Genomic DNA, 144,179 nt, shown 5'->3' on the forward strand with positions numbered 1-144,179 from the left:
ATAAGCTTATTTTTCTTTTATTTACATTCCCCTCTAATATATATTTTTATTTAATGTGGTAAAAGGCAAAGTTAATACTCTGTGCCAAGTTTCCGACAAGTGTGAAATTTCAAGGCTTATTAGGTTATTAAGCTTCTGAAATAAGGACTTATATTTATAAAAGAAGTGCTGACGCAACCTGAACTCTGAGCAGTGGTAATGCCACCACAACAGCACAGTTCATATGCAGTGTGATCAGCCCAGATTACCCTATCCTAATAAAACGAAAGATGTAAAACAGAGAAAATTATTTCAAAGAATCTTATTTCTAGTGCTGTCATGTTTGCAGTCATATTTGGGTTTAAATGATGGGAAAACATGAATCTATTTATATATTCTCAAGTTACACCCACAAAACAGGATCCCAGAGAAATTCTCGCAAACAGGGTTTGCAAGAATACAACAGAAGTGTGTGTAGGTAGGTGTGTGTGCCTAGATGGATTATGTATGTAATCAACATGTAAAGCTCCATGATGCTGAAAATAATAACTTGTTGTGAATGTGTAAGGGTGGAAAGTGCATTTTACATGGATTATCTGCCCTAGTTCCTGTTCTTATTTTTGGAAAGCAATCAGCTCTTCGTGAGAACTCAGCACCACGCTGAGCCACCCTGGGGCTTTTCGTGGCCCAGCCCTTCACTTTGCATTATCATCTGTTAGCAGCCACATCCTGTGCAGACTGATTCATTGCAGCCAAGACAGACAGAGAGAAGGGGAGACCCTCTGAATCCCGAGGTCTGAAATCACACTAACATACTGCTCACACTGTATCGTATAAAATAAAGCTATCTTTTCAAAGGAATTTCCAGCCATTTTTGTTACTGACTATTCCAAATAAAAGCTTATTTTAAAATAATGTGTTATTTTAACTCAAGGTCTTTGCAAATCACCTTTACTTGAAAACTTTCATATGCCTGATTTGGAAGACCATATATTCATCCCAATTCAATTCAAACATAAAACAGAATAATTTTCACTACTTTTGCTTAATAGCTATGGTCAAATGCAAACAAAAATCAGGTACAGATGATCCGGTTTATGAATATTTATTCACTGATGAATATGAAATACATTATTATTTTCAACTATGGTAATATTTTTGTTTTCTGTGAAGCTGAAGCTCATGGGGTTAGAGATAATACAGTATGTTGAACTTATATTTTTAAACTCTCTTTGAGTTTACTTTTGAAATGGTACAATTTCCTGATGCCTGACTATTGAACACAAATATGTTACAAGTCAATCGAAAAATCCAAATTACTGTTACAGCCTTTCTATTACTTCCAATTACACTGTATTTCTGTAATATCTTAATATCTCACAGCACTTTTAAGCATGAATTTAAATGTAAGAGCAACTAAGAGATTCTTGCTTTACACGTAGATGAAGAGACTTCAGGGATAAAATGACCGGCGCTCAGTGGCTGGGCTGGATGTACCAATCTTCAGTCTTAAACTTCCAGCTTTCAGCAGTAACTCCAGTACTTTAAAACTAAATTACATAGTTTGATGTATTTGTTTTAAAGTTGTGTACAGCTGAGTCTTTGTACAGAATTTTTTCGAACAGTCTCCTATCATGATTACAGCAAGAGCAGGACATAAGCAAACATTGTATATAAGCAAGTTATATGACAGAGTGGCAGAAATACAGTTGCTGAACCATATAGAAATACAGTTTTCTGGTACCAGTGCTACCATAGCACATAGTGAGGGATGTGTATTGATGTAGCAATAGGAGATCTGTCAAAAAGAATTGGTGTGGGCTCAGTCCATGAATCCCATTTGTCTCCAGTATAACATGACTGATTACAGCTGAATTACAGTGACTTTAAACATACAAGTCAATTTTCTAAGCTAATTAAAATCAGGGAGACTAGTATTTCTAAGCTCCTATATGAAATACAGTGTAATCAAGAAAAGTGGACTATATATTGGTGATTCAAATAGAAACTCAATAGCTAGAGTTCAAGGGAAACAGTGCTACTAATAATCTGTAGATTATAATTTTACTGTATCACTTATAACAGGAACCAAACAGGAATAAACTGTGTTTCCAGAGACATTGATACAATAATCACAAAGAATCAAAAATTTCTTTGAGAAACCAGATTGACACACGGAAGCACCTCAGATGGACAGCTAAAACATACATCATGGATATACAAGTTCAGTATTACCATTTAAAACTGTAGAGACCTTACGCTGATGGTCTGCAAGCTGTTGAAGGCATCTTAGAGATCATCACGCAACTGGTGTCAAAAAAAGAGCAGGAGCCCATGCCTACAACAGCATCCAATAATTAAGACTAGAGGAGTTCAGCTAATGTTAGAAACAAGGAGATATTTTTAGAAAATTTCCATCTTATAGGTCATCTTTGTCCATGTTAAGCCAGCTTTACAAAAAGACAGGTTTTAGCTAATCAAGTCACTGCAGCAAAGGTGAACTCTTTCCTGACCCTCTTCACTCACAAACTCATCCTTGTGACACCCAGCTCAATGATGTTCCAATATCAAAACCTGTTAAATGGGTTTCAGGGCAAATGACATTCAAATGGGAAAAGGATGAAAATGTTATGCTCCAAAGGAAATTATTCTTATTTATCATTCATAAAGTGGGAACAGAAGATAAGCAGTTATAGGGTTGGTGGTACCTCTGGACTGTGTGTGGTGTCTGAGGTATCGGGCTTCACACCTTTACTTTGCCTGACCTAAATTCTACCATTCTGTTATTTTTAGAAAAGACCTTGAAATACAGCAGCTTGTGTGCCAGCCAGGAGCCCTCAGCGCGTTTAACAAGGCTCAACACCCCTGCTAACCTTCTCTTTTGTCAGTGGACTCGGAGATTAATGCAGTGATTAGGTGGCTTTCTTAATGAGGTATTGTTTCATTTCAGCAATAGGAAAACTACCGTGCGTAAAACAATAAAGATTTTAAACCAATTAAACAGCCTAAAAGCATATCTATTTCCCTTAGGGCTCAATGTGTCTTGAAAAGCTACGAAAACCCAACAGTTTCAAATCCTCTCTCGCTCCACACACCCCACAGCCAACAACTGTACTCGACCTCCTTTCTAACTATTCTGTCATCTTTAGCTCTTAATTCTGGTGGAGCAGCTGTGTAAATATAGCTGGAACTAAGAAATCATAATCTTCACAGCTCAGGGATTATCATCTCTTACCTTCCTGAGCTGTTTGCAAGCAGGTATTTAGTCTGGAAGCACTGTCTGGACTCCCTGCCTGCTTTTTCTCCTTAGATTTTGGGTTTGCCTTTGAATAAAAACAGTATGTGAATGCTGGGTGACTGTGCCATTCGCCAGGCCCTGCGGCCAGCAGGCAGCATCGCCCGGCCGCCGCACAGGTGCCTCAGATCACTCACAGCCAGCGCCAATAACAGAGGGCACTGACAGGGAGGAGACTCAAGCCCTTAATTTGCAGCTTAGGATTTTTTTCAGTTAGGTCTTTGAAACTGCATTTTTTGCTTCTTTACAGCTGGTTTAAGAAGACTGACTAATGCTTTAAAGAAGGGGAAGGTACCAGCTACGTATCACCCCTTTATGTTGTTCTCAGATAGGCAGGATGGCTGTGGGAGCCCATATGACAACCCCAGGCCTCACCCTGCTGTGAAGTCAGGCTGGGCATTTCCCTTCAGTTTAAAAACACACGCAGGTTTATCTACACAGCTCTGCAGTCTTTGCAGTCTTGTACTGCTCCTAAAAATAATCACAGCCTGCAGAGCAGCATGAGAGGGGCAGGCCTTCACATACCTATGTCAGTCAGGATTAAAAAAAAAAAAAAAAAAAAAAAAAAAGCAGCTTTCCTCATCCCCCAGACTAAACAAACAGGAGATGATGCCCATTCACAGCTCCCTATACATCCCTCCCAGCAGCAACAAGAGGTGTTTTGGCTCAGGGACATGAGGCCAGAGTGGGGCTGTAAACTGTGACCCTCTCAAAAGATGAGCCACCCAACAGTAAAGTTAAAACACTGATGCAAAAAGCACCGATTCATGCCTAGATTTCTCTCTCAAAAGAAGTTAAAGGAAGATGGCTTTATAAGTACACATTTGCTGGCCTTCATGCATTGCAATCCACACAGCTGAATCAAGATTGCATGTTAAGGTTGGTGCTCTATATATAGTGTATATAGATTGCCTACATTTTCCACACTCTGCCTTACCAAGTCCTTCTTTGTAGTATTAATGCAGAATCTAAATCCTACTCCGATGCCAAGAATGACACGCTCAACAAAAAGTTTCAGCCAGACACTAATTAACACCCTGCTATCTGTAAACAAATGATCCAAGATGCAGGTAACACCCCCCAGGAAGGCAGAGCTGCCTTCGTGCAGACCTGCTGGGGTCTGGAAGGGCTTGCTAGCCCCCACCCCACCAGACTGCCTTCAGCTCCTCGCTTCGCTGTGACCACTGCGTCCCAGGTAATAAACTCCTGCAGGACCGAAGTGCTGTGTAAGGTGTACAGAAGCACCTAAGTCAGGCTGGGAACTGTGGACTGGCTGTGGCTACTGCTTTCCACGCATTAAGAATAGGATAAAACCTAACCAGGCTAGGATAAAACATTAAAATTTGAAGAGAGAAAGGTTTCACCTATCACCTGGCTGAAAACCAGTATTTATATTTTTTTCAAATGTAAATGCACATTCAGTGCAACACAACTCAAAAGTGATGTCAAGAACTTGAAGGAGTCTCACCGTCCTCCAGTACTTTTTCTAGCTGAAACGGTCACAAGCTAATACAGAGCCATGCAGCTAGAAAACAGAGACCAGATCCTGAAGGCTGGTTAACTTTAAACAATTGCATGTGCATAAACAGCTGAGGCAATGCCATACCAACTTTGGTAAGCTAAGACAACAGTGATAAGGTTACAAGACGTTGTGGTTTGTTCATTTTTTAACAGTGCTGCACCAATTTAAATGCAATTCCATACCTCCTTAAAGTAGCAGTAGTTTAAGATACTTATCTAGTGCCGTGAAGAACAGAGTGTCATTTGTAGCCCATTTTAGCAAATCTTTTAAAATTTAACTTGTGTAATTCCAGCATTATAACAAAATTACACCTGCTTATTCAGCTCCTCTAAAGATTTTCTTACACATACCAGTATTTAGTCCAGAACTGCCAATTCATCGTATGGAAGAGAGTGATCCCAGGCTGACAGAACTATGCCAGCAGAAGCTCAATCAGCTAAGATACCAAATGCCCTACTGCAATCACCACTTCGTTCATAGTTGAAGACTTTGTCATAGTAATACAAAACACAGTTTCGGAGGTACAGCTACATTTGTATATTTTACTCAGAACAGTTACTGCAATATTCCAGCAAAACAGTTCTAGTACAGATAAAGGTATAGCTTGAACGTAAAACTCACCCCCCACTCAGTTTTCTACTTCCAAGTCAGTATTAAGTATCACAAGGTAACAACCATGACATTTTATAAACACTACTCTCCACCTTCTCTCACTTCTTCCAGAGTGCTAGAGTACAGATCAGTCACGTCTTTTTATTTAAAATCATTCACTGAAGTTTTTATACATAGAAGAGTTTAGGAAGACTGTCACCAGATAAACACTAGCATGTTTAATATGCAGAACAAAATATGGTTGACTTTTTCAAGCAGGATGCCTTTTCAACTATTCTCAATAGAAGTCTCATGAATACTTGAAATGAAGCAATTATTACTTGGTATTGTACAGTTTGTTTACCGGGTACAAAGAGCCAGCCTGTTGTCTCACCTTCCTCACCCTAGTAGCACTGTGCACTAGGAAAATATTAGTCAGATTATACCAATTACACCCCAAATTTATAGGGCTCAGCATCACTAATATAGCTTTTTCTCAAGACTGACTGTTAGTAACCTATATTTTGATGTGCCATCAGTTACATAAACAGAAATGAAAATATCAGGGTTTTGAGAGATAGGCTTGGATATTCTTGTTCAAACTTAGCAATTTTGATTTGCAGGCTAAATGTCTCGTCTACATGCAGGTCCTGGAACTAATTAGAAGCTTCCATATCTCTTGCCACATTCTACTCACTGCCGTAAAATCCGAAGAGGAAATTCACCCAAGGCTTAAGTACACGTGAGTCCCTTGGACAGCTTCAGATCCACGAGCCTGAAGATACTAAATTAAGTACCACCTGTGAGTACATGTGATAAATGCCCAACATCACCTGTTAAACATTGCACGTAACACAAAATAGGTTCAGCTATATAAAAGATTTTTCAAATTATGCAAGATCCATCACTTCTTTCAGAAAGGAGTCACTGCAGTTAGTATTTCTTCTGTGAATATACAGACATGCCATTGATTTAAAGTTTTTAATGAGATACCTGCAATTTGTAACACCGTGACATTTATGAGCCTCACTACATTTATAAGACTTTGGATTTCAACAGAAATAGCTCTACTGTTATTAGAATCAATACGTGCACAGAGGTTGATGAGAACGTACTGCTGCAGTACAAGTAGTCAGACACCTTCTCTCTGCAGGCTTGTTTTGAATTGTTTATTAAGGTTTAAGAAGTCATCCACATTTCTATAAATATAGACATTACTTGAGTAAGTGACTTACAATGTCACCAGTGCAGGTACATATATAACCAACATACAAAAGCTCCACTGGAAGCTACTTCAGTTTATTCAAAAAGGACCAAGATGTCATAAAAAAAACAGCTGTCACTTTCAGTTATTGAAGACACTAAAGTGCATTTTTGGTTACCTCCTGGACGAACAGCTGCTGGTTAAAAAGTTTGATTATTTTTTAAACATATCTAAGTTACATTGACTGACATTCAGGTTTGTAGCTGTCATCCTCCGATACATGGCAGCAGGTAAGAAAAATTATTACTTTGCTGGTTGAGTAAAAGGAGGAAATAGATGTTGCTTTTTTTTTTTTTTTTTTACTTTTCTTTTTATCCGGTATATCCAACAGAAGTTTAAAGAGAATCTAACATTCTGATGAATTTTTACAGCACCACTAAAGTTAGTCTTAAAAATCCAGGCTCTGTTTTAGCCCTTTTAATTACTAGCGAGGTTTCTAAACAGTCACTTGAAGCTCTGTACCAGTAAGAAAAACTACCCTCCCTTTTCCATCAAGCACTATCCTGCCCAGTTAACACTGTTCGCACACTCTGTAAACAAGAACAGCTTAAAGCATAATTAAAGCAGAACACAGGCCCATCTTGAAAATCTTCTTCCCCCGCTCCCCCCCCTTCCCCACCCCCGGTAGTGTCAAATGTTTTGAGTGTATAAAGCATTATTACATTCCTAACCACAAAATACTTTAAGAGTCACGATTAAAAAAGCATACGTTGAAAGTGACATAGCAATACCACTTTAATAAAATGGGGCATTTTGGGGAGATACAAGATGTGCTCTGCTAATTTTAACTCCATCTTTACTTCATTATAATTTTATTTTATTGCCAGAAAACTCACCAGTAGAGCGAAGAACGCTGCACTGGTTAGAACCACAACAGCCAGAGTTGTTCTTTATAGCTCCTTTACTGCAATTAATTTACTTTCAACTTGATAGTAGGAGGACATAATACTCATCATTCAGAAATAAATTACTAATTTTGAGTAATAGTTTAAACCTGATTAGCACTGTATAATGATGAACAGCTACTTCTAAAAAATAAAAACCCTACATACCAAAAACATGCTATATGTTGGGAAACCACTTTTCCATGCTCCAGCATGTTGTTTACATTTTTTACTTGTCAAAGTCTTTCTTTTATCAGTTGAAGAATCCACAGCACTTAAATTTCAAGTATTTGAACTGAACATGATTCAATTTCAAAAAGTGCCAAATTAAAAAAACCTACACATGTAGCCAAGCTTTCATAGAAATCCCCAAACAAGATAAAAAACAGCCTCTCGAAATAATGGGTTACTAGCTTCATACATGTTTTTAAAGCTGTATAATGTTCACCTAAACACTCCACTTACGAGCATTAAAAGTTTAAAAACACAGAACACCTTCAATGCAAATTGTTTGCAGAGGGCACCCTCAAACATATGAATACAACACTAAGCAGAAACCCCTCATTTTATTTGGCTATTTAGACATCCATGTCACATATACCCACCCATCCATTTCCTGATAGTATTACATCATCTATTAGGGCTTCTGAAATAGTGCAGAGCCATAAAACTCAAAAGAGACTAGTAAAAAAAAAAGTTCCATAACTGCACAGCCTTCCACACGGCAAGGTTGTGCAACTGATTGTTTAATGTAACTAAGCTTAACGGCATCCAAACAAGCAGGCCAGGGTTTGGAAGCCGTCTAATGTCAAATTTTGACCATGTAACTACTCTAAAATAGAAAGGTCAAAATAGAACTCATCTCTTCTTTTTCTGCTGCCTCAACATTTTCCTTCGCTTAATTATCATATCATGTAGTTTCTCCAGTCCCTCTTTGAGTCCATCTCCAATGATTGCACAGGTAGGCTGCAAATGCCAGGGAGTCGAAGAACTCAGCTCACTCATTGCTAACATTTTTTCAATTTCAGAAAGGGAGAGAGAGTTCCTCAAGTCCTGCTTGTTAGCAATGATAAGGACAGGCACTCCTTGATTTTCAGATATCCTAGTAATTTTATGAAGTTCCGTTTTGGCCTCCTCCATTCTCTCAACATCGACAGAGTCCACCACAAACACAATGCCATCGGTGCACCTTGTGTACGACTTCCACAGTGGCCTTAGCTTCTCCTGGCCGCCCACATCCCAGAAGTGGAAAGTGACCGTTTTCGAGTTGCCCAGTGTCACTTTGATTTTCTCCGTATTAAATCCTTTAGTGGGGACAGTGTTGACGAACTCATTGAACTGCAGTCTGTAAAGCACGGTCGTCTTCCCAGCGGAGTCCAGTCCCAAGATGACGATGTGGAAACTCTGGAAAGAAGGCAGGCTGGAGAGGATCGGCGTCTGGTCCGAGAGTCCATTCCCCATTGCCAGACGGGAAGGTGACAGCAGGCTGCCACGAGCAGAGGCCGGCTCCCACGGCTACGCTCGCCGCCGCGCTAGGCTCGGATCCTGCCAACGACACAAGCGGCGTTTAGCCCACGGCTGACCCCGCGCCGCCTCGGCCGGGGTTTCGCGGCCACAACGCTCCGGCCAGCGCCGCCGCCCCGACTGAGGCGGCGGCCGCAGGCAGGGCGACGCGGAACGCCACACGTCCCCCGCCCGGCCCAGCGGGCTCTGCCGCCCCGCGACGCGGCGGCGGCCGCTACCGACACTGCAGTTCGCCGGGTACCTGCGCCCCCCGCCACCGCCAACCGCCGCCCCTCGCCTACCGCTTGGCCCCGCCGGCGGGCACGTCCCTCAGCGCGGGGAGGCGAAAACTGCCCGCGCCCCCATGCCTGCGCGCCGCGTCCGCCGCACGCTCCGCCACCCCTGCTGCTGCTGCTGTTCCCTCCGCTGCTGCCGCCGCCGCCGCGACTCCCCCGCATCTGGCGGCGAGGCACCTCCCAGCCCGCGCCTAGCCCCGCGCGCCCCGCCCCGCGCCCCCCATTGGCCCCGCCGCGCGGCGGAGGCGGGGAGGAGGGCGCGCTCCGCCTCGCCTATTGGCCGGCGGCACCGGCCACTCATCGGAGAACCCGAGTTTTACCGTCCTCAGCCGAACGCTGGGGCCGAGCGCGGCCGGGGAACGTCGGGGGCTCACCGCTCGCCGCCCACGCCCTGCCTGAGCGACCCCACTCCTCCCTCCGCGGGGCGGAGTCACTGCCTCACACGGCCCCCTCGGGGAAAGCCGCCGCTGCCGCGCCCTCCGCCCACGGCGCGCGGGCCCATGCCCCAACGGGCGGGCGGCGCCAGCAGCCTCTCACCCCCTGCGGCGGGCGGGCGGGCCGCAGCTCCACGCCGGCCTCAGCGCCCCGCCCCTTCGCCGGAGGCGCGCGCGCTCATTGGATGTGGGTGCTGTCACTCTAGCCCCGCCCCCTAGCGGCCTGGGAGTCGGCTCGGCGGCGCCTCACAGCGCACCTGCGCCACTGCCGGGGGTGCGCAGCCCGCGGGGGGGCCGGCGGCAACGCCCTTCTCTGGCCGCCCGTTCCCGCTGAAAGCCTCCCGGGAAGGCCTCCCGGGGCGGCAGGGGGGCGCCGCTGGGGCTGCTCCGCTCACCCGGCTGTTGCGTCATCCCTCTCCTACCACCGGCCGTTTCCGTAGGCGCCGCGCGCCCTCCCGTCGCCTAGCAACGGGCTTCAAAGCAGCAGCTCGCGGGCCGCCTTCCCCCAGCGGCGTTCCTGCCCACGTGACTCCCCGCGGCCTGCGCCCGCGGGGCTCCGGCCGCCCCGCGGCGCGGAGGAGGTGGCGCCATGGCGGTGCTGTTTGTTCCTGTCGCGGCCCCTCGGAGCGGTTCTGGGGAGGCCCGGGTGAAGAGCGCTGCCCAGGGAGGCTGGGGTGCTGCAGTGCGGTCGGTGCTGCTGTCAGAGCCTCAATAAATTGCCTTGCAGCTCCTGAGCTGTCGGAGTGACGCAGCAAGTATCCCCGGCTCTAGGCCACCGTCGTGCCTCAGCGGCTGTGGAAAAGCGCGCTGGCTGCCTTGCCCCCACCACCTGGGACCTCTGCAGACACTGATACGGGCGAAGTTAGAGGGGAGGGAAGCTCTCTGAGCAGCGTTTCATGCTGTTGCATAAAAAAGAGTGAGTGCTCCAAGGCCCCAGGCCCGACTGTATTTTCTTACCTTACTCTTCTTGCCTTTCGCTTGTCTCCATGAAAAGGAGACAGCCTGGGAGGAGCTGAGAATAACTGCGTGGATGAAATCGTCCTGTTAGATGCCTGGCATGTAGAGATAGCAGCAGTGGTCAGGTTTGAATGAACATAAATGTCACCCAGCTTATATTCAAGGAGGGTTTCCCACAGCACAAGGATATGTTAAGTAATTCTGCATTTTAATATCTAAGCCTGATTTGAGCAGTGAAGGCTTTCAAAGTCAGAACTAATTACTAGCGTCTAGTAAGACATTTTCATATGTGACTGTTTCCAGAGCATACAGGTTTTAGAGGAGGCCTGGAGGAGTATTTCGTCTCAGATATTCTTGCTGTCTCTCCATCATTCTGTTCCTTCCCACTGCTTTCTTCACTTACGGCGTTTGCCACTGTAGATTTTATACAGCTGTGGCAATGCAGATGGCTACTTCTGCCTGTGTTGCATGTACACCAGCTCAGTGTAAAATACCAATAGTGCACAAAAGGATCAGATATGCTGACTTCAGAGCGGGGCATACTAGAAAAGTCTTCATCTCTAACCTTAGATAAAAATGAAATAAATCAATCTTTTTTATAAAAGCATATGTTTTAACTGCTAACTAAAGCTATTGTGCTACCGAAGTCTACCGCTCCAAGTGTATGTTTTCTCTACTTTGTACTAAAATCAGCCAACTTTTTAACCAGCTGGGCTCCAGTAAAAGGGAAAAGGAGGCATTTTCAACATTAACCTTGCATTTTTTCTAGAGGACTTCCAAATTTCTTGATGTGGCCGCTGAAAGGGGATGAATTTTTAAGAATATTCTGGCAATCATATTTTTTTTTCCTTTGAAAGCATTGTACTTTATATTTTAAACCACAAAGAATTATGATGTATAAAAGAGAAGTAATTTAATAGTAAAAGGACATTGTATAGCAACAAAAATTCCCCAGTGTGCTGTAGGCAAGGTTTCATGTTATTAAAGTGTTAAGATACCCATTATAGTCCTACTAAAAATAGCAAAATTCTCATTTGCTTACATCTGAGATTAATGTTTCATTGCTTTTATCTTTGTTAGTTATTTACATCCTGATCTTGCAGATGACTCTCTTTGGAGGAAGTGGCCTACATCTATGGAAAAGTAGGGGTAAGTTACTACCCCTAAGGCCAACTAGTAAGGTTTCTGATTGGCAGTATTTTACATTTTTTTTTGCATAGTATGAAGAACTGCACAGCATACAATGTAATATAAAAGCATTTATAGTGACAATAAAAGTGGGCTTTAATTATTTCATGGATGGTTTTCAGTAATTTAAAATTGGTGGAAACCAAATAAAAGTACCTTGTTAAGGAATATTACTAGAGATAATGGATTTATTCATAAAACTTGACAAGCTGAAATAAATCAAATTGACCTTTATTTCCACGTACAAAATTATGTATTCCCTATTTTTAATGGAAAAATAAGCCTATTAGATATTACAGTCTTCTAAACTAACGTCTGATTTTTACCAAGATCTGTTCATACTTTAACACAGCTTTATAATAACATATTTTAGGATTAATTCCACAAGGAGGGATATGGGCCAGCTCCTACTTTTATTGGAGGTATTTTAATTTTAAATGTAAAATGTGGCAAGATTGCCTTTATCTCTTGCTCTGTCAATACATAATAACACATTTCAGTACCCTCGAAAAGGGAGGGATGCAGAACTGATGATTTTCTGGACTATAGCATATCCAACACACTAGATGGAGAAGGAATCTCATAGATGATGTGTTTCTTTGGAAGAAGAGTTTTATCACATCAGGGAGATCGTTTTAAGATTAGAGAGAAAGGAACATCTTCAGCAAAATGAGCATACCTCTATTTGTATATATATACATGAAAATGATCCAGACTGTCCAGAAAATGCTTGGAGAAGTAGATTGTGCTGCTTCTCTTTCCCTCCCTACAGTTAATTTATCTCATCCACCTGTTGTAACTTGCTATAAAGTATTATGAACTCTCTGGGGCAGGGACTATTTTTCATTGTAAGTCTTCTTAGTGTTTAGCACCTTGATCTTAATTAATGCCTGTAGGCATTTCTGCAAAACAGCTATTAAATAACAATCCAAGTTGATCAACTCCTCCCATGCACTTCATGCTACTTTAGAAGTCAAACGTGCAGACTGGGCAGGTGTTCCAGGTGTTATGAAGGGAGTAATGGTATCTAAATTAGTGGGAGTGTAAGAAAGCTGACACATTCAACCTCTGATAATTGAAGGTAAGGGCGAAGCAAGGCTTTGATTATCCTGCAGAAGCCTTGAATGAAGGAGGTGTACAGCAAGAAGTATACTTACTTTCTTTTTAAGTATGTAGCTAAAGTAGCTAAATGCGGGGGGGGGGGGAAGGGAGGACTGTTATTAGATGACAGGTGACAATAACTGAACGATACATGTATGAGGAAACTGAATGGAAAAAGGCTCAAGCCGTGTGCAGACTTTGTAATGCAAAATAAGGAGGTGCCTAATTGCTGTGTTGGGGTCGTTTCACCTACTGATGCTTACCTCACTTCCTAACTTGTCTACATTTCTGACTTCTTTCTGGCTCAGCATTGCTTACCTCATGAAAGCAACTGCAACTTCAGCTTCTCTGGGCTAAAAACCTTTCCCCTTTCTTTGATACCAGTTTACCAGGATAAATGGTAATATATTATTTTCTACATATGTTTCATATATATAGTCTATATATATTTTCCACACAGAAAAGGTAGCCTGGGACAAACCTTTGTGTTTCAAGAAAAAGAAGTAGCACCTGCATAACGTGTGGCTTCTTCATTATGGTAAAATAGGATTTTTTTAACTCCTAAATGGTCCAGGAATAATTTTGGTTCAGGGCAGGTTGAAGCTGCATCCATTAACTACCTCTATGAAACATGGATAGTCCTTATTAGGGATATGGACCATGAAACTGATAGTGACAAGAGAGAGGAGGTAAACGTTGCCAAGAAAGAATTCGCATAGAGTGGAAAGAGAAGACTCTTGGAAATTTTAATATTATTACCCAGCATGGACGTAGGTTACCTTTTAATACATACTACCTCATGTGCTGCAGGAGCTATCTCACAGTGCCCAGATAACAAAGATGCAAAAGAGCATCAAATGTCTACTTGCAAGGCTGCACATGTACTTCACAAGAAATCGTCTTTCATATGGAACTAGCAATTCATGGAAATTAAAAGCAAGCAGTTCATGAGAGTTTCACTGTAGCAAGACATTAAGTCAGAGCTTTCACTTAGTGCTGCTCATTTTAAAGGTAAATTCCATTCAAGTAGATCTGACTGTTATACAAGCACATCTGGTGACACAGCAGATGAGAAGTTCTTTCCAAAGTGAAGCCAGTGGGCTTGAATTTCCTTGGCCAGATAAGCACATTATTACTTTTGTTTTGGCTAAATACCATCATTCTGTAGAACAGGCTAATGACATTTATTATCCAGTTCAATAGCTAATCACCTTAGCAGTTATTTTTTAATAACACCACATGTTGTGAGTAGCATGCAAATCAAATGAAAAGTGAAACATAAATACGAACCAAATCCCTTATACTGCAGATGCAGAGGGGTACAGCCGGAACTACAGAACAGTAAAGGGCAGAAGCAAAGATGAGCAAATGCAGAAGGAGGGAGAGGAAGAAGCCAGCTGCATCATGGGGCTGAATTAGTTGTAAAACACAAAGGAATGAAGTCATGAGGAGAATGAAATTATTGCAAGGGCGATGCACTGCCAGCTACAGGTAGCTGGCATATAGTGATGGGATCCCAACACCTCTGTCTTCATGAAAGAGACATGGTTAGCCACCTCACACCACCAATTCCTGCTGCTCCATAGAATCATAGAATCATTAAGGTTGGAAAAGACCTCTAAGATCATCGAGTCCAACCGTCAACCCAACGCCACCATACCCACTACACCATGTCCCTAAGCGCCTCATCTACACGTCTTTTAAATACTTCCAGGGGTGGTGACTCCACCACTTCCCTGGGCAGCCGGTTCCAAGGCCTGACCACTCTTTCAGTAAAGAAATTTCTCCTAATGTCCAATCTAAACCTCCCTTGGCACAGCTTGAGGCTGTTTCCTTTCGTCTTATTGCTAGTTACTTGGGAGAAGAGACCAACACCCACCTCGCTACAACCTCCTTTCAGGTAGTTGTAGAGCGCGATGAGGTCTCCCCTCAGCCTCCTCTTCTCCAGGCTAAACAACCCCAGTTCCCTCAGCCGCTCCTCATAAGACTTGTGCTCCAGGCCCTTCACCAGCTTCGTTGCCCTTCTCTGGACATGCTCTAGCACCTCCATGTCCTTCTTGTAGTGAGGGGCCCAAAACTGAACACAGTAGTCGAGGTGCGGCCTCACCAGTGCTGAGTACAGGGGCACGATCACCTCCCTGCTCCTGCTGGCCACACTGTTTCTGATACAGGCCAGGATGCCATTGGCCTTCTTGGCCACCTGGGCACACTGCCGGCTCATGTTCAGCCGGCTGTCAACCAGCACCCCCAGGTCCTTTTCCTCCGGGCAGCTTTCCAGCCACTCTTCCCCAAGCCTGTAGCATTGCCTGGGGTTGTTGTGGCCGAAGTGCAGGACCCGGCACTTGGCCTTGTTGAACCTCATACAATTGGCCTCAGCCCATCGATCCAGCCCGTCCAGGTCCCTCTGCAGAGCCTTCCTACCCTCGAGCAGATCAACACTCCTGCCCAGCTTGGTGTCATCTGCAAACTTGCTGAGGGAGCACTCGATCCCCTCATCCAGATCATTGATAAAGATATTGAACAGGACCGGCCCCAAAACTCAGCCGTGGGGAACACCGCTCGTGACCGGCCACCAACTGGATTTAACTCCGTTGACCACAACTCTCTGGGCTCGGCCGTCCAGCCAGTTTTTTACCCAGCGAAGAGTGTACCTGTCTAGGCCATGAGCCACCAGCTTCTTTAGGAGAATGCTGTGGGAGACTGTGTCAAAGGCTTTACTGAAGTCCAGATAGACCACATCCACTGCCTTTCCCTCATCCACTAGGGAGGTCGAGAGAAAGGTTGTAAACGTTGCCAAGTTTTCCATGCGGAAACTGAGCAGGTTTCTCAATGTATAAAAGAGAAAATCAATTGCATTTCAGTACAATGACATGGCAGACCTAGGCTAGGGTAATATGTATTCATGTATGTGTAATAATAATAATGTTTATTATTATTACAGTAACCAACTGTAGCTTGGTTGTACATTTAAAAATTGAAGTTCCTCCTCTTCAACTATACCTAGATCTAAGATTAGCGCTAAAAAAGTACTGCTTTGAGATGATGTTATATGGTTCTAAAAGATCAAGTTCCTTCATAAAATACTATAGCAATTTCACCATGGATTTTGAGAACCCCCTTGAAAATAAGCAGTAACATGAAATCATTAACAAATTGCAACACATGAAGTTTTGCTCTTAAGACCGTCTCTTAAATTGACATACAAAATGTTTTGCACAAAGAAGCCTTTTATCATCTTTGCTACGTCTGCTGAATTCTTTTATGATAACTTACATGCTGCATGAATTATTTTGCTTTGATTATTAAAAAGTAGTTGGTGGTAGAAAATCTAATTTATTTCCTCACAATAAGTAACAAAGCTTAGAGCAATAGGAGATGGAGTCACTGTGTGTTACAATTTAAGTTACCACTCTGATTAGACCAGTTAATTAAATCTATTCTCATTTCATACCTACCTTCACATGAAGTCTAACATTTACATTTTACTGCTTTCATTTTCATAAATAAACATTATGCCTAACAAACAAAAAGCCTTGTTCTTTGATACTGACAGTCACACTTGAGTTGCATCTTGAATGATGTTAGGTGTGTTACCTGAAAAAAAGTGGTACTAGCTCATAAATTTTCCTAGTCATGCTGAGCAACTGTTGTTTCAGGGTGACTAAAATTATCATCTCTGCCTTTCAACTTCTGTGAATTCTAGTTGCTTCATCCTCTGATAGGATGGCTGTGATGGCAGTGACTCCGGGTTTGCGGAGCACAGGGAACGGTCTGACCACTTTCTCTACGTGTGGTTGTGTGAGTCACATCACACGCCGCCTTCCTGAGATCAGGTGGAACAGCAGAACGGCTCATGTCCCCAACAGCATCTATGTATTAAGGACTTGCATCGCAAAACTCTCTACCATACTAATTGTTCATTTAATAGCAGCATGTAATTAATGAAGGTTAAACATAGATCCTGTCTTCATATGATACAAAGTTTATAGTCACAAAATCCAAACCCAGACATACAACTAGTTACGGGGCAGTTTTAAAGGGTAGAAGAAAGCATTACTGTTGCAAGTACCCCTGGTTTCCAGTCTCCTTACCCCTACTTCACTAAGCAACTGGCGCTAAAAAAACCCAGCAAAGATGTTTCTTTAATAAATGGAAGAATATCTCGTACCTTAGTCCTTCAGTACATGAGGTAAGACTTCTGCACCATGAGGAATTTAAAAGCGTTCAATGTGTGATACTACATATGAGCTTTACAGCCTTGGCTTGCATATTTTCTTCCGTGGTTTTATACTGATGAAAGACATCTGTACTTATATTCACCACAGCAACAGGTTCCCCCCCCAACCCCAAGTTTGTGACACCATTTTTGTTTTTTTCTAGAACTACTGACCTCAGTCAAACACGCTCTTTTGCTGAGAGTGCTGGGCTACTCAATGCTGCTGTTCGAAAATCTTGGCAGTTACAGCACTGGTTCCAAGAGCTTTATTTTTTCCTCAATTTTTTTTTTTCCCAGAAAAGCCATGAGCACTTCAGAGCTTTTTTTTATACCAGAGTTATTCTAAATAGTTTAAAATTCTACCAAGTTGAGATTTCAGTATCAGCTACCATCTCCTCACAATGCTTCCTTTGAAGGGTGTTGCACAATTTTTAAATATATCACTTTAATATATTGGAAACAGTTTGCAAGCAGATTAAAAGTACTACAATTTCAAATTCAAGGCAGTATCTGTTGTATTTTGTTCCTGCATAGCTAGATTTAATATGTGAAGGTATTTTCCCCACTCCAGAATAATAATGGAAATAGTAGTACTAAATCAGATACTGCTGTTTGCTTTGCAATACTGCTAGCAGAGTAATGACGAAGAGAAAAATACAATTAAATTTTTGCTTTTCTAAAGAACTTTCTAAATATTGTAAAAGAATTTAACATTTGTAAGGGTGCTGAGATTTGCTGGAATTATAAAGGATTGGATAAACAAACAGACCTTGAACATCAGAACTAAGAAGGCTTATTTTTTGATGAATTTGTGTATCTCAGTTGATAGACTGTAGTGGAAAAAGAGATGCAAGTTCTGACTGAGATTTCCGACTAAGTGTTTGTGGGATGAAACCTTTATTTAACCCAGTTATTTCATAATAATCCATCCACTTGCAACAGTTACTTATTTAAAAGCTATGCTTTGTCCTTCAGGTACTGCATATATCCAAAAGGAAGTGCAAGGACAGGAGGAAGTGTATAGCACTTAGTTCACTAAGTAGGACTTAGCATACAGTTAATTAAATGCTTAAATGACAAGTACAGTGCGCTGAAACCTGCTATGAGAGAATTTCAAAGATGGTCACAAAAGACAAAGTGCTGCAGCTCCACTAATTTGCGGCTGGCAGGGGCAGGGAGTACGTGCATGTACGGTGCATGCACAGCTAGCTCTTGGATGTGTTCTGACCCTTTTGGCAGTGGCTGAGTGAAGATGCCAATATACAATATACAGGGTCCACTGTAAAAACGAGCAAGTTGTTCATCTGTAATAACTTTGCATAAATCAAGTTAAGGGCACACCTTGAAGAGGAAATTCAGTTGCTCATGTCTCCTAAAAAAGGCATAGCAGCAATAGAAAAAGATTTCACAGAGATTACAGTGTATGGAACTAAAATTCTATGGGAGATATGCCTAAACTTCCAGGAGGGCGTGAAAAATCTAAGTCTCTGCTTCGGTGTATAATGTTGTAGGTAGTTAATGATAATGTCACAGCTCCTTAAGCTTGGTGTTCAGAGGCAACAGCTAATATAAGTCCCTACTGAGACAATGAAATAGAGCACAAAGAATTTGTTTGATGTCCTCCAACCACTATTCTGCGATTTATCAGTGCTCCCAATAATAGGAGCTTTGTGAGTGCTCCTTACAACTCCTGGTCACCTACAGAACAAATATGTATGGAATATAGCTGCTCTCTGGCTTTCCGAAAGCATCTCTTTCTTAGATGAGTAAAAAGAAAGACCTGCTGGCTCCCTAGATACTGGGGCGGGGGGAGGGTAATTTTTATTTTTTAAAGAAGGCAACAATTTATTATGAATTTTTGCCAGATAACAGAGCTCAGGTGTAGTTGTAATTTCTTTAATGAGGTAATCAATAGATTAACAATGCTCCTGAAGATAAACAAGACAATATATACTTTGACAGATAAATTAACGTGGTGTTTTGTAAACCATAGAAAACCGATGAAGTTCACTGTGCAGTCCACTAGTCTCATCCTCCATAGTGCTTGCTTCACTTCCTACCAGAAGTCTTCCCCAGTCATTTCATTTTAGCCCTATAGTTGTGAGGCATTTGTGAGGAGTTTTCAAAACTCCTGGACAGATCACTGGATCAGATCTTTTAGTCTGTCTCTTGGTCAATAGGCATCTAAGGGCACAGGGCACATACTTAATCTGGCCCAGCGAAATAAAACATAAATTTGCACTCAGAATGATGTATGGCCCAATTCATTGCTTGCAAGGAAGGACATACTTCTGACTGGCTTTTCATTTATAGATTTACTGGGGCTAGGAGTTTTGAGCTCAGTCTTATTCGCGTTTTCCCCTCTTCCAAGCCAACAGCACTCCAAGGTGTAGCACTCACAAACGGTGATGTAGTAGCAGCTGTGCAGGTCTACAGCTTTTCCAGGCGGGTGGCAGTTGCATCCAGCCCCTGAGCATGTTTGGATTTTTGACCAATACATTAAATTCTGCTTTGGATCAGAAGGGTGTTAAAAAAATCAGCTTTACAGGAGGGAGTGGAAAGAGCAAATATTCCCTTGCTTTGATTTCTAGCGTTAAAAGTCGACTTCAGTCGGCAGAATATGAACCAGAGCTAAGCTTTCTAGATTGGATTTTTCTCAAGCCTAAACAGAGTTGTTTGACTGCAGGTGATAAGAACTACAAAGTTTCAGTGCAACCAGAGGAGTTCTTTCCCCCAGGGTCGTGGATGGTTTCGCCAGCTAGCCTAACTGCTGCATGAAGGTTTCAGTCTCTTACATGGACACATAATGGGCATCTGACACTTGTGTAGTACTGGGTATTTTTTGCAGTTTCTAAAACTTCAGCAAAAAAATGTAATTATTCTTCGCAGTCGCAATACTTAAGAGTTTCAGTGAGAAATCCAAGCCTATTACTGTGTGCTATATGAACGCAGCAAAAGGAAAACCAACCCTTATCCTAGGGAACTCACAAGCTTGTATTATGGCTAGGTGAAAAAAGGAGGAAGAAACAAACCAAAGAGAAGAGGAGGATGAAAGAACAAGGTTTCAGGGAAGACAAACATTGTGTGGGTGGGGAGCAGTAATTTCAGCTCATTGCTCAGCTATAGTCTAGAATTTTAAAGTCTTATCAGCTCACCATGTCTTCTTTTTAAGTTAACAGTAAATCTCAAAATTATTTCAATGAATGCAAGATTGGGCCTACTGTTTGCTAAAGTTTAAAAGCTAAGTCAATCGAAAATTGATTTGAAAGCTGATCATGAGTGTGCTAGGCAGAAAGCTTTCTTTCGCGCTTCTAGGTTTCAATTCTTGGATGGAAACAACAGTAAACTCACTTTGAAGACCTTATAAAAGCTGTCTCTGCAAAATCATTTTTGCTTTCATCTCACAGAGAATATGATTCAAACAAACCACATTATACATTCCAGTTTCATAATATTGAAAAAGAGTAGAAGTCTTTCAGAGAATCTGGCACCTAACACCTGTTGCCACTAGAGTTGTAAACTCTACTTATGTAAAAACCTGCCAAAGTATTAAGTTTTAAATACATATATTTTTAAGCCTTATGTTGAACATCACAGCTTTTTATCAGAATATAGGTTTCCCCTATTCTGGCTCTCATGGCCATGCCACGCTACTTAGCAGGCTTTAAACAAAGTAAGGAAGGCAGATAAACAAACTTGGGGAGGAACAGATTGTTTAGCTGAGATTTTAATCGCATCACTTAACTCCAGTGGATGGAGACAATACTGCAAGAGCAGTAATTCTGCAAGGGTAAGCTCTGCAGTTTTCATCTCATCTTTGAAGGCCTTCCTCTACGCCCCTACCAGGGCAGGACACAGAAAGAAGATTAAGGAAGAGTCCAGGCAGGACTCTAGGAAGCAGAAGAAGCAGCAGGATACTATAAACATGATCTTATTTTTTTCCAATTTACTTATTCCGTTCAAGGCCTCTCTACTACTGGGATATAAAAGGAAAATAAAACCAGTAATACCTCTTTATGTAAGGAAAAAATAAGCATGGACATACTGTAAGCAGAAAGGGACTATTTAGGGAATTCTTCATGCTTTGAAGTCTTTGGATTTCAGATGGCAAGTAATATGATAGATATATGATGCACACAGCACATGAGTCTATGCAACCCCAATCTGAATCTTCAAAGGAAGCATCAGAAAGCTTTAAAGAGGAGAAATGATTGCATCCCTTCCTCCTATTTTAATGATGGAAGGCCTCTGACCTACCTCTGGTAGGTCATTCTGTGAAAGCCTGTTATTAAGTCTTAGAGATCCTACCTGCTGAGTCTCACTTCAGAGCCCAGCACTTTTGTTTAGGGACACTGACATCTGCACAGTCTTTCATCTCAGCACAACTCCATGGAGGGTTTTTTAGGTGAGCACCACTGCACTGCCTTCAAATCGCTGATCTTTGAGTCCTTGCTGAGGACTGATTGAAGGCCCAGCAGTCTAGCACATACAGCATATACATCTTTCTGCGTTTTTCAGACCTGTGATGATTCAGAGTTGAGATAAAACGATAGCCATTAGCAGTCACCACGGAGTCCCTAACTCCAAGCTTTCACTGTTACAGAACTATGGAATTCTTCTTTTTATGTAAAACCAATAGCAGCAGCCAGCAGACATTTCGAGAGTAGAGATACCATTAAAATGCAAAACCAAAGCCTCAAAATGAACAAGATATTTGGCAGTTATCTTCATCCTTCCATCTGTAGTCAGCAGGCACTTTTTGGTCCTCTCAGTTCATATACTTTACCATGGACAGGACCCTTCATGCTCAGCCGCTGGATTGAAGCCACGTCAGCGGCTATCTGTTACCCAGTATAATTCAGTAATGAAAGAAGAAAGATCCAATAAATTATCAACAGCCACAAACCTTGAGTCACCCAGAAAATGCCACTTGCCAGAAACAGAATGAGCTGTACTGTAGAGAGGCTTTTTGTCTTTAACAACAGCAGCAGAAAAAATTAAGGGCATGGAAGATCAGACAAGTTGACATACCTTTTAAAAGCAAACGTTCTCACTCTCTAGGTCAAGCTAAAGAGGGACCTGAGGATTTTGCTACTCCTTTGTAAACACGGGAGAGCCTTGTCTTCCCATCACACTTACTATCCCCAGAGCAGCTGCTCCTGATCTGGAGAGGAATTCATATGGACCTGATGCAGATGCACCTATAGTTAGGGTATGCGGAGTGCTCTGACAAAGCAACCCTGAACTCTACTGCTGGGGGGGTTATTTTTGCTCATATCGTGTTATATCGTAAAAGCTTTACTTCTCAGCTGAGCTGGCTCCTGCCCGTTCTCTGCTACCCCAATGCCACCGCTGGTGGAGCTGCACCCGTGCTTCAGCAAGTCTCCAAGACATCGCACTTGTCTCGTCGTCTAATCTTGCTCTGAGCAAGTCTGCGCAGCTTGGCACTAATAACCCTGGCAGCTGTCCGGATTATGAGCAGTACCTCCACGATGACAGTGTTCAGAAGTGACTTCACTAGGTCAAGCACTGTACAAACACACAGTAAAAGACAGCGCAGCTTAAATAAACAGGGAAAGGATGGAAGAAATCCTCATTTAATAGGTGGAGAATAGAAGCACTGAAATTCAATGATTTACTTCAGGTTACACAAGGAGGCACAGACCACAGGAAGTGCAGGTTACCAGAATCCTTGTTTGCTGTTTTAAATACAGGACAAATTCCCATCACCTTTCCTCACACAACCTTAAATAAGATCACTTGGAGCTTTGGGAATTCACACGTGGGATATTTAGTAAGTGGATGCTGGAGTGCATCTGCAAATGCTAGGATGGGACAGCGCCTGGCAGCAGCAGATGTGCGAGATACCTACTGTTGACTGGGACTACCTAGCAAGAAAGTAGGGGATTGTTAGAGTGGGCTTCTTGCCTGTTGTCCTTGCTGATAAGACATTCACTGCCACTCCTGTCTCTTCTCCCTGCTACAACTAACTTCTCGCCCAAGTCCAGTAGAAAAGCAGCTGGTAAGTGGTGGGAAGGACAGCAATCTTTGGCACCAACAAAGGTAACTACAGCCCTACCCAGCTGGTTAAACGGGGACTCCGCTGTGCTGGCATGCCTGTTACAGGAAACCTGTGACCTTTCTGAGCCACCTCTGTAAAAATCTAAGCCCAGAGGGAAATATGTCTTAGGTTCCTCCTAGCAATGGTCTATTTTAATCAGGATTGTTGCTAGTTCTTCTGTAGGAAGGGCATCAGACAACACAAAGCACGGTGAACTGTCAGGTGAATGATGTTGAAATCACCTGATGGCATTCAGCCTTGATGTTAATAGGGTCAACTGCTGTGAAATCACCCTGAGTCACCGCTGTGAAATTTGTTGAAGAGCAGCAGGGAGAGCTGTGCTCTTCTAGCACTGGTCAAGAGGCTTTGTTAGAATAATCAAAGCATTATTGCTGCTAAAGCAGACGTGCCTATCTCTGGGCCTTGCAGTGGGATACCATTCAGATTGTCCCAGCCTCGCTGCTTTGTTTCCTGATACATTCCCAAAGAAACATTGTATGTACCTTCACTGGCCCTACTTGCCCCCATTCAGATAATTTTCTGCACAAATGATCTGTAGTCTACCAAACAATAAAAATTAATGTTTTCACTTGATGCTTTCATTTCATTTGTGGGGAGGCCCACATTTCACTGCTGACTGGTTAAATGTGGTGGTAAAAGGTACAATCTTGTGGATCTTAGTACACTCATAGCATCCTTTTGGGGAGAGAGCACTTGCAGGGTGGAAGTGTGGATGCATTTAGGAAGAAGCTTGGTACAAGCTGATTGCCCTTCTATGCTCCCTAGAATAACTCAATTTGCTATTATTTAGAAGAAAAATAAAAATCAGCTTACGTGTTCTGTTCTGTAAGGACAGATATTTTTTTTTTCCTGTAATGCAAATACACTTTAACGTCAAGAGGAAAATGACATGCAGGGGGAGAAGGGCCAGAACAGTCATCGACTAATTTTATGGCATGGTGGGCCTCCCAGTTCCCATTGGTCTGCCCTTCTCCCTCTTGCACCTGGGAAGCTTTAATTGAAGTGAGTGTAGTTTATTGATTTTTAGCATAAGGTAATGTGTTAATAGCCAGAGGAGATCAAAGTAACTTTAGGCCAGTCTAGAGAGGATATAATGAGACATAAAGGACGTGTAGTGGATTAAAGATCTGATTGTGTTTTCAATGAAATCAGAAGTTGCTTTGATTTTAGCAGCAAAAGTCCTAGCCATAAGAAGGGAAAAGTGTACTATTTCTTTATCTAAAGACAAAGTTGTTGTCTTTAAAAAAGAAAAAGCAAGGATTTGGAAAGTCAGGACATTAAAGTATTATCTAACTCTGGTTTTATGAGATAATAATTTTTTTATCTTACATACTTACATTTGGCTCAGTTAAGCCATAAAGGCACAAATTCAGTGGGATGCTGAAGAAGCAATTGTATTCTAAAGCAAAGTTTGAAGGTTTTTTTCAAGTTTTCCTATAGACAAGGGGACTCTGAGGAGCAATTTCAGTCCATGGAAAATAATAGGCTTGTTTTGGCATTTTTTTTTTTTAGCCTTTTTAGATCCAGTAAAAATGAAGACCACAAGAAGATCGCAAAGTTTATAACAAGAAGTGTTCTTGTAGCCTATAGAGATGTCTGAGAGCACTTGCTGCTAGTCCAGCGAGCAAAATATTTTCTGTATGATTCCTTAGTTCTCCTGGGAGGGATGGTACCACAGTCCCACTGTCTACCATCTTCATCATTTTCTTGTTGTTGCAGGTGGAGCCTATGTAAGTCTGAACTGGCAAGAGATCAAACTGTTCAATTGAATTTAGCTACATTTAACATAATCATTTACAGCAGATCTGATGCTATATAGAACTATGTACTATGGTCAAAATGGATATTTAGAGCAGTTTTTTCCAGAGACTGGTTCCTCTCCTTTGTACAATCTGTAGTCATATTTCTAAGATTATGCTATTTTATGTAAACTACCAATACTATATAGTATTATGATGTCCTGTTGGCTCTAAGGATTCCTAACATCTTTCTGTTGCAATGAAATTCTATAAAACAAAGGTGAAAAATGATGCTGTATTTACAACCAATAGAACATATGAATGCTTGCTGTTTGGTAGCATAATGAAACTGCTAACTCAGGGTCTAATTTTGCCATTACAAATGGAGTGAATGTACTATTATTGTGTGATAATAATGCAAGATATAGTGTATTCTTGATTGAACTTGACTGTACAGTATACATCTGCACAATTTTTTCTATTTGTTCTGAAAACAAGGCAGATAGGTTTGCTATGTGTATTCATAAAGTTATGTGCTTAAATATTTTCTTGAAAACAGCTTAATCTTTAATATTTCCAAGCATTTATAGCCCATCCTGTCTGTCCTGCCTTCCTCTCTTTCTTCTTCAGAGAGGAATACATCTTTGTGTGTACTGCACATGTATGTATGAAAAATAAACTTCCTCGCTAGCAAGTAAACCCAAGAACAATGTTGGTAGCAGCTGTTGTGCTTAAAGCCCAGTTGAGAACACTGTTCCGTTATGAGCTCTCAATGCTCTTCTCAACATCAGTAATCAACGTGCCGGGACAATGTATTGTAAACTCAAATGCCCAGGCCAGGAGACCACAAAAGCTCCTCTGTCTTGTGCGAGGGAACTGAAAAGAGGCTTTCACAGTGCTGCAGAATATGCTGGCAGACTGTGCCAGTTCAGAGCCCTCAGTGTTCCGGAAGACGTTTATGTACAAGGAGGGCAAATCTTGTCTAATCCTTGGATAAGAAGCTACTATAACTGTTATTTTTAAAAAATGAGAAGAATCATATGTATGTGTCGAAGACAACCATCAGATAATTACAGGCTGCTCAGTGGCTGCATGAAGTGCAGTAGCTGAGGAACTGAAAAGGTCTTTGTGCTCCTTCTAGCAGGAGAAGGACACCTCCTTATCTACTCTCACAAATAAAAAGCAAGACCTATCCTTTAAAAACAAACATACACCTATTTCCTCCTATTTTATAAAATAGTCATTTCTATAGTCAATCCTTTTTGCAAGCAGAAAATTACAAAGCCAAAGAGTTTGATAACAACAATGGTAGTTTTTTCTTAAAGATGAAATCGCAAGCTAATAAGCACCCGGTTCTTTGATTTTCACTTAGGCTTATAACTTTCACGTTGTTGGGAAGAGTTAACCCTCCATTGGGTAAAATGGCACTAAACTAAAAACAAATAACTTCTCATTGCATTGTCCATCTGAAAAGGAAGGTACCTACTGGGTTTTTTAGGAAGTTTTGCTAGACATCAGTGGAAGCACTGAGCAACAATATGTCAGAGAGAGGAAAATCAGCTCGGCATATAGAATACTATTTTTTGTAATTTTATTTGAAATGAAATTACATTCAGATACAGTCCAGTTATATTAGCGGAGATTTAAGCAAATGTTTAAAGCTAACAAACCCCTAAAATTAATCTCTTAGCTTCACAATTCTTTTGTCACTGATATGGATTATAAGATCAGACTAAATTCACTCTTTTGCATTACCCAGATTCAAAATCACAATCATGTTTAAAAAAAATACAAAAATGTCTAAAATTTCACTTTCCAACCTAACTTATAAGAATAAAAAAGCCGTTGAAATGCCTTCATTAAAAAGCCACATTGACATGATTTATAGCTGTACAAATTGTTGTTTAAAACAAGCATTATAGGATAAGTGATCAAAGCAGTGCTAAAGATTTGAAGCAGAATTTTTCCCACTGCCCTTACGTAGACTTTTTTGGCTAAATTACAAATAAAAACCGCTTTGAAAATGTACTCTTAAATTCACCAGAATAAAAAAAGCCCAAATAAGTGTGTCTGAGCGCAAAGAGAAGGCCATATTCTATGGTGCGTACTCACATTCCAAATTCCCAGGATGTGGACTGAAACAAGGGGTTTGCTTGTGCTTGATGTGCTTGATATTTGACTAAGACCTGCATAGAAAATGAGTAGAAACGCATCCTGCACCTGACCAGGTGAGCAGTCTGCATGCTGGAAAAGAACTGAGTACTGCTGAGTAAGGCAACCGAGACAAAGTATTGCTTAAGTGCAATCTGGTTAAGGCAGAGTCTGTATTTTTGAAGCTGTTACTGCTTCCGGTTCTACTTAAAAGCCCTCGTGCATTAGAATGTGTTTTAAGAGCTTTGGTTAAAAAGACCTGGTGGAGCTGGAGGTGGTTCACAAAGATAAATCTAAAGAAATTCATTACAATGAGCTCAAAAAAACCTTTGTCGACCTCATATTCTTACAGTCATTCAGTCCAAAGCTCCAAATGTATGTACTAACAAGACAAAAATGTGTTAAGCACAGCTTTCTCAAAAAACCCATCCCTTATTTGCCCCCTGCAAGACACAGCTCCCACTCTGGATCAGGCATCATCTGAAATTTTATGTGAGTGAGTGTAGCAATATTTTGGCCTAATAAGTAAATCATGTCCAGTCCTACCCTTGCAACAGATGTAGAATTAGTCCTTTATCAGGCCAAATTCTGCACAATACTATGCTGATTTTAATCTAAAGGAATTTCTGTGATATTAGTGTGGATTTTTAAGTGAAGGCAGAATTTGGCCCATTTTAGCACATTAAAATAGACGGATCCACAGCTTCTGTTTGAAGAATCAATAGATTAAACAAAATATTTGTAGCACTTCCCATATTTACTACATGAAAAGCTGCACTCACCCCATTTGACCAGTTTACAATTATCATTTATCCTTTCCAGTGCTAAGAATTTCTAGGTTATTCACAGAAATATATCGAAGCTTGGGAAAGTGTAACAACAGATGCACCATATCTTTGCATAAGCTTATGCTTAAAAATACTAGAAGGTAGCTGGGCTCTGATCATTCTTTGGCTTGAAGCTGAAGCCTCCTTGGATAGATCAGTTCTTCCATTTGTTGGAGTCCCAAGCCAGGAACCAGCCTGTGAATGTTGGGGGTTCGTGCCCCTGCTTCACAATCACAATGGGGGTCCTCTTATCTCTGCCAGAAGGATCTGTTTCAATATAGCGTTTGGCTAAAAACAGAGAGGAAATAAAACATGTAATATATTAGTTCGTTCCTTTGGTATAAAAAATACATTAAAAGTCCTAGTGAAAGAACCCAGGGCTACTATAATAAGTATTCAATTACATGAATTCAAAGGCAATGAAATGATCAGGTAACTGCTGATTTCTCCCAGCTGCCAGTGAAAGAATTTTGCACAAGGTTAAAACAGAGGGATTGTTGCTCTGATCAGTTCATTGCCATACAGTTGGGTTTTGGCTTTTGTACAGGAGAAGGAATTTGCTGGTGCTGTGCAGATGCACAAGCTTCATTCCCATTTTTCCGATGTAAAAGCCAGTATAGTTTCCCTTGACATCACAATGTGACATCAGTATGTACTGGAAACACAGCTTGGTAACCCTAGCTGCTCCAGGGAAATATCTGCAAGCGTTTTTAGCACGAACTTTGTCAGAATGGCTCAGCTATGTGAAATCACACCAGACGTGACACGTGATTTTTCAGAGAGGTGCACTCTACGTGAGTTGTCTTGATTTGTTCTGCAACTGGAATTTCCTCCTCCAATTTTAACTCAGTGAAGGACTTGAGGATTTGTTGGCATTCCTGTGACTATATACATTAGTGCAGGGTGCAGCTTAGTAGGTATCTCCTTTTAAATTCTTTCTCTTTTCAGTGCTGTTTCTTTTCGTGGAGCTCTCCTATATATTCTTTAAAAAGCTCTGCAGCCTAGTAATGCTATCTTGATTAATTTTACCCTTCATAAAATTACCGATAAGAAAGATACAATGAGTTTTAAAGCACATTTAAAGGAGAAAATAATCTTCTCCAGGATTAAATCTTAATCAGCTCAGTAACCCTTTTAAACAGTGTAAACGTAACTAGATTTCTTCTACATCATCTTTTTCACTTCTTTAAGTAATATTGATGCTACTTCACTCAGAATTCTGCCAAATTGATTTGATTTACCAGATTTAACAGATTCCTGTCGCTCAGTTTCATTAGCATCCTTCCCAATCCAGATAAAAACCTGCAATCAGAGGAGAGAAAGATATAGCTCCCATGTTGTTATAAGGATGTTGTGTACAAAATAATTGATTCCACTAGGAGAAAGAGTATACACTATGAAAGGACTACAGAGATACACAGCTCGCTCAAACCACAATTGATGATTTTTTTTTCCCTTGCGAGAGACTGTAGTTCTATGCTCTGAAATCTCACCGCTCTCTTGACACTGGAAGGCCGGACCTTTATGCACTCTGTTGAAAGGAACTCTAATTACCTTTTCCATGGGTATCTTTTACAATTTGCCATAAAATTGCTCTTTAGGTGCAAAAACACTGAACAGGAGCTCTCTCTGATTTGAGCTCTGGGTGCACATCAACACTTGTGCCCTGTGATCAGTGCTACCCAGGGTAACTGCTAGATAACCCACCGAATAACCCAACAACCAGAGCCTCGATCTGCAATCCCCACTTTTTTTTTTTTTCTGTCAGGGATCTTTTTGGAAACCAGCTACATGACCCGGACTTCTTTCCTTCTCACCTCAGTCAGTATGTCTCAGCTACTTTCCATCCAGCTCTTCCACCCACCTTCCCTCATCACTCCTTCCCACATGGACCTTGAACGTTCCTTCTCATTTCCAAAAACCTCAGCCTTTTTTTCCTTAAGGGTTAGGCTGAAGAAGACAAATAAAGCGTGGGATCTGTGGCCTCCTCCCCCTTTCCCTCCAAGGGGAGAGGAAGGGTAGAGAGAATATACTGTGAGAAACAGATGTGCCCTCTGCACCCACAGTATGTTCGCCTGTCATCCAAAAAGCTCTCAACATTTTCAGTTTTCAGTGAACCTGGGAAAATGACGGAGATTGTTTCTGTCACCCTCCACCCAGTTCTTCTGAAGAAATCTGTGTAAGGGTCGAGTGTTTGTCCCCTTCTTTAGTAAGACTTTTTGTAGGTGCTGCTGCTACATGGATTTTGTGGCTTCTGAATACCTTTTATGCAATAACTTTCTTTTTTAGAATTAATAAATTTTAGTGATAAAGTCAAGAACATTATTGAGAGCCTTTCAGAACACTGTCGGGGCTTATACTCTTGCAGCCTCCATTGGTTTTAATGGGAAGTGCCTGCCGGGGCCTCACATTATGCTTGGAAATTCAATTGTGTCTGTTCACACTAGCATATCATATAGCTCACAAAATATAGCTCCCTCTGGTATAATTTAAAGAAAACAAAACCTCTTCCATTCTCACAAAGATGATTTTTCCTCCCATCTTATGATCTAAGTGGTTAAAAATAAATTATCCTTGTTACCACAAAAAGCAGTGGTCAAGTACACAGCTTACCTGCTCCCAAGCATCCAGCAACATGACATCATCTTCAGCCAAATCGTCCTGAGTGAACTCTCCCGGGACCTCCTCAATCTAAAAAGGATATTATGTTTTGGGTTTTTTTTGTTTTTTAATGATTTATCAAGATATTCTGATTTTGCACAGACGAAAGACATTTTTAAAAGGATAAGTTCAGAAAGCTGGTGTGTAATTCTTTTTGCTCCTGAAAGGTCAAGCCCTAAACTGATTTGATGAATGTGTCAAGGGTGTTTCACTGAAAGGAAACAAATTGTATAATTGCATGTCCTATAAAATCAGCTCTCAGTTTGTCAGAATTGATAGGATATCCTCAGGAGAGGCAGAGGTTTACATTGTAATTGTGACTATTGTTAAGTTGAGTCTGAGGTCTGCCGGAAGAAGGGGACAGGGAAATTTCCATAGAGCACCTTGTACCAAGCAAACTAAATCAATCAGCTGGTATCAGCTGATATATTCATGCAGCTTACATTCATTAATAAGCAAAAGAAACTGTTTTGGTTTGCAGTGGGTGAGCTCAGTGATAAAATACACACCCAAGCAAGCTTTCCAGTCGCTTGACAATAGGACGTTACAGTTGACTAAGCCATCGAGGACTAGTCCCCAAAGGAAAGGCAGACTGCTTGCTTCTTCCAAGGATGTGCAGGCAGATAGGAAAGCAGTTTAATGTTATTCTGTATGAGAAGAAGAGATAATAATGTAGCTAGTGGTCAGCCCTCTACTTTTAAAGGACTGTCAAGGGTTTGGCTATGCTTGGTCATGTAGGAGTGCTAAAGGGACGGTAGGCAGATGGTGCAAAAGACATTCCTTTTTGCCACCCTGTGTTATGGTGGCCAGAAAGTCAGTGTGATCTGACCTACCTCTTCTGGTGAGGTCTAACAGTGGTGAGATTACTAGAGAAATACTAGAGAAATACTACAGGAAAGAGGGGATTTCACAGAATTTGGAGGGAATTTAAAGCAAAAACCAAACAAATGCAGCAGGCTATTATAGAGAGGTTGGTTCCTATTACTGTATTTCACAGGAGTGTTTTAGAAGCTTGTTAGAAGAATACACTTTACTACTCTCCTAAGATTTTAAAGTTCTTATTAAAGGATCCTATTTGTTTTATCCCTCTGCAAATGAACGGGCTATGCCTTAAGGAGACTACAGAAATGGTAGCCAGCTACGTCCCCCACGTAAAAATTAGTGCATCCTTGCCAAACGGTGACACAGCGTTGCCCTCCCAGAATACGGTAAGTAATTAAGCCTGAATCACAGAGCTGTGCTCTGGGTATTTCTGCTAAGGAAATAGGTCTTCCTACCTCCTTGAGCGCAGGCCAGTACCTTAGAGGCATAATTACATGTCTTAAATCTCTATAGAAAATTTCAGACTGCTAGGGATTTTTGGCAAGGGACATTTCTTTTCCTCACCACCACTATCAAACACTTAAGGGGCAAGGCACTGACCTGCACTTTCTCAAAATGATAGCCGTCTGGCAATGCTCTGCAAGAACACAATTGCTTTCGACTGGGCAAATGCCTTATCTTTTTGCATCTGCAAGCCTCTAGTCCCAGGCTGGAGCAGGCTCTGCGTGCAGACGTCTGCAGTATTAACTCTTCTGTCCGTCCTTTGCATGTGGATTCATTTAAAGCACCAAACCTCAACTCTCTAGTTCTTGCCAAGCATGGCTAATTAAGCCAGATCCCCAAATTCATTTAATGTCTGATGATTCCCAAGGCAAAAATATACCAGAAAATATGTAATTAAACAGAGAGGAAAGTATCCCTCATATACTCACAACAAATCTGCCAGTCTTATTAGAACAACCGTAGAGGCGAGGGGGATGATCTTCAGCCTTTGTCAAGAGTTGTGATGAAGTCTGATATTTTTTTTTACCTCCAAGTGCTTTCCAGAATTCCTCTGAAATACACAATATATAATTTATTCAGCAGTGGATTTAACATTTGATGTTTTATCTTGTTAGATACTGTTTCAAGAATCCCCAAACAATATATTCTTTTCCTTCTCATGCATAGGTGCATTTTCTTACAGTTCTTCCTGCAGTTTGTCAAAATAACAATAAAGATATCACTTGCAGACCTAGAAAGAGCAATGCGCTATGTCTTTCTCCCTTCCTAGGCACTCAGGGTAAAGAAAGGATCACATTCCTCTGCAGGTCCTGCTACTGTCCTACAGTCTTACAGGGCATCGCACTGCTTGTGCATCAGCCAGTTCTGGATAGATCTCCATGGTAAAATGTCAGGTTGGATTTTCAAAGGGAGAGAGTGAACACATGCTTCTGCCTACAAAATACATGATTGCAGGAACCATTTAGGCTGTATTTCCGTGCAGTGCTGTGTATTCTCAGCTGCCTATTAGCAACCACGTGGCCTCATACTAACCTGGTTCCTGGCCTTCATTAATCTTAGCAGTCTGGCATTTAAGAACGCTGGCAATGTATTGAGCTCCTTGTTCCTCTTCTTTGTTTGCTCCTTTTCCTACCCAGGTGTAGCCAGAGTTGTTTGGCAGTTTCAGAACAAAGACATCATTAGAGTTCAGTGACATTGCGTCAACATCAACCTAGATCAAGAAAGAAATTGTTTTATTCTTCATGTTTTCAAATAATGTGATCGCTATTTTGCATGTTTATATAAAACATGTAGATAGATCTTAATCAGCTATGCTTTTTTCCTTTATTTTTTCCCTGGATTTATACTGATATAAATTAGAGAAGAACTTAACTTGAAACAGGGAACTGACTTGAAGGCCAAAAGTTAGGACTATTTAGCAATAGGAAAGACTATCTCATAAGGGTTGCTGATTTCTTTTTGTGAGCTAACTGTTCACTACATGTTTTCTTACAGTATCCTCTGAAAGATGTAGATTGGTTGCAGCCAGTTACTACATATTCTCTGTGATTTATTAGATGGGTTGGTCACATAGAGCAGTGGATTTGATTTGGAGTTCTGCATTCCTACCAGATGTGACCACCCAACAAGATTAGTCGGAGAGGCTCATGGCAGCTATACCATTTCCCATGGGGAATAGTTGGTGTACTCAGCAGGTGACCTTACCTCCGCAATCCTGGTAACGGCTGCCAGGTTCCTGCGGATTTGGAAGAGTCGCATGGGAGGAGCAGGTTTCTGACCTTCCTTCTTAGATGTCCCATCCTTGTAGACAATAAGCGGTTTGTTTTTGAACAAGCTCAGTAAATGTTTAGGCTCTTTGCCTTGGCTGACTCGGATCTGTACATATGTAAAGAAATGCAACAAAAGAAACAAAAGGACACATGTAGTTATTTTTGGTCTTTGTTGAATAGCATAGGGGATGTTAGCCAATAATGCTAAATATGTTAGCACGAATGAAAAGTGGCAAGCTGAGATGATCTAAAAATACAGTTCCAGACACGTTAAAGTTAGAGCATTTGTGAGATTTTTTGTCAATCATGCTGACACAAAGACAAGATTCAAACTTCTAACATAATGTTTAGCTGATTAAAATGGCTGCTATCTACTGTAATAAGAAAATTACTCTTTTTCAAAAGATCTGTCATTTCATAGAGTTTTATAAAGTGACTTAATTCTCCTGAAAAACTATCTTGGAAGTTTAGGTGCCCTGTATTTAAGCAGAGAGAATGGTTATTCATCCTGTTCATTATTTCTACCTGAAATAATTTTTGTATTTTACCTGCAAGAGGATGAAAAAGATGAGCATAAATCTATCTTGCAGAGGATAACATGGATGACAAAAATGAACTTCCATTACAGAGGCAAAAGATGTTATTGCAATCTCAGAAAAACATTGAGCTATGAAGAATGACTATTTTTAGGTTAATGTATGATAAAAGTTATTTGTATACAATTGTTTGTTCTTCCTTTATAACAGTACCACCCGCCAAGGTGGAGGGCTGCGGCTTTCACTCCCGGAAAGAAAGAGGAAAAAGGGGAATGAGGCATATTGCGTAGCCAGCAGAGGAGAAGTGGAGCGCCGCAGCCTTTAGCTGTGCCCGGTGAGGCCTGGGGCGGCTGCGGCCGGGCAGCCCCGGCTGTGGGGCAGAGCGCGGGGCAGCTCGGCGGCTGGGGCGGCAGTGGTCGTGCTGGGCAGCAGGAGCAGGTGCTTTTACGTATCTCACAGGTGGATAGACTGGTACAGTTGCCTGATAAGGATCCCTTAGGATCCCCTAGGATACCCTAGGACACGTATACTTGTAGGTGCCAAACTGCGGCAGGATTTTATAAATGCCAAAAAAAAAAAAAACCAACACCCAGACAGAAAAAAACTTGCTGAGGGAAACATATTCCTGCAAAACAAATAGGGGCTTTTTAATAGTCATTTGTACTGTAGTGCCATCTAGTGACCACAACATGTACATTTAAATCTTTCAAATAATGCTAATACAGACGTTAAGCACAGGTAATATATACTATGTAGCCATGTACATGCATACAAATGCACACATGCATATATACATATGTGTGTGTATATATACACACATACATATATATACACATATATATATTCCTAAATTCACTGCAGGGTAAAAGTATTTTTAAGTATCATGTCCATTGCAGTGAGATGGATCTCCTTCAGCTTTAATAAAAAGGCTTTTTAAGCACATTATTATTGCCACTGTTAGTAGTAATATTATTATTACTGTAGTATTAGTATTGGCCTTAGTTATGAGGCAGGACCATATTGTGCTGAACTCTGTCCAAATACAGAACATGCATTAGGAATATTTCAAGGAGTAATTACCTAGAAGTGTTCTAATCCTTTCTTAATATAATTTCCATCATAAATCATAACTGATTAATAGCTAAAAGTATGGTCTGCCATCTAAATTAACTGTACCTTGGTGGGTGGGGGAAGCCCTTTACTTTGGTAATTAAGAAATGGGAAGCACAGAATTATTTCCTATTGCCTAGAAAATCTCTGCCTGTTCCTAGTCATCTTCCGGCTCTAGTCTTTCTGTGAAAAAAGGAGACCTCTCACCTCTCCACCTACCCGCCACTCCTCACTAGCTGCCAATGTCCTGCTCCTTGCCTTGCACACCCCATTTCTGCAAGTAAGGATGTGTATCCTGCGTTCATGGAGCTGCAAGCACTATGGGATGGGAAAACCCAAGTTACGTTCCTCACTCCAGCAGGGACAAGCCAGACTCTGCAGCACAGTTCCTGCAGGCTCTCCCCTTCTGGCTGTCATGTGGCTTTCATGTGTCCCAGTTTTGGCCCTCTAAAAGTCAGGTGTCTTGTCTGGGCTAAACAACACCGCTTCCTACATAATCAAAAGGAGACACGGGAGCTCGTACAGGGCTATCGCCCTGTCAGACACTTGCTTCAGAGTGAGTTGCCCTCAGAGGATCTTATCCTTTGGTCTCCACTAACCATGTACAGTTTGTAGGCAGGACTAAAACCTGGTTTTAGACAGTGAAAGTAGAAGGAAAGAAAAGGAGTTTCAGGCTGTGTTATATCTCTGTTCTTTTCAACAACTGCATTCAGAAAGGATGATTCAAATGGGAAATCTCTAGTGACTTTAAAAGGAGCCCACGGTGCTTGGCTCGATAGAGACCATGAGCAGTTGCTATTCCCAGTCTTCAAATGCTACATCCTCCTTTGAGTTCTCATTGACATTTGCATATATTGTGTGCTCTGTTTAATTTTATCCAGAAGACACTAACCTGCACAGCCTGACCGTTCAATAACCGATCCAGCTGAACAGTCAGAAATGCAGACGCAGTCAGTTCATCTTTTGTAGTATGGGCTCCTTGCCTGAGGAAGAAAAGGAGAATGGCTAAGTCCAGTTTCAAAATAATCCAGAGCTTATCCTGCATGACAAACGCGCAGTAAACAACCTTGCATTTACACGTGGTTCTACTCAAAAGGACATAAAGTCAGCATAAAATAATATCCACATGCTGGAGGTCTGTGCAAAGCTGACCAAACATACCATGTGTAGATGATCTGCCCTTTAGGGTAAGTGTAGAGGATAATGTAGCAGTCACCACCATAGAACTGTCCATACGTCTCGGGTCCCACAGGAACTCTGCCGCTGCTTTCCACACGCCAGATCTGGGGAAACACAGAAATCACTGGAGAATGCTGAACTTCATCCTGAGAGTCTTCAAGAAGCAATTTATTGTGCCATCCTTTGAGTGGCCCTTGTTTCTGTTCCCAAGTGTTATGGAATAAAACCAGGAAGGATTCTTCATGAAGTAGATAGATACACCCTGCACCCACTGGATGAATGAATAATGACCATCAACAAGCCATTGCAGTACACTTTTCTTTGTCTTGATGCTTTAATGCCACATGATCACCTCATAATGCTATGTTGAACTTACTTTCTTAACATCTTAAGATGATAATATGATATGAATGGCACAACATTATGATTCATCATAGAACTATTGTATCATTTGGGAGAGGCACACCGTAGTCAGATAACACACTGTTAAGCAGGCTTCTTCCTATTATTCGATTCACTACAGCCCAGTTCAGTTAACAACTGCTCTCCAAAAACATACTGCTAAAATTATACAGCAAAAAGTGCTTCAGATCTAAGCTGTTTTGGCTCAAGCCTACAGACCATCCCAAGTATGAGGTTAGAAACCTAGAAAATATACCAATGAGGCTGTAGATATTTATCTTTTTTTTTCCAGAATCCCAACATGCAGACCTGTATTCAACAGGCTGTGTTGGTACAATGCCAAACCAGCCCTGTATAGTCCAAAGATGGACTGCAGTGGGATATGGATAGATCTAGAAAGACTGTACAGTCAGTCATCTTTTTCTCTCTAAATCCAGGTTACCTGAGAGACACGCTAGGGACAAAGAAGGTTCCTCTAGAAAGCAGACTGGATACATACATAAAGACACAGAACGAATTTCTGACTCCAAGGGCAAGTCTTCCCATTCCAGATTTCAAGCTGATGTGAGCTAGAAGTTTTTCTTTAGTCTGAGGATCATATTTAAAGTATATCTTGGAGAAGTATTGTGTAGAAGGGGAAATGTTTCTGCTGTTTGATTTCTATTGATGACTGGTAAAACATCTTTCATAAGCATCAAAAAAACATGACCCGGCATACAGCTGATAAAGAGATTCACTTTCTACTTCAAAGTACCTTTTCTGATGGTAGAAGTAACACTGTCAGTAATGTAGTGTTACTCTACACAACAGTGTAAATGGCAAAACACAGAGTAGCAGCTTATCCCGTAACAGAGTAAGCTAGGTAGGTAGAATACAATTTAATACAACACAAAAATTACCTCTACTTTCCCTGAACCGTCATCTACCATGTTATGCTGGGCAGCCATTTGTGGAGACTCATGTAACTTGGTAGCATCAAATTCAATCTGCTCAATTTTAGCCACTCTCTCTGTGACATATACTTTGCCAAAGCCATCACTTTGATCTTTATCCTTCCAGTCTTTGAAAAATTGTTTGAAAATTGGCGTTTCACCTCCTTCGGGAAGGACTTGAATCTGAAATGAAGCAAGACGCATGAAATGGAAGGAAAACAAAACTGACACAGTTACTCGAACAGGAACTTTTCTGAACTATCTGTTAGTCAAACATTGCCCTTATGTCTTTTAAGTCCTTAAATTTTTTTTTTCCTGATTTAAAAATAAAGTCTTTAACAGAGCTCAACTCCTGGTATCATCTCATAAATAGATCACACCTGTGTGTTGGCAGGATAATTCATCTGCTGTATGAATTGTTCAGCATTCTTCATGGCAGCTTTTCTCTCTTGTGGGTTAGCATCCTTGCCTGGTTAAAACAGAAGGATAACAATACATGGGAAAGGGCAATGAGCTCACAGATCCTGCAAAAACAAGATGTCCTTGAGCCAGGTTCTCTTTGACATTGCTCTTGCCTCAGTCTTGAACAAACACAAATGCTGGACATAGCATGAGCAATAAGATTGACACAAAGTTGGCCAAATGGCCAAAACAGCCACCTCAGTGGCTTTGAAAACAGTTAAAATAAGTTAAAAAAAAAAGGAAAAAAGGGGGCATTGTTTTTTGCTTTGTGTGTGTTTCTATCAAAAAATGCTGTCATAATATCTGCTTGGTTCAAGGTACAAGAACACCCTGGCTCTTTTCTCTGAATCTTCCCTTGCTGGGCTGCAATGTGGTAAATAAAGCTGCTGTCCAGAACTGCTGTCACTTCTTCAGGCAGTGCCACAGTCCGAGTAAAAGAAACTCCCATTTCGTCTGGCTGGGCTGTGCAACTTACCACCACCCTTCCCCATCCATTGCTCCTTGTTCAGCCTTGCTCAGTGTTACACATCTCTGAAAGTCTCTGTGGGATGATAGTGTGTATCAGGTCTGTGTCCCAGCTGCCTGTCATTGACTATACTCCAAAGACCTCTTAGTCTAATAAGATGCTCTGATAAGCTATTCATTGTATTCCATTTTGAATGAGACTATTAGCGAAGTAATTTGCACTCCTCAGCTTAGCGGTCTGAAGATTTCCAGCAGAGATGATAACTGCAGCCTCCCAGTGCAAGGGTGAGACTCACAGACTGATGGGGTTTTTCCACACATTATTGTTACCCACACTAACAAAGTGAGGATGCACAAGGGAGCACATAGGGCCACATTCAAAGGGCCTGAATTGTATTTTATTTAATTTATGCCTGATCCTATTGGCTTGGTTCTTCTAGGAGCTGTCAGGTAGAGAGTAAAAACCAGGAATCAGGGGGTCAGGTAGACCTTACGCCATCTGAGCACAATGCTCCCAAAATGCTCTCTTTTAAAGGATGTTTCCTTAACTGCAAATGAAGTTTTCAAGCAAAATGCTTACAATGCTTCCTGGACTTAACTTCAGCAGTTTGACAACTGCATCGATGAATTATTTGCTATTGCACACGGTAAAAAGAAATGCAAATGCCACAGAAAAATTAATACACTGCCTCAGGCAAAAAAAGGGGAGATACTCAGCACTGGATGCAATGGCAGCACCACAACAATCCGGCTACAAGGTGTCCAGACCTAATTCCCCAGTAGTATTTTTCTCCTGGGAAATGTTCAGTCAAAGCAATTGCAGACACTCCTACAAGCATTGATGATACCACAGAGAAATATTCACAAGAAAAAAGGAAGCATCAAAGTATTTGCAAGCATATGCTTTTAGTTGATGCCTGGGACACTCACCTTTCAGTTTTACACCTCTCTGGAGCAATGTATGGAAATATAATATCTACTCTTTATCAAAACTTCAGTGTCCAGATTTTGTCCCAGAAGATAGGGATTTGATGACAATATCCAGAACTTGTAGAATTCTTTATGTTTGCTTTGTAATTGCCACTTAGATAAGCATTTAAGCACCCAAGCTTACAGATACCTCAAAAATAGCCAGAATCCTTAGACAAGACTCGGTCTTGAGGCCCTTACCCAAGTGAGCAATCCTTGTCCACTGACCGCACCAAGGAAGAATTGTGTGCAGGGTACTGTGTCCACAGTGTCCAGGGTACTGTGTCCACAGCCAGTATTAAATTCTTGCTAGTGTCCCGAGGGTGTTGTGTCAACTCCTTAGATATGTCTGTGTAGCTTCTTCATTTGCAACAGAAGTAATCTCTTACCTTTCCACACAAAGATCTTCCTTGCAGCACCATTGTCCAAAATGAAGCACTCCTCAGATAAAAGCATAGCCATGGAGAAGGGGTTTTCCTCTGCTACCATGGACACCTTCATGCATCCACTTGCATCTGACACCTAAGAAAGCAATCATTTCAAATTTAGATCAACTCTGGCTTTTACAACCAAATTAATTTCTGCTCCCAAAATCACTACAAAAATCAGTTGCCATTCCTATATAAATGGCTGTATGGAATTTGTGTGCTGCTGGAAAGTAAGGTAGGCTAATGATTTTTTTTTTGTTTCATTTCATTTTACATCCAATAGAGGGAGATGTAGTGTTAATTTTAGTGAGTTTGTTGGATCACTGTCTCACAACTTCTTAAAATAAATCCATTTCTCTTCCACTTTCAATTCAACTGCTCATTCAGTGAACACCTCACAGTTAAAAATATATATTTTCTTCAGCCTGTCCTATATGCTCAGCTCAACTGCTGGAGTCCCTAGGTGTCATCTTCTGCTACCAAGCAACCGCACTGAAGCCAAAGCTGCACGTACATGCTGAGCAAGAGCATTTGAAGTTATAATAAAATAGTCCTACACTGATATTAACAAGTGAAATACCTACATTTATAACCTGCAATTCTTTAACTGGAAACTGTATTATAAGACCTGTTGCAGAATCTGCTTTGTAACCTCTACCACCACTGTAAGTTCATGTAGACCTTTAAAACCTTTTAAAACTCACTCCTGCATGGCTGAAAAGGCCAGTTATTACTACTGAAAATAAAGTTATTACTATTGTAATAACTTGTCTAACAGTCTTTATTTCCTTTCATAATTAAATATTCATTTTAAATACACCATTATATCTTATATTGTATATTATGGAAGCACAAGATGGAAATTACCACTGCATACAACAAATAAAAATCAACTATTATACCTACTCTGAGGGCTCACCGCAGACCTGCCTCCTGACTTTGACACTCACTGTTACATTGCAGGACATTTAGCTAACAGAGCTCTGTTAGCAGGACCTGTGTACTTAGAGGAATTTATTAGATATCCACAGAATTTTCTGAGAGTTCTTAACATTCCAAAATTCACTGCAAGCACTTTTCTCTTCTCTGGTATTGTCTTACTGCAATGGGCTTGATCACACATGCAGGCCTTCTTTTTCTTCTTTTTTTTTTTTTTTTTCTTTTCCTAAAACCCTGCTATAAAGATAAATATGTGCCAGATTTTTTTGCAAGAATGGAATGATTAATGGGAACTAAACACAGCACATAAACAACAAGGTCTAAAAATGGTCTTGTAACAATGATCACCTCATATAGGCTTCTTGTAAAGCCCAGCCACACATATGGGTAGGGGAAGAATCACGTAACAGGCAGGGAGAGAGGTGGCTCCGTCCTGCTGTGGTCTGTGGGATACAGGAGCTGCGGAGGGAGTGACTCGCCCTCTCTCACAGGTCACAGCAGCTTCGAAGCTACTGTAGATGGCACCTAAAAGGTCACACACATGGGGATCCAGTAGCACTTAGTGCTGTCAGAGCATTGACCAAACCCTTCTTGTTAAGTGACTATGGGGAATGGAAGAAAGTACATTGTATGCCAGTAAAAGATTCTTTTCTGTCACACAAGGCAACCGCATTGCGTGAGCCAGAACACAAAGTGCTGAAGAGAAAGGTCCAGATCTCAATGCTAATGAGAGCTTGTAAAAAAAAAAATTCTTCTTGCAGTCTTCAGGAGAAAATAATCTTTTTTTATTGGGAGCAGGGAGGATAAAGTCTTTTCTAGATTTCATTAAAAACATCCTCCTTTTCCAAATACTTTCTCACTTCTTTTCTCAAGTGGGAGAATATGAAAGAAAGGGGAGCTGTGGGGAAAAAAAAAAAGAGAGAAAATACAGGCCTGGAAATAGTTTGGGTTTTTTTCAGAAAAAGAAATAGTTGTGTAGCCTTGTATATAGGTGAGATACTGTATTCTTAGTTCGAAGAATAAATTCCATGCCTCTTCTAGGAAAAGGCAGTATGCCTTGCATGACATGACGAAAAATCATAACTTTACTGAATGTAATCATAAAACTCCTACTGATTTAAATGGAGTAAATATTTAATCCGTTTTGTTTATAGGTAATTGTTCCTGGCAGTGGCACTGTCCTAGTCAGCATTAAGCCATTGCAGGTGAGGAAGGAGGAAAAGGGCATTGCAAATGAAAGGTGTTTTGCATTCAAATTCCTTTGGATTTATATATAAAATATAACATAACTGTCCATATCTCAAACTCTGCTAAGAATAACTAAATCATATATGACTACTAAAATTCTCACTGTTAAAATCAAGAAGACAGGAAATATAGTTTGATTTAAGACCAGTTAATTCTTCTTTGACCTGCAGTGAGTGGTTTGTAGGCCATGCTTGTTTCCTGAGTAAACAGGACTGTAATCCTTTTTTTTTTCTCAAATTACCTGGGCTGTCTTGATAGACATCCTTTGAGAAACTTGTCCATTGGCTGCAAATCAACTAACACAACTGCAGTTCTGGAAGCCAGAACTCCATATATGAGGGATGAATGAATGCATGAATACTGTTGAGTGTACAGTGCTAAAATAAATAAATAAATTACTTACCATATATAGTTTAGCGCTTCTCCTGTTTGTAATATCTGCCAGCTCATCATCATCATCATCACACTCGGGAAGCACTGGCTTGCTCCCTAAAACCTGTACAACAAGAGAATAACAAATTCAATGCAGAGAGAGAGAAAGTGTTGTAGTATAAATACCTAAACACTGTAATGTGTTGTCCCAGTAATTGATTAATCGGGATCATCTTTCCATATAATCCAATCTAAATCCAAACTCATGGGTGACTTGTTCACAAACATACGGATAATTTTAGATAACTGTGTCAGATCTCCAGCAGCTTTAGATCTACATGCTGTCTTTCCTGCAGGTCAACTTGCTGATCGTCTATAGACTAGGACAGGAAATTATATATACAGAAAAGCTTCAAAGGATACATACACATACAAATACACAGAATAGAAAGGTTTATGTGATCCTATTCTATGTGTGTGTTTATATGCCTGAGGGTTTTATAACATTTGTCTTTCAGTAACAGTCAAGAGGGTAAGAGAGTCCTGTTAATAAAACTTCCAGAAGTCCATACTCACTAGTTCTCTGCTTAATTAGGTATTTCCAGCAAAAAAATACACGAAAAAAAATACACAAGAATTGTGATTCCTGATACAGTTGAAGTTGGTGTTTTCCCTTGCCGTGCATATAGAATACCTGTGGCACCACAATTATTTTGCAGCTTTGTTGTAAGTCGCTTAAAGTGATACAAAATAAACTGCTCTTAAAATTTTCTCTTTGCCCATGGGTCTTTGAAAACTATGCGAGTGCCTCTCTGAATATTTTTAAACAAGGTTAAATAGTGCCTGTTGGTGTTTGTGAAAGCATCTTGACAGAGGCAGCTTCTCTAGTCACAGCACAGCCTAGGCGCTTCACTCTGGTGGCAATTAAACCAAACAGCCTCTATAATTTAAAAATTGGGCTTTAAAATTGACCCCAGCACAGTTTAGATTGCTGGCCTGACCTGCTGGGGTCTTAGAACTGCATGTAGAAATGTTTTTCTGAACTAGATAGAGAATTATTGTCAGACTCCCTAAGTTTTACCTTAGGAAATCTCAGTTCATCAGTGCTGGCACAGAGAGAGGGGTCAAAACCTCCATTGCGCAGGTGCAGTTACAGGTATGAGATGAACTGCCCTGGAAAGGGCAGAGACGTTCTGGTTTTGGGGAAACCCATTCACAATTCACTAAACAGCAGCTTGCACAGTAGTTTCTCTGGCCAAAGCTAGCCCTGTGCTTTGGCATAGGCAAGCAGAAAAAGAACATTACTCATTTTTGTAATTCTTCTGCAGTTTCTCAGAGGACCCCAAAAATAAATGGAGAAGGGTCTTGAGGGTGCTCTCTCCTCCTGCATTTGAAGTCACAGTTGCTTGTAGATTTTGATGACCCTTGTTAAGAAGGGACAAGATGTGCTTCTCCTCCCACCAGATAAGAAAATCCAGGACTTGTGAGGAGGGCTGTGCAGCCAACACAGCCGTTAGAATAAGCCTTGAATCACTAACAGGTATGTATACCTGTGTGTGTTGCTATCAAAACCAGAAGATGATACAAGGTTAAAATGACCTAAGGCATGTGAAGACACCAATTGTGAAGAGATGAAGTGTGCACTATATATACGCAATATATGAAGTGATACAGTATGAAATACCTATAGTCAGTACACTTCTGTATTGCTAGGATCAACTTATGCCATTCCCAACATGCATTAATTTCAGCCAGTTTGTCTTATAGACTAGAGGATGAGACAGATCAAGGAAGGAAAAATTCTGTGCTTAAACAGAAAGCAATTTATGCTGAAAAAAACATTAAGTTCTGTCCCAAAGAAATGCCTTCCAGGAAGTTGTCTTTCCTCCCTCTAAGGCAAACTCCCGTGTTATGGCTGAGTCCACACGCAGCCACACATATGCCTGGGTGTTATGACAACTAATAATTTTATCAATAAGATTATGAAGTGTGTATCGAACAACAGCTAACTGCTATGCTGGAATTGGGTTGTTTCATTATCTAAGCATATGGCTGGCTGAGTTACAGCTCTCCAGGGCACCTCACCTTTATACAGATAATTCTCACGTGATGCATCAAAAAGAAAACAAATCATGCCAGCTGAGACTATAGTCAAAGGCTCCCAAAGCTTTTCAGCAAGGTTCCCCAATGAAATGACTTAAACCAACAGACAGTTTAAAGGACATTGAGTCTTCTGATTCTTACCTACATATACTCTTAGTTTCACACAAATCCTGTGGTAGCTATATACACAGGACCTTGCTCATATAATTCTCCTTATATAGACAGTCAGGCTGCTCCACTGGGTCTTTACATCTTACAACAAAGTGTACTGAAGCCCTAGGCTGGCTCTCCTGGGCTGCTCTGAGGTTCGAGACCCTGACTCACAAACCTGCCAAGAATTCAGACCCACAAATCCACCCTACACCCCTGAAAATAGCAATGCTCTCTTGGGGACGTAAAACAGCCTAGCCGCACTTTTCCCCAGATGTCTAACCATATTGGCAACTTCAAACCATACCTCTCATAACTACACAGGTGCACCCAGAGGTTTTGAAACCACTTTTAAAATCATTATTATTATTATTATTCTTTACTACAGTAGAAATAATCTAAAGAATAAGCATACCCATGCCCCAGCTTCTTCATTCTTTGGGCTTAGCATCTTTCTTTGCAGACTCTTCGTATCACTTCACCTTATCTGCCAGATAATCTAGCAGATTAAGGTGTCGAGCCACCCCTCGCTCTCTGCTGCTCTACCACAGAATAATGCTTATCCTCTCCCCACCATTGCTTCCTGCGTGCAGGTTTACCAGAGTCGTGGAGAAAAGCATGAGCAACTCTGGCCCCAGCGAAGGTGCAAACAGGCGTAGTGCTGCTATTCTGCAGTGACCGTCGGTGTGCATGCTCTAACCTCATGGGATATGTGAGGTTGTTTAACCACTCGAGGCTTCATCTGCTTCACAGCTATTTCAGAATAAGACGTGCCCATAGCTGGCTACAGCAGAGCCCACCTTGCTTTACATGGTTATAGCCTAATGCCAGCTTACCTCTCAATGAGAGCATCAGACTGCCGAGTTAGCTTTGTTTTAGCAAAAGTATTCATTAACTCCACACCTTTAGATCTCATCCATGGGGGCTATAATAGGAAGTCAATCTGCATTAATTTTAAAAGTTTTGGTTTTTTAACTTCTGTTAAACCTTTGTGTTGACACTCTTAGGTTAGCGCAAGAATATCGTAGTGGAAACCAACAGAACATCAGTTCCTCTAGAACAACCGCCCAAGTTCACTCTTATCTTGTGGTAAACGCAATGTAGCTTATCCTGCCTGCAAAACCATAATCCCCTTTCATATGCTCATGTGCAAGAGCTCTTCTCTGTAAATATCTGCACCCCTCTAGACAAATGCAAAATACAGAGCCAAAGCTTTTACTGACAAGTGAAATTCCACTCCATTGCCCTTAAAAAAGAATAGAAGAAATCACAGACAAAAGGTTTCTAATCTGTAGGAATGTGACAAGGTAGATAATTTAAAATAAACTCATTAAAAGAAGAAATTTAGCAAACATTGTCTTCATAACTGGAGAAGCCAGCTCTGCAGCATAAAATAGTTGATATCGATTTAATGGGAGCAAGAAGTTTGAAGAGTTCAGTGAGGCTGAAAATCCAACTAGGAAAACAATACTTGGAGAACACGTCAGGTGAAGGTTAATTAAGAGAGAAAACCAGTTTTGTACAGTTTAACTTGTGTACATTAGCACTGTGTTTGTGTTTGTTCTTACTATACACAGTTTGGGTTAGGTTTCTGGGACTGAAACTGAACTATTTGTTGTGGCTGTGATCCCAAGTGTCAGGTCTCAAAAGCACTCAATTTCCCCTCTTTATATGCTAAGAGCAATAGAAAGAAAAGCAAGACATTTACATAGCTTAAAGCTGTCTTGTGGGCCTAACATTTTATTACTTAATACTTTTGGAAAACAATCAGGATTAGTAGCTCATCATTTACTTTCTTGAATACTCTGACATAAGCAAATATATCCTGCTCCCGCAAACTCGAGGTACACGTGTTGGCTGTGACAGAGAATAAATCCTCCGTGCAGGACAATAGGTCTGAACTACAGGCACAGCGTGAACTCACTGGTAGATAAAGGCTTAGATTTTTACTAATCTTTAAAGCAGAGAAGAATATTACAAGTAATGTCTCTTTGAAATAAATATTGCCTCAAATATCTACTCCAGTAGCCAGTAAAAGGAAAAAATCCAGCAGAGAAAGGAAGGGATGAACATGATGCAGGCTAGTAACCAGCTGGCTGACCCTGGGTACCAGTGCAGACATACACCCAGAGGATCATCAGGCAAAGGTGGCTTTAGGGCTTCGCTGCTAAAGTAACTGGCCACAGTTTCATTTCTAATCATTTTGGCTTACTGGTTCTCCTGCCAGAGCACAACCACTGCAGAGGATATTCTGGTCCAGACAAAAACGACTTTTGACATTGGTCAGATTATGAATAGCCGAATATGCTTATTTCCCTGGTTATTGGAACCTGGAACTCTTTCCATCAATCTGAGCAAACATTCCCAGTCTTACAAAAAATTACACTCCCAATAGGAAAAAAAAATCCTTTCACTAAACTGCTCCCAGGTAGCTAGCAGGATTTCTGCCTGAAATTGCCTCTCACTAGCAATTCCAGCAACAACAGATGTCATTACACGCTCACCTTGAGCAGAAGACCTCCCGCCTGCCTGAACAGAGACTGAAAATAAGATGGAAACAGCCACTGAAAGCGGACACAAGGATGTTTTATGCTAACAAACAGTTCTGGCACATTGTTAGGTTTTCTTGGTTTTACCATGTAATTTATCAAAAGGACTTTCTGGTACTAAGGTCTAAACCTGATCTGTATGCATTCGGCTTGCTATAAAATAGCAAAACGCATCAGTTGCTCATGGCACTTTTAACACATAAATTATGGCCTACATTTTTAGCCAGTTTCTGCTGTCTCAGGAATTTCAAATCCAAATCATAATTTTATTCATAGCTCTATGCTTAACTTCCTAAAAATAGGGCATTAGGCTTTGGCAGTTTTTCATACAATATTTGCAACTTCGCATATTTGGCTGGGATAATTTGAATATAAAGCCTTTACTGGTATGATAACGATATTCTAACATTAATTTTCCGCTCTGTGAAACAGGCCACGGATAACATGTTCACAAAAAAAGTATCTAGATCAGTTCTGAGAGTACAAATTCGATGTTTTTCAATAGTTTGCCCCCAAGGTAAAACAAGCTACTTTCTGTCCTGCTGGGACTGCACAGCCGGCAGTATCTAAGCTAGCTATTTACACTGAGATCGGGTGTGCATGAAATGAGTTGAGGAAACCCCCAGCCTATGTTATCTTCAAATGTCTGGCTTTTAAGATGCCTCCAAGATGAACAGTGATCCCACACTAAAGAAACGGGGAGGGTGAATGGCAGTAACTATGCAAACACAGCAGACTTTTTGTAACTATTACTGCTGCTGAACATTGAGAATTGAGCTGTTCAGCGACCTGCCTACCTGTAGCATAATTAAAAATACAATAAGTAATCACCCCTACATCTTTTTTGCATTTAAACTAATCCTTTCTACCTCATTTTTTTTTAATCTTACTCCTTTTTTACACCCTCCTCTGATACCAGCAGAAGTATTAGAAATGAGACCCAAATCCTGCAGCGTTGCACGTGTGCTTGAGACGTCTGTTTTTTCTGCTTTATTGGGACATAAAGTTAGGCACACACTGAACTCTTTGTAGCTTAGCAGATCTCGCTTTGAAAGCCTTGTGGATAAAAAACTTAGCTGCTGCATCACAGTGCATTAAATAATGGAAATAAGTCAGTAACTAATGCCAACAGACACAAAGAATATTTATCTGCTAAAATCCACAAAACTCCTAGCTTTTCATTCCTTAAGCGCGTCCGCTTTTGCAGCAGGCATTTGCAGTGCCACCACGCAGGCTGGTCCCGAGGCTGTGGCAGGCTGGACTGTATCAATATTGGGGTAAAAAGAAGAGTGTGGCAAATGCTCTGTGAAGCTTGAAGCAGCAGGGAATGAGCTGGAGGCAGCAGCAGGTGATGGGCAGCCAGCGACCCTGCTAGAAAACCAGTATTCCCAGGGGATCTATAGTGGCTGGAGGGAAAGGCAGGCAGCCGTGACACATAGCAGCATTAGGGTGAGCAGAGGGAGCTGCAGCAAGGTGTTTCAGCACTCAGTCCAAGAGATGGGGAGGTGGAAAAAGCTGCTCAGAGCACTGAAATATTTTCGCAGTGCACCACTGGCTGTATTCACAAGCTCAGAATTTCCAGTCCCATACAGTCCAATAGATGCGGTATTCCAAGGGATCCTGTCTGGTGTGACACCCAAATTCTTGCATCCAAGACAAAGCACAGATTTGGACTCCAATATTTACGAAAGCAAATCAGAGAGTATTTTGATAGATTTTCTCTAATGCCTCCTGCTGAATCTTGAAATAAATTAAATATTTATTAGGACAGAAAAAGAGAGAGAGCAAGAATGTTTCTTTCACCTGACCGTATAGGAGATAAATCCTGCTTAGCTCTTTGAAAATCATTTCCTCCTGCTAGTTTAGGTGCCCTTCACTAACTGATTTCTGTTTTTAAATTCCTACATCTCCTCAAATTTTGTGTAAAGGAGCCAAAATATTCAACAAAGGGGCTATGATTTACAGCTCTTAAAAATTAGAAGTTGCAGCATTGATTACTGCAATATTTAAATCCATCTTATGTAATTTTATCTACCTCTTATTTTTACAGGCAAAGCCAGATAGTATCAAAGTCATAGGCAATTATGTAAGCAAAAGACCCAGCCCTAATAATCTGCTTTGCAGTAAATGCAATAATTATATTTACATATTTCTTCAGCATTACACACTCGGTGGTGGAAAAACTGAACTGATCTCACAACACGTGGAACAGTTTCTTCTATACAGCTGTTCTTCACCCTTCTCCAGATGTGAGAGGACTTTTATTCCAGTGTTACATGGCCTGGATAGGGAACAGCAATCTGCCTATGCAGACTCCTCTGAAAAAAACCTACAAAGCTTTCCTCCCTGAGCCCTTCCTGCACTGCAGAACTTTCACTAAAGAAAATTCAAAGGCAACCTTGAGCAGAGATCCCTTGAGAGTTGCTCTGCACAGGGGTTGGGATGAGGCAGACTTGGTGTGAGAAAAAAAAAAAAAGGAAAAAAATTCCTTTCAAGGTGTATTTGTCTTGGGGAAATGTGGGATTCGAGGAACTCCAGCATATCTCAGAGCTTTTTATACAGCAAGGAAACTCTGCTCTTTCAGTTCTTCTCCATGAAATCCCCCCGTTGATAGAAAGTACACTGAAATAACTGGTAACAACTCCATGTGGAGATAACTGCTAACAACTCTTTTCTTTGGCCTTGTCTTCTTAATTATCCTATTTAATAAATGAAAATTATAGTGGTTTTTCATCAGTAGATTTCTTGATAGTCTAGCACAGAAAGGAAAAAAGCCATTACAAACTCCATTAATATTCTAACATGTAATTATAAGATTATAATTGACTAACGTGGTAACCCTGCAAGTGCCACAGCTGAAGAAGAAAACGTAACAAAGATGAGTGGTTTTCTCACCCACAAGAATGCAAACGAGACATGTTATAATTTAATTGCAAGCACTTCCAGAAATTCATTATGATTTTAGAAAGTCACTAAAATACCTAGTATAGAAGCATCTTTCCTAGCATAAGAAATTAGGTTTTCAACCATCTATTATTAGAGCTGTTCCTAAACGATTTAGTTCATGCCATACAGTATGATATGCCTGAACATTCACCAAAGTAAATTTCTAATGCAGGCACTGAAATTTGTATTTAGAGACTTAATTAAAAGCCTGACTTTCAGATGTACTTGCCACCTGCAGCTCCTATTTAGTTCACTGTCATTTAAGTACTTGGCTTCATGTAGCCAAGATTGAAAACTGCAGCTTGAAGAACATTATGGGTAACTCACAATGTTGCTGAAAAGTCCTCCTACTATCCGCTGCCGTTCTTGGGCAAAACCCCTGCTGATTTTCTACCTGGGCCTGGGGAAAACACTGGGCCAAATGCTCAGCTGGTGCAAAGCAGCTAAGCTATACTGAAATCCAAGCCATGCGTGTTTTGTCTGAGTACAGGTTGCATAATTAAGTCCTTTAAATGGAAATTTGCATCAAGAAAAAGGACTGTCCTTAATGAAGGAGATACACTCAGTAATTAGAAAGAAAACAGGATGCCCGGTTTTGACAGCTTGAAACTAGCTCCCTGCAGAGGAAGGAGTTTGTTCTTTGTTTCCACATTCATAGCCCATCAAAAATTTTAATTAAACAGTGTAATGATTAATAAACTTCCACTCCTCAGATTGGACAAATATGCTGTGAAACACGCACGAGCACGTGTAGTATTTTTCCCCCTGGACTATTTTGAGGTCGTATCCTACAAACTCTTACTGTTCAAAATGTGAAGACCCAAATTGCGTTCTTGCTGACACCTGCATATATCCAAAACCATTCCAGTGAGGATGTGTATTTGTTTTCCTGAGGGGTAAATTTGACCCATAGTTTCAAAGCAGCCTGAGAAAGTTGTATGTTCATCTGAGTAGCTTATGCAACTACAGCTAGTAGTTTTGCTATTTTCTGCCCATTAGCTTTCTTAAGTCTTTGCATTCTCATGAAAACGTAGTTAACTTCTCTGTGTGTGTCTGACTGCATAGCTGACTGAGTCTTTGCGTTGGGAACTGGTGTAATTTCCATTGTCCCCACCCCTCTCTCGATGCATTCATTTTTCTTTGTATGTGACTCTTCAATACTGCCTCTGCCCTGGGACTGAAATTAATTTCTAGTATTTTTTTCACAAAACTTCCTGGAAGCTTGTCCATTTTTTCCAACTGTCTCAATTTAGATAATAAAAGATACTATTTTGGTTTACATATTCCCAAAGCCATGCATATTTTGGCCTAACGTGACTTCATTAGTGTATTTTCATATTGGGCATTTTCTTGCTAGTGAACAGGTCAGGCTGGACCATAATAGTTACATGCAATTCACAGCATGTGAATACATAGCATTTGAGTAAAACTGTGTACAAGCTACACAATTAAACAACGTTTAATCCCTCACAAATGCCTGGAATTTGATTACCCCTCCTCCTTTTCCTGCCGCATCGCCCTCACCCCTGCTGTTCCTCCACTCCTCTGTATACAAAACAAATAAACCCCTCCTTAGCATGACTTGGCCTCATAATACAACCAAAAGGAAGGGAACAAGAAGAAATGCAAATGTTATGAGAGCAGCAATAGCAATTTTTGCTTTTAGAGAGTTGTGATGGCAGATCTTACTCTTGCTGGCTCTGGGAAAGGAGCAGGTACCAAACTGGTGGGGCAGGCGCTGCTCTTTGAGCCTTATGCAATGATCCATGTGACGAGACCAGAGACTGCAGGAACCTGCCTAGCTCCTTCAGAGAAGCATGCCCTTGCACAGTCAAACCCATTTATGCTAGTCACAAGTCACAGCAAGCCTTAGTTTGTCCCAGCTACCTTACTGTGCTCTGTGCTGCCCTTAGAAATTATCTTTGTTCGGTAGCAAATAATTTTTAGGGGCTTGAATTTAATAAGAAAGGAGGGGGTGGTCCTGCTCTTCTGTCCATACGCCCAGACACTTACCCAGCTAATTTAAGGTTTAGTGGACCTTGATGTTGTGGTGATATTTGCATTATTTGGGTCTCTAGAGAAGCACTCTGTAACTTGCATTTGCGATGGGCTCTTCTTATTTCCTGTGCTCTTGAGATTTTATCCACATGACTGAGTTAGCACTGTGTAGTGCCATCAGTCCCTTTCCAGCTACAGAGGTAGAAAGGTGTGACTGGCTGTAATATGATCAAACCATTCCCATACCTCCGTGCATAGTGTTTATTCACACCAGAGGCAAAAACAATCATCACTGAACACAATGGCATTCAGGAATTCTCAAGATTAAGCATTTCTTAGGAGCTTGAAAGAAAAAGGAGGGAGGAGACAGGCTGCGTTATCAGAAAGGAGGAAGAGGTTCCCTCTGTTGCTTAATATTTAAACTAGCTGAATATTTACACAAGTATTTTATGAGAAGTGAGTTTGCACTCATCTGTTGTAAGGCCACTAGAACTCTAACAAAACCAGGCACACGACAACTGCAAATGCTGAGTAAACAAAAGTCGTGGCATTTTTTGCTTAAAGGCAGAAGAGTAATTTCAAAGATGCGTACTAACATGATCCTTCATTTTCTTGTGGTTTTAGACTTCAGCAGTCATGTTTCTCAGGCTTCATTGTTTCAGCCATGACATCAAAAACCTCTACAAAAACGAAACAAAGGCCAAAAGCCTCAGCAGTAAAAACTGCAGCAATCACAGGCTACCAAGAGCTGCAGCTTCAAGGGAGTCATTTGTGGGGAAACAATAAAACAGCCCTGAGAATCAGTCAGTTTTGACTGCATAGAAAACAAGAACCATCCTGAAAAGTGTTAGCTGAACACTTCATGATTAAGTAGAAGGGACAGATGCAGGGTCAATACCTAGTTTAGTTAAAACTCTGTTTAGCTTACTTTTTCATTGGCTCTTATACCCTGCAGACTGTCACAGCTGCCTGAGATACTTAAAATCGATCATGGGGAGATGAGTCTATGTAGTCAGAATAGCACTGTCAATCTAAAAATCCTTTAGGGTATCTAGTATTTCAAATTACGCAAATATAGTAAAACAAATATACTAAGACTTTCTCTTCCTCTCCAACTTTATCTCTAGAGGTATGATACCAGATCAAGGTGTTGGTCTACGCATGGGGGATTGGGTGCTTTGCATCTTTCCCTTGGGTGACTCAGAACTCAATTTCTGTGTTTCCTGCATTACTGCAATCAGCTTCATCTTGCTGAATGACTAGAAAACTTCACAAAAACAGACATTTCCGATTCCTTGTCTCTCCAATTTGCCATTACTCTGAAAGCAGAGGCACAGTTTACACGTTCATTTGCCAAACAGCGGACAATAACTTCACTGGAGAAAGGAAGCAGGGTACCTCAGTCATTCACTCATCCCACTCACCATTTCCCACAATGCTGAAGATGAGATCGTGGAAAATTATTTTTAAAATTTAGCTTCCCCAGTTTGGTCCTCTCTTCGAATTAGAGCAAAGATTCCAACTACAATTAGAAAATTGTCCATCCTGAGCACGGCTACCTGTTACTGTGGCTGCTCTCTCAGACCTCAGTGATCTCTCGGGTGTACGAACACGGTGCTGTGAGATCTCTGCTTACCACTGCAAGCAGTCAGAAGGACAAGCATCAGTGTCAGTGCAGTCAGCCCAAGGGGGGTTCTGACAGGACTAACAACTGATCCTAGAAAATTTTGGTCCTAGGTTAGCTTTGAAACCATGTATTTAGTGTTCCTTTTGGTTAAAGGAAAAAAAAGACGTGTAGTTAGCTCTAACCCTAACATGGTCAGTCTAGAGTGACCAAACTGACTCAAGCATTGCTAAAGCCTATTTTTGGATTGGTCCCACGCGGATCAAAAACTTCCTGTAACACAATTTGAACATTCAGGCCTAAGATTCAGCAGAATGAGTAACTCTGTTCAGCTGTTTATGTGTGAAAATCAGAGCAGAGTTGGCATCTGGTGAATTTTACTATGGGCAGCTGCGACTGTGGGGGCCAGTCACAGTTGCTGAGCAGCAACAGCAGCAATTTGTCCATGGTGGTCAGTTTATTTTTTTAAATTTCCAAGGCAGCAATCCTATACAGAACTGCTTATTTAAACCTGCCAGTCAGTACCTCACCTAAAGTGCAAACACGGAGGTGAAACTAGGTAGATTAAATACCTTTGACGTGCTTGCACAGAAAGTTTCTGCCTCGTCTTCACAGTCAAAGAGTTCTAGTGATTCCTGCAGCATCTTATGAGACCTTCTGTGCACCCACTGCAGGTCTGAGCTTTCCAGACACGCTGCGTTTCTGGACTGCGAGCACAGGATGGTCACTGCGTGTTCCCAAGTGGCCCCTGGTCACTACAGCAGATGAAAAAAAGGCTTGCCCCTGTCAAAACTACTCATGTACCCAGCTTCTAGCCACTCTCCTTTCCTAGGGCGAGTAAACTGTATCATGCTGGCCTGCCACAGCAATTCATCCAGTCCTATAGCGTGCTCCAGACAGCTCTCTCCCATGGGCAAATTATTCAAGCAGTGCCATCCTGTTCCCAGGTCCTTGCTAAAAATGGTAGTTGGGAGCAGACAATCACCCTTGTCAGACTAGTTCACCTCACCCGCAGCTCCCCAGGTCCCAAGGGGAAAGCGGGCTAGCCACGGAACACCAGCCCAGCATGGCCACTGCAGCCTCTGCTAATCCCATAGCAGGAGAGGAGAAGTCTGGCAGGGTTTGTTGAACCAGCCTGTGTGTCTTGCCTCAGTGGTGGGGTGTAGGCACAGCAGTCTTCCTTTACTGGCTGGGAGTCACGACTGTGTTTACAGAGCAGGGATAAGATCACTGTCGGCTCTTAACGTTGGTACTCGTGGTGGGTATGTCAGCCCCTGCCTGGTGAATGCTTTTCTAGCAGCGCTGCACAAGCAAGTTAAGCCACTGATACGGAAGCAGATGTATTTCTAGCTCATAGGAAGGGAATTCATTCCTGACATTTATCAGAGGAGATCATTTTAGGAAATCTCATTCTGATTTCAGTGACATACCAGGTGACAAAATGAATATTAAAAGTACATAATTCTTTTCACTAGAAAATAAATCAACCTTTTTCTAAGAAAGCTGGAGATGGCAAAAATCCATCCTTCCTGATGTGGAGGGAAGAAACAAGTACAATGCTAGTTTCAGAGCAGTCAGCCTGGGCAAGTGCTACAGCAAGTTAGAGACAATTTTGTGGCAGCAAGGAGATATCAAAACGAAGAACACCAGGAACTGGACACAATTTGAGCAGGAACAGGGATTAATAGCTTTTATGTATTTGTGAGGTTAACTATCCTCGTGGCTTATCAGCAGCACATGTCAGAGCTTGGACTGGTACAGCCACGGCTGAGCTGCAGACCCTGTTATGTGAGCAGCACTTCCAAAAGCAAGGCTACCCAGCACGGTGCAGGCTAGAAGGTAAGCCCTGGCTGCTGACAAACTCACTCACATCAGGCTCATTACAGTGGTGGCAATAAAAGCCATGAACCTACTTGCATTGAACTACCCATTTTTCTTCCCTCTATATTCACAATCCAAAAGGAAAAGCAGAAACTTCTTCACACACTGCTGAGCAAATGAAGAAAAGATTTATTCCCTGATACAATAACAATGCACTACAGGATCAAAATGCAGCCTTGGCGTTTTTCCTGCTCTTAATCATGTGTCAAGGTTGCTACAAAACAACAGTTACACACAGCTGAAAAAGTCTGGCAAACAGATGCAGGGGCGAGGCCAGCATATCCGTGCCGTTCATAGCCTGTCAGGGGGAGGAGGCAGCCGGCCTCCTGACGGCCATCCCTGCGGCGGGCTCTCGTCCTTGCTGCGGCGGCACAGAAGTCTGACTTTGCATCTGCATCTGTACCTTAGTCGGGTAAGAGGTGCAAAGTGCAGCTGTTGTGGTCAATGGTCCCAACTCACACGTGAGCTTATCGGAAACCCCGTGCAAGAGCCTCGAGCTGTAACCCCGGGATGGGCTTGGCAGTAGGAGGCTGCTGCCAGAGGACCGTGCCAGCAGGTTCCCACGGTGCCACCCAGCCGTGGCCCGCAGCAGGCTGCAACCCAATACCGTGATTCAAATAAGGAGCAGGAGGTTGGGCTCTAATTGTCAACCTGTGCTCTCTTCGTAAAAGTTATAGGTGTAAAATATGTGCCACATCAGAGCTGGTGTGAGAATTCTGTACAAGGAAGTAAAAAGCCAGATAGAGGATTGTTTTGGTTTTTTTCCTTCAAAAATTTCCAGTGCACTGGGTGTCACCTCCCCTACTTCTGAGCCCAGCCACATCTGTACTCATACCCATAAGCAAAAGTCTTTGCAAACAGATGGACAGATCATCCAAAGGCGTCACCACAGCTAGCATGGCCGAGGGCTGGTGGCTCAGCACCTGGCATGTTTTGCTGCTTAGGCAATAACTAGTTATACTCCATGTGACAAAACCGAATGTAAACACCATTAAAAATAATGGCATACCTTGCATGCACCATTAGCATTACTTCCTGAAGTTAATCTGAAGTACAAGTTAATATTTTAATTGTACGTTTTCCATTTTATTGAAGCACTGCTTTATAACCTTGCTTCCCTCTTCCTTCTTTTTAGAGAAAGAACGGAAAAAGCTTAATTTAGCACACAAATGCCAAGTGACAATGCTTTTATTAGTGTGTGGCCTCTAACAACTCAGTGCTCGATAATTTTTTCAAGATCTGAAAACTCCATAAGTTGGGAAATTTTTTTTTCACCCTACTTCGATCAGCTCAGTTCTGAAATCTGAATTCTGTTTTTTGAATAAATGGTTAAACTTTCTAAACATACGAGGAAGGGGTTCACTATTACTAGAGCCTAGGTGCATAGGAGTTTGTAGTAGAAGTGGTGGTGCAAAGCAGTGTGCTTGGCCCCATGCATCTCCATGCAATTTGCTACATTTGTTGACATCCTAGACATAGTAATGCCAGGTATTTTCTCTTGTTTGGTGCTGTCCACCTCAATGCTGCTCTTTCCTCATACAGAGGAGCAGGTATGAGCTCTGCTGTTAATTCAGTCACCCTACAGCTAATTCAAAAAAGCAAATAATTAGTTCTTAAAAAAGTATTCTCAGATGATTGATTATCTCAGGCTTTACTTCCCAATAAACTTAATACTGCTTGGGTAAAGAGGAAAAAGAAGTATAAACTGGCCTACCATAACCTAAATCTGAGTTCCTGGAGTCCTTGAAGAACATAAAGTTTGAGTCCAATCCTATTTAGTTCCTGAGGTGTAAATGCATTTTATTCACAGCTATGTCTGTAACTGGTACGCATATTACAATACCTCTATGAGCTGGTCTGGTTCACTGCCTTCTTCCACGGTAATTAATTTAGACCTTCCATTTCGTTCATTGTCCCGAATGCCAATAGCAACTTGAGTAGCCTTCAGCCGCTCGTATTTATTGCATGATGAGCCACACCACTGATAGATTTCCTAAAATAATTAAAAGCACAGACATCAGGAATAAGATTCAACACTGAACAAAATTCTGAAATTAATATTTTATTAATAATTATCTTACTGGATCTAAACCACCAGAACATCAGTGAAGCTACATCTTTCAGAAATACTTTCCAGAAGAGATTTGCTAAGTCACCTAGATACTTGTAATATGCAAGATATTTATGTAATGCAATTTAGTATCCACGTATTAGGAGATCGCTCGATCTCAAAATAGTGAGAGTTTTGGCTTGACTGAGTTTTATCCCAAATACAGATATATCTTCAATTGCCTAAAGAACCTGAAACTCCTAAATTTGCCACTGCAAATTGTTTTTATTTCATATCTGACATTTCCTCTTCTATGCTACAGCATGCCACAGCAGTGCTGTGGCAAGAAACAAAGCAATTTAAAAATCACAAGGAAAACCCTGACTGTATCTGCTACTCAAAGATAGAGTTAGATCTTTCAGTCCAGTTTCTATTTTGGTGACTTTTTGCTGTATAATGATATTTGTCACACACTCTGCTGCATCAAACCACAAAACCAGCTCAAGCGTAAACAGATGACGTAGGTGTTTTCAATAAAAACTCTTCTTCACTGGAAGATTTTTCCTCAGTGCACAGATGATCCAATGCTCATAGAAGTTTATTAAACTCAGATTAATGCAAGCCCTTCTGACTGCAGTTATCACAAATGTCTTTATAAATGACTTCTAAAGATTTACAGAACAGGAATTTGCAGTTTTTCTGGTCATTTAAACCACCAAGTTTCTCCCCAGCAGAAGATGGACATATACCTGGTCCCCTTCCTGCCTCAGGAACTGACTAAAATGAAGACAAGAGATGCATCTGTAAGAGACAACTCCATTCAGGAAACGCAGCAGCTAGGAGTAAGCTGCTGCCACAGGGGCAATCCACCCCATCATGGTTGCCACCTTTACAAGGAGGTCCTCAGACACCGCAGCAGCGGCTCTTCATGTTGATGAGCGAGCACTCTGGTGGCAGTAGCCCACTCCTAGATATCATCTTACGGGCCTTCAAGGCCTTCCTCTCATCTGGCTGACTAGGTAGTGAACAGGTATTCCCTGCACATGACGGGGAAAGCGCAATTCAATCAGAATGGAGCATGTTCCCAAGGCACTTCTCAGGAAGAAGCACCACCAGAACCAGCCTAAGACAGGTCGCTTAATCCAGTCGCACCACAGACCAAGGACCCACAGTTTTGGCAAGTCCCATTACTCATCCCGAATGCAAAACATTTCAGAATAAAGAAATTAGATTTCAGTCTTGATGAAAATTACTAAGAAGAGGCAGAACATAAGCTGCAGAGCCGCTAGAGGCTGAGCTGGAAGGAGCTAGTCAAAGGAAATTAATCAGCTTGGCAGATTGCTTTTTTCCCCCCTTCCCTTCTTCTGAAGGAAAGTCATTGGATTCTTCTTCACATGATTCTATCAAATAGCCCAAATAGTACAGCAATAAAGGTACACAGTCATTTTCAACTTTAAAAAAGGTTGAACTGGTTTGTGTTCATCTACAATGCAAATAACAAGGATTTAATCAGAGCCCTCACTAAGTAAATTACTGGGGTCTTAGTTTTACGATGTATATACAACTGTATAAAACTCAGATTTTGGATGAAAACCTGTTTCATTCAAAAAAAGCTTTTTAAGCTATTTCTGCTGACCACTATTGTTTTTAACAGTACTTGAAATGGTGGCTTGAGACTAGTGAGAGATGAAGTACAGCTTCTCAGTACTAGCAGATGCAAACTTTTAGAAGACAGCTAAAGTTGATGCCATCTGCACGTGAAACAGCGCTAGTAGCTTCTGATATTTACTTTTCACCAGCTTGGACGCAAAAAAAACCCAAACGCAGTGATCTCACAGCCAAGTTCCCTTCCCTTCGGAAGCATCCTTCAAAGGCGAAGTTTTAAGCTTACATCAGGATTACACAGATTCCCAGAACTGGATCCCTTTCAACTTGCAGATGTTACGCAATGAAAGCTGTGAGGTTTTCAGCTTGCCTTTACCAACTTGACTGTAGGCTTAACACAAGGGAAAAAAAAAAAGTCTGCTTCCAAGTTCTGGTTTAAATACTGCCAGCTTACTAAGTATCCAAAATCTGGAGACATACTTGGCTTTAGGTCTGAACCTTATCTTAAATCTGACTTTCGACTTTCCACAGGAAAAGAAAATATCTGTGCATACTCAGGGAAACAGAATTTGGTAAAGAATTAATGAAAGACTGCCCTGAGTGTGTAGAAAGTCAAAAGTTTCAACCTGAGCACATTTTTTAACATAGTTATTATAGCCATGCACTGCTTCAGCCATCTTCTCTCAAATTTTGGGAGACTTCCCAAAATACAGACTCCTTTAGTTTCTGAGAATTTCAGCAAACTTACTCACTCTCATCTTGGCCTACTCCTACTAATTGAGCTTATTTTAAATTATGTGAGAAAACAGGAGTCACTAGAGATATAGCAGCAATAAATAGGAACTCTTTATTTCCCACAGTCTATAGAAGCAATAAGGAAAAGGAAGAAGACATATACAGAGAATTAGCTGAAGAGGTTAGGCAGCTGTTGCCTTATCTCAGTGTGTATGCTGCTGTCGTGGTTTAACCTGGCAGGCAGCTAAAGACCACACAGCCGTTCGCTCATTCCCCTGCAGTGGGATGGCGGAGACAATTGGAAAAAAGGTAAAACTTGTGGACTGAGATAAAGAAAATTTAATAGGACAGAAAAGGAAGGGAAAATAATAATAATGATAAAAGAATATACAAAACAAGTGAGGCACAATGCAATTGCTCACCACCCACTGACCGATGCCCAGCCAGTTCCCAAGCAGCAGCCCCACCCCCCCCCCCAGCCAACCTCCCCAGTTTTCTGTTCAGCATGACAGCATATGGTATGGAATATCCCTTCGGCCAGTTTGGGTCAGCTGTCCTGGCTGTGTCCCCTCCCAGCTTCTAGCTTCCTTGCTGGCAGGGCAGTATGAGAAGCTGAAAAGCCCTTGACTTAGTGTAACAACTAAAACATCAGTGTGTTACCAACATTATTCTCATCCAAATCCAAAACACAGCACTATAGCAGCTACTAGGAAGAAAATTAACTCTATCCCAGCCGACACCAGGACAATATCCACCCCTTATTCTATACCATCTACGTCATGCCCAGGTCTCACATTTTCCAGTACATCCCAATTAATCACCACCACCTTTCCTGTCTTTTGATATATACACACAGATATCATTCATCAAGTCTATGGGCCATTCCTCTAAAATGTCCATTGAGTTCATTTAGTCCATGACTTTGCGCTCCATCTGTCATAACAGTCCTTCAGGGCAGGAGAGATGGTGGGTGGTGTTGGATTGCTGCATGCTGAAGCCAGTTCTGGTTCCATCACTGCTGCACTTTGCTTGGTGCAAAGTTCATTCTTCATTAATCTGGGTGATTCTTACTGTGATATCGTTGATATGATATACAGCAACCATAGAAGTGATGACGTACAGTATTATATAGCAATTAACATCATACAATTCAAATCATTGGCTATTCTCCCCAAAATCAAATCCCCTGGAGATACATATCAGACTTACCAACCCTTTCGCATTACCCACCAAGTGCACCCAGGTCCTTGAGTAAACGCAATCCCATGGTTTGCCTTTGCCTGAGGCAGGAATAACCCAGACTGTCTTCTCCAGCATATTTTTTATGTGCATGACAGGGACTTTATCCCCTTCTATAGTATGTAAAAGTTTTGATTGGGCAGGGCCAGCTTGATTGGCAGATCCCCTAGTGTTGACTAACCAGGTGGCTTTTGCTAGATGTGTATCCCAATGCTTGAATGTCCCACCACCCATTGCCCTCAGTGTAGTTTTTAACAGTCCATTGTATCACTCAATTTTTTCAGAGGCTGGTGCATGGTAGGGGATGTGATAGACCCACTCAATGCCATGCTCTTTGGCCCAAGTGTCTACATGAGATTGTTTCGGAAATGAGTTCCATTGTCTGACTCAATTCTTTCTGGGGTACCATGTCACCATAAGACTTGCTTTTCAAGGCCCAGGATGGTGTTCCTGGCAGTGGCATGTTTCCAGCCATCCAGTGGTTGCTTCCACCATTGTAAGCATGTGGCGCTTGCCTTGGCAGGTTTGTGGGAATATGATATAATCAATCTGCCAGGCCTCCCCATATTTATATTTCAACCATCGTCCTCCATACCAAAGAGGCTTTAACCACTTGGCTTGCTTGATTGCAGCGCACGTTTCACGTTCATGGATAACCTGTGCAATAGCGTCCATGATCAAGTCCACCTCTTGATCACGAGCCCATCTATATGTTGCATCTCTTCCTTGATGGTCTGAGGTGTCATGGGCCCACCAAGCTATAAATAATTCACCCTTATGTTGCCAGTCCAGATCCACCTAAGCCACTTCAATCTTAGCAGCCTGATCCACCTGCTGGTTGTTTTGGTGTTCTTCAGTGACCCGACTTTTGGGTACGTGAGCATCTACGTGACGTACTTTTACAACCAGCAGCAATATCTTGCCACAATGCAGCAGCCCAGATGGGTTTACCTCTGCGCTGCCAGTTGTTCTGCTTCCACTGCTGCAACCACCCCCACAGGGCATTTGCCCTCATGCCCATGAGTCAGTATAAAGTACTGGCCATTTTTCTTGTTCAGCAATATCTAAAGCCAGCTGGATGGCTTTCACCTCTGCAAACTGGCTCGATTCACCTTCTCCTTCAGCAGTTTCTGCGACGTGGCGTATAGAACTCCATACAGCAGCTTTCCACCTCCGATGCTCCCCCACAAGACGATAGGCCCCATCAGTGAACAGGGCATATTGCTTCTCGTTTTCTGGTAGTTTGTTATACAGTGGGGCTTCTTCAGCACGCGTCACCTCCTCCTCTGGGGATATTCCAAAATCTTTCCCTTCTGGCCAGTCCATAATAACTTCCAAGATTCCTGGGCAACTGGGGTTTCCTATTCGGGCCCGTTGTGTGATCAGTGCGACCCACTTACTCCACGTAGCATCGGTTGCATGATGTGTAGAGGGGACCCTCCCTTTGAACATCCAGCCCAGCACCGGCAGTCGGGGTGCCAGGAGGAGCTGTGCTTCAGTACCAACCACTTCCGAAGCAGCTCGAATCCCTTCATATGCTGCCAATATCTCCTTCTCAGTTGGAGTGTAGCGGGCCTCGGATCCTCTGTATCTGACTCCAGAACCCTAAGGGTTGACCTCGAGTCTCCCCTGGTGCTTTCTGCCAGAGGCTCCAGGTAGGACCATTCTCCCCGGATGTGGTGTAGAGCACATTCTTCACATCTTGTCCTGCCCGGACTGGCCCAAGGGCTACTGCATGAACTATCTCCCGTTTACTTTGTTCAAAGGCTTGTTGTTGCTCAGGGCCCCATTTGAAATCGTTCTTCTTCCTGGTCACGTGATAGAGGGGGCTTACAATCAGGCTGTAATCTGGAATATGCATTCTTCAAAAACCCACAACACCTAAGAAAGCTTGTGTTTCCTTCTTGCTAACTGGTGGGGACATGGCTGTTGTTTTGTTGATCACATCCATTGGGATCTGATGATGCCCATCTTGCCATTTTATTCCTAAAAACTAGATCTCCTGTGCGGGTCCCTTGATCTTACTTTGTTTTATGGCAAAACCGGCCTTGAGAAGGATTTGAATTATTTTCTTCCATTTCTCAAAAACCTCTTCTGGTGTGTTGCCCCATACAATGATGTCATCAATATATTGCAGGTGTTCTGGACCTTCACCCTGTTCCAGTGTAGTCTGGATCAGTCCACGGCAAATGGTAGGGCTGTGTTTCCACCCCTGGGGCAGTCGGTTCCAGGTGTACTGGATGCCCCTCCAAGTGAAAGCAAACTGTGGCCTGCACTCTGCTGCCAAAGGGATTGAGAAGAACGCATTAGCGATGTCAGTTGTGGCGTACCACTTGGCTACCTTTGATTCCGGTTCATATTGGAGTTTTAGCATGTCCGGCATGGCAGCACTCAGTAGCGGCGTGACTTCGTTCAGGCCACGGTAGTCTACTGTTAGTCTCCACTCTCCACTAGACTTTCGCACTGGCCATATGGGACTGTTAAAGGGTGAGCGAGTCTTGCTGATCACTCCTTGGCTCTCCAGTCGACGAATAAGCTCATGGATGGGGATAAGGGAGTCTCAGTTGGTGCGGTATTGCCGCCGGTGCACTGTTGTGGTAGCGATTGGTACCTGCTGTTCTTCAACCCTCAGCAACCCCTCAACAGAAGGGTCCTCCAAGAGACCAGGCAAGGTGGACAGCTGTTTAATTTCCTCCATCTCCAAGACAACTATACCAAAAGCCCACCGATACCCTTTTGGGTCCTTGAAGTACCCTCTCCTGAGGTAGTCTATGCCAAGGATGCACAGAGCCTCTGGGCCAGTCACAATGGGGTGCTTCTGCCACTCATTCCCGGTCAGGCTCACTTCAGCCTCCAATACAGTTAGCTCTTGGGATCCCCCTGTCACTCCAGAAATACAAATGGTTCTGCCCCTTTATAGCTTGATTGTATCTATATCTTGATGGTATCTATACCCCTCTATATCTTGAGGGTACACTGTGCACCAGTATCTACTAGAGCCTTATACTCCTGTGGGTCTGATGTGCCAGGCCATCGAATCCACACAGTCCAGTAAACCCAGTTGTCCCTTTCTTCCACCTGGTGGGAGGCAGGGCCCCTCTAGTCCTGATCATCATATTCACTACCCACTTCTTGTAAATATGAATCAGAAGTCCCTTTATTAAGATTGGAAGTGGAATCAGCCCTTCTACTTTGTCTGGAGAACTGCCCACTGGAAACTGGAGCGGCAGTTTTCCTGGAAGAACCCCCTTTTGTGATTGTTTTTCCTTGCAACTCACATACCCATGTCTGTAGGGTTGAGGTGGGTTTTCCATTCCACTTCCTCATGTCCTCTCCGTGGTCACGCAGGTAAAACAGGTAAAACCACAGGGTTGCTCGTGGTCTGTATCCTCTCTTTTGAGCAGAGGGACGCTTACTCCTAATGGCTAAGATACTGGTCCGTACACGTGGGGACATGTCTTTGAGTTGCTGGAACTCCCGAAACAGTTTCTCCACAGGAGACGCAGGCCCGCAGGGAGGGAGAGAGACTTTCTTCATATTGCTAGAGTTGGCCAGCTAATTCATCCACCGTTCGTCCTTCTCTGTCTTTCCAGGTCGTTAATGCCAATGAGTTGGCATATGATGCTGGTGCGCTCCATACAAACTTCTGCCTCATGGATTGTGTGCACTTGACTTCATCTGGATCTTGGAGTAACTGCTCGTTGTCCAGGTCATCATAAATCACCTCCAGCACAAATAATTCCCTCAGGTACTGGATATCTCTCTCCATGGTGGTCCACTTGCCTGGGTGACATTAACATCTTCCTTGAAGGGATACCTTTCCTTCATGCCTGACAGGAGTCGCCTCCAGAAGCTGAGGGCTTGTGCCCCTTTTCCAAATGCTTTGTCAATGCCCCCTTCCCTAGAAAGGGATCCCAGCTGCTTGGCTTCCCTACCCTCTAATTCCAGGCTACTGGCCCCATTACCCCAGCATCGGAGCAGCCAGGTGACAATGTGCTCGCCTGGATGACAGCTGAAGTCTTTTCACATATCTCGCAGCTCACTCCAGTATAGGGATCGGGTGCCTATCGCCTCGTTTATGAGTCCTGCCTCTTCCTCCTCCTCTTCTCGTGATGACTCTGCTTCGGAGTAGCCTGCCTCATCCACTCCTTTCTCCTTCCCCTTCTTAGTAGGAGTTTCTTTCCTTACTAAACAAGCTGACTTTCACATCCAATATTTCTTCTTGTGTATAAGAGGAGACTGATACCGGCACACGATGGTTCTCTGGTTCAGCTGCAGTACCTGTCACCAGGGTTGGAGTAGCCGCAGTGCCTGTTGCTTTGTCAACAGATCCAGATACCTTTTCTTCCCCTTGAGGGTACTGAATAATGTTGAACAGGGCTCGGTAGGCATGGGCCAGGCCCCAGCACATTGCAGTGATTTGTGCCTCTCTGGAGTTGCCAGGGTGACAGCATGCTTTTTCCAAATATTTTGCTAGTTTTTCAGGATTCTGCCTTTGTTCAGAGGTGAAGTTCCAAAACATTGGAGATGCCCATTGTCTCTGGGTGGTATTCTTAAATAGTTGTTTAACCTTAAACAAGACCTGAAACACATTCAGGAGACATAGCAACAGGAACATGCTAGTTTGAACATCCCAAGGATATTCAAAATTCTCAAGAGCTATTGCAACTAGCCTGGAGGAGAAGGGGAAGGCGAAGGAGTGGGGAAAAGGGTCCCCCCTTGTCTCCCCCATAAATTGGCTCACCAATTTATGAGGAGAAAAGATAGAAAGTGTAATTATTAATAGTTTCCAAGAGATAGTTCCCAAAGTACTGAGACGATGGCAATGCTGAGCACAAATACCAGATTAGTCTCACAACCAGTAATGGTATCATATCATAAGCCAGTGTTACACAGTACAGCAAAATGATAACCTTAATCCAGCCCCCAGAAGTGATAAGCAGCACAACAGGGAAACTATACAGCAAGTAAGGTGTTACATAACACAACTTTGAGAGCCAGCATGACAACTTTGAGAGCAAATAAATCAACATCATGACCAGCGACTATTAACTTAATAATGAATGCTTATAACACATTTGGTTTAACATGCTGTGGTCAGATCTGTCGTTATCTCAACTCTTCGAGCCCCACGTTGGGCACCAAAAAGGACTGTTGTGGTTTAATCCGGCAGGCAGCTAAACAGCACACAACCGTTCGCTCACTTCCCCCACAGTGGGGTGGGGGAGAGAATCAGAAAAAAGGTAAAACTCGTGGGTTGAGATAAAGGCAATTTAATAAGACAGAAAAGGAAGGGAAAATAATAATAAAGATAAAAGAAAATACACAACAAGTGAGGCACAATGCAATTGCTCACCACCTGCTGACCAATGCCCAGCCAGTTCCCAAGCAGTGGCCCCGCCCCCCCCGGCCAACCTCCCCAGAGGGAGTTCCGTTTCAGTCGTATGTGTCAGCCATCTCCTGGTCTTTTGGTAAGTGGCCGTGCAATCTCAAACAAGTATTCTCATCTACGAAATTAATAGTATTTGCTGTACTGACCACAAAGGATATTGCAAGACTTAAATTGTCACTGCAAATTATACAGACTTTTACTTCTCAGACAATAAATTCACATTTTCTTTTCTTAGCATCTCCTGAAGGTCCCACTGCACAGTGCACCCTAGCTACCCAGCATTCACAGCATATTCTCCCAGTTTGCCTTCAATCAGCAAGTGACTCTACTGAGCTCTCCTATAGTCCGCTGGCTCTAGGCTTCAAATCAGCCTGAGGAAGGAGAAAGACCTTTAGTAATCTACAGTAATGGATTTTAGACTTTTTGATTTGCAAACGTCATTATTTTCCTTATGGAGTCCACATTCTTAAACTACAGAAACATTCCCACAAAATAATGTGTCCTAATACTTTGTCCTAAACTAAAATAAATAAATATGAAATTTTGTTAGCTGTAACCTTGAGAAACCTTGTGTGGTAAGGTTTTCTCCTGCTGCATAAAAAGACTTGAATCAACAAGCAGTGTCTGAAAACATCCTTGATCTGGAGTTCACATGGATGAGCCATACTATTCCTATAAGCTCCATCTTCCCCGATTATTTAAAAAATATTGATTTTAAAAGCTAGAGAAAAAGAATCTGATTCTTTTCAGCACTAGAGAATAAAGACAGTATTCTTTATTAAAACCCTGAAAGCTAAACTTCACGTACTGTGTAATCTAACAGAAGGAAGTGACCAGCCACAAGTCATGAAAGTGTCCCAAAGTATATAATATTTTACTGTATTTACTGTGAGCACTAAGCAAATATCTTAAGCATTCAGTGCTACAAGCTTTCAGGAGCTTAGATTTAGTTAATTTTCTCTTCTGAAGTAAAATCACCTTCTCAATTATTTTTAAATGTACCTAATTTTGAGGCTTTATGGTAGAAGTTCAGCTGGATATTTACAAGTTTGTCTTCCTGATATAACTTACCCGTTTCAATCTCTAGGCAGATTGTTTTTTTAACAATTTAAAGCCAGGAAAAGATATTTTTAAAAGTTAAAGCCACTTCTTGACAAGGCTAATATTTAGATCTGGATTTACCTGAAATACAGTCAGCTAGTTATCTAACCATGTCCAACAGACAACTGAGCTTTTGGCTTGTATTTTATTATTCATGTATTTATTTTTAGACTATATATATATATATATATAGTGCTCAACTAGGGCCATAATATGGTATTTAGCTTTAGCTCACTCAGTGCTTTCATAATTTCTTAGCTGTACTACACCTTCACTATTTTTAGGCTTGTTTTGCTAACCTTATTTTGAATTGACAGGCCGACAAAAAAATGTTTCCATTAAAATGAAAATAGACTTCAAGTGTTCACTCCCCTCAAAAAAAAAAAATAAGGAACTTCATTCATCAGTGATTCCTATGCCAAGCCCAGTTTATTTTCAGAAGTTTGTACTAGCAGTATTTTTTTTTTTCATCTCTTTAACAGAGTTTGAGAGAGATGCTATGGAAGACAGCTATTCTGCTACCTGATATTAATGGTTGTTGATACCAATATACTTGTTGGATCACAGTAGCACAATTAGCAGCTGAGGGTGAGAAAATGTTATCATGAATAATCACAATGACCACCCTAGAGCTCCTGAGGGAGGTCAGGAAGGCAAACCGGGTCTGTGCCATGCACGCTGTGGTCACAGCAAGGTCTCTCCTCATCAGCACATTTTGGGGACACGGTTTGGTCTTCTAGTTATAGAGTAGCAGGATTCACTGCTTTTATTTCTGATAGCATTTGGCCTGCAAAGTGACCTTGAGCAAGTCACATGAGATTTCTACAGCACGTTAAAAATGACCCAATATTTAGCTTCTACACAGAAGTGTGTGGCAGGATGATTATGCGTGGCTCGTGTAACTCTGAGTAAGAGTACCTTGGCACTTTTCCCTGTATGGAGGGGGATTGTGAAAGTACACCTCCTGCCTTCCTGCTCCAGCCCCAAATGGCATGTAGAGCAAAAGAAGGAAAAACAAACAAAAAAAAATGCTTATTTCAGAAGTGACATAAAACCAAATTTTCCCTTCTAACACATAGACACCTTTGTATTCAACTGGCAACCTACTCAGTTTGGGGGCAAATGAAAATGTACTCTGCATCCTGGTGTCCTTCCTGTGAATTTTAGCCAGGACAATGAAAGCAAAAGCCAAGAAGCTTAAATCTGTGAAGAACTCACAGTTTTGTTCTAGTTACAAACATGTCCTGAACATGTAAGTGTTTTAAACCTGTATCTTTGTTGAAATACCTAGTAATTTCCAGGCCCATATTGAAATTGCTGATTTGCATTCTCTTACATGAAGAGACATTATAAAGCTAAACAAATTAAGTAGGTTTCAAAACTCTAATTTGAAGCAAATTTATTGTGAAACTTCAATTTTGGTAGAAAATAAGACTGAAATGTTTAAGAGATTAAGTCTCACTAATCTTAAAATATTAAAATAAAAAATTAAGTTTTCATTAAGGAAAGACTTTAAGCCAAGTATCACAAGGTGGTGTGCCTCCATTCTTTGTTGGCAGGCCCTGATGCACTTTAAACCTGTCCATCTTTGCCCGCATCTACACCAGAACATGCTCCCAGAATGTAATTGCACCTCAATTAAGAAAAAAATTTTAGTTGAGAGTCAGCTAAATCTATAGTGTGGATCCTGTAATGTCAACATGACATAACTTATGCTGACTTAATGTACGTCAGTCAGGATGTTGTCTTCTGTTCCTATAAGCCACAACATTTGGTACAGAGGCACAGCTATGAAGCAGAGGGGCTTAGTGCAAAAAAAAAAAAAAAGGCCTTCACCTAAATCTGCGCACTCATGTGAAACACTATACTATGTTCTCTTTACCCCCACAACTCATACAAAAGGGGCTAAAAGCAAGAAAAGGTTTGTAAAGTTATTACTGCCTGAATTCCTCCCTTCTCTTAGGCTTAGCTGCTTCTGTTTATTACATAGAAGCAGATCAGAGCCTGGGCAAATAACCACATCACAGAAAGCCACTGTAGTGGTTTCGCAGTGGGTAGGTAGAAGAAAGGCTGATGAGGCTTGTAAAGAAAGGTGGGTCAGGAGGAGAGGAGCTGTGATGCAGGAGTGCCCAAAGGAGCCTGCACTCCTAATGCTCACATGTGAGTGAACCTAAGATACCACCTCTTGAGGGAAGTAGAAAAAAAAAACTAGCAAAGCTAGAGGCAGATTGAACATGCACAAATATTGGCAAAGCTTTTATAATATCATATCATGCTACTATCAAAATAATTGGCATGCACTCAGCTGAGACTCCATTCTCTTCATGGTCATTAATAAACAGCTGTTCTGATAAGACAAGAGTTCATTTTAGCTGAAACAGTTCTTTGTTAAAGAAAGTCCAAATGGTGGGGAAAATAACTGGACGGTAAAACTGAATAAAAGTGACTAGCATACAGCACTTTTTGTCAGTTCACTGACATTCTTTTTTTTTTAGGAACTGCCATATATTAAGAAGAATGTTTGGATTGAACTAGGCTAATATAGGCTTCTGGAGACATTTTTCTCCTTAAATTATTCAATGTTTTTTCCTGTCTTGACTGTTGAATTCTTGATACAGGCGGGGGGGGGGGGGGGGGGAGGGAATCATTTCACATATTCATCAAATCTGCCTTTTACATTTGTTGAATCTGTAATACAGTGAACCATTGAAAGTTGTGGAGTTTTGATAATCCAAAACAAACTCTGAATTCATTCAGCCTGAATGCTACTGAGGCCACCATGGGCCTGGCCCTGGTATAATTACAATAGTGTCTTTGTAACCAGTCTTGCAGTCTCCCATTGGATTCAACTGGAACAAATTGTCAGAATAAAAATAAGTCAGATGTACCACAGTCATACACTTAATACATTCATTTTTCCTCTCACACCTGTTTTGCTAGTATATTCTAGGAATAGCTGTTACTATACCACAGTGCATTAAAGGGTGAGTACCAGGAGGATATTCATTCTAAATAACAGCAGCTCAAGCAGCAAAACATCTGGATTTCCTACAGCATCAGGAAGAAAAGTAACCTAACTGAATCCTTGGGCATATATGTATGTCCTGTCCACCTGAAGCTTTAATGATGGACTCTGTTTCAGCCACTTTTCTGCGTACAAGTGGGGGTGAGGGGAAGCCTTCCAGTGCACAGAGTATGAAGGAAAACTACACCCCCGGAATACTCTAACTGAAGTGGGGGGAAAAAAAGCCTTAATATTTATTTTTCTCCATCTGATGTCTTTGGGACCGTAACAATTTCCAGAATGCTGGAGTTTTACACTACTGGAGCTGTAAAAATAATTGGTTCACAGATTTACAGAAAAATGAGATGCTTGCTTACTCAGATACACTGTGCATAGATATAACCACATTTTTAAGCTGTTAACAAATCCATAAAGTTAATAAGAACTAAAGCAGTTTAGTTCTTCAAGCTCTGCTACTTGTTTGGCAACTCCTTGCTACAGCACGAGCAATAGTTTAACTCTCAGCTGGGGAAAAAATGGAGAAGAGGTTAGTTGTAGGAGAAACATATGAATGAAAAACATGGAAAAAGGACATGACTAGTCGGTTGTCAGTGCCAGGGAAAGCAACTAGGAGAAACTTACAGTGATAAACTCCAACATGCAAGAATCTGCTCTTCCAGTCCTGTTTATACCCAAACAGTGACTTTACTAAAGCAATTAATATGCTGATTGTGAACTGGTTTCTCTAAAGGAAGAGAAGCAAAACCACCTAGAAGAGATAGTCCAGGCAAGAAGGCAGGGAGATTACAGAAGCAAGCAAAACTACAACTGTGCTTAAGGTTGCAATGTGATGCTGAATCATACCCCTTAGTATCTGTCCTCCTGATCTTTTACTGTTAAAAAGCAGAAGTTAATTTTCTTTTTCGTAAACATAATTTAATCTATAGCAAGCTAACAGTTTTTATGAACAGCAGCCACCATAAAAAGCCAGCCTTTTTGTTTGATGTATTTTTTTTCTAGTGTCTTTGTGCAAGACAGCAATCTTCTTCCTTTTGACATACCTATTATGTCAGGAGTTCGAGGAGCATACTGACAGATACATGATCACAACAGCTTTATTCAGTCTCATGCTTTTGAGTTCCAACATCATAATTTTCATTTGTGGTTCATGGAACCCTTGAGAAGTACATACATGGATTGCTGGATGGCACAAGTTGTTTTTAAGCACACCGCAGGCTCTTGAAGTTCAAATCAGCAACTTCTTGGCTGTTTATAAATCAGTTTATAAGCACCACTATAGAAAGAGGAAGCATGGACAACTGAGTGCAGTTTACCTTCAGTCTTCACTTAACTTGAGATATAATTATCACCTCACCATCTGCATTCTTCTTTTGGGAAGAAGGGTCACGTTTCATTAGCAGAACTTTGATTGTGCTGACAAAACTTTCCAGCCTCAATCAGGCCCAAGCTCAGAACTGCTTGGTACTTATCACACATCCCCCCCACCCCTTATTTTAACAACTGTCTCCTAATTTTGCTGGTCACTAAGGATACAACTTTAGACAGTCTTCATACAGGAGAGCTTCCCAAACTGAGTTGAGAAGCTTTCAATAAAATCAGCTGATCACTTCATGTTGTTTTATTGTACTCCTATTACTTCTGCTCCATGTTTTGATAACTACCCAAATTATCAATGTCTCAACATTCACATTTGGTACATCACCAGCATACATCAATGTACCTAAGGTGAACTTCACAATACTGTTAAGCTTCCTTCCTGCTTTAAACCAATCACTAAGAAAATTGACAAAAGAGATTAAAGTCTTTAGCACATCGTATCAGAAATATACATATATAAGCTATATTAACATATGCATCTGGATAATACTAAAATAGCCTGGGAAACAGTGTGTATGTTATTCACTGAATGGCACAATGATTAATCTTTTTCCTTCCCTTCCATGGTCATTTTCCATCCCCTCTCATGCTCCTGCTGTTTTGAGAATTTGTCTTGGTGATGGAGGAAGAAAGAGGGATGTGGCTAACAGGAGGTGGTTGGAGGATGGGGTGATGCAGGGAGAGCTGCATCTGGAGGTAAAGGGGCCAGCATAGAGCAAGGCCAGACAGTTTATGGCCACCAAGAACTGCCAAACCCATCCTGGTGCCTCTCAGGTGGGACACCAGGAAGAGCTCAGCACCCTCCAGCCAAAAGGACGGGATTGGAAGTGTGGCAGAAGACCACCGCTTCTGGGCGGGCTTGAGCACAGCTATGCCAGGACAGGATGCACTAAGCAGCACCTGACAAGGTAAGGTGTGCTTTACTCCAGGCCTGTACGAAACCTTCTCAGCAACTGCCTTGCACTTGTCTTACCTGCCCTGTCCCTAAGGCTCCCTTACAGGGAGATTCCCAGGTTCATCAAGGAGGTGTCATGGAAATCTCTTGTAGAAAAAATATAAAAATAATCATAAATCAGGGTCTGACACCCCAGGCACCCTCCTGGATCACTCATTGCACTGGAACATCAGTCTGGTGGTCACAGCACTCATGTCACAGCACTCACAGCACTGTTTTATTCAAACAGATTGTTTGAATAAAAGGTCTTTGCACATCACCCACAGCTAATAACTGCCCTCATATCAAAGACAGTGTTTTCTCTGCCATCTGCAGCTATTTTCTGTTCCAGCCTAGAGAGTTCAAAGGAGGCAAGATAAGACTAGGGCAGGATATTTGAAGTGCTGTATATGTGGTTTAGTAGCATATCTAGGTATGAGGTAATCATTAGAACCTGAACTGTAAATATATGAAGCTAGCTGGAAATGCACACAAAGGCATTATCACCAGGAGGGAAACCTTAGTGACTTTAATGATTTTATTTCTGATAATTATTACCTTTCTTAATTTTCCCTTATCTATTCAAACCACAGGTTTAAAATACTGCTGTAACTGAGCTCAGTGGGAAAATGGAAATTATTTTTCATTGTATTAGATAAGTGGCTTGATAAAATGTAACAGGAAATGGATTGCACAAGCAGTTTTGCAGTGACATGGAGACCATCCTTCTGGTTAGCTAAGAGACTGGGAAAAGTAAGTCTTGGAAATTTATCTTATTTGACATGCTACAATAATTTGATATTAAGAGCATTGACCATAAGCTCATTATTTTATGCAATTACTGCCTTCTCAGACAATGATTCAGTAGTGCCCTGTGATAAATCCCAAGAGCAACCCTATTTAAGATTCATTTTATTTCAGTTATTAAATAAAGGAATCTACTTGAGCCAAAATCCTTTTTTTTTCCTTTTTTAAAGGACCCCTAAATTCAATTAAGAGCTCCTGTAAAGATTCACCCATTTACAACGGACCTCTAGTCATGGAAAATTTCAATCTGAAATACAGTTATTTCAGCTTGAATTATAGTTCTTATAAAAATTGCTCAAGATTTCCACTGTGGTATTTTCTACCGCACCTATAGGCACTTCATAGACTTACATATCTTCATCTTGAAGTACGTCACACATTGCCTTTTCTCCTGCAAGAAAGGTCTGGTTTATATAATAACCTATGATGAAATTACTACAAATGTCTGGATGCTGAAGCACTTTTTTCCTTAACTCGTTAATACATCCAAGAAAACCATCCCTGGTATACCACTGACATGGCAAGACCAAGAACTGTTACTAGTCATGTGAGTTGACTGACATTTCCCATAGCCTGGTAAAGAAGAGATCTAGATGTTGTTCATATCTAATCTTTCTTCCTACAAACACACAGGGTTGCATTGCTGCTTGACCTCTGCCTTGTCAATCCGGAAATCAGAAACCAGAGTGATGCTATACTAAAAAAGAAAAAGGCTCACAATGTACGTTCAATATTAGAAATCAAGACTCTAAAGCCGTATTACATTTAAATTGCTTAGTGACAGTGCTCTCCTCTCAACAAATCTCATCAAAAGGGATGAACCCCAAGCTATACACGTAACACCACTATATACCCATAGTGCGTTTCATCAGTGTCATTACCATGTCTGCAGCGTGACCTGAGTAATTACTTTAGGTGAACTGGGTAACTGTGGCACATTAAGGGTTGGGACAAGTCACATTCATGGAGTACACCCAGTTCCACAGGGTGTCCATGGGAGGTTAACTCCAAACTGGAAAACTCAAGCCCTGTGACAGCCTGACAGCAAAAGCAGCACTTTCTATCAATGTTTAGTTCCAACTTTCCCATCTCCCATGGGTTAACTCTGAAAGGGAATAGATGATTTGAGTCTTCTATGCATCCTAAATACAAAGTGACATTGAGAGATAGCTGTTTGGATACTGATCACTTGGCTGTTTCAGATGATTAGACCACAGTGCCATAAGAGGAATAGGATAATACTAGGAAAACACCGGTTGTTGTTCTAGCTGAAGGCTGCTAAGCATGATAAAATTCTAACAGACATAATCAATATAGCTACTTGATACCCATATCTTCAATTATCACACCAGGGGATTCTTTTCAGAAGAAACAGCCATACCCGTAACATGAGTTCAGAACAGCTCCTCTTTTAAACAGGTCAGGGAACTCTTCTCTGAAATCTTGCTGACCACTTCCTTGTGAAGCATTCCAGTTAAGATCAAGTGCAGTTGCTGCCTTGCAGATAAACTATTTTCTTTCAAATGCTCTTAATTTTATATGTGTCAGCATATCAGGCATGGGAATAATTTCAAACTGATAACTAGCATCTAACTAGCGTAGACTACATGCCAGCTGCTACTTTTAGAAGTCATTTTAAGACTTTTTGATACTAAGGCGACAGTACTACACATTAAGTCATCTGAAGCAAGCAAAATTATTTTATCTGTCCATACACTTCTCCGCTAAGTCTCTCTATTTGCTTTCAGCAGAAAGCCTTGAAGTATGGGACTGCTTCTCAAGTGATGTCTTGAAATACTCAAGTAGTTTTATAACACATGGTATGACAAGTTTATTATGAGAACTTCTTTTGCAGCTCTTTCTTTAGGGTGAATTGTCACAACCAAAGTTTTATGAATATGAAGAAATGCTCTTAAGAGAAAGGTCCAACCTGTGTTCTGCTCTGAACCCTAGCACTGATCTCATTCAGCTGGTAGATAGTGTCAAAGTCAGACAGGACTTACTGTGAACAGCTTGAGGTTCAAACATCAGTAGTAAAAAATCTCAATGCCTTGAGTGGGAAAGCGAACCGTTTCCTGAAGGATAATCTGTGCATACTTCAGAAAACATTTAAGGCAGTTTTGAACCTTCAGAGTGTTGTGACACTAAAGCTGATTTTCTAATGCAGATTCTTTCTGACAGTTTGGATGAGTGACAAAATCAGTTGTGTGCATTTTAGGGGATGATCAGGCCTTAGAAGGGATGCTGCATCTCTTACTTTTCAGTGTGTTTTGCTCTAGGGAAGACTTACAGTTCCGAGGTCAATAATGAAACAATCTCCTCTGTTGAAGCTGGTCCAAACCAGGGGGACTTCTGTGGCTCTTACAACTCTCCGGCCCTTGATATGCAGAAGCCTCTGAGCACTCAGATCATTAGTAACAACATGATTAAATCCAGAGGCAACACCACCTGCCTGAATAAACAAAACAACAAAGCAGCAAGCTTTATTTCAGTTTGATATCTGCAAAGGGAAAGCAGAGGAATATGCAGCCCCTGTACAAGTTTTCACAACTTCCTTAAATTCAGAGGTTTAGGTGGTTTTAGTGCCTGGTTAGTGTAGAGGGAGGAGTCATTCTACAGCAGCTCTGAAATTTTCTGAAAGGAATATTTGCAACTTAGGAGGCAACCTAGCAAAGAGCACCAAACTGTGGGAAGTGAGACCAAACTATTGATTTACAATCTACAAAGTGTAAATTTAAGCCTAACTTATTCCTCTAAACTGGCTTGGCTGGCTGCCTCTGTGAGGCAGCATTCTTCACTCCTCCAGGAGACGCAGATCTTGGGTTGGAATAGAAAGGGTCTCTTGAAATTACAAAGAAAAAAAAATGTGAAAGAGTGGGCAGGTCACTGTCAAGCTCTTAACGCAAGCAGAGTTAAAAGCTTCAAATTGGTTGTGTAGACTGTGACAAATTACAAGCCTCCATCATGGGAAAAAGGCTGACTGCGCAATGGCTCCCAGAGTTCCTACAAGGAGATTCTCAGGAGATATATTACTTTATTCTTAAAAAACACAGATGTCTCAAAAAATTTCCTTCCAAAGATTTTGCTTCTGGAAGTGACACAAGGAGGCTGACACTACAGCTTTTAAAATATGAAATTTTCATGAGAAGTATTTGGGAGGTTTTTTACCTACCTCAAAGAAAAAACTCCAGTAAGACTGCAAAAGCACCATTTTTAGACTAAAGTGAGGTTTTGGTCTTTTCCACTCTGCTCATGTTTTTAACCACTTATGCACATTAGGTTCTGCATTTGAACAAAATGATTCAGTCTACAACATAGAAATGATTTCTGTGAAATTTACTGCCTCCCAAACATGGAGAGTCGCTACTGTGAGCACCCTTAGACACACAAGTATGAAATCTCAGGATAGCTTGACTGGGCAGGGAGTGGGGGGAAAGAAATCACTGGGACAGGTTTTCAGTTATTGGAAGAGACACTGGTAAACAAGCTGCTGCTTTCTGCACAAGTACTGGGACTCCTTTAGTTTAGAATAGGTAGTTCAGATATAAAACCACTAAACATTAGGAAACAATTTTTAAACTTTCAGTGACAGATACAAAGCAAAAGATTTTATTTTATTTGGGGGACAATGTTACATATATTTTTAAAATATATTTTGACAGCTAGCTCTTTACCTTGTATTTAATTCCTCCTTTGAAGTAGCCCACAAACTCAGTAGACTCATATCCTTGAATTTCTCTACTCTGCACAGGCTTTCCTCCTAAATAGTCATCCATTTGAACAGCAAAGATAGCCGCAGCTGTGCTTTCGTCCTGGGTACATTCCTTCCCTGAAATAAGATGAAATATTATGTCTATAAAGCACTAATATAACTTTGAATTCTCTTGGAGAAATTGTTTCTGTGACAATCAGGTACTGCCTTCAGCAGGTTATTCAGCCCATGTATATGTTGCAACAAAGCACTACATCATAACCTTGCTCACCATCAAATGCATGAGCCTCCAGACCATTTCTTAATTACTTGTAGACTGCATTCATAAGAAAAAAAAAAGTGAAAAATAGCCAAGTTTGTCTTCTCTCAGCCTCTCTGAACAATAAAACATTTTAATTAGGTAAGTTTAGCATGACAAGTGTCTACAGTAGTGATTTTTGGACTTTGAGTTGAAGTGCAAAGACCGAGAAAGGTCATGTCAAAGGACAGATTAGATGGTAAATCATATATTTATGCTAAGAGCAACTCACCAAGCCATAAAGTTAAAATAACTCAAGAGCAGGCCTATTGACACTATAATGCAAGCAAAGGGTATTTTGCTTAGATATGTTTTATTAGATTGCCTGGTACAGCTGGGAGAGAGAAAAGCAGCTTTGGGGCTCAGATATTTTCTTCATAAGGTCACATTGTTTTGTACCTTTCAGAGATTAGCCTCTAATCACACTGCAAAGTAGGCTTTATATTAAAACAAAACTTTTAGCATGGGCCCATACATTTTTATGAACATTTTCAGCAGTTTTGATTCTTTCAAGAGCGCAAGTAGGATCAAGTCTCAAAAAACTGGCTTATAAAGAGCTTTTGAAGAGTAAGAAGAAGTGAGGTTTTCCATTTAGTTCTTATTTTTTCTTTCTAAATAAGAGGGAGATGCTAGTATACAAGCAACAGTTCCCAAGAGCAGCTTCTCACTTAAATTAACCATTTCCTTGCTTCTAGGTGACCGAGTGGAAAAATACCATAGAGCTCCAGACAGTCCAGACAAAGACACCTCTCATAGCCTGTGCGAGAAGGGGAAGTGTGTAGTGAGGTCTTGGTGTCACCTCATGGTGTAGTGCGTCACTGGTGTCACAGGAAGCCTGTCGGTAAGGTATTAGGAAAGAATAAAGCATGGGAGAGGGGGGACAGAGATGCCTAAGGGGATCACAGACCTAGCTCCTTTCTTAGGGAGAATGAGTGCCTTACTCATGGCCCAGCAGTGCAAATGCCACAAGACAACTCCCCTCTGCCCACCAACAACTGTGCCTCTCCCAGGAGCAGCGTCACCACTGCTACCACCACGCCTTTTGTGGGGACACAGGTGCAATGGAGGCCTCCAGAAAGCAGCAAGGATGAAACAGGGAAGGGATCCAAAGAATAATGGAGGCATAGGGAAGAAAAGAGCATGAGGCCTGCCCAAAAAAGGTAAAAAACGTTACTAAAAGCAGGACACAACACAAGAACCTCTGAAAAAAAAAATCCCCATCACTCAGTGATAGAAGAACTTGCTATGTGACAATATGCTTTCTAAGACCTGGGTGCTACCTTAAAGTTGGAGGTAAAGTTTTGGGTTTGCTTCTTTTTTTTTTTAAATAGGGTTATTCATGTCCATTAGGACTAGATCCTTTAGATTTATTGCTTGCAATTACACAACAGAGTTCAGGGTCGAAGAAAATTGGTTTTGGAACAGCGTTAGAGATAAGAACCACTACCAGGCTCTGTCTCACAGCTGCTATGCAATAAAATACTCAGTGAAACCCTGTTTAAAAAAAGAGTGAGCATCAATCCAAGTGTAGATTATTCAAGCTTGTATGAAAAACAGGTTTACCTTATAGTCTGAGGCACTAACAGCTATAAATAAGCCAGAGTATATACAAAAAAAGAACAAAATCTTTTACCAGACTAGATCCTGGTACACATGGATAGGTCTTATCACTTAATGTCTGGGGACAAGGATTAAAAAATACTTAAAAAGCACCATGCATGATTTTGTTGAAGATACTAAGTGGGGTATAGCCAGTCTTACTCCCACAAGTAGCCTCATACTGGCATAGTACATGCTGTTTCCACTAGTGATAGTTTCAAGTCAAGACAGCCCCCTTAGGATTCATAGTTTAGCTACCAAGACATCCCTCAAGTGCCAGTGCAGACAACCGAGCCGGGATCTCTGAGCAAAGTTAAAAATGGATGCAGCTACCACAGCATAGATCCACATTCATTGCTTGGCCATGCCAACGTCATTGCAGCACCTGAGTTAGCTTGTTCAGAAATTATCTGACCCAGACAGCACTTCACCATATGCGAGATATTTGGTAAAACAGTGGCTTTCGCACAGGAAGCTTCTGGCCAATAGAACAACTGTTTGGTCACTTTAACCCTAGGATGCCAGTCACAGCACAAGACTGTCATCACGTCAAGGTCATAGACCATCCTCCCATGGTCTAGACCTCCTTCTAACCCCTTTGGGTATGCCCAAGCATGGTATTAGGAGGAAGTCTGCCACTATATAACATGAAAATTCAACGCTCTGCTTTTATTCTGAATTTAGGGTCTCTTTTTTGTGAAGTCAGAATCCATTCAGACTCAAAGCCACCATATGAGGCCCACACAATAACACATGCCACAGATGACAGGCAGGAGTAGGACCGTGTCAAGGTCCTTGTACGTATCTAAGCCCAAAGTCTGTAGGGCTTCCACCAATCTAATTTCACAAGAGTTCTTTCCATCCTAAAGTCTAACTGATAATGACTGCTGTAACTGTTCACAGATGGCTTATGGGAAGTCTTCAGAAAGACCCTACTGAGGTCTTCCTGGCCCACAGGTTATACAGCCTTTGCTCATGAGGGACAAGTTTGGTGTACATAACAGCGGTGAGAATCAGTCAGTAAAAATACCAAAATGATACAAACTCTTGCCCTGGGTGTGACTGCCCTTCCCCATACACCTTGTATGAAGTTCTGGTCTCCTGTTGCTATTAAGCTTGTAGCAGTGTTTGAGCATCTCCGCCCCACTACTGGAGTATCTTGCAAGCAGGAAGGGATTTCCCAGCAGTTAGCCACACTGCTGCCAACCTGCCAGCTGCATAAGAACAATGTGTGCCCCAATTAGCTGAAGCTATTTACAATATCTGGATATCACCACATCAGCACAAGATGTGCATCAGTGTGTACAACTAAAGATCGTTAGCCAACAAAGAGGTTTTAATTAGAGCAAATGTCAGTCACTGTTTTGACTTCACTTTCAGTTGCAAAGATTCTTTTCCTCCATCTTTCCCTGGGAAGTCTCTACTATACCGTAACTACTACATAAATACTTCTAACTTCATTAACAAAGGTCTAAACAGCCAAACCCTGCTAGTAACTAGCAGTGCTGTTGACTAAGAACATTTGCCAGAAATTCATTTACGCTACCATCTATGATTATACTCTTGTCAGAGACAGACACTGTCCCTCATGCCAGCTGGATAACTCATAACACATGCAAAACTAAGCAAGCTTCAAACACGTATGCAGAAACAATCCCAGCTTTATCTGCTATTCTTTTTCAATGCATCCAAAAGTACAATGAGAACCACAGCAACTCAAACGCATTAATGTTAACACACACATTGACCTGTCTTTATGAGCATTCACCAAGATGATTGCCTACAAACACAAACCTGATGGTGAAATAAAGAACAAAGTAGCAGCTTTCAGGCAGCTACACAGCAACCACTGTGGTTGGATGACTTTGTGACCAGACAAGGAAGTCTCAAGAAATCTCCAGAAGATGAGGAAGTCACCTAAAATGCATTCTTATGTCAGACTTCTATTTTGCTGTAAACAGTGTGCTAGTCAAGGTTGAAGGCAAAAGACATCAGCCCAATTTCAGTGTTCCCAGTTGCTTCCCAGTTGCTTTACTAGGCTGTCAGACAGATACTAAAGAGAAGAGGTTTTACAGAAAACCTGGTGACTTTGCCTCCAATCTCTGTATCATCAGAAAGCAAAATTAGTCTAGCTGAGAAAGGCAACATCTGGACACAAAGCAGTGCAACAATGCCACGGGAGATGGCCGAGATGAAATTTTGGTCCTAGTGGAAACAAAGGCAAGAAAGCTCTTCATCTGAATGAAGGCAGGATTTCACTTGTGAATCTTGGTTGGATGCAGCCAAGACTCAACTTTAACCCTTCAGCTCTTTTCCAAACTAACATCAAACAAATATTCACCTTTCAGTCATACCCTACTTTCTCATCCCCAGAGCCCCTTAGCACCGTCGCCTCAGAAGCGGTGAGGCTTGGCATCGCCCAGAACCTTGGCTGTAGCCCTACTTCTGTTACTTAAGTGCCCCAACTTGGAAGCTGCACACACGCAGCACTGCTCAAAAGGGAGGGGGAAAAATTGAGCTCCCGATCCCCTGGAGCCCAGCAACGCCGCAAGAAACTTCAGCGACAGCAAGGGCACGCACCGCAGGCCCCCGCGCCCCCGAGACCCCCGCGCCCCCCGCTGCCTACCGAGCCAGTAGTGGAGGCGGTAGGCGGCGGCGGCGGCGCGGCGGACGGTGTGCAGCACCAGGTAGGCGTCCCCCACGAAGAAGTCGCCGTGGCGGCTGGGGGGCACCGGCACCAGCTCCAGCCGCTCGACGCGCCACACCTGCAGCCCGCTCCGCTGCCCGGCCTCGGCAAAGGGCGGCGGGGGCCGGTCGGGAGCCATGGCGGGGAGCGGGGAGCGAGGAAGCAGCACGGCTGGCTCGCCCGCACCGCCTTTATAGCGCTCGGGCCGGCCCCGCGGGCGGAGCGGGGCCAGCCCCGCCCGGCAGCCGCCCGGGGTGGGGAGCCCGGTGAGGCGAGCGGCGGGTCCCCGCAGGGCACCGGGACGCGCCTTCCCTCCCCGGCTCCCGCTGGCGGCCCCGGTGCAGGCTGGCTGAGGTTTTGTTTATTTATTAGTTTTTAACACGCCTACAAAATTCACCCGGCATACCTTTTCTTCCTGTGTCCCAAAGCCGTTGCAGAGGTGTTATAAAAAATCAGCATCCCGTGCTGCAAACGGGTAATTTTTCTCTATTCTAAAATGAGAAGAAAAAAAAAAAGTTAAGAAAGCAAAGCACGACCGGCCTAACCCAGTAGCTATGGGTGTTACAGTGCTGTGCATTTTGCTTTTGTAATTATCACATCTGCCTTGTTTTTGTAGGCTGCTCATATCAGAATACAAGGAGTTTTTATAGCTTGCGCTTGCTGCTGGGTTCTTTTTTTATCCCATATTGGAATGGCAGAGCACAGCTCTCATTCTCCATCCAGTAATTTCATTTTATTTGTCCAGTATTGCTGGGAATCTTTTTGTAGGGGGAAAAATCTTGTATTTTTTTGAAGATTCCAGATGAACACCAGAATTTATATAAATTGCCCTTTCTCAGAAAATGGAAAACATTGTGCTGGTGTTTTTGCAAAACCATGCAACAACAACCCAGAAGGGTTAAACCCACTTCCTACTTGTCCTTTATAAATGGTTGGTATATCATCCTGGCAGGTCATTACAACATGAAAATTATACCAAATCACTGCTTTCATCTGATATTGATAGGAGGTAGATTAATCTGGATAGGATACAGATAGGTATAGCTCAAGCTGTCAGTATATCAAAAGATACATTTCAGAGAGCGTTGTGTTTAGGTCCATTATCTTATCCACCTGGATTAATTTTGAGGCTTGTGATTTCCCTACTAGTTTGTTTTAGCAAGTTAATACAAGCAGAGTACAAGTATCCACCTGCGGGTGGATCGGGGCTACCTCAATAAGGAGGGAGAGGCACAGCTAAATGCACCAGGGCAGCTGGAGAGCATCTTCTCTGGCAAAAAGTTAAAAAAAGTACCACATCTAAGAAATCCTTTTCACTATCTTCCCTGCCTTCTTTTCACTGTCTGGTGTACAGTTTAGCGATCGAGGAAAAAGATGCCGTTACACAATGTGTACCTACTACCACCTTCCATTTTGGTGAACATCCTGTCATCAGCTTGCCAGACAGAGGCGTACAGGCACCTTAAGCTCTATCCCCACCGTTTAAAAAAGGAACCTGTGGGTGCTCTGCTTTGTCCAAGGTCCAGCTGAACATGTTACAGCTCACCTTCACCAGTTCATGGCCAAGCATTTTATCCCTTATTCTGGCAGGGCTGAGGACTTGGTCAGGCTGAGGCTGCTTGATAAAGCACTGTGTTTCCCAAATGAAATACTTTTCTTCAGACTGTTTGCCATGAGAAGAAGAAAAAAAACTTTAGGAAGAACAGCCAAAAAATTCCAGCAGTTCCAGTTTCAATATGGTATCAGATGTTTCGAAATATTCATGAGTGGTTTCTCAGATTTAGCCTTCCATCTATGCCAGTGGTTCTTCTTTTCACTTTTACTCACAAGCAGCTTTTCTTCTTCTCATTGCATGCCTTTTTTCATTCTTGTGCATTAGTTAGCTTTAGTCAGTGTGGGTAGAACTTACCACATACTCTATAATTGTATAGATTTACTATTTCTTCCGAAGTTGGCAGGTTGCACTCACTTTGGAAGTGTGCTGGGTTTTGCCCATACATGAGGGCAAACCAGCTCGGTGTTATGCAGCTTCATGTCTCCTACCTGTTCTGCCTGTCTTGCCAAGCTAAGATTGTTTGTGCACAGATTGCACAGGCCAGTTGAGTCAAATTTACATCTCCTTATTCTAGCTTTAAATTTTCAATCAACAGACCAAATACTATTCTCAGCTGTATCCCTGTTGCTGTCATGAGATGCACGCTAATGCTATTTGTTCAGCACTGACGGTGCCCATATCACACACTAATGGACAAAGGTTAAAGACAGAAGAACAGTTTAATTGTTTTCTCTCAGAGTCTGTGGCACTACTCAGACACAAAGGGTGTTAGTACTGACGGCAGAGTCAGAGGCAGTTTTTACTTGCTTGACTGCACCATTTGAGATATGGCCATCTTTAAAAGCCTGTTTTTTTTTCCAAGTCCTGAGTGCAATTCTCTAGTAAGTCACACAGGAGTGTCAGAAGGTGTTCCTGCTCCTCATCTAGTCCTTAAAACAGCAGAGATTCAAACTTGTATTGGGTTTAAAGCTTTGGTATGACTCAGAGAATATGAGGACTTATGAAAAACTTTGCCATTTCATTTTGCTAATTTACTTTCAAAGGCTTTTGTTATATTGATTAAGGGATCTTTTTCCCTTAAAGTATTGTTGTCATATGCTGCATATATGCAGGGTGTGGGTGTGTATACACATATGAAAAAACAGAATGCAATGTACTGAGTTCTAATTTTTATACCTATCCTATCAGGATTGCAACAAAACAAGGTGGTGTTTCCAGGTGATACACACAAGGACCCTAAAAGTGCTCCCAGAAGCTGAGCTCCAGCATCTTTCCCAGTAGGAATAACTTTCAGTATGGATTGTTTAAGTCTAAGGTTTAAGTCCTACAAGGCTGATGCCCTGTGTTGAATTACAGTTCCAGGAACTAACAATGGAAGGAATGAAAAGAGAATGTGAGGAGAGAATATTTTTAAATGTCACGAGTGTTTCCTTCTACAAAGCTTATTTCTTCTTCACCACATATGCCAAATACCCTCCTGAACTCTGACCCTACCTCAACAATGGGATTACAGATGTTTAGTTTTTCCTCCAGTTTCACATTACAAAGTTTGCTGTACACAGAGTATGTGTGTCAAAAGCACACTCTTGTCCAAACAGTTGCAGAGGTCAGCCCCTGTTCTTATCTGTTCTGTTGCTGAATTATGAACCAGATTTACCCCAAATACAATAAGTCAGTTCACAGATATGAGCTAAATTCTTATTTCCAATATACTTCTAAAAAAAAAAATCACTGATACTGTATGAGCAGCAGAAGAATTGGACCATACAGCTTTAAAAGCCAAGTTATCAAAACCAGGCTATAGAATTATGTTACCACTTGCTAACTCTCTCCATTCTCTCATCATCCATCAAACCATCCTGCTTGGTAGCCCAGCTTCGACAGGAGAGGCTTTAGCAGAGCTGGAACATGCTGAAGAAAAACTGAAACCTAGCTTTCCTCCTTACTGGCAAAGTTTGAGTCACAAAGCTACCAGATGAGAGGTATGCAGAATCCCAACCAGTCCCCTGACATAAAAGTAGTCAGTCCTCCTTTACCTTTAAGAGAGGAGTCTGGTTTTAATCCTCCAAGTCCGGAGCAAATAAAGGGCCTTAGTGTGTAGCTTTTGAGGCAGGTATCTAAGGCACAGAGAGGGTAGGAGCACAGCTACGCTCTGTGGTCCACTTGGCAAGTGCCTGGCTCCTACCTACGTCCTGCTCTGCTTGTGTGAGCGCTCTGTCACTCTCCATGGCAGTGTCTGTGCTCCCTGTACAGGCAATGAGGGATTCTTCAGCGGCACCCGCCACTCTCAGCTGTGCAGGTAAGGACACCGCAGGCCCAGCAGCTGGGGAGCTCTGACTCTCCAAATTCATTCTTCAGCAATGGTGTGCTGCCGAAGAAGGGCAGGCAGAGGAAGCCATCTGAACGTTGCCTTCAGTCAAAGGATCTAGGAAAACATTTTTGACACTGGGCTAGTGGGAAGTGAAGTGTTAATTATTAAGTATGTTATAGCTCCCTGCATTTTTCTTATGTTCTTCCCCTGAAATATTCAATGAGCAGCGTAAAAGTTTAATCAAGAAATTCTGATTATATGTTCATCCCAAGACACAGTATATTATATCTCAAGGATTCAAAGAGAGGGAATTGAAGTACTCCTTCAGCAATCCCTTATCTTCCAAGAGACAGAAGGTCTCCTTTATGTTTATATGACATTTTCTAGATTGTTCAAAACATCCAGTTCTCACCAAGCTCATATAGGAGAGAATTTATGCCTCCCACTTGTTTTCTTAAAGCACAAGTGTATTGTTATACTTCAACTAATGAAAGCCTAAGGTGGTTTCAAGCTCTCCGAGAATAACACATTTGAGAATTATGAATTTTGTTACTGTGTGTCAGCTTTTATGTATTAGCCAAGTTTAATTATAGCAGCACAAAACACTAAGATCACTAACAAGAGTCCTGTCACAGCATTTTAAAATTAATACTCTCAGCTTTGCTTCAGTTTGAAGAGGGCAGGAAAGTTTCCTAGGTCAGCCTTCCCAAATTAAGTGAGTAGTTTCTAACATCACTGACATTTATAGGGTATCTGCCCATTGAGTTTAGCAGATCTAAAAGCAAAGCTATCTGAAAGAGAACAAAGGCATCCATAAATTTGTTTCTACATCAGGTTCACCAGGTTTATAAAATTAACTTCTTCCTCTTCTCTGAAATATTGAAAGTATACTAACTCGCTAAAAAGCTGCTGAGACCTGCAAACCTGCTGGAGGTGGCTTCTAAAATAGTTATCTTTTGGTATCATGAGGTCTTGATGTTGCTCAAGAGGTCTACAGAAAGATCTATTTTAAATCAAAGCTTGGGACTGATTCCTGTTTCAAGAATCTGAGACATACTTACTGGAAAAGGACCCAATCTCTCTGTTTTCTGATTAGCACTATGCATAGAAAGCATGGAGGTGCCTTGACATTAAAAGTTGTACTGTCAACATAATATTTATTTCACAGTTGATTTCATAAGTCTAAGTGACAAGGAAAGACATGGAGCAATATTTTGTTAGGTTTTTTGCCACTCGTCAGGAACAAGTTTTTTTCATGAGAAAGTCTGAAGAACACACATTTTGTATCAACTCAAGTCAGATTTGCAAATCATGCAACTCCCTCACTCCAAGGCAAAAATTAATCTTATAGGAATCAATACATTTTCTTAATGTCTTGTTTTAAGGAGCCTATTATTCCAGAGAAGGCTGTCCTCAGGGACATAAGTGTATTATATTTGCAGACCCTGTTCTCCTGACTCCTCTTCCAATTTGATCGTCTACTGACAAAGCGCAGATACCAGATAAAATAAAGTGTGAGGTAAAATGCATAACTGACGTGAGACAATGAAGTGCGCAGATTATTTACAAACTCTCAATCCTAGCTAGCATTAGGCATAGTTCCCAGAATAAATGAATCCTCTGACTGTAAAAAAAAAGAGTTCATGTCCCCAATATTTATCATCCCCTCATTTCCTTCATGTCAATAATACTGTATATACTTGTGCTCCCAAACAGAACTACAGCATTCATTCCTTTCGGAATAAAACAGCTGAACAGCTACAAAGAACCCTTTAGCTTCTCCCGCAAATCAGTATTTTAGGTACCTCTTTTCCCTGGGTCTCCAGTTTATCCTGCTAAGGTAAATCCCATCCCACCGTCCTGGTGCAATGCTCTGAGGTCTCTGTCCCATATTTCCAAGCTCTGCTCCTGAGCCTTCTTGACTAGATCTGTCTAGAAGCCAAACGTAAATGTTATCTCTATCCCAACCATTCCTCCTTGCTTGCTTTATATGTATGACTTCTGGGAATACTTGTCAAATTTCTACTTTTAAAAATAAAAGCCTGAACAGCACCACAAAAGACTGGGGGATGCCCACTCTTACGGGACCTACAATGTTGTGAAACTGTCATAAACTCTGTGGTGCTAGAAAAAAACGATAAATAAATAAATAAATAAATAATTAAAACCACACCTCTCCCCCAAGATCAATAAAGTCAATAAATAAATTTGATAAATTTCGTGCTCTTTTTTCTTCAATGACACAGCGACACAGCACACAGCACTATGTGCATGGACTGTGTGCTTGAAATCCCAGATCTGGAAGTCACTTAAGGCTTTGTCCAACTCTTCCTGGATTCAAGAGAAACTTTTTCCTTACTCAATGCAAGGTAGCCAACATTACACAGCCCCTGTGTGCTTGGGCTCATGTTTCACACCGGGCATGCCAGCCAGCTTTTAGAGACATGATCAGAGGGAAGGGTGTGTATTGATACATTATTTTAAAATACACCAGGCCATTATATTCCCTTTCCTTCCTTGCCTTTTCCACAAGGCCAGAAGATTTCCTCTGTTGGGAAAAGAAAAATCCCTTTGGTGTCCTTGGACTTTCTCTGTTTCTAGTTATTTTCACTAGTAACACTGTCTGTTATTTACTTTCAAAGGTACGTAACCATCAACAACAACAATTACCCTCTCAGGAAAACACGTACGGGAACGCATCTGTTTATGGCTCCATGTTTTGACTTTCCACGGGCTGCCAGGTGATTGCTGTTTTCCTATCCATCTCTTGAGATGAACATTCAAGGAATATCACCACTACTTAGTTACTATCTTCTTCAACTGTGTAGGAAGCAAGCGCAAATAAACTGTTTCTCTTTAAAAAATAGAAGATAATAGGTAAAGAGTCAGCTGAGGAACGAGCTATTACAGAGAAGTTTATTGTGCTAAGTATAATTTTAGTACAACCCACATGACAGGCATTCCTTGTTTTATTTTTCCAACTAAGAAAAGGCCTCTGTGGAGGAAAAGCAGCACCTCAATGTTTATAAAGCTTTATGTTTTAAACAACTACAGAATAGACCTTGTGTGTTTCACGCGCTGCCTGTTGGTTTGTAACTTGAGGAAATCCCGTGGTACTAAAACTAAACTGGCTCTTTCCGGCTGCGCGCATCCCGCTGCCTCCTCCGAGGCCCTGTCCCCACGGCTCCCTACCCCCCTTCTCTCCAGTCTCCTCTCTGCTTGTTGCCCTTCGCCACGGTGTGCGCAAAATTCAGCCAGAACATTCCCAGCACTTCCTGAGCTGTTACAGCGGTTGGTGGCGAAGTAAAAGAGGGTATTAGTCTTATCTGAATGAAAAAAGGCATCCCAGAACATTTTTTATTTAGGCTTCACTCCTTTATTTAGTATTGCACAGCTCTCCTATGTGTCTTTTTGGATACAGTTAGTGCCTTTTTAAAAACTGTCCCTTATTTAAAACAAATTAATATTTTTCTTCCTTATATGAACTAAACAGCACGTCTGTATAGTGTTAGCTAATTGTAATTGTGTTATAAAGGTAATAAAATTACCCGACTGCTATCACTGTAATATGATAAGGTATAGTGCAATGCTCAAAGCAATGTTTAATGGAGCAGAGAATTATTCTTTACATTTTTTCCAGTATGTTGATTTTAATTGTGGTCTATAGGAGATTTTTTTATTGCAAACAAATCTGCTATGTTCACCAGTTTTTGTAAATCAGGTCTCAGAAAGATCTTAATAAATTAGTAATAATACTTTAAACTTTTGATTGTTAGTCTCATTAGTCAGGTTGATTGTTTCATGTCTTTTTATGATTTTGTTCCACAGGAAAGGCATAAAATTTGGTATTTCAAAGTGTGGCAAGGATATTAACACTTTCAGCATGACCAGTGTGATCCTGGGACCATTTACAGTGCCTAAAATTTGCTGACCACCTGAGTACTCCATGTGTATGTGCTTACTTTTTCAAATGTACGGGTTTGTGATGGAGGGAGGATATGGAGAAGAGTCTTTAGTTGAACTTGGGCATAAATTCATAGCAAATAAGATATAAACAAAGTTATAGAAATGTTGACAGAGCTTACATTAGAATTAGGAGTCGTGTGTATAATTCAAACACTGATTTTAATCTGCATGGTAATCATTCACAAGAGTAGGATCTCAGTTCAAGAAATCACAGGACACATGGCTAAATCTAGCCCAAAGTATTACAGCTTTAGGGATAACACTGAAGTATGTGGGGGAGCGGGGGGGTGGAGGATGTCCTGAACAGAGACCTTGAAATCTTTCTGTTTGTTTTATAGTAAAGATATGTAGGGTAAGTACTGTACATACGCAGAACATTAGTATTAATAACTTACAGAATCTACTGATTTGTCTTTATAGAGTCAGTATGCATGGGTGGCAGATCTGAACATACTTTTCTGTAACACTTGCTTCTTCTGGTCATTTATGAGATCATGGTATTTACAGTTAACCTGTAAGCCTGCTCCTTCCTTTTAGTATTTCAGAAAGTATCCAAATTCACTCTCTGCATTTATATAAGCTGTAGAGGTTTTTATAAAGCAATTCTAAATGAACAATCCAATAGTGCTGCCTAAAACAAAAGAATTCATCTCCATAAGCCTGTTCCAAAGTACACCAAAGTCAATGGAAAAATACTGACTGACTGGAAGAGATTTTAGATCAACAACATTTTTGGTAATGGATACTGGTCATTTCTCATACGCTGGGCTAAGAGGTGTCCATGCCGCAGTTGACTCTGTGCCCAAATGGCTGACGTAGCTGTCAGCAAGATTTACAGTGCATTTGCACACCCACAATGAGAATGCAAAAGTAAAAAGGATGAAGAGATTTTGCATGTATATCCAACTGCTGAGGCATGAGAATACCGCTTTAGCCAGTCCTTGATACAAAACCTTTCTTTGAGTTTGAAAGAGCTTTGTGAAGCTCAGGGGAGATGGAGATCAGCCTGAAAGGCAAATATCTCTGAGGAGCAATCTCAGGCCCTCTTTGGGCACTGAAAGAACTTGGGTGTGCAACAGAGGGACAAGGAGATGTTAAGCTGGGGCTAGCGTGAAGAGCTGCCACAGCACTCTGCTCGGGTGAGCGCTTTTTCCATGTGCGCCTATGAACCATTACAATGGGCAGTGGTGTGCAGAGGCACAGCAAAAGGCCGGTGACGCTGAACTTCTGCTGGGCTCTGCTGGATGCTGGAGTGCACCAAGCCGACATTGCAGCCAAGGCAGAACCGCCTTCCAGAGACCACCTAAATCTCCATGTTGTATGGCAGCATGGCCAGCTCCTTCAGACCAAGCCGCTGCATTGTACTGGTAAGCCTGGTGGGGTAACGGGGGCTGCTAGCCACACAGGTGGCTGGCAGTAATACTTCTAACTTTCACAAGAGCTACAGCTGGGTGTCACTCCCCTGTGGGAATTTGGAAGCAAGATCTCTGTCCTGTCAGTAGCAATAATGCTCTTTAAGCTGCTTCCTGGCAATAGATGTGGTGTTGGAGAAAAAGAAAACTTTATACTTCTTCACAGTGTTCTTAAAAAGAACAGTTGTTTTTTTCTTACTTATATATATTGCATATGGTACATGTATATAGCATATGTAATTATTACATCAAAGTAGGTGAACAAACTAAGCCAGCATTTTCAAGGAACTCTTACGTTCACAACTTTCAGTTTTGATTCTTAGGATATGTCTTATAGTACATTTGGCAGTAAAGAGCATTATCCATGCATAGATTTATTGCGGGTACCTTAGTTTCCTTAATAGCCTTTGTACCCCAGAGGCTCTAGCAACTTGCGCCCTCCTCACTGCCCCATGGTTTTTTCCTGGTTCCTCTAATGAAAGAGTGAAGTTGCCCAAGCCAGGAAATGAGTGTCTGTAACATGTCCGCCTGCCTCACTCACCACTGCAAGCGAGCACAAGGGGCTACCCCCATCTTGTTGGTCAGAACGAAGATATACCTCTGTCATACACATTTTTAAAGATGAGGTGTCATGCACGGAGGTTAAGGGCAAGTTCATACCCCTTTTCCTCAGAAACACTGGAACTGTCTCCACATGTGTTATGAGAAATTAAGTTTATCTGAGAGAGTTTGCCTGAAACTGACTCTTCCCTCATGCTTTTGGGGCAATTAATTTACCTGCTCTGTGCCTCCTTTTTCCCATCTGTAAAAAGACTAAGTCAATAGCATTCCTTTGAAGGACAACTGCTACATGCTTCATTACACTGTCACCCCTATTACTGTGGGGAGTCCCAGCTAAAATTTTATCATTATCCATGATTAGCGTAGATACAATGCTATTATGATTATCTCTACCAACAAGGTCCAGATCCTAACAACCTCTGAAATTGAATTTGTCCTAAGTCTTTCATTTGCCATGCACAGAGAAAGCAGCATTCTCTGGGTTGGGTTTGCCTGGCATTCAGAAAATGGGGAATTTCCAGGCAGACTGGGGACTCTATTCTTTCCAAACCCAGATTTGGGGAACCCCAAATTTCAAACAAGTGTCTGGAGATGCAGTGCAATTGCTCTCTGACTGGTAGGAAGCTCTCTTTAACAAAAAAATATGCCCTTTTGTAGTGTTAAGGTCTTACACAATTTTTCTTTTCGCTAAGGGTTGCATCTGGGAAATCCTGGAGAAACGCCTAACTCCACAACAGTGCACACAGAGCTATGAGATCATTGCTTAAGGGATTCTTACTAGTGTCCCAAGCTTTCCACAGTGGTGTGTAGCTCACTGTCTTTTGGAAAGGGCAAAACAATCCAGTATGCAATTTTCTTATGCTAAATCACTATCTGGGGTGCATTTACTGTGCAGCTTACTTACAGTTTAAATGCAGCTCTGGATATGCCTCCAAAACCCTCAGCAACTCAGACTATAACTAAAAAGTGCTTCCCCCTGCTACACTCAGCACCCACCCCCACAGTTTATAAAAGGAATTGAAACTACCTGACCATGTTGAGCTTTCAGCAGTCAATCCCTAGTCAAGAGCAAAGCAACTGTTCCTATTGAAGGAAGAGGAAGCATGGCAGGGTTCATTTTGGCACAGTCTGCTGATCATCAGCTCTTGGGTGGAGAGGACAAGGAGTTTCCGAAGTAAGCTTGTGATGGCACTCAGCCTCTCTAGTTCTCAGGAATGTGATGGGCTGTGCCATTTCTTTTACCTCCAGATGACTGAGGGACTGGTTAGAGAAAAGAATTAATGAAAGAGTCGGTAAGTAATTTTTAGCAATACAGGGAGATATATATAGAAAGGAACTTACTAAGTAGAAAGAGATAATAATGCTGCCTTCCATGTTATTTCAGAAATCAGGACCTAAGGGAAAGAGGTCAAATGCTCACTAATAAACCAGACAAAGTGCATTTAGTGTGTTTCTGTTCCATGCTGGTATTTACAGTAAAAAAAAGATATTTTACTAAAATATTTGAACATCATTGATAAAGGGGGCTCTCTGTGCCAGTTTTTGTACTGTTTGAAGGATCTAGGCTTGCTTTGTTACAGTGGGCCAGGGCTCTCAGAAAGCTCATACCTGACCTCACAGGATATACACAAGACACAGCTCAGGACCACTAGTGTCTTCCATAGCACGTGCAGATGAACACATTTCTTGGGAGCAGAAGTTTGGTATGTTAGTGTGGATAATGGTGGATAGCAGAGTCCCTATCACATTGCTTTTCTTCTCAGCACTGTGCTGTTTAGGCTGGGATTCCTGTGAAAGAAAAGACATTGTCATTTAAATACAGTCATCACCCTATAAGGTCACATCAGGCTAATATCAAACATGATGGGAGAAAATGCAGTTTTACAGCAAACTGGTTTCATCAGTGAGAAGATCAAGATTTTCCCCCGTGAGAAGTTTGTTCTAGACAAGACGAAAGCAGAAAATGGTGTATTTTGTGGATATTTTTCTCTTCCTCCCAGGACTCTGGCAGCTAGGCATGGAGACTGTGTCAGAGGGCACTGTCAAGTGTCAGCAGCTCAGGAACGTTGAAGGAGAGGTGTGTTGGAAGCTAAAAAATTGCCTCCTAACACATTAAAAAGCAGTCCTACTTTCCACCTGCCTCACATGCCACCCAACATGGCCCTTCTTTGAGTGGGGGTTACTCCCCAAGAGTAATCTCATTCAAGAGATTTGACAAGCAGAAATACAGAGCATCCTGGCTGTAGCAGCAGGGAACTCTGCTCAGAGAAATGTATTCTTCCAGGAAGCACAAGCTACGCCAGCGAAGGTCAGTGTTCTGACCAGCACATTTTCATGACTTCATCTCACTCAGATTATCAACACTGTAGCACAGGCTCTGAGACAATGCTGCATTGTCTGCATGGATAGACTGAGCCCATGTAAGCCGGCGTCATCCTGGATGCTGCAAGGATCTCATTTGATAGTAACCTTTCCCTAGTGCAAGCCAGCATGAGGAAAGGCCAGCCAAGCTATCTGCATTTTTTGCTCTGGACTCAAAGAAAGGCTTCAGTCTGTTCAGTTTAATTGGGTGTCGGTGTCCTCCTGACCCTCCCAAAGCAATGGAATTATGGCTTCTGCCAGCACCCATCAATCCTTTCTCACCTAAGACCACAGGAGAGCAAAATCATGTTTGCCCCCTGGATGAGACTAGATCCAGTGTCCCTACTGCAGCAGAATGAACACTCACGTCTCTGCCTGTCTCTCCCTGCTGCAGCCGGCACAGCTTTTCCTCCACACGATCCAAGAACGCAGTGTGAGCACCACGCCGCCTCTGTGCCTCTGAGAGCAGAGTAGAGGTACGTCAGAGCTACAAAACAAAACAGGAGTAGCTGTCATGAGAATGATCTTTGACAGGTTCATCAAAGAACTCCTTCTCAGACATGTTTCGGACTTGAATCCGAGTCTTAAATGCCTAGAGACATTTGTGTTCAGCCAATTCACCTGTTTTACAAATGTGTATATTGACTTGCCACTATTCAGTAGAGTTTTGTTCACAACTCGGAATCTGTCATCACCTACACTGGTTCCCCTCAATCTACTATTTGTTAATCTTCAGTAATGTTAATGGGAGCTGTTTTATAATGAAAATAGAGACATTCTCTTTTTGGTGATCTCTACATTTAAGTGTTTAGTGTATATTTATAAACCATCAAAGCATCCACCCACTACCTGCATATTCTGAAATAGTCAGTGTCTTTGAACAGTCTAATATGGACATCTTGATTCCTACAAATGAATTGCCATGTGCAGTGCTGTATAATTTTCTGCTAAAGGCTGAAATAAGAATGTGTTGTGCAACAGATTATCTTTCCAGACTCCATCAAAGTCAACAAGATCTGGAAACAGAATTATATTCTTTAAAAGCTAAAGGAAATTGGTGGTCCATGTCCCTAGATCTCCAGTATAGTGACGCTTCCCTTAGGACACGCCAGCTGTCCCCTCAAGTTCAGCTATTACATGATCCAAACCACTCTGAAATCAATGTAATGTAGAATTATTATTATTATTATTATTATTATTATTATTATTATTATTATTAAAAAGCTTTTATGCAAAGAAAAGCAGGAAGTTGTCTTTTAATCTGACTAATGGTAAATGAAGCAGATTTAGGTGGCCAGGGATTCTTTGGTAGTAGCAGCCGTGGATCCCATTTGCTTTCAAAAGACTTGTGTGTAAGAAGTCTCCTATCAGAGTCCTTTTGCTTTCCTTTCAGTGGTTCAAGTCCAGGATCTGAAAATATTAAGCAAACAGTATTTATAAGCTATAGGACAAACTATCTGGACTCTAGGATTTGAAAAGCTATGTTTATTGTTAATCAGATAGGACTCCAAAAAAGGAGCACCCAGACATGTATGGTAAAGATTAGAAACAAAAAAGTATTCTGTCCATGGCCTTGCTGTGAATGTACAAAGAAAGTAGTGTTTTGTGCTACATGGTATGTACGTGTGTACTTTAACTAACGTATAGTTAATTATTTTCAAATAAGCTATTCTTATGAGAGGTGAAGCTATAGAATCTACACTAAAAGGCAGACATCCCATTATGGACTATCCACCACAGCAGGAATGCTGATAAGGACTATTGTATCTACAATGAAGACTGCAGATGTTGGACTTGATTCAGTTGCCTGGGAATAAACCACCATTACAAGGTTAAAATTGCAGCCTTATCAGCAAGTCTACATTGGCAAACAGATTTTTGAGCTAATAACCCTGCTTGTATCAGGTATCCTTAAAACTGAATCTTTTGTGTGAGAGAACTAGTGTATTTTTTGTGATTTGAGTCTCTTATTTAGAGCTAGGAAGGAAACTTTCTCTGATATTGAAACTTAGGGGAAAACATTGCTGTTTGGTCACTAAGCTGTATCTGAGGCCACTTCAGCCAGCTACATGGCGGTAGAGGGGTTCTACGCTCTTACTCCTGCTCCCTACTGTTCACGTACTGATTCCTAATTTCTTTAACACAATGAATGTGCATGTTGTCAAGTATTTACCTGTGTTTAAATGCTGTGATTTTAACTTTAGATTTAAAGGATTTCTGGAGTAACTTGTCACAAGATTTGGTAAATTAGCTTCATACTGCACTTGAAAAGGAAAATACATTGTAACATCAGATAAACAATCATGCCTAGAACCAAGAACGTTAACAGTAGAGTAAACATCACATGTTGAATTTAGGTAAGGTAAAAAAAATACCGGTAGCATTTCTGTTCAAAAATTGCAAGATTTAGGAGATTTAACTTGTTAATTAACTTGTTAACAAGTCAAGCTGTTGAGTTGACAAGAGTTGTGGTTTTCCATTACCCTAAAGTTCTTTATCACCACGGTCCCGATCTCAAACGAGTCCAGTGGCCTTCTATTACAATACAGATGAGGAATAATGTTTTAGAGTGGGTTTCGAGGATTCCTTTAGAAGGTGAGCACACATAGACAGACTATAAGGAAGGGGAAAAGCAAGCACTTTATTAACTATAATCATGCATTACACTAAGGGTATTTTGCAAAGCGATTGTCTTACCAGCCCGAGGCCCAGGAGAGAGATGAACCATCCGTACATTCTTGTATCATCTTGTGCCGCGAACTCAGCCCAGCAGTCGGTAGGTGCCAGCTTTACGTGGGTGTCCCCACGGAGGCAACGGTGACCTCGCTGTACACCGGCCCACTGTTCTTCGGGAAAATCCCAGTATTTATACATTTGCAAAGGAAACGGGTTCCGACACACATGGCCAGCAGGTGCCGAAACACGCCTCGACTGGAACATAGGGAGCCTATAGCACATGAGCTCGCTGATCAGGCGCACGCTGCATGAGCCACAGCCACCCCATCTATTGGTTCGTAGGCCTTGTTCACGTGACATATTACCATAGTCCAACATTTACATATTAACCTATACTCATGCCAACAGCAAAATGTAACAAAGCAAGCAAAATTATACATTGTAGTTTATATTTCTTCATTATTGCACGTCTCTCACATCCTTCATGTCCTCCCCTTAACATTTTCTCAACCTTCCTTATCCTCCTGTATTCAGCATTTTCACACAATAGACAATAAACCGTCTATTTTCTATGCTGACTACGGTTTTCTTAGCTATCTATTTCTCACCCAGTGTCCATCCACGGACCAAAATCCCATCTTTTAACCCTTCCGTATACAAATAATAACAGAAATGGAACACCCTTCTAGAGAAAGGAGCTGTGATACTAAAAATACAGGGGATGCAATTTCTTGGAATAAATATGTTGTACTCTTTGGAGTTATTTGCATGGAGTTATTTGCAATATCTTTCAAAGCTTTCCAGTGAATTTAATTAATCATTAACACACCCTGCAGCCATCTGCATTACAATGAGCTTAAGAGCTTTCTGTTGCTGCAGAACTTATGAGAGGGCTGAAAGCAAAGCTGAAACAAGGGGGTCATTTAACATCAATGACGTATCATTTTTTAGATATGTATTCTCATTGTTTGGAAGCAAAAGTGATTTTGCCTTCAAAGTGGACAGGGTTTTAAATAACTGGTAATGTTTTCTGCCAGTTGCAGGAGGAAATTGTGAGTGGGGCTGCTGGTAGTGCTGCTCTTCACCAAACCACATTTTGCAGAGTCAGATAAGTGTGGGACAAGATATGATGCCAGCAGATTGGTCTTAAAATCTTTCCAAGACACGGTGTCTTAAAAGGGTGAGTTTGCTCCATCAGCTCATTCTTGACAAACAATTCGCTTCTTCGTGTAGATCACTAACATTAGACTACATTGCTAGGTACACAGATTTGAATGACAGTTTTCCCTGATCTTCACAGGTTGAAATGGATATCATAAAACAGTTGATTTCTTGTGAGTTACAGGATAGAAAATCGATACAGTGTTCTGGAGGTATCAGTATCATCTGCAGAGGAAAGTATGTTTCTTTGATTAACTGAACAAAATAAAATCAAAATAGTGGGGTTAGGCAGCAGGATGAGCACCTGTGAAATCACGGAGGGAACATAAATGGTGTGTGAAGTTACATGTTGAAAACTTGATGGTAATGAATGTTTAACTGTGGATTGATGGGTGTGATGCACATCAGAAGTGTATAGGAGAGAATGCCACAAGGAGAAGGAAGCACTATACACTAGTAATTTACGTTTCTTACTTGTTGCCTTTTTCTTAATACACCCCTTTTTCTCGTTTTTTTTTCTGACTGAGTTCTGATTTCCATTTAATGAAGCATTTCCCATTGGCCTGAATGGCGAAAAAGGGACTCCCCATCTAAGTGAACACAGAAATTGCCTTTTTTTGTGTGTTTAAGATCAAGTCTATACTTAAGAATTTTGGACCAGTGCAGCTAGTCCTTAGGTACATTTTTTATTTAGAGACCTTGCACTAAGATTGGTCATTTCCTTTTAAACTCCTGACAATATGTCATTAAGGGTTCTCCCCAGGGGACATTTTAGTGGAGAAAAAAAAAAGGAGTGGAATTCCCTGTATAGGCAAGTCCTTAGTTCTACTGAATTTGCATCACTGTACAGTCTACAGCCTGCTAGGACTAAGTAGCCTGAAGTTTCAGTTGGCTGAAAAGTTAATGATATGTCAAAGCAATTAGACAATATGCACTATTTTCCTCCAGACCTCAGAGTGGAGATCTCCTTTACCTCTGGATCAAGTCCTGAGTAGAGTCTGAGGATGTTTTGTTGTTATCAGGAACTTAATCAGAAATTTTGGGTGGCAGCTTGCTTTTTTGCTTTTTCCTTGTTTCTTTTCAGACATGCTGACTTATAATTACTTGTTTCATTTAGGTAGAATTTCACCAAAGAAAACCATTAGTCCTGAGATTAGAGCACTGACTGGTGACACTGAAATCCCCAAACAAAGCGCCTGATTCATAACAAGGACCTGAAATTTGATTTCACACTCACAGCTAAATACCTTGGCCATGTAGTTATTGGACTTTCTGGAATTAGCTTTTGGAGCCAGTCAAATTATTAAAGCATTAGTTTTCTCCTGATAGGGAACAGGGAAGATTCTGAAACCTTGAGAACATTTCCTAAGATACAGATGCTATAGATTATCTTGCTATAGTCAGGCCCTCTGAAGTGGTGACCTTAGAAAGCACAACATTAGAGTTGTGGGACAAACATGCTTTTTTTTTCCCTTCCCCTGGTTTTGCAAATTTACATTACTGGTCAAGACTTGAGGAAAAATAAGACACATTTACTTAAAGAGAAAGGCTTTGTTTAGCAGATTTTAAGAGAAATTATCATTTAATTACTATTATGGAAACTTGATCATCTTGAAATAAAGCAAATTTTCCTTGAGACAGAATATTATTGGACAAATTTCTTTTGGCCATAATAGCTAACTAGAAGTTTGCTTTTAATTACTTTAGGCAAACTCAAAAACAGGGAAGTTAAATTCCTGCTAGAGCAACTTGGCAAAGAAATGAAGACATGATTTATACTCTCATGAAGACAGAAGGAGGAAAACAATATTGTTTTCCATGGAAATGTAACATTGGCTATATGCCATTTATGTGGTTCTTCAATAAACTACATGTCCAGATATAAGTGTTTGCTTTGGAGAACAGAAGGGGTTTTGTTTACTGTTTCAGTTTTGTTTCTTATTTTAGAAATAGTACATTCGCTGAATCGCATTTTGGGCAAGATTCTTTGAAGGGCTCAGAGAAGAGGAGATAGGAAGGGTTGTAATTAAAAGTTAATTGAATATGGATATAATACTGAATCTTAATAAAAGATTCTTCTTCTCTCTGTTTTTATGGCATCTGATTTTAAAAGATATTACAAAAAAAAACCCCAACAAAACAAAACACCAAAGAACGAGTCCCGAAAAGAAAAAAAAAAAAAAATCTGAACAAAACCCATTTAGATTGAAGATTTCTCTTCCTTAGCAGTTTTAATGTTAAACACACTGATTTTGGGGGAATGCACTGATCCAAGTTGTAGCTTGAATTTTTTAATTTTCTTTGCAATTTTTTTTGTACATAATTTGATTTTCAGCTGTTGTGAAAAAAGGATGGTTTCTGGCTATGTTATGAACAACAGCTAGCACAATGAGATGCTGGTCTCAGTTAGGGCTGCTAAATGGAAAAATTACCATAAAATACTTCCATCCAGCATGTCAAGCAATTCAGCTGCTCCCTATTAATCTGGGGAAAGCAGAAAGTACAGGCAGATGTGTCACAGAGAGCAAGGTAAAGATGAACTGATTAGCCCTAATGTCTGTATTTCAATCTGCTCTGCCAAAATGAAAACCATCTTGTCAGCTACAAAGCACATTAAAACATAAGAGCTCCAAACCTGGATTCATCAGCTTTCCCTATGGAAGTCTTTTTGGCAAATAATTCCTGACTGCAACAGAGTTGTTGTCGAAGTTAGATCCCAACTGCGGTACCAACTGCTGGGTTTTCTTTTTTTTGGCTAGTGAGACTGACACCTAGTGGCTTCACTTACCGATCCCCAAGCATCCTCTCTGTTTCAGCGTGTTTGCATTATACAAGTGTGGGAGCCAGACTCTTTACCTGCTGTAATCATGAGGTTTGGAGTCTTCATACACACCAGTCTTATACTTGCCATTCTTCACAAACGGTATTTTGGCCTCATAAGAGCTGATCCTTGGCAAGTGAGTGACAAGCTGAGGCAAGTCCCTTTTCTTTTCTGAGAGAGGAAGGAGCAGCCTGGACCTAAGCCTGGAAAGCTCTTGCATGACTATGGACTCAGAGGTGATTTTTGGCTTCAGTTCCCCTTTTTCCTTTCCTCGTAGCTTCTGAGAAGGGTTGGATGTTCTATAGAGCTGGTAGCTAAAATCAGGAGGCTGCTTTAGCCATACATCTGTGTTGGCTTTGGGTTGCTGCACTACAGTTTGTTGCCGGGAGAAAGGCCAATCAAGGCTCGCAGAAAATTTTGTTGACTTTCAAATAAAAATTGTCACTTGCCTTGGTGGAGGGTGAACATAACGGCCTGATGATGTTTTTTTCTTCTCAGATATTGTAATCCCTGGCAAAAAGAAAAAGAAAAAAAGCCCAACACACACACACATATACAACAGAACTTTTATTATTGATTGCTACTTGCAGTCTGGCTATCCATGTCTGTATAACCTAGTACATTCATTGAAGATAAATGTGTACTTGTACTTCAGTATTATTTTGTACCTGTGCTTAGATGAAGAACTATTGCTTCTTGATTCCCTCTTTGTCTCAGTTCTGCAAACTAACTTGAAGGAGCAAACTCCTAACCCTAGAGAAAGCCCATCTGAAGTCAAAAGCATGGATGTTCAGGAATCTACACGTTCATACCAGCCTGTAGGAACAGGAGCTCTGGTTTTTATTTTGCCTGAAATACCCATCACTAAGTAGGAATCCTCTCCTTCAAGATTTTATTCTTGTCTCATTAAACAGTACATCCTTGAGGGGAGACTAAACCTGTGCACGTGCAGCGCAGCACAGCAGGGATTTGGTGTTAGCTGGGCGGAGCTGGATACACACTAGCTTCACTTTGCACAAGCTGGAGTGACAAACTGAACCTCAAATTAGGGAAACGTTGAAACTCCAGTCTCCATCCTTCCTGATGCATTTTCATGTTTCTCTGCATTCCTGGGCCCACCCAGGCCACAACATTAATTAGAATTGCCCCATTGCTATCCTAATATGTGCCCAGGTGTTATGTTCTGCTGTGGGCTATTATCTCATCAGCCAGTGCCACTCGAGCTTCACCTTTTCCCCCAGGGGGAGAGGGGAGCCCTTTCATATACCCAAGGATGCCTCTGGGCAGGGTGAAAGTCCATGGGAGCAGCGTTAACACCCTAATAGGCAGTAAAGTATTTAGCTCTGTGCACGAGCTAGATACTATGTTATCTCTCTTCTGGCTCTCGCTGATCTTAAGACACTCCCAGACTCTGTTACTTTTCTTACACTATATCTGTAATAGCAGCCTTAAAGAGCTCCTTGGATGTCCTGCAAAATCTGGAAGAAACACATAGATCGTAAGGGTATTGCGACCGGCCCCAACACAATACAAACGGGTTTTCCTACTTCCTTTAATATCCAATGCTTAGGAAAGCTGAAGGAAAGCTATACCTTTACAACTTCCTCTTCTTTGTGCTTATTCATTCTGAGGACAGAATGTTTTTTCTAAGAGAAGATGGTGCTCCAGTGAAGGATAAGGGCAAATGGAAATGTGTTCTTACCACAAAACTCTGTTTCTGAACGAGGAGTTGGGTAGGCAGCTTGCTGGAGATAAAGTAAGTTCCCACAAACTGGTTTTGGACGGTCACATTTCTGTGCTGTCCTTTTCAGTGACTTTTGTTCCCAGGCCATGCTTAGCTGTCCTGTGCTGTCAAGCCAGGCTCCTTCCAGTCCAGGACCTCACTGGCTGGAGCAGTCCCAGCTGCAGCAGGGCCCCACTGCAGGACAGCCTCCGGGAAGGGGCCAAAATTCACAGTCCATGCTCCACAAATTATTCTCAGGCTATCCAAACACTGAAGCACATCCTAGCCCTGTTCCTGCTTGGGAGGAGGTGAGCAGGCTTGGGAGGGCTTGGGTGGGCACTCTGCTGTTGTCCTCTAAGGTGGCCCAGGCTTCCCATCAAGTATGTGTGGGGGGCAGTCTACAGGCAAGCCAGCTGTCCCACCAGGGCCAGCTGATGCGTTTATCTGATCATTCAGTCAATTGGGGAGAAAAATCGACAGCTGATAATTTATACATTTAAAGCAGCCTTTTCTTGTTTTGCAACTAAACAGAGATACTGGCAGACTCACCAGGCCAGCTTTAGGTACAGGTAAAACAGGAGATGCCAAGGTCAGCAGAATGAATAGCAAAGGCGCTTCTGCTTTTCTAGTCTGTGCCAAAAGTGTAATAACCTAGACTTTGCGTTGCTGCTGCTGCTGCCATCATGAAAAGACTATGTATGCACTTGCCCCTCCACAGGTGTCATGAGCAGAAAGGTTCAGCCCTGCGGAGCTGTGTGTCTTTGCCTGCCTGCCTCCGTCTTCCTAGCACTCCTCCCTCCCCATGGCAATGTCAGTCCCACATTCTGGAGGCAGCAAAGTTTAGATTTTGCCTATATTGCCAAGAAGTCTCAAAGCCGTTCAACCCTTTGCAGAGATGGTGTCAAAAGGGCAACTCTTCTCCTTTTCATACACTGCATAACATATATCACTAATTTACTAGTCGCGTGAATACCCATTTCCTCCTTACCTCTCAGTCCTCCACCTGTTTTCTCCAGTCCCAGTTTTTTTCCTAAAACCAAGGTTTTGCATCCAGAGGAAGTTTCTAAAGAAAAGCAATTCTCTGATTCTCCATTAGTTTCACCAAAGCAAAAAGTCTATGTATTTTCACACATCCCACTTCTACCAGCTTTCTTACCATTGATTTTCCATGCATGTGCTTGTATCCCAGAAACTGAAATTCACTGATCCAAAGTACCTACAGATCCATATGCACAGTGATGAATAAGAACCCCAAAGAGATGCAATAAACAGAAAAGACAGAGATAGCACTCACCACTCTGCAAAAACAGGGACTTCCTGACAAACTTCATATGCTGTGTCACAGAAGGCTTCTCTTTCCTCTCTTCTAGGGGAAGTTAAGCAAAGGGATGAACTTACAGCACACCCTTATTCAGGGAATCGTTTATTCTTCCATTGTACAAAAGAGCTGGAATATACAGTCTACCCATCTGTGTTGCTAAGAAACAGAGCCTTGTTGCCTTGGGACTTAATTCAGAATTCAGGAACGAAAATAGTGTCTCGGTAGACTGCATAAATGCAGCTTGAAACCTAGCAACAAGGCCACACGTTCAATGTGATTCTCTTACATGTTAGAAAACAAGGGTGTTAGACGGAAAATATGACTGAGGAAAAGAAAACAGTAATCTGAAAACAAAACAGAGCTGTTGTATCACCAATTATCCTAAGGGATGGAACTATCTTTTACTAAACATACTTTTATGACCTATAAGATCTGATGCTTTGCCACCCTGTGCTGTGAGCAGCTTCGTATTTACTATAACAAGCAAATACAAAGCAGCATCAGCATTTACACCAGTATTTCCTGAATATTCAGCTTGTGCAGTATAAGTGACAACAGAAGAGTCAGGATAGCAGAATTAATTTCCAGTTTGTATTTCAGTTTTCAAGCACTCTGCCAACAGAATAATTTAATAGTTGCTACACACGCCTTAAAATGATCACTCTTAAAATGGCATGGATTGTATAACTGGGAGAAATTACTTAACCACATAGATTGTTTTCTATATTTGCTTATGTGCAAGTGAAGTATAAATAAGAACACAGCACACGTATAAAATTATAAATACATTATAGCACCCTTTCACATCAACAAACAGTCATCATGTGCTGTTGGAAACTACATTGGTTCAATCAGCTATTTCATTGTAAAATCTGTTCCCTCTGGTGGCAGAACTTCATTACACAGCTGAAACTTTGGCCAGCACTCCAGCAGAGCAGGCCAAGTTTGAACAGTTATAGTTCTCAGCTGAGTAAACAGGGCTCGGTTGTTTGTTTTTCTTTTTTGATGTTTCATCATAAAATCATAGAGAGCTATTCTTCAGCTATGTGATATAACTATGTACGTAGTGGATTTAACTGGAGACGAAGAAGGAAGGAAAATTCAGTGGTGACAAATCATCTAGACCTACGTGAACAGCTTTCACATTTGTTTCTCCTTGGTTTTCTTCTTCTAAGTGAGTACACGATTTCCAAAAGCAAAGGAAAAAAGCTTTCTTCCTTAAATGTTTCTAAGTTTGCAGCACTTCCATGCAGTTCCTTCAGCATTTATATTGTTGCAATTGCTCAGAGTCAGGGCCAAAAGAGCATCTGGGAAAACACCTTTGCTTTTTGTTTGTTTGGTTTTGAATGACATTCAGAACCCTTTGAGAGGGTACACTGTACACTGATACAATACATTTTTCTGTATTTTTAAGCAAATTAACATTTCTTCAGGCTTTCAGCTGAAAAGGATGTTGAAGGTTATAGCTGAGATTTGTGATAGGACTTTGCATTAGTTCAAATACAGTAAGATCTCACAGCGATCCTAAAGTAAATGATAAGATATAATTGGATGATCCTTTGCAAGTTTATGCTGCTGAGATACCTACAGTTTCATTAGAAAGAAAATATCATCAAACAAAATTCCTTAAAATCACTTGAAGAAATAAAATCATGTCGCATGGCCAGTAGATGGCAGCATGTTACCTATTTTACAAGGTAAAGGCGTTTTAAAACCCAGGAAAGCTAAGGAGTAAATCTTTTTGCTTTACCGAAGCATAGCATGAGGGCTTGAAATTTTCCTACACAAAACCACCTCATGTTTTCAGCTAAATATAAGCCCCTTGTAGACTTAAATAAGCTTAAGGAGACTTTAAGAATACAAGCTGGAAAAAGCAGTAAAGCCAGTCAGGATTCTAGCCTGAGCTGCAGAATCTTCTTAGGGACAAGCAAGCACAGATGGATCATATCCAGATTTAACCTTGAAAACCATAGCCAATGGTATCTATACTTTCTACCTTGAAAGAAGTTATTTCAGGGGGGAAAAAAAAAAAAGAGGGAAAAAAAAAAAAGAGAAAAAAAAAAAAGAGAAAAAAAAAAAGAGAAAAAAAAAAAGAGAAAAAAAAAAGAGAAAAAAAAAAAGAGAAAAAAAAAAGAAAAAGAAAACCTGCCTACTCACTATTTATAAATGGTAAAAGAAAATGGGACGAAAAATATTTTGTTCAATCACCATATCATACAGAAGCATTATCAGTCAAAACCCAGACTATAAGAAAGACACATCACTTGACAGGACCATTAGCATGACATTTTGAGCATGTGTTCTTCAATATTTTTTAGGATATTTAAAATTTGAATTGTTCTATGCTGTATTGATTCAAAAGAGTTAAAAAAAAAAAGGAAAAAAGGAGATTTACTTTTGATTTTGAAAACAGACAAACAATTCTTATCACCAGCTTCCAGCCTATGTTAGAAATAGAATCTTTCCTTTCCTTAGGCTCTCAGCTTTTTGGGATAGTGACCTACTTTTTTCCTGTATTTCTGTGGCAGCTAAGCCAAATAGGCTCAAGGCCCTTGTTTGGGATATATCGTAGCAATGCTCCAGTGATAACTCAAGAAAATCAGGAAGATGTCACTAGGTGTTTGTAGTTCTGATTTAGTTCTTACAGTCATGTGGAATCTGAGTATGTCCACTGAAGTAAAAGCTGTGTGAATCAGAATTAACTATTTAAAACCACTGCTGGAGCAACAGAAAAAAAGATTAAATTACTGAAGTTTGCATTACTGCGTAAAATGCTGATCAGTATGTGATAATAGGGTAATATTTAATTTTTCCTCAACTAGGATATAGAGTGGTGTTTGAGGGCAAATGGTAACTTAGTGTTCCCTTCTATAACTCATGTGAGTAAGAAACAAGCCTACAGATTTCATAAATCCACTTCTTACTTCTGAAATCTTATTAGAGACTGAGTAGAATAAATCCTGGTTTACACTAAAATAACTGTTTCATTTTCCTTATTCTGAGTAGTTGTTCATGAACCCCATGCAGTGCAACTCTGAAATATCCCAGCTAACGCCAGGATCAATGCCTGCAGGTCCAGGTCAAGGTGACACATCCATCGCCACTAATTGGTCTTTGTATTCAGCGTCATGCAAACATAACTCTATTGCATTCAAGTGCTGGAGTTAAGAAATGCAAGCCAGCTCAGAGCTATTTTAGGCTTCTCTGCACTACACAAGGAGTTGTGAGGATAATTCCTTATCATCATTCCTTCCACAGAGGTGAAGGAAAAAGAGAACAGTCTCAAAGGCTAGGTAGGGGCAATTCCTATTTCTTAAAAATGAAATAGACAGGAAAAACAGCTGGTACCTAGAATAACAAAACAAACAAAAAACAAAACCAAAACCTGAAAACTAAATCCAACACTTGTCAAATTTGAGCCCGTATAAATTTCTCCTTTTATCTGGTGATGCCTTCAAACATCTCCATTATAGTTTACCTTAAGATATTGTATAACACAAAACTAAAAGCCTCACCTGTTTTTGCTGTGAGAATTACCACAAAATTATTTTTTATGGAAAATTTAGAAAATGACTGATTAAAAATAAAATCATAAGAAAATTTATTTTGTCTTTTCTAATCCATTCTGATAGCAGTCTTTTTTCTGCTGTTTCCAAACCACATAGAACTGAAGAGAAGATAAACACACAACAAAGAGTAGTCAGCAGTAGAAATGATAGCACAAAGCTCTTTTATGATTTGCAATGTCCTTCTAAAGCAAAATTAAGCCAGACAGCAATTTTCTCCCCCTCGTATGTTTCCTTTTCCAGTAAGAACCAGAAATGTAAATGTGTGCATGTGTATAAAACCAGCTTGTAAATATTTGGTATTCCCACACCTTAAAACATTTATCATCCCATAGTCTCGGTCTAAGGCAAGTTATGGCCTTAGCCTTTATCACCAAGTACTAAATCCCTCTCTAACAGGATTTAATTTACCCAAATTGCTGACAAAACTAAAACGGGGAATCTACATTGCTGTGGATTTAAGTCATCACATTTGTTGCTGCTGAAGTAATGATGTTCCCTTTTCCGAGTTTGAGTCCAGTGGGACTGGATTCCCTGGATTTTGAATTAATCAAAATCTAGAAACTATAACAGATAGGCACAGTGGGTCAATGTATATAGATTACATTTATTTAGTTAAATAATTCAACATTTTTCTTATGAGCTAGCTAACTTTACCATCATACCTTTGGCTTTTATTTGCCTGGTCCACTCTTTAACATTTTTAGTTTTAGTTCTGTTTTTTCTGAACTCAGACAGCCTTTTTCAGAAATTTCCGTGATCTCCATAAGGCTGGAAACCATCCACCTAAGAGGCTGGAAAATAACCACTAGAACTAGGGACTTTACATCCGTGTAGATGACATACGAGGAATAAAGTATCTCAGTTAAAGGCACTGACACATCCAATGTCTGCTAGGGAAAAAAAGGAGATTCACAAATTATTTTCCAAATAACTTGTACAAGACTGTTTCTGTCATGAATGACAATTTTGAGTGGCTATAATTCCATTTTGTCACACTGATAATGTAGTTTGGAGTCAAAAAGTCATACAAATGATACCTAAAAATAAACATTTACCATTAGCTGTTTATTGCTGCCTTGTTTAAAGTATTTCAGTCTTCCAGCTGGGGCGCATAAATTCTCCCAACAAGGACATGCCTTTTCATTCTGTACTTCTACAGTTCCTGCCAACAAAATCCTGCTCCAGGACTGCAGCTTTTATGCTTTACTACATCGTAGGCAAATACCTACCTCACACTAGCAGAGAAGTAGGAAATTGAAACATTTGAAGTTACCGATCTGAAGTGACCAAGTCAGATTATTCAATCAGTGGAAACCATCTGGAGAAAAGGTATGTTTCTCATTAAAGAAGTGCCGGAGGAGTTCGCTTAGGAAAAGGTCTTGACTGAGGAAGAAGGTTTCACAGAGATACAGGAGGAAAACCCCTGGAAATCGTTGCTTTCCTGAAAAGAAGACGACTACAGGTAGAATATTGCAATTTGTTCTTAATAGTGTGTCCTAGGAAAATTCATACTGCCGTTTCTCACTCTTTTCCCCTCACTCCTTTGCCTGCCTGGCTTTTCTGCCCTTTCTTCAGTATGTTTTCCCAGAGGCGCCGCCACCTCGGCTGCGGGGCGCGGGTGAGTCTGTCGTGGGACCGCTGGAACCGGCTGTGTCCAGCCCCAGGCAGCCCCGGCCTCCCCTCAGCCCCTGCTGCCAGTGCCTTGCCACCAACACCCAGTTCGGCTTTTTATATTAAAACTCACACGTTCTAACGATCTTGGGCCTAACAGGAAAATGCACAGTGTAATCCAGTACACCAAAATACTCCAGAAGACTTCCTTGTAGCCTAATGCTAGCAAGCCATAAACTGAACTCAGGTAGATAACTTTTTCATTAAGATAGCCATAGAAAGTATATGCTCTGTTTCAGTCATACAACGGAAAATATTTGCCATAAATTAATCGGTACCATAAATTTGGGGTCCTGCAGTTTCCACATTTCTGTTCATAGAAGACTGCTTGATGGATGAGAGATGAGGATTCAAGCTTCATCGCAACATTCATGCACAACAAATAAATAGTTTAACGAGTTAAAACACAGCATATGAACTGTGTGTAAAACATAATAAATGTTCTGAAAACCTGCTATTCTATGAGGGTTGCATATTAGTGAAAATTATAATGTCATTCCCACCCCCCAAGCTAAGTAGGGGAGGGGTAGGAATTAATATCCTTAAGCACATAGGAATACAAGGTTCTAACCTCTCCTTACAGACCTTGGTTTCTTTAAACTTTACAAAAGTGTATATCTGTACCAGAGCTTTATGATTCAGGCCAACTTCTACAAATCAAGAGCAATGCAGAACAATTTCATAATCTCATGGAAATATATCCAAGAATGGTATTTCTTTTAAAAAGAAGAAACACACACCAGAAGAGATGGGTAATCCTGTTTCTTGAATTAGGTGTTCATACAACCCACTGGATTGCTGCAAACTGAATCCTGGGTATCTAACGCTCCTCATTCAATATGCTCTATCTCAGTCTTGTGAATTACTTTTATACCTGGAGGCATTAGAGCGGTATGCAATATGGTTCCTAAAACATTATTTTGGATACAACCTGCTGACTCTTCAATATTCATAAAACATATATAATAGTATTCCTACATCCACAAAGGTATGCAGTTTTGGTGGAGGGGTATCTGAATACCAAGTCCTGTGACAGAGACACATGATGGTGTCCTTACCAGAACCTTTAAAAGGCTGTAAACTGGGGAGAGGAAAAGTGAGTTGCAAGAGAAGGGAGGGGGAATGGACTAGTCCCAGAGAGCATCATAGACATAGAAAACCTACTGGTTCTGTCCACTGTGAATAAGTAGGGACCTAATAAATGTTCTCTGCAAATCGTCTTTGAAAGACAGTTTCAAATCATTGCCTTGTCCTCATTTGTTAAATACAAATGAAAGTAATTTTCTGCAGGATGTTTTTCCTAGTAGGGAACTCATTTCTTAAACAGCAGACAAAATTTACTAGAATTCAATAATTGCTTAATAAAGACAATTCTTTAATTATATAATAAGTCCTTTTGTCTTCCAGATTAATTTTCCAGTAATCCCCATATTTCTGTAACAGATGAGAATAATTATATTGGCTCTGCTGAATAACCTTAAGCCATTACATTCCTTTAGCTAAGCATAGTTTTATGAAACAGCCAAATGAACACTGTCTTTGTAATGAAGATCTGCAATCCTGAATACTTTATAGTCTAAATAAAAAATTATACCATTGGAGGCTGGATATTATTTCAATCAGCCAGGACTCTTTCAAGTAAATTGACTAATATTTTCTAACACACTCAATTGTAAACTGTACAATAAGGAGTTAAAAGTTCTGAATTCCCAAGATTCTTTGTTCAGTGTTTCAGAAGCCAAATCAAGTATAATTTGCATTACTGCAGAAGTGCTAATAAATATACTCTGCTTCCAAGGGCTTAATATCAACTCAAATAGATTGTGTATATGCACAGCTCTAAATCACAGATTCATTTATAAATTGAAATCATTAATTCAACCACTATATTACAATAATGTGTCACATTGTAAGACTTACAATATATTCACATGAAGGTGGATGGAGTTTGCTTTCATTATTCAATATTTTTATCCCCCCAAAATAAATGGAAAACAATAATGAGTCAGATTGATGTAGGTAGATCAGTGCATGAAGAAGCCTGGCTTTTATTTATTTAGCAATAAAATAAATTTTAAAAGAAAATACTTATCTAACAACACTCAAATGTTCTTTTTGTTCTTTTAAATATTTCTCTGCCTTATATTCACAATCTTTTTTCTTGTGAAAAGAGTGTTTGGTGAAAGCACCCTCACACTTATGAACTAGACCTTTGTATTGGAGTTTCCTTGTGACAGAACGGTGAAAACAGATGATAGCCTCCACCATCCTTTGCTGAAATATCAATTTTGACCTGTTTCTCTATTCATTCTTTATGTTTTTCTTTCTCCTTCTGTCTTAGTTTTTGGCCCTTGGTTTTTTCTCCTTTTACTTTATCCTCCCCCACCACAGGGCTGATAGGATGGTATAGCATCTGCTGGTGGCTCTGCAGAGGCTGGGCACCTCTTTTCTTGGCTAAGGTGAATGTTGAGAAATCAGATGTACAGCTTTGTTTAGTGAACTGCTCCTGAGTGCATGTCTTTATGGCCCACTGTACAGGGACTGTTGCAGATACAGGAAGGGAAAGCAAGTTTCAGGAAGCCGTTCTTTATAACATGTTTGTACTTTGTCCTATTCAAGACATTTTTTCAAAGAAAATCCCAGATTCTACCAATTCTCCCAAGTGACCTTTGTTCTCTGTCTGAAACTGTTCCATTCTGATCCTTTCTTGTATCATCTCAAAGACGCTGATCTCACATGGAACTGGTACATACTGCTTTGTACACAAAACTGTGCATCTACTACACTTTCATGTTGTATTTCTGTCCTCCTGACTTTGCTTTTTCAAATGTCTCATGTTAGCTGCATGGTTCTCATTGAAAGGAGGTACCACCTGTTAGAGTGATCTGTAATTTGATTTTAACAGCAAAACATTCAAAAAGACTTTGTTACTATGCACTGTTTTATCCAAGGTTCCTTCAGCAATTAGTCACTAATTTGAGAAAGGAGATATCAACCCCATTGTTTGGTGAAATGTAAGCATGTACTTAAGACATTCTCTGAATAAATATAAGTTTAATTACACAGGTAAGAGCCTTACCGAATCAAGTTGCTTGCCCTAAAACATGAACTTGTGCTGTACATGATTAAAACCTAACAGTGCCCAGTATTTGGTGTGCCAAAGCTGATAACACCATTCTGTACATGGTATCTGTGTACATGTTCTAGTTCCAAACTCTTCTTATGCAAGTGCAACTTAAATCAGGGATTGACTCTTAGTTGTCTTGGCCAAAAGGTAGTGAAAAATTCAGAAGGAAGAGCTATACAGTGAGCATCTTTATTTCTACCATTTTATGAAAGCTATTTAAATAAAAACACAACAGGACATCCTCTTTGGCACTCACAATACTGCATATTTATAGTCCAAAAAGCAAAGTTAAAATCTTCCACTGCCAACTAAGTGGTGATACATGCTCATGCTAATAGAGATCAAATAAAAAATCAAGATTCTTTTGTATCAAGAAGGTTTAGATCTTAGACAGTTGACTGACAGACAAACTCCCTTTAATAAGGGCTGATGTAGAGGGCTGGATGTAAAAGCTAGGGCAGCGCAGCAGAGTTCAGTGACATCTTAGGAGTGAAACCACAGAGAGTAAGTCCTAAATCCAGACTGGGATGTGTCATCTGGAAGGCAAGGCTTATCTGGGTGTATATCCCTCACTAGACATTATTTGAACTGCTGCTCTTTAAGCAAGAGATCAGCTACAAATATCCCTCACTTTAAAAGACAAATTCTGTTCTGGGAGGCTTCAAATGGTGTTCCCAAGTTAGCAGATATTCTGGAGTATTTCCCCAGTGCTGCATCTTGAAAAAATAGATGGTAAAACTAGCAAAGAACGAAGTCACTACAGCTCAATAATCACCTGGAAATTCATGACGTGCTTTATGCAGAACTTCTGTAATGGTATGGCAGAGAACACTGCCCAAAGCCTCTCTGAGTTCAGATTGCTTTGAATTGGTACAGTTGAATGTACAGATAGATAAGATACTGTCAGAGCTTTGAAGAAAAAGAGCTAGCTTCCTGAAATGGAGTGGAAACATTCACTATCACTGTCATAAAGTAAAAGAGAGAGTGGAGGCTAGCAAAGATTAAAGTGCTCTTTTATGGGCTTCTGTGCTGAGGTTTCTTCAGCTGCATGAACTACTCTTCATCTGCACAGTATGCCTGCAGAGAGAGCTGGCTAAAAAAAGCTATGAATATGGCCATGTGGATAATGTTGCCAGAAAGAATATTAATACCTGAAAGCCTCATTTTTATTTTTAATTCACTTTTCCAAGAATAATGGTGTTTACTTTCTGAGAGGAAAAATGCATTGCATAACCAGAGGGAACTGACACTAAAGAACAGTAGAGATACACAGAGAGTTAGAAATTAGCAGTCTTTATGGAAGACAATACAGAGGTAGGTTATGTATCACAGATCAAGGATGCAGAAAGGTCCAGATTTCTTTTGGATGATAACTTTGGAGGGCATAGAAATGTTATAAACATTCATAAGAAATGTGCTGCCTTAATTGGCTGCCATCATGACGCCATCCTGAAAAAAATCAGATACCCCAGAATAGCCAGGATGAAGTCACAGGAAAATCTTTTTTGTCTCTTAATCTGCATAACTCATAATGACAATAAATTCATTTGCTGACATGACTGATATTGATTTAATTTAAAGATGGTCAGATAGATAGATTATATTTCCACCTCACAAAATTCCTTTTACTGTTTGGTCAATGTAGTATTCCTGAGGATTTATTTCAGACAGCCTGACTGAAAGAGACTTTGCTCTGCATGGTGTCACTCTGCCTCCAGCTGCCACCTAGAGTTACTGCTGTCATTTTCTTTACAGGGAACAACAGAGATGTTTTTCCTCATCTGTAGATACTGAAAAACAAACTACAGATGGACTGAGTTTCTGAATCAGCTGTTACCATTTCAAGAGAGGCCAAAAACGCCTTGTAATCACTTCCCATCTCAGTTTGTTTGTTGATAGTAAAATACCTGCTTTCTGCCCAATTTCCAGCTTTGGTGTCTAGATCTTAGAACATAATTCTGACCTCTAACAAAACTGAAAAAAGTCAACAGATTAAAACAAATGTTACTTCACTTTGGGGTAAGAGTATTCTCTCACTTCCCCACCCTATGTATGCTACAGAATGCCCAGGTCTGGAGACATATTTTATTGAGATGCTGAGATATGTGAAGAGGATTGTAAAACTGTGCTTAAGTCTCTGGAAAGGTCAGAGCCCTTTAGCTTGTTTAATTCATTTCGTTCACACCTGGTTCTGTGCTAGGTCCAGATCAAGACACAAGTGCAATTGCAGATGTGATGCTGACATTCACGTAAAGAGCAAATGCAGCATCCACCAAAGAATATGTTATGAACTTCTTTTGGGAGAGAGGGAAGAAGGGCAGAGCTGAAGCCGTAGTTCCTAATTCTTAGAGAAGTGCTTCATGGGAAGGCAGCAGGAGAGCTCTTTGTTACTTCTCCTAGTGAAGCTGGACCACTGAGAAATCAGGAATGGAGGAACCAGGAATGAAAAAGTGGCGGGCTGACTCCATCACTCAGTGAAAGTCACTGTCCTGGGAGATGGAGTGGTGGGTCCTCTTATGGAAACTGTTTCTCCATATGAGTCATTGGAGTCATCTTTTTTCTATGCCTATTACTCAGCCTCACTAGAGGGCACAACTTCCCCTGTGGTTTTCCCGTTGTCTCTGTCCCAGCCAGGCACGCAAGCGCAGTAAAAAGAACATGGGATAGGTAATTGAAGCTCTTTACAGATTTGTGCTTAAGCAAAACCAGTTTATTCCTGGTCCAAGGCTTAAGACTTTGTGTTACATCTGAGTCAAATGTGCTTCCCATATGACTACTCAGTGATAGACAGGAATCAAACAAGATAGTCTATCAGATGTCACAAACAGCTGTCTTGACACAACTGAAGAGACAAGAACTTTTAAAGTCAACATATCATGAAATTATGGTTTACCATGTCAGGAATTAATAGGATTACTCTAAAAAAGAGCACAACTTGTTTCCTGTCACACAGGTCTTGCAGCTTCCATTCTATTGACTAATAAATCCAGAATTTCACACAGAATGTATTTTGGTTGAATACCCACATGGACAAGTTACATGCAGACAGCTGTGTAGGATTGTGCTCTTCAGTTCTGTGGCAAAACCCAAATCCTGAAAGATATATTAATCAAGCTGGAAATCACAATACAATCTTTACATTCCTTTTAAATTCACTACAGGCTTTACACTACCTGAATTTAATTGAAAATTTTGAAATAGGTCAACTATCCATCCCCCTTTCAAAGTTAGAAAGTTTTCTAGGTGTATCATGATCACTGGAATAGTCAAAGCTTCCCTATGTCAAAGACCTTAAAATTAATTAATTTTGTTAAAAGATTTATGACAGGTTACTGGTTCACAACTGACTTCAGTTCACAGCTGAATAGTTCCTGCTCTTGCATATCTGAATACACAGCTGAAATCCACATAACTAAGCCTTGTGAACATCAGAAAGCTTTTTACAGCTCCATAGCAAAGGGCACTTCAAAAATTAATTCTGAGTAACCAACACCCCTGCCTGTTCTGACCTGGAACACCTGTGAAAATGAACTTAGTTTGTGATGATAATGATGGATCTGTGATTTGCTTTTTCAGCTTCCTGAGGCCACTTTTTGATTTGTTAACAATGTTGCAGACAGATAGTATGCCAAGGAAAATACGGTTTAAGATATAAAATAGTCATATTTAGTTTTGTATAAAAGAATTAGTAATTTACTGAAAATAGTCTTTGATATATCCCTAATTCTATCCTAATTATGTAGTGTAACAATATACTTTGCTTTTTCTAGTAGCTATTTTTCCAACTTTGCTTACAAAATTTATCCATGCATATATTTTAACACAAGGAGAAGCCACTCTGATTTGACCTGTTACATAAATAAGTCTCAAGAACTTCTTTGTTTTCTTACCACGTATTAAAGCAAAGGGTTAATAAAATTATTTTATACTGCTTGTAATATTCTGTTAGAGAATTTTGGTGTTTGCTATAAGGTGAGCTACCTTAAAAAAAGTAGTATCCTCCTTTATAAATGGTGTGAATAAAGTAAATAAAATACAGATGAGACTAACACAAATTCATGTAGCAAGTCTGAGAAAGAACTGGGAATTTTAAATTTAGTTTTCAAGATGAAAGCAGCTGCTTGTTTTTAAGAGTAAATGGCACATTGTAGAGGGAGCACAAGTGCCTGACTTACCAGCCCAAATAACTAGATTGAGCAAAGCATCACACTAATGCCACTGCAGGGTTTCATATTCATCATATTCCTCACCTGAGTCACTTTTTCCCGGAACAGAAGAGTCCTAGCTTCACAGGGGGGACTGTCCCCTGACCTGGAAGCCATTCCTTACCATGAGTGTCTTTATCACCCTTCACTGTATATGAATGCACACAGACTCTGAAACGTGGACACCCCACAGACTCCTGCAGGCTCGTAGCAATGTTTTCTGTTCCTTCCCCAACAAAGCTCCCCATTCTGCTTGCTGCTTTGTGACTGCAGCTGAGCATTAAAAGTATGTTTTCACAGAACCATCTACAATAACATGTTCTCTTTTCTGAGCGGCAATAACTAATAAGAGCCTTTCGTGTACAGTTAAGATTATTGCCTTGTCCCATGTTCACTATTTGCATTTATCAAAGCAAAATTTCATCTGCCAGTTTACCACCCAGCCATTCCCTATACTTCTTCATGGTCCATTTCATTTTGACTACCCTGAATTACTTGGATCATCAGCAAATTCTCATCTTCCTATTCACTTTTTTCCCCAGCTCATTTATGCCTATATTGAAACCTATGCCACAGGTGCAGATTTCTGTTTCTTACTGGTAACCTCTCTCTGTTATAATAACTACTAATTTCTGCCCAGTGTTTTTTCAAATATTTTAAACAGTTGTTATCCCATAAAAACTCCACTCCTGCAGGAACATCTGGAGCTAAGACCAGAACATCAATCGCAAGAACCCCGTGCTCAGCTTCAATTGCTACATACTCCTAGGTGCCCAAGAAACTTCAAACAGCAATAAGCTTACAAATTTATGTCTGCATTTTCCCAGTCCTTTTGGAAATGAACAGCTGGGCATCCAAATCACGTCATCAGAGTCCAGAAACACAGAACTATTACACCAAAGATACTGGTAGGCTTTATCTGCTGGATACTCTTTCACGTGCCTAATAATCTTCTATGACATGGTTCCCTTTAAAATTCAGTAGCAGCTTCCACTTTCCTTTAGCGTGTGGCCAAAAGAAGAGATGAAGATATTCTTGCACTTTTCTTTTTATTTGATGAATATGTGGTTTATAAGTATGTCATTGGACAAAAAATAGTGCAAGGTCCAGGGCAAGGACTAGGTGCTTTCAAGTGAGTGCTCACATAAGCATCAGCAGTAAACCCAGGCTTGGACCTAATCCCTAGAATCATAAGGTTTTTCGGACAAAGTCCCGTTTTCAGTGTTTCTCAGTGTCTCTAAGCTCAATGAATTTCTCCCATGCAGAAGAGTCAACATGTCTTTTTTGCTTTTAGCCACTTCAGGCACAGCTCCACAGTCAGCACTGTAACAGTATTCAGCGGTGTTCCAGGGCTACCTCTATGTTACTCCATTGATTTCCAGCAGTTTAGCCTATACCTTCTACCTGTATTCCATTAAGAAAGGGAAATGTTTTTGATGGAAGTAGAGATAGTCCCAGCCAAAAGTTTGTTCTCATACTGGCATCACAGTAAATGAAACATGAAACCAATACTGAAGTGATGAGGGATAGAGATTGTCAGAGTTTCAAGGGGCTGTTTTTTATTAAATGGTCAAAAAAATGTTAAAAATCACATTTCTGTTTCAAATGTTTACATTTTGCATTGGATGAGTCTGGTTTAGTGGAACAAACACTGGCTAACAGGATGTAGACTCCTCTTGTAAAGTGTTGTGGTAAAACAGACCCATTATGTGAGGAGGATGGAGTCCATCTACTTTGCTAATCCCTCATTCTTTCATCTTCAACCAAAGAGAATGCTTTTGTCCCAGCAAACACTATTCATTCAATGAGCCTTTTCTTTGGGAGAGAGGTTATACAAAAGGAAAAAACCACCTTAATCCAAACCAAACATTCTTACTCTATCAAGTTCCTTCCTGCCATTGGTGTCAATGGCTGTTTTCACTAAATAAAGATTAGATATTACTTATATAGGGTAAGTACAGAATTGCAGAAATGTTTTCAATAAAGCCAGTGTATTTGGCATCTCAGAAAACAAACTTATTCTGCATCTTATTTCAGTACAATTCTTCCAACTAAACCGTCAGAGCTGGGGAGCCAAGCTGTGCTATATCCCTGGGGGACTATCAAAACTCTTCAATTTGTAGATAATAAATGCAATTTGTAGATCAGCTTTTCTTAAACATGGGAGAACTGACAAATATTGCAGATGCTTTAGAGAATTTACAGATCAGTACCAAAACAACGAAGATTTAAAGATTAGGTGCTGTGAGTCTAGGAGGAAACCACTGTATCTGTTTGACCTACCAAGACCTTGGGTCCCAGTGAGAGGAAAAAATACGTATTTTCTTTCCTCAGTGGTGACAGAGAAGGTACAGAGGCAGGCGCTGCTCCATTCTTGCTGACAAGCATACTTGAGAAGAGGCCAGTGGTATATTATTTACCTCTGGAGGGGGAAGGCTGCAAACGTCTCTCATGACCTACTACTGCTTCTGAATGACTGTGATTCCCACCGCTGCTACAGTCGGTTACACATCTCGCTCCACAATGTAGCTCATTGTTTGTAAATATGGTGCATAAATGACATTACAGCTTCTCTGTTGTTACAGCTTGTGATGTCATGTGATTATGTTGCATTTCAGAAACTGCATATTAGCATGTATCAAGTAAATATATTGCACATTAATTAACTACAGGAAAATATTGTCTGTTGGAAAAGAAAGCTGGACAATGAATGCTACAGAAATCCAACCATAAAGAAAATTATTCTAGCTTAGGTGTTCCTGACTCAGACAAGCAATTATTGAGTAACAGGCCCTAATCAGCTGCTATTCTGGACTCAGAAAAGTCACAGATCAGCAGTATGACCTGATGCAGTAATTTGGTGGGGTTTCTTTCCCATGTCTCTAGCCACCATCGTTACTGCAGTACCTGCTTGCCACCTTGTCACCTACCTTTCTTTTCAACAAAATACAATGGCCCCTACCTCCCTTTCCTGCAGCAGCAACCTGGCTGCCCATTACTTCTTCATCTACAGAGGCCGGCCAGCCCTGCAGTCTGTGTGTCATGCAGCATGCAGAGGCAGAGCTGTGGCTGACCCTCAGCTGCTCTGCCATCAGCTGTGGCTGCCCAGCGGCAAGCTGCCTGGCTGAGCAGCAGTGCATTCCCTTGCTGGCCGTTCCTGCCTATGTTATCTGCTCAGAGTGGTAAGTGAGAGAAAATGCTCAGCAGGACATATGAGGCCCATCTGCCTTATACCCTACAGATATGTTCTAAAGGAATGTGTAAAAACTATAAATTATGCATACAAACAAAAAGACTTCCTCCTAGGCAGCTTTCCATAGTTCCACAATCCATTCAATTTTGGTTTTTTTTTCCTGTCCGTTTGCAAGGCAAAACTTCTAAGAGTATAAGGACTTCAGAAATAGACTAAAATGTTCAGACAACTTTGGAAGCAATTTCTCAGTGGGAACTGCAAAGCTGAGGAGACTTCTTTATAATATTTCATGTTTATACTGTAAATGAAATATGGTACTTTATGTTTTTCCATATATGAACAGATGTTTACCATAGTTTAAACACTACAATAGGTCACTTAGATGAATTAACATTTACTTGGAAAAACAGAAGGCCTATCATTCAGTTTCTGTTTATAAATAGTGCGAAAATAGTGTCAATCTGTATTTCTTTGTTTCCACGTCCCCCCCTCCCATAAGTGTTTTGAATTAATCTTATATTTTCTGATTCTTTGTAAAGAGGAATAAAAAGTACAAATCATTGCACATATCCAACAATACAGACATGTTCAAACACTTTTACTTAGATTTAGTAAGAACTTATTTTGGAAGAATGTACATCAAAAAATAGTAGAACTTGGCTCTTCATGACAGACTAATCACACACAAGCATCAGCTACAATTACTGTTACAAGGGAGTATGTGCAAAAGCATGAAAAAATGGACAATAAAGAAATACTCCAGGAAAAATTATAAAGTAAGTCCTCAAGCATCTCCAAATAAACTTTGTTCTCTATATATTTATTAAAAGACGATGACATGAAGCACAGGCGTTTCACAACATTGCTGTCCTTTAGGTTTGCAATCCATATGAGATGCAATCCAAGAGGCTTGCATGCTCCATATACTTGCTCCATATACATGCCACATACCACTTCACCACTGGTTAGATACTCTCTTCATACCTGCTATATAACCAACAAAAGATATAACAACTTCCAAGTCCACTAGACAGGCATCGGCCTCTCCTCCTACGACACAGAGCTACTCCTCCCGGCTGATCCATTCTTCGTTCCCAACCCAAATGACATCTCACTATTTTTCAGTCTTTGCTCTCAACACCACAGAGTCAGTCTTGCATAGCCCAGCACGCCCCACACTTGCTCCTGCGTCAGTGCAAGACCTACCATCCATTCAGACCTTTTCTATGTTCTTTTATCTCTGAAACTTTCCCTCAGCTAACTAAGGACTTTCTCTGCCTGTTAGTAGGGATCTATCAACAAAATCTTGAAGAAGGCATGAAAATTAGGATTTTTAAAAGCACTCAGTCCTGTCCCTACTGCAATCTATGGTAAAACTTCTTTTGCCACGGTTTGAGAGGCATATAAGAAAATAATAGAAGGGTCTGAAGTGATCCAGGATTTCAGAAAACTGAAAAGTCATACAGAGTGGCAGAGATAAGGGTACTGGAACCAATGTTCTCCCTAAATATGAGCCCATCACTGCATGCAACTGTGAATAACTACAACTAGCAACTTCTCCCATGAATTTTAGAAAAGCCTCGCACTGTTTTTACTGTTGCTGCAAGAAATCTCCTAGCCAACAAAAGAGATTGTGACAGAAATCTCATGCTTAAAGAGATTATAGATGAGGTATTTAACATGCATAGCACCTGGGATCCAGTTAAATGAGGACTGTGGACTGCAGATGCTCAAGGGGATCTATTAGCAACAATGTCCTGCAGTGAGAGTACCCAACAAGGTAAAAAAATCATTTGTAATAAGGGTATTCCCTAGAAAAAATAAATCATTAATGTGTTCCTACTGTGCTAGGAGTATTCATGACTTATGGAGAGACAGTGGTGGTAACTGGGCTGGAGGAGGAAAACAAAGGGTCCTTTTTACAAGATTGATGGTGTTATTTTATACGAACCAGGTACAGAGGGAGAGTAAAACCACTATGTCTAATGACAGCTCACTAGAGAGGTTATTTATGCTGTGCCAAAAGATTTCAGATGCTGAATTTAAACAGCCAGCCACCAAGGAAGTGTGGAGTAAGAACAATAAGTTATAAAACTTGAGATTTAGCTTAGTTTTCAGGCTTATTGCCACTAAAAAGACGTTTATTGATTTTATATAAACAGTGAGAGTTGAGGAGTTTCTCTCTTAACCAGTATCATGGTGTAAAAACCAGAGTTCAGCAGAGGCTTGGCACACGACCCAGAGACCTCAAAATTTTGGAAGGCTTCTACCTCACAGTCACTACTCTGCTGTACATGACCAAGGGTGAGATTGCAGTTCCAGATTCAAAACACATCACCATTTCAGATACTTTTATTGTAATGGTCAGACCAAATTTCAGAACACTTTCTGAATGTGAGAGCCAAGTCCCATGAAAATGAATGAGAGAATTCCTATCAACACTAATGAGCATTTAATCAGAACATAAAAGGAAAGGAAATTAACTGCATACATCAGCTCTTTCTCAAGTTATACTCTTTTGACAGTAAGAGTCTGTGTAATCTGTGACTGACTTTCTTCTAACATACTCTATTTTTCATTGGCTTACTCTGGGATGCCCTTTGATAATAGAGAGTTAATGGATTTCCTGGCACTTATGGGCTTTTGAAAATTCTGACTATCTGCTTCACAGAGAATTACTTAAATTCACTAATGTTTACTGAATGCTTTTGAATCCTCTGAAGGAAAGCTTTAGATAAGGCGATGGTATTGTTGTTGTTCTTCGTCTCTGATAGCTTAACTTGGGATTTGCCTTGATGCTGAACAGAACATTCAGTGCATAGCTATAAAGCTTCCAGACTTTGGAAAGATTCAATCTTACTTCTTAAGCAAAAGAGGAAAAAAAAGTTCGTATTCATTATTTTTAACCCCCTGATGATATATGCAGTTATAAAGAGTTTCATTTTTAAGTTCTGAGAAACCAAACATTCAAATTTGACAGCATCTCTCAATAGTGTCCTTTGAAAATGGTCCTGGGAGGGGGGACAAAATATTATTGATTTATTCCAGAAGCTCAGCATTTACATGAACAGGAAATATACCCCACGATGGTCTCTTATAAGCAACTACCTAGAGCCAGGAAATTAGATGCATTACTTTATGCTTTTCAACCTGGGATTTAGGAATTTAGATAAAGAGTGATTCTCTTTATGGAAGAACATGAAAATTTCTCATTTCCCATTCCTCTTGAGATTTTAGTTTCCTTTTTTCCAGTACACTAATGTTGTTGTTTTTCCTATTCATTCATTCTGTCATGTCAAAATATATTAGCATTCTTTTGAAAAATTATAAACAGAATGAAAAGACAGATGCTTTCAGCATACTCATTAACTAGTTCAATAACTCCATTTTATTGCTCTCTCAGGTTTTGCTTCCTGGAGTACAGTAGTTAGCCTTTGTTTTCTCCCCCCCCAGCCACTACATCTGGAAAAGGGAAAATATTGAGTAAAAAGATTGATTTTTTTTTTTCAGCACCACGACAGTATAATATAATTTCTAAACCTTTCTGTTGCGAAGATGATCCAAAATGTCCAATGCTGATTTCTGGTTTGCATTGATTCCTCTTAAAGAAAACACTTATTTCACATTTTCTAACAGTCACTTTTGTGTAAGTTTTGCAGCCCTTGAAACCCACAGCTCTGGTACATTAATTCTGGTGGTCATTTTGAAATGTTGCTTTCGAGCTTCTGCTATATTATCCTTCCTCTCTGGCTTCTAGTTATTAGTGATATAACAATACACAGTGTCCAGTGACCACTTCTGCACTCGGCAATACAGGAGAGACATGGACACACAGGAGCAAGCCCGAAGAAGGGCCATGAAGATGATAAGGGACTGGAGCATCCCTGATATGAGAAGAGGCTGAGAGTTAGGACTGTTTAGCCTGGAGAAGAAGCTCAAGTGGATCTTATCAGTGTGTAGATGCTAGATTTGTTCTCCATGCTGTTTCAATGTTTCTTGCATCATCAGGGCTTTAGGGCTGCTTGTGGCAGTTAAAAGGTAAATGTTTAGTGCAGCTCTGAAGTTTCTAAAACAGTATCCCATCAACACCTTCTATTTTTTGACTGCTCTGTGTTTAAGCCACTCTTCCATTCTGAAAAGTCCAAAACCCGGTGTCAGGATAGTCGCATTAAAAAACTTAATATAATCATTTAGCCACAAGCAAAGCAAATTCTGTCTCCATGAGACAATGTGTTAAGGAATGCCTGTGAGCTGTGCTTACCACAATAAGAGGTAGAGTGGAGAGAAATGTAATTGAACCATATAGACTGGGGAAAAAAAAGAAAGAAAGAAAGAAAGAAAGAAAGAAAGAAAGAAACTGGTTAAGCTTTCATTTTCTGTCTTGCAGTTTCACTTCATTTTAGAGAAAACATAACTGTCTTCCAGACAGCTATACCTATCATGTTTCTACAGACCATTTTTTCCCTTCTGTGATCTGAATGCATGTTCAGGGGCTTAAATGGGAATTCTGTTCATAAGCAATTGCAGAATTAAGTCCTTAATGGTAAAGTTGGAACACAGCTATCAAAAAAATTACAATTATATACAGAGCTGAGGCTGAATTCTGGGCTGCCTTGTACTGTATAAGGCATAAACCAGACAGCAAAATAATGAATACTTCAGAACCTATCCAAGTTATCTGCTATTCGGTTTTCATATGCTTTTGTTTTAATTTCTTAATCCTTTGGACCAGAAAGCTGTCTGATAATATGTCTAAGAAGTAAGTAATGATCTATATGTAACAGTTATAAAACAAATTAAAGTCCTACATGGTAGATTCTGCAAAGAATATTGTTTATTAAAGTTTCAAAATTGCATCACAGGTACCACTGGAGAAAGAAGGATAAGAAGGAAACTGCAAAACATTAGGAACAAGAAAAGAGGACTGAAAACAGCTGTGGAAACAAATACCGTCTCTACAAATAATACTTTTAATGTCATCTTCTAATTCCTTTACGGATAGCAGTATCTGCTTGAGGCAGTGCAGAAGGGTGCAAATGAATATATCCTCAGCATGCCAGCTGTTGCTCTACAGTTAGATACGCTACTTTATGTCAGGCAATATTTAGGTTTACAAGAAACCTCCACACATTGTTTTGCAATAGGTGGCTCAATGGGTTTCCATTGCCAGGAGCAGCAAGATCAAATGTACTATCTCGGATTGCAATTACCAACTCATATTGTAGAAGCAGGAATTAAATCCACAGTCAAGAACAACAGGATGCAGAGGCAATACTCCCACCCTATGAAGCCACCCTGCTGGTTCTGCTTAAGCAAAATTAAATGGGTAGACATTCATTAAAATGTTCGGAACGTGGTAACCTGCCAGGTCCACTGACCACACTTGAGTGGGTGAGCACCTCAGTGAGAAATCTGATTAGTAGGAGATAGCTCAAAAGCCTCAATGAAATGTTTTGTGAAAAGAGACCGCCCTGCTGTGCAATATTGTTACATCTCAGCCATGGCCTGCTGGGAAAACAAATAAAGCAGGAGTAGTTATAGCTATAAAAATTTACCATATGACTACAATGCAGCAAAAGGATTAAACTTCTTTTAGTGATGGCACTCAACTTTAATTGTACCAACATCACCAGAAGGGGGAAAGACTGCTGAACAGTGAAAACAGCCATAGTTTTCAGAGTTTTCAACGTGGCTATCAATATGTGGCCCTGCTCTGGCATAACCAAGTTCTTGGCCATTTTGAGTATTTATATCTGGGAAATTATTTGTTGCACATCAAGATAGCTATCCAATTGGTATAAGTATGGCAGAATTCAGACTGTAAAAGAGTATAAACTTCTGAATATAGACACTAGCATGCTGATGTAAAACTATGTCTTACATACTTCCACCTGCAATGTGCTTTTTGTCCTAAGACAGGGTATATTAGGGTGCAGATGAACAACTTTAACTCATTTTGTCAAGTGCTTTGGCTCGATCTCTTTGAATGATGTCACTTGTACTCCTGCACTGTCAAACCTTAGGGCTTTTGACATTCATTTTTGAAAATTTTTGAAGAAAACAATACAAAAATAGCTCTGTGAAAAGCTATTTTAAAAGCTAGTGTCCCTTAGTGTCCCTCCTGCAACTGCTGATGTGTCAGTAAGCATAACCAAGAAAAAAAGTGCCTTAAGCTCATAAGACAAATTTTACCAGTCGACAAGCAGCATCTGGGAATATCAGTAACTCAGTGGGCCTTGTCCAAGTTTTCCTTCCTCTTTTAACTGACTCTGTAGTCTAACATTTACTCTCAAATTAAATCCAGACTAGATAGGGCCAATTTCATATTCATTGCTTTGATAGCAGTGATGAAAGCTTGAGTGAACGCTACTTTATTATTGAAATCCAAACAGCTGCATCAAGGCAAAAAACACAGCAACCAGAATACATTCTCAGATATATCCGTACTTCACTATAGACAAAACGAAATTTGGCATGCATTGAAGTGTTGGAGCTTTAATTGCCTTAGGTTGCACAAGCAAAGCTGCTGAGAAAAATCAGGTTCCATAGAAGTACTGTTGGAATTTGGCCCCTCCAAATGTCCCATTTAACAACTTTTCTACATCATTTGTGAGATAGGACTCTAAACCTCAGCTCCTAAGGGTTAACTTCTTGTTTCTAGTTTCTTCCTGCAGGAAATGAAAGTACAGACATTTTTAGCAAGATACACAATACACTTGCAGACCCAGACACAGAGGAGCAGTGCTAGAAATGTTGTCTTTAATAAGATGTGGAAGGTGACCTTAAGATCTGGGAACTCACTTTCCTCCTGAAGAGCTAGGATAAATCAGCAATGAAGAAAAAGTCCAAGACGGTATTCCCTAGGGAGACTGCTGAGTTTTCCACTTAAATAAGGAATTGTTTTATCTCTAGTATGTCAATCTAATGAAGTATTTCAGCCACACTTTCCCTGCAGCAATTAGACCTGTAAGGGAACTCTGTTCTAAAGAAGGGAACCCACTCTGTGAGTGCTAAAATCTACATGGTCTAAATACTGCAAGTCAGTAAGTCATAACCAAAAGTATTGTTGAGGCACCAGCTGAAGTAATGTCCTCATTTCATATTTAATGTCCATTAAAAATGTTTTCGTATTTCTTCAAACACCCAGAATTTATAATGTTGTATCTATCATGTATGCAGTCCAAGAGAGGATATGGAATACTGTATTAAAACCTACAGACATCCTCCTTTGGAACATGAAGACATGTTAAGAATCTTGTCTGGGAGACTCCATTTTGGGACTGTTTAATTCAAATGTGTTTATGTCATTTACATGTAGATGTAATGTTAGGTTGATAGAAGCCCTAGGCATAAGTTAAAACCTGTTCCCTCTTCCTCCTAGCCACACTGCAGACGTCATACACAGTGCTATCCAGTTGTTCCCAAGAACCCTCTCTTCCCCGTGTCTTGTGATTTGGTAGCTTGTTTCTAAATGCAATCTCAGCTTTCGTACATAAATAAAGTAAGATTGTGGTTTGCTACTGAGTTGGCACTCAGGGCAAAGTCAACAGGGAAACTTTGCCGAATCTTTGAACCCTTGTTCTGCTCAACTGTAGAGCTGGACAACTTGAGAGCTTTGTATATAAGAACTGTAGACAGCAAATCATCACAGATTGAAGAGTTGTGGGGCCATGAAAACACTTTGTCTTCTCCATGCCAACACCTCCTTGGGACTCTGGAAATTCAAGTATGTGCAATACATGTTTCAATAGAAGATTCAGCCGTACACACAGGCAATTCCTTGCAAAAGTGAGGCCCTACTTTCCTCTTTCCCCCCTCTTTGATGTGTACGTGAGAAGGTGAAACCCTAATGCATAACTTTGTACAGAAAATAGACGTGACATTATTAAATTACACAGTAGTGAAGGAGGTATTTCTGCATGGTATGTTTCTTTCCTCCTCATTCAACAACATGAACTGTATTGGCATCTATGACAGTACGCTAGAAGGCTTAAAATGCTCTTTTATAACTTGAGGTAGACAGTTATGTTTCCATTTATGAGAATCAAGAAGTAATTTTATTTTCCTTGAGGAAAATAACTCTGATACTGTTTATAGTGATAAGATAGCTGTTCTGTTCATCCAGTATGGGATCTGAGGGATCATAACAAATGTCATTCTCTGTATTGTATTAGCTTATTTTTGTGATAGTATTTGTTTAAGTCTACTCCTCATGCTGTATTTTTTCTGTCAAGGTTAGCTCACATGCTACTAATTATATTTTTTAATTAAGTTAAATTTTTAACTGTGTCATCAATCAATTCTGAGAAATTTAATTTTCTGTAACAATGGCTTTAGGAAACAGGTACCATCTACAGACAGAATAGCCATTAGCATATGTAAATGGAAAAACAAGGAAAAGAAGATGAGACCTGTCTGTGGGCTCTGAAATTATCAATCTCCAAGACAAGATAAAAGAACAGCTTCCCTGTGGGAGACAATGACTTACTTCTTCATGATAGTTATTTAATGTCAATGTACTTTATTCAGATAATAAATAAGAGGAGTTCCCCTGAGCCTGATTGCTTGTATAATGTGTTCTCATATATAATTATAGAGAGAATGAAAAGCCAAGATGGTGTGTGAGGAAGCAAACTAACTTCACCACCCACCAGCTCTTCCCATGTTGTTGGCTGTTCACCTGGGCAATTGGCAATGCCTCTGTGTCTGATACAGAGTTTTTCACTTGCAGGCTGTATTATGACACATTTGTGAATTTTATTTCTTTAACAACACAATCTTTAAAAAAAAATCCATGAATTTGTTCCTAATAGAACGTTATTCGTACATACTTAAAAAGGGTGCAATAACCCCTAATTCAGGAAACTAAAAGAAGCTTTAAGGACTGACCCTACAGGACAATTAACTACAAGTTAGATAGCCACCACTGCCTTCAGCAGGTTTCAAGTGGGATTGATTCTGCTTTAAGAAAAGAATACAATAATCTTAACATCCTAATTCTGAAAGCCACATAGTACCAGATGTTTAAGACATACAAAAATAAGTTGCTAACATCCCCAAAAGCTGTTTAACTTCCAGTGAACAGCTAGGTATTTATATTTAGCTAGAGAGTCAAAATTTTAAGAGTCTGGCCCACAGTCCACACAGTGTGAGAGTCAGTACAAAGCGAGTGCATCATTTAAGTCCTATTAAACCATCCATATGTAGCTTTAATGATACACAAGCCTCATGCTGACTTCTGCAGAAATGACACTCATGCTGCATTCCTTCCATTTCTACACTACCAAGTTATGCAGGTACACATCAAATATGCAAAAAAGAGTTTTAAGAACTCAGGCAGGGGAAAAATAGTGAATAGCACACAACATCTAAATCCAAAAGCTGTAAATATAGGAGCCTTTTCCTATCTTCTCCCTTCTTTGGGAAACATGCATGAGAAGGAGAAGTTATGACTGACAAACAGGTTATTTGCAAATATGAAGCCTTTAGTGTTTGCAAGCAATCACCACTTCTTAGTGAAAACTGGGCAAATTGGCAAAAGCGTTTTGATGTAATATCCCAGTATTTTCCTAGGGAGTTAGGATGTTAGTACAGAGCAAAAGTACTCTGTCTCCTCTAGAAAACAGTTACAACTGACACAGCGGTTTTTTTTCTGGAATGCAGGGCCAAACACTTACTAAAAATCTTATTGTATAGGGGCTTGTTGGGAAGGAGTTAATTTTCTTCATAGCAGCCCATATGGTGCTGTGTTTTATATTTGTGACCAAAACAATGTTATTAACACATGAATGTTTTGGCTGTTGCTGAACAGTGCTTGCATAGTGTCAAGGCTGTCTCTCCAACTACCCCACCAAAGGCCAGCAGGTTGGGGGTAGGCAAGAGGTTGGGAGGGGACACAGCTGGGACAGCTGACCCTAACTGGCCAGAGGGTCCATATAATGTCATGTTCAGCAATAAAACTTGGGGCAAAGTAGTCCTTGCTCAGAGACTGGCTGGGCATTGGTGGTGAGTGATTGCTTTTGCATCACTTGCTTTTTTCCCTCTTTTTTCCCTTTGCTTATTAAACTGTCTTTATCTCGACCCATGAGTTTTCTTACTTTTGCTCTTCTGACTCTCTCTCCCATCCTGCTGGGTGGGGAGCAACTGGGTGGGGACTTGGCTACCAGGTGGGCTCAACCCACCACACTTATCTAAAAGTCTTCTGTACTTCCAGCTTCCCTGTTTTATTGTTTGAGATTCTCAGCCTCAGAAGAAGTCATGATGAAACTGTCAGGGACCACAGACTTAGGAAACCTCGTCTCCTAAGCAGCCTGTCAGGCAAAGAACCAGATTATTGCTTCACTGAAATTTCACAGGAATGAAGGTATTTTTCATCAGGACAAACTGTTTTGTTGGAAGTTCTGCCAACCTGCTCTAATTTGGACTAGATTTTTCTCGTGCCGTGCATTCACAGACCTCCTGGTAGGAAAAGGAAGGAGCTGAAAACAGGCACAGTTGGGGACCTAATTACAGCATAATTGCCAACCTGTCCGTGTTGATATTTTGGGGAGCCTTATAACAAATACAGCATAGTTATCTCTACCTTACTGGAGCTTTATGTCATCCCCTCAGAATATTTCATCTGGCTTTTTGGCCAATAAAATCCTGAACGCACTGCATATCCACGCCAGATATGAAGGAGCACACAGCGATGTCCTGGTTTTTTCCCCTTTCATACATTTCTGGATATGAAAGGCAATAAGAGTTCTAACAAAGAAGTCACTGCACATTATGCATCTCCTCATGAATCACGTACAGAAACAATTAATGTTCCTTTTCAAACAGAAATGCACATAAGAATATGCATTCATTACTAATGAACATAGGAACAGATGCATGTTTAAGATGATCAAGTGGAATTAAAATATGTGTACCCGAAGTTGAAATCAGGGATATAACCAAAAGATTTCATAGACAGAGAAGTATATAGCTATCTACAAACAAAGGTACAAAACAGGTTTCAATAAAGGTATTTTATTTTGTCACACAAATCAAAATCAGAGAGTTTTGACTGAGTCTAGACAACAGAAAACTTGACAGTTGCTTCTAGCCCCAAAGCACTTCAGATGGAGTAATACTCATGGGAAGATTTGAGCTTTGTTCTTGGATCTGCTAGAGGTGCTATCTCATAGGTACAGTACTTAGAGACGATAACCATGGGAGGACCATGGCCATAACTTAGAGACAATCACCAGGGGACCATGACCTCAGGGTTTGCTGGGCAGATTAATTCTTGTGATAATGTTTGTGAAAAACTCATAACAGTGTGGTTTAGTACTAATACTTTTCAAAAGGCAAAAAATCTATTCTTGCTCTCATCAAAGGTAATATCAAAATTATCATTAATTTTAGAAGTATATTTTAAGTCATGGAGAAGTCAGTGGTATATTCACAGTATGGCTGAACCAAGACACTACAAGAATAATCAATTACAAAAAGAAGTAATAGTTTACAAATCTTGAATCCTCTGAAACTTTTGTTGTTCAATTTAAAATAATTCCTTCATAAATAAGAGTATGTCAAACTAGACATAAAAGTGTGTAAACTGTAAGTTTAGGATATACTTTTCTTCATCTAGAAGAGCCCTTTAAAATCTTTTCTTTCATTCAACAACTGGAGCATTGCAAATGTTTTCTGTAACATGAAAGCATTTAAAAATTTTCATAGTTAATTGTGAGTTTTTAAACAAAGTTTCAGATTTTCCCTGAAAGTCCAACCTAAACGCAACCCAAACCCTCAATAATGAAACTGTTCACTGTGGCATATTAACAAGTTAAAGATAATACAGGGGGTCAATCCTTCCTGAAAGATATCTGTGTTGGCTAGCTGTGTATTTTATCCCAAGGGGACAGTGAGCCCTTCAGCTATTTCCAGTTTCACTCCAAAGCTATTTTTTTGCATATATAAGAAATATAAAAATGTATTTTGTACAACTTTGCCTTTTCTTATACGTATGTGTTTGTGTGCTTGTGCCTCTTCTCATATATGTAGGTAAAAGATACTCTTAGACTCATATAGCAGATAAAGGACTTAACTTGCCCATTGATATTTCTAAGGTTGTATTGGCTGCAATATTCAAATTAAGCCTATCATGTCCATAAATGACACAACAGGAGAACAGTTTTCTTTTATAAAGGACTCCATAAAAGGTAGAGGCAAAGATCACTACAACATGTAGAATCCTTTTACAGGGGCACCAGAGACTTAACAAAATTTTGTCCCCAGTAAATTCAATTGCTGGTGGTGTTGTCGTAAAGACAAGCAGTGACTAGGATATGTGCTTCCTTTTGAGCAATAAGAGCTGAATGGCACGATAAGCTGTGGAGTATCACATCGCTTCATTCAGTAAGCAGGTTCGCCCATTTGCTGAGCCCTGTGTTAGAATCCTTCATCAACACACCACTTTTCATCAATGCTGGAAGCAAACCGCCACTCGGTCCCGTCGTGCTCACGGCCGAAAGAAAAGGCGATCAGGAAAACCTGTACCCTGGAGCAACATTCTGCATTTGACTTGGTCAAGAAAACAAGCCAGTTTCAAAGCCATCATTATTGTCTAAAGACCATCATTAAAGTTGTTTTTTAAATTGCATCCTTCACAAGAAGCTACTTGTGCTCCAAATCCTTACAGCATTCTTCATGCTTTCTGCATTTCTACTTAGTCCTATGTAGAAAGAGCTTTAGACATATGTGAAAAGTTGTCATAGAACTTTGATTTTTTTTCTTTAAGTATAAGGTCTTCAACTAGTTAAATACTGACACCTAAGTAAAAGAATGCTATAATGTGTAAGGAATGGTTTTCACATCTACCAAGTATTCAAACTTTTATTAAAGTCCGTTCCAATTATAGCAATTCAGCACATTATGGTTTTGCTTTCTAGGAAAATGAAATCACTATATGGGGTGACCTCCATGTCCAGTCATTGCTTTCACCTAGATCTAATTTAGAAAGTCACACAAAATCAGAGCTGTTCCTATACATGCAGTAAAAGAGGTCTTGTCTGAGTGACTTAAAAAACCTGTCTTTAAACTGAGTGGTAAAATTAGAAAAAAATACTGTGTTGTCTCACATCTCATATTTCATGTGGGATTTTTATTTAATGGGATTTGTAGTCTTCAAGATTCTTCCAAATATCCCATTCTTTAAATGATGGTAATACTTTACTCCATAATTGCTTATCCTGAAATAATCGAAATACCCAGGTGTGAGAGGGGGAACATGTTCATACTGTTTCTGGTTAGTGGCAGCTCTTTAAAGAGCCTGAGGATCCTCCAGAAGAAGGTGTTTAGAAGGGAGGAAGAATTATTTCATGGCAGGATGCTGCTGCAGCTCTCTACACATGATTTACATGAACGGGAAAGTTTGTAAGCAAAATGTTTGTTCCTACATCTTTGTAGAATTTGGGCCTAAAGCGCTCTCTCTACTTGAGAAAACAGGACAGAATTTGTCCTTAAGATATATTGTTTGCAACTACTTCTAGAGGCAACTAACCTTTCTGTCTGAAAGGTTCTCTTATCTTCTACATTTTTACAGAGGAATATGCACAGAAGACCAACATTTTAATAGGAGGAAAACCCTATCCTACCAATAACAAAAATGTATTTATTTCAATATCATACACTATGAGTAATGGCATACATCCAGTTTTTTGTTTTCTATTGTTTTGTTTTGATTTTCTGGAGTGTGTGTTTGAATAACCCATGATAGCAGAGCTTTAAAAAAAATAAACAGATGTTTTTATTTTCTAGTGCAATGGGTCTCAGCGGTTTTCAGCTATCCCATCTAGGGTTTTTTTAATGGCTTTAATGTTTATTCAGTAAGCTTTTAAGGAACTCTTCACTGAAAACTACCGCTAGAACTACCACTGAAATAACCACAAACATGCACGCACACACGCGCACACACATGCCCCGCAGTCCTGCAGAGTTATAGTGTGGGACATCTTCAGCCACGTCCACCGTGCCAAATGGTTGTGCTACAGAGCGTAAGGTTAATGCTGAGCCAAGGTCGGAGAGCACGTCTTCGCACTGAACTGCTGACAAAACACGCTGTTCCCAAGCAGCTGGGAATTGTTTCTCTAAATAGTTTTGATGATTGCTATTAATCAGTTGACTCCTCTAGAGCCCATGGGTTACAGTTACAAAAACCATGAGAAAGTAAAACAGTGTATTCTTTGTGCCTATATTAGTGAAAATCTACAAAACCTATCTATTGATTTATGATCAGATTATTTAAAAACAAGCACTTTGCAGATATATTCCAGTATTTTGCCTTCATTCATGGAGATATGCCTAGACAGTTATCGCTATTCTGAAAGCTTCAAGAAAAACCAATCAGATGTATAAATACTGTCAAAACTAATGAATTTGCACTTATACATTAAGCCTACAGTAAACTGTAAGCAATTTCTTGTGTCCATTGAAAGATGTGAGTTTTGTCATGGAACAAGACACAAGGTCTCGTATATGAAGCTTGATTATCATATTTACACATAGCAATGTTTTTCGCCATTCTAAGTCACTAATCTGCCCTATTAGACTGACAATATCTTGTTAGCTACATTTCATTTTTACTTAGATAAATTTCCACAGATTGAAAAATCAGCCTTAATATTTACTGTACAGAGAACAGCTCCAGAGTGAAATTACAGTTGAAAGAAAGAGCCTCTGGATTGACAGGTTTAATGTTTTTATTCCAGTGGACAATGCAACTGCAGTGTTTGAAACTGTGAAGATTTTTTGTAGAAACTTGGAAGATTTTCATAGAACATTAGTAAGATTGCTTTGCAATAACTGATAATGCTTTACTCAAGCTACTGAAAAGTCCAGAAATAATTGTAGAAAGTACTAAAGATGTTGAATTTTCAAAATCTAACAAATAAAGCCAATTAAATCATTTGGAATTAACTCTCTTTGGTAGAGGAAGATCGGGTTAGGGAACGTTTAAACAAACTGGACATAAACAAATCTATGGGACTGAGTGGGATGCAGCCGCGTGTGCTGAGGGAGCTGGCCAATGTCTCAATTATCTTTGAAATGTCAAGGCTATCAGGGGAGGTTCCTGAGGTTGGGAAGAAAGCAAATGTCTCCACTGTCTTCAAGAAGTGCAAAAAGGACAATCAGGCAGGTCACCTTGAACCATGGGAAGGTGATGAAGCCAACCATCCTGGAAACCATTTCCAAACACAGTAAGGACAAGAAGGTGGTTGGGCATAGTCAGCAGGGATTTATGAAGGGGAAATCACGCCTGACCAACCTGATGGTCTTGTACAGCAAAAGGACTAGAGCAGTGGATTTTGTTTCTCTCAACTTTAGCAAAGCTTTTGACACCGTCTCCCTTTAACTCCTCACAGACAAGCTGATGAAGTACGAGCTAGATAGATAAACAGTGACATGGACTTAAAACTGCCTGGACTGCCGGGCTCAAAGGGTTGTGATCAGTGGCACGAAGTCCAGCTGGACACCAGTGATTAGTGGTGTATCCCAGGGATAAATACTGGGGCCAATACTGTTTAATACCTTCATTCATAACCTGGATGATGGGACAGAGTGCATTGCCAGCAACTTTGCAACAGGGAGGAGTTCTTGATGGACCAGATGTTTGTGCTGCCATTCAGAGGGACCTCAACAGGCTGGAAAAAATGGGCAAACAGGAATCTCATGTTCAACAACGGGAAATGCAAAAGTCCTGCCCCTGGGAAGAATAATCCCATGCATGAGGTGCAGGGTGGGGACCAACTGGCTGAAAAGCAGCTTTGCAGAAAGGACCTGGAGGGTCCTGGTGGATAAAAAGTTGGACATGAGCCAGCAATGTGGCCTTGCGGCAAAGGCAGCCAACAGCGCCTGGGCTGCATTAGGCAAAGTGTCACCAGCAGGTCAAGGGAGGTGATCCTTTCCTGCTACTTAGCACTGGTGAGACACATGTGGAGTGCTGAGTCCATTTCTGGGCTCGCTGGTGCAACAGAGACATGGACGTACTGGATTGCGTCTCATGAAAGGACAGGAAGATGATTAAGGGATTGGTGCACCTGACATATGAGTAAAGGCTGAGAGAGCTGGAACAGTTCAGCCTGGAGAAGGGAAGGCTCAGTGGGGATCTCCATACCTGACAGAGGGGGAGTAAAGAAGACAGAACCAGACCCTTTTCAATGGTGCTCATTTAAAGGACAAGAAGTAATGGGCACAAACTGAAATACAGGAAGTTCTGTTTAAACATAAGAAAAAACTTATTTACTGTGACAGTGGTCAAACACTGAAACAGTACTAAAAGGCCTATTTCTCTCCATTGCTCAGCGTGGCCACTTCAGAAGTCTTTCAGTCTTTGGTTTCTGCAGGGGCATTCAACTGAGCATTATTCTTGTCAAACCCATGGATCTGGGAATCTTTCCAGAGCCGGCAACCTGCAGGACTGCAGGTAACAAGGAGAGGAAGACTGAATGCTCTCTACAACTACCTGACAGGAGGTTGTAGCGAGGTGGGTGTTGGTCTCTTTTCCCAAGTAACAAGTGATAGGATGAGAGGAAATGGCCTCAAGTTGCTCCAGGGGAGGTTGAGATTGGATATTAGGAAAAATGTCTTCACTGAAAGGGTTGTCAAGCACTGGAACAGGCTTCCCAGGTTGAGTCATCATGCCTGGAGGTATTTAAAAGACATGTAGATGTGGTGCTTAGGGACATGGTTTAGTGGTGGACTTGGCAGTGGTAGGTTTACGGTTGGACTCGATATCTTAAAGGTCTTTTCCAACGTAAATGATTCTATGATTCTGTGATTCTATGGACTGGTTCCATGGTGCTACCTATGTTCTGCAATAAACCTGAGGACTAAAAAGCTGGACAATACTTCCAGAGCTATCAGTGTAACTTTTTTGTGATTCACAAAAGCTACACAAAGAAAGAACAATTTTCTTACGGAGGGCTTAAAAGATTTTTGCAGAGAGTTGATAGTATCAGGTGACATAGATCATGAACACAAAAAAACCCCCTATATATTAAAACTGGTGTCTGTAATGTGACTTACACTGAACACAAAATTGTATGGCGTCATGCAGTAAAAATTCTGCTTAGACGCTTTAGGCAGATTTACAGTTTAAACCATAGGACAAAACAATAAACCTCCTATATCCACCTATGTCATTATATATCCTTTATATGTAAAAGGCACATGTGTGCCTTTACACACACACATGTACATTCTTCATATGCATATATAAACATATATATACACACACATATAAGTTATGACAAACGGCTCCAGACTAGCATTGGAGGGAAGCCCAGAGAAATGGAGATGAAATTTAGTATGAGAAGAAAAGAAGCAAACGGAAAATTTGGGGAGTTTAACTGTTTTCTAGTTTGTACATTAAATGTTAGTCAATGATTTAGAATATTGAAAATTGCCCTTAGCTTTGCTAGGCAGACAGAATACAGGGAAGCAGTGGGTAATTTATAGAGCTGGTGAGAAAAGAAAATGTTTTAAAATTCCCACAAAATGGAGGGAAATGGTTTAAAGAGTATTTGGCAATTCCTTTTCCTGCTTGCTTTTTTCCCCCAGCAAGCTTATTCTGGTCATAACTATGTCTACATATTTAAGTGCATGAGTACACACATACACACTAAGGAGATTAGATCACTCAAACAAGATGAGAAATCCCAGATGCAAGCCATGGATGTTCTCCACTTATACATAAAAGACAACCCCTTGGGGAATCTAACCACTCTTCAGTTGCAAAACATTTAATGGTGCAGAGATGATGTGGATCTTGATCCTGCAAACACTTAAACATGTGCTGCCGTGTAAGCTGTTAAATAGTCCAAAGAAGTCAAGTGTGTAAAGCTAAGTACATCATTTAGTTGCAAATTGAAGGTCTTAAAAGACTGCAGAATGTATTGCTTTTAAAACTTCCACTATTTTTTTCCTTAGCAATACCACACAATGCAGGAAGAGATAATCACAGCTTGAAAATCTTTTAGCAGAATTCTTTTAAAACGAAAGATTACACTCAGAAGGGGCAACTGTCATAACCTTTATATTCACAGATGCCGAAAAAATGCTGGTGGTCTAGGGATTATCTTCAAATACACAATGCTAAGGCTCCAGTCGAACAGCAGGACGTCTGTTCTTAGCAGAGCAGCAAGTCTGGAAACAGAGAGGTAAGAGCATCACAAAGAGTCATAGAAGGGGAATTCCTAGTTTTACAAATCAGCAAATGCCATATCTCTAGATGAAATCAGTATCATCAAAGAGGAAAGGTGTGAAATAAGGTTTGACTGATTATATTGCCTTTGCAGAGAGCTTAGAGGCTGAATGTTTTAACTTCGGTAAACCTGCTCTTAATGGGTTGTAGAGTTTAAAATGACCCTTCATCCTCAAAATACAGATGAGTTGGCTTCTACATATGTGGGAGTACTCTGAAAAGAGAAGTCAAGGAGGTTATCAAGGACTGAGTGGGGGAAAAATGTTACAGAGGATATCTCTTGCTTAAAAAGATGTTTTTAGTTCTAAGACTGTGATTATACATAAGGCAAATAATCATATTTTTGTCTCCCCTACATTATCTTCCTTCTTGTCAATTGAACATCCCTTCATTCCCCTATGAACAAGTCTGTATCACTATGTAGACAAAAATGAAGAGACTTTAAACAGCCTTTTCCTTTGTAATATGTGTAAGCTCAGACCAGTCTAAATACAGCAGAATGAAAAAAAGGAAATGTTTCATTGTATTGATCACTTTTACTTCTAAATATCTTCACTTCTGAGCAATAGTCACTTTAGGTTAGTAACTAATCAGACCACATTTGCTTTCAGATAGTTAAAGAACAGCATTGACCAGGATAATTATTCTTTTCATCTGAATGCAGAGGATGTCAGCTTGGAATAGTCCTGGTGGGACACATTAGATGTGTTTGTGATACGTGTTATCTGTCGACCTGTACGTGAAGCTTTAAGCTGTGATATTTTACATTTTCACGAGGGAGTCATAAGCATTAATCTCACATTTCAGGGCAGGTTACAAAACAAATTTCTAACAGGTGTTTGAGGACTGTTGAAGATATGAGAAGTTTTTTTATCCAGTGTTTTTCATTAGCTCCTGTTTTGATTTTATACTTGTGGACTGTATTTTGAATTCATGACAGTAGATCCTGCAAAAGGGAAGTATTATATGCAATGGAAAACTAAAAACACACAGGTAGGACCAAAAGAAAACTCACTTAAATGTAAAGCCTTCTCTTCCTAATTACTGGAGCTGTATTAAAATCATATAAATCCTATGACCAACATTTACCAGCACAAAGTCATGTAGCTCAGTGGGGCCACACCAGTGTAACTAGGTGTCCCCCACCAGGGACTCGTACAACACCCAACATTTTCCATTCTACACAACCTTTCTCCTTCAACTTGCATTAGGACATTGTTGTAGTAAAACAGCATAATTTGGCTGTGCTTTTTACAGTTTTTTTCTGGTATCTTTTACGTTGATTTCACCTGCCAGTTTCAGCAATGACCTGCTGCAAGCATTCTCCGAGCCCATGGGTGGTCTCAACCATACAGCAAAGGAGTTGAAAACTGAACAGTATTACAGAACAATAGGACTAACAGGAGATTATTAATAATAAGGTACATTTATTTAATTTTATATTTTCATAGCTCAGGCTCATAAAGAAGAACACTGAGAATACCAATAGTAGTAAGATGCTCTACTACTGGCAGTAACACAGTGTTCCTGTAGTTCCTTAAAGCACAGCAGATCAAAGCTCTTCCAGCTGATGAATTTCACTTAATTGAAAATTGAGATACAGCAGGAAATAGGACTGTGTTTTACCAGCACTATCTTTTCTACTGCTGACAGAAAAGACACAGAGGTTCATGGCTTTGTTCTGTTCACCTATCAAAACCTTCAGGTATTTGTCAAAACCACATTTCTTCATCAGAAAGAGCATGAGTTGCCGACATGTCTTCTGAACATTTTCAAGTTTTAAGGAGTCGTATGGTACTAAGTAGGTGAGGACTTAACATTAGTAATTATGTCAAGGACATCCATAATGTAAAATAAAGTATTACAATTCTAGCAATAGCACTCAGTATCTTTATCAGTTATATATCCACACATGTACATTGTTTAACACATCCATTTATTTAAAAATTAGTTTTATTTAACTAATACTTTGTGAATTCTAGATAGAAATCAGATTTTTATATATCTTTATTTGGTGCACTATAAAAATAACACCTATGAAGTCAGATTAAAGAGAATATCTTCTTTACTGCAAAGGACATAAGTTGCCCCAACAAGTTGGAATAATGAGTCTTTGCTTAAGGAATGTCAAGAAGTTCACCCTTAACTCACCCGCTTACATGTTTTCTCAAACACAAACAATACCCTACCAAATGTAACAAGTTAATCATGATTTCCCTTTGTCAGGACCATAGATGTAAACATAGCAGGTCTGGAGCCAGACAGCTATGATACAGAAAGAGTGCATTTTTAACTGGAAAAAATAAGAAATTATGTTATAATCATGGGTTTTGGGGAAGGATTAAGGCAGAGACAAACGTCTACAGATAGTCTGTGTAGAAGAGGCAACTCAGGGGAAGCCTATACACTACAGTCGTCTTCTAGCTGGAGAAATGAAGTGGCTGATTTGTTGGTTTTTTCTAAGTAGTACTACCTCTGTCTAAATTTTATTGCTGAAGTTATCATTTTATTCATTCTTGACCTACGTAGTCATTGGAACAAAACTTGTATGATAAATAAAGATGCCCCAAGGATTTATTTTTTCCCCACTGACGATCTGGTTTTCATTCTCAAATCTACTTATGATCTATTTCTAAAATGACAAAACTGAGATTATTAACAATATTAAACATCAGAATACAGCATTTAGTTAGTTAGATTTTCTTTATCTTTACTCAAATTTCTTTCTCCATAAGTCACCTCATTATCTCACACAGTTCACATCAAAGTTCCTAACCATAGAGGAAGAAAGATAATGGAACAGAAACTTGAGTTAGATTAGTTTCTCCCTTCCATTTCCAATTGTCATCTGTAGGTAACCGAAGCTTACGTATCTGTATTGTTATCAATACACCTGTGCTATTGTCCATAGGTTTAAGATTTGATCCATTACCTACAAAGCAGATTGCCTTCTGGCACTTAATTCATACAAATGTTGACACGTCATTAAGAAAAGCTAGCTTTTAAAATTTTATTTATAAATTTAACAATAATTACATCATACAGGGGTATCACATAATCGTCTCTTTTTTTTGCCAGAGTGAGATTTTCCTTGAAACAGATTCCTGACTGCAGTTTCAGACCTCTATTTAAATGACTTAAATGAGGCTTTTGCACTTCTATCCTGATATTTTTCTAGATTTTTTTCATTCTCCCTTTCAGAACCCCTCCATAGAGCTTTCCTTTCTCAACATTTCTGTTTCTTCCTACTGTTAGCTTCAAAACTTGAGGTTCTTTTGAAATGTTATGTTAAATGCACATTGACAATTCATATCTACTCACTTGAGTTGTTGAAAGAAGTGCACAAAGAATAAAGCCACTGCCCTGAACAAACCTGCCAACAGGAAGATCGGGCATCCATGTAAGAGAGTTTTAGTCCAGAGGGATCCATTGAACACTCAAGGGATGCTTTCCAACCCTCGCTAACAAACTTGTGATCTGTAGTGATAGCCAAAACTATAATGTTCCACAGAAAGGGAAGAGGAGAGAATGAGAGACAGACAGAAAACAAACCAAACCAAACCAAACCAAACCAAACCAAACCAAACCAAACCAAACCAAAAAGAGCATTGTCAATGATTCCTTGCAGTAGGAAATTGGTTGAGACCATTGCTCTCTATTTCTCTATTATGTGGGTCGTGTCTATACCCTAGGGTATCTCATTAACAATGTGACTGAAAGAAAAATCTTTCCTAACCTCAAATATTGTGATTTGTTTAATATTGAAAGTATGAGCAAAACACCTCAAGCCAGATCTCAGAGAGATTAGTACCACTTTGCCTCTTTATCATCAGTTTCTACAGAGATTCTACTAAATAAATTTTCCGTGCAGAGTGTTTATGGAATTTACATCTCATCTTTTTTTTTAATTAGGAAACAGTTTGCACTGGTAAACTTATCCAGTTTAGTCAGAATATGTGGGAAAGTAAATAAAGTATAAATCAAACTTATAAAATGATATGCAGACCTGATGCTGGAGGCTTTGCTGTGACTTCAGTGCCTAGCAGTTGAATGATCCTCCTTTCCTTGGCTACAAATTATGAATATACACATGTATATACTTTGGAAAGATCTGGATGTTAACATCATATTCAGTCTCAGGCAAAGCCTATGCAAAGACTGTCACCTCTCCCAGGGGCACTGAAAGAAGCCATAGGAACTACAAATGTTGATCCCAACCTGCATTGCTTTGATTGGGGATTTTGTTAGTAGCTTGGCTTTGTTTTTCTTTTTCTCTCTTCAGATGCCCATAACTCATCTGACTTAGAAATATTAATTTGAAATTTTCAGGCTGACTTCACTTTAGCTGAGGTTGGCTTACAACTTCTCCTCTCCATTTTCCCGCTGTAATACTTCCTAGTGTTACCTGGGCAGACTTCTCTTCCTATCCCATTTAGATCACAGCTTCTCCAGCCTTGCTCTTATATCCCCTTTCCATTTTAAGACACATTTTCACAACTACAAAGTAGTAAGGGTCCAGTCCTGAAATGTCTGCCAGAAGTAAATTAAATTATTTATCTGTCAACTAAACCATGAATTTGTTTACAAGATAGGATCAATAAGAGAGAGAAAAGGTAGATTCACAAGCCATCTAAAGTTTCCTAAGTAAATTTGGCAATGGTTAGGTAGCTGTTGCTGCCTTGTTATTTTGTGTATCCTTTTTTTCTATAAGTTCACCCCTTGCTAAAGGTTAAGAACATAAGAAAAGTCAAACCATACAGCTCAGTACCAGTGCCTGAGAGTGACCAATACCATATTGCTTAGAGAAAATAGAACACACAAGTTAAATACTTTCTTGTCCTGTTCTCAATTTTCTCCAGTCTGATGCTTAGGGCTTCCTGAGCCGGACATTGTAGCTGCATCATGTTTAACACTTCTTGAAATTAATAGCCCTCAAAATAGTTCAGTGTAATTAATTTAGCACCAGGCTTTTAAATCTGGTGTACTACTGAAATAATATTGTAGTGGATTTTCACATTGTTTGATTTTTTAGAAATCCAACTAGCAACACTACCTTGCGCAATTTTGTAAAATAGTTTTTGAACATTTTGCTTATTACTATTTCAAAACGAGGTCTGTGCTTTGTTCCTGTGTCAACAGATGTCAGATCAAGTCATGCTCTGTTCTTTTAAGCACTTTAAAAAGCAATCGTGTTAACCTAAAATTCAGATGGCTAAACCATCAGAGAGGGAAGTTAACAGGGCACCAGACAGAGACTGTCCTTCCAGATTCTTCGAACTACAGATGATAAAAAACATTTTCATCATTTGCTGTGCCAAGAAAGTGCTATCTGCAGTGAGATATCTTACTCCTATCCAAGAAAAATACATAATTTTATCTGAGGAACAGACAGGAAACATATTTTCCATTAGTATGGGGAGGCAGGGGGAATCCATATTCCTCTAAATACTTGTTTAAAGCCTCAACAAAGCCCAATGGAAAATTGGCGGGGGGGGGAGGGAATCGCATCTGCTTCTCTCTGTGAGGACTTACTTCTGTTTCTTCTTACTGTATAAAGATACACATGAAAACAGGAATTCTGGGTGCAATCCTCAGCAAAAATCAGGGCAACTCTGCCCAGCTAAAGCTAATTGATGATCTGTGCTTCTGCTCCTTTAGAGTGCATCTGTTCTTACCATC

At 40.6% G+C, this 144,179-nt stretch overlaps 3 protein-coding genes and 1 long non-coding RNA gene across 6 annotated transcripts; 1 reads left to right on the forward strand and 3 right to left on the reverse strand.

Annotated features, from left to right (window-relative positions):
• Window positions 1–7,368: 7,368 nt before the first annotated feature.
• Window positions 7,369–9,672, reverse strand: ARL4A (ARF like GTPase 4A). Of its 2 annotated transcripts, none has more exons than XM_075143661.1 (2): window positions 9,655–9,672; window positions 7,369–9,080 (listed from the first exon to the last, which is right to left on the reverse strand). In XM_075143661.1, exon 2 carries the CDS (start codon window positions 8,994–8,996, stop codon window positions 8,394–8,396), a length of 603 nt encoding a protein of 200 aa, XP_074999762.1. In that variant the 5' UTR covers window positions 8,997–9,080; window positions 9,655–9,672; the 3' UTR covers window positions 7,369–8,393. The 2 variants fall into 2 exon arrangements, with proteins under 2 accessions (XP_074999762.1, XP_074999761.1); XM_075143660.1 differs by lacking the exon at window positions 9,655–9,672 and adding an exon at window positions 9,341–9,528.
• Window positions 9,673–9,976: 304 nt separating this feature from the next.
• LOC142079444 (uncharacterized) lies at window positions 9,977–27,063 on the forward strand. Its single transcript, XR_012672668.1, has 2 exons — window positions 9,977–11,874; window positions 24,825–27,063. It is a non-coding gene; the product is annotated as an uncharacterized LOC142079444 (long non-coding RNA).
• On the reverse strand, window positions 26,621–82,845 carry SCIN (scinderin). 2 transcript variants are annotated; one of them, XR_012672667.1, is made up of 17 exons: window positions 82,579–82,777; window positions 78,018–78,172; window positions 76,634–76,795; window positions 57,922–58,071; window positions 42,859–42,951; window positions 40,230–40,362; window positions 38,325–38,413; window positions 37,912–38,127; window positions 36,593–36,714; window positions 36,324–36,414; window positions 33,721–33,891; window positions 33,049–33,226; window positions 32,445–32,566; window positions 30,643–30,720; window positions 29,271–29,331; window positions 27,093–28,317; window positions 26,621–27,026 (listed from the first exon to the last, which is right to left on the reverse strand). XR_012672667.1 is itself a non-coding variant. In XM_075143662.1 (16 exons), exons 1-16 carry the CDS (start codon window positions 82,775–82,777, stop codon window positions 28,184–28,186), a joined length of 2,154 nt encoding a protein of 717 aa, XP_074999763.1. In that variant the 5' UTR covers window positions 82,778–82,845; the 3' UTR covers window positions 26,621–28,183. The 2 variants fall into 2 exon arrangements, 1 of the variants encoding a protein (XP_074999763.1); XM_075143662.1 differs by having other exon boundaries at window positions 26,621–28,317; window positions 82,579–82,845.
• A 9,240-nt stretch (window positions 82,846–92,085) lies between these two features.
• On the reverse strand, window positions 92,086–103,294 carry C2H7orf78 (chromosome 2 C7orf78 homolog). Its single transcript, XM_075140863.1, has 7 exons — window positions 103,165–103,294; window positions 101,912–101,972; window positions 101,498–101,776; window positions 96,978–97,111; window positions 96,071–96,214; window positions 95,172–95,263; window positions 92,086–94,231 (listed from the first exon to the last, which is right to left on the reverse strand). The coding sequence occupies exons 1-7, from the start codon at window positions 103,292–103,294 to the stop codon at window positions 94,058–94,060; spliced, it is 1,014 nt and encodes a 337-aa protein (XP_074996964.1). The 3' UTR covers window positions 92,086–94,057.
• Window positions 103,295–144,179: the final 40,885 nt, after the last annotated feature.

Source organism: Calonectris borealis, chromosome 2, assembly GCF_964195595.1.
Source record: "Calonectris borealis chromosome 2, bCalBor7.hap1.2, whole genome shotgun sequence".
NCBI classification, from domain to species: domain Eukaryota; kingdom Metazoa; phylum Chordata; class Aves; order Procellariiformes; family Procellariidae; genus Calonectris; species Calonectris borealis.

What these genes read in the sequence shown, in the direction of transcription:
- ARL4A (XM_075143661.1), bottom strand. Translation starts at nt 8,996, where the DNA reads ATGGGGAATGGACTCTCGGACCAGACGCCGATCCTCTCCAGCCTGCCT.
- SCIN (XM_075143662.1), bottom strand. Translation starts at nt 82,777, where the DNA reads ATGGCTCCCGACCGGCCCCCGCCGCCCTTTGCCGAGGCCGGGCAGCGG. An exon ending in TGAACGGTCAGGCTGTGCAG is followed by an intron (nt 33,892 to 36,323) that starts GTTAGTGTCTTC and finishes ACATATGTACAG; the next exon opens with ATCCGAGTCAGCCAAGGCAA. An exon ending in ACAGGAATCTGTTAAATCTG is followed by an intron (nt 28,318 to 29,270) that starts GTAAATCAAATC and finishes CTCTGTTTTTAG; the next exon opens with CCAAACGCTATATTGAAACA.
- C2H7orf78 (XM_075140863.1), bottom strand. Translation starts at nt 103,294, where the DNA reads ATGGCCTGGGAACAAAAGTCACTGAAAAGGACAGCACAGAAATGTGAC. An exon ending in TATGTTCACCCTCCACCAAG is followed by an intron (nt 101,777 to 101,911) that starts GCAAGTGACAAT and finishes TCCTGATTTTAG; the next exon opens with CTACCAGCTCTATAGAACAT. An exon ending in AAACCTCATGATTACAGCAG is followed by an intron (nt 97,112 to 101,497) that starts GTAAAGAGTCTG and finishes TCTTGGTTCTAG; the next exon opens with GCATGATTGTTTATCTGATG.